This window comes from Syzygium oleosum, unplaced genomic scaffold (genome assembly GCF_021117445.2).
Source record: "Syzygium oleosum isolate NSW1041296 unplaced genomic scaffold, Sole_v2.1 Sole_v2.21, whole genome shotgun sequence".
Lineage (NCBI taxonomy): Eukaryota > Viridiplantae > Streptophyta > Magnoliopsida > Myrtales > Myrtaceae > Syzygium > Syzygium oleosum.
In genome coordinates, this window is record NW_026607505.1 from 5802612 (window position 1) to 5945038 (window position 142427).

Genomic DNA, 142427 nt, shown 5'->3' on the forward strand with positions numbered 1-142427 from the left:
GGCATGAATAAAGAGTTCATGTTCTGACCTCCAGAACTTTACATCAATTATGCGTGCAATGAGCCAATAAGGTCTACGAGGGTATTCCATGCATCGTTATGTGCTTTTGCATCTTGATGAGATGCAGTAACTCATCGTCAAAAATTGTCAGCTCTAGCTATCTACTCCTCAAACTCGCCGTCATCGGCTTGAGATCTAGTGTTACCCACCGCGAACAATGTCCTACAGATCTCGCCCAAGTAAGCACGGCCCAGGATTGGCCGGTTCCAGAGTAGATCCCACGACTTGTAATCGGGTAGGTCCGGGTTCGAACATTTAAGGAATCGATCCCAACAGGGTAAGTTCCAGGACCTTGAAAACCCATCCCGAATTCACTCGCTCCTCCTATACGAGGCACTCCTTAACAAGATCTTTTAAGAAGACTTCGGAGATCGTTTCACGAGGGATGGGATGGGCCGGGCCGGTCCGGGCCGAGCCCAACTGATCGGGCTGGCCCGATCCAGAGCCGTCGGCCCAAGACGGAGCAGCGGTTCGTCTCCCTCGCGAACCACGAGGCGACATTCGCAAACGCGAAGACCCCCAGAGAAGAGCGAGAGAGAGAGAGAGAGAGAGAGCCAGTGACTGAGAGGAGTTCAAAAGCGAGGGAAAACCGAAAAAACTCGCACCTCGCGGAGACGCACGAACCCTATATTCACTCCCTCCGCGTCCCCCCACCCCCCCTCTCTTCCCATTTCCTCCTCCCCTCCGTCGTCTCCGAGACTGGCTCCTCCGCCCCCGCCGCCGCCGCCGCGACGGCGCGTCCGCAGTAGACGCCGCCCCGCCGCCCGGACGTGCCGCCACCCCTCCGTCTCCTCCCCGCTTTCGCCGCCCTAATCATCCCCGCCGACGCCGCCGCAGCAGCCCGCGCCCGGTGGCCATGGCGAGGCTCTTTCGGGGCGCGTGCTGTCTCCGGCGCCACCTGCTCCAGCTAGAGGTACGTCCACGAGAGGCGCGCTTCTTGCTTCTCGCCCCCTATTCGTTCCGCCTGCGATTTCTATTTTCTTTTTTTTTTTTGGCCGTGCGTCGATGGTGAAGTTTCAGTTTTGCTAGCGTTCTCGCGGTCTGAAGTGCGATTCAACTCTTTTTGCACGAGCTGCTTGGTTTCTCACTTGGATCGTTCGCTTTGTTGTTGTTGCGATCGCGCTTCGCAGGGCCGTAGAACGGGGGCTTTGGGCTCGTATTCCCAGCTTTGTAACTTTTCTTCCAAAGGTTAGCTTCGCTGACCTCTTCGCATGGTTTGACTTCTAAATGCTGGTACTGTTGGTCCTTTGATGTGATTCGGTGAGATATGGTTCATGGAAGATGGATACTCTGACAATCCTGGGCAATCTGGGCTAATTACAAGTCACTTTTCCCAGCAGTGTGAACAAGCTGAGGGATAGCTTGTTCACAAGGGATATATGCTTGTTACTTTGGTTGAGAGCCTGGTGCAGTATTCCTGTCTCTACATTACCTTCCAACAAGTGCAAGTGCTAACTGCTTGTGTGTCCATTTCGATCAGTTGTGCATATTCTATACCGCACGAGATTTCTTTTGAACGAAAAGTTTGGTTTCCGGATTGTGTGCTATCTATTTGAATTGGTTCTGTAAAGAAAATAAAATTTTCTTTATCTGTTGTGAAGGTAGGAAAAAATCGAAATCCGACAGTAGTGACTCTAATGACGAAAATCTGTCTAAGAAGGACTTGGCCCTTCAACAAGCCCTGGATCAGATCACTTCCTCCTTCGGAAAGGGATCGATTATGTGGCTCGGCCGATCTTCCTCTCCCAGACATGTCCCGGTGATTTCCACCGGTTCTTTTGTTCTGGATATAGTTCTCGGTACTGGTGGATTTCCAAAGGTATCGACTCGTAGCCATCTATTCAGTCTTTCGTTAGTTACAGAATTGATTTATTTGATGTTGAAGGTCTCTATTTATGATGCACCTCTGTTTGCTAGAGGTAGGTCCTCAGACTCACAAAAGATATGGTATTTGAGTTCTTTAGGGGCGTGTTGTGGAGATATATGGTCCTGAGGCGTCTGGAAAAACAACTCTGGCATTACATGTAATTGCTGAAGCTCAAAAACTAGGAGGTAAATACTGTTTTGTGTTTTTGGATGGTTTTGTAAAGTTTCTCGAGCAGATCATTGCAAATGTGCGTTGATGCTGTAAAAAATTTGTCCACCATTGTTCTGCTTTTTTCAGTTTCTTGTAGCACACAGTTCTTTTCAATATCTTTGACGATTAGTTGTGGCGAATGGCTACCACGGCACCTTCTTGTCCACTTGAACAACATGTGCAGATACAGTAAAAGATTCTTCCTTATTTAAAAGAGTATAACAAGAAAGAGCCGTTTTTGTGTTTTTAGGTCTTAAAGAATTGTATTGTGCTTCCTCCCTGGTTTTGTCGAGATTTGCTTTCATTTACTTAATATCTTCTACAGGATGTTAAAGCTTCTGCTTACGTTGAATTGTTTAGGTCACTGTGTATTTGTTGATGCCGAGCATGCTCTCGATCCAGCACTTGCAGAGGCCATTGGCGTAAAGACTGAAAACTTGCTATTGTCTCAGCCAGATTGTGGCGAGCAAGCTCTAAGTCTAGTTGATACTCTCATAAGAAGTGGTTCTGTGGATGTCGTTGTTGTCGATAGTGTAAGTAACGTGCTTCTTTTTATGGGTCTCAACGTCAATGCTTGAGAATTCCTTGTAATGACTGTTTTCTTTCTTTTTCCAAGTTCAGTGGTTTACTTTGGGGACCTTTTTTTTAAATTTTTTATTTTCAATTGGCTCTCGCTGGATGCACTTTAGATGAGCATGTCTATGGGAAAGAAATCTCTTACCGCTCTTTTGCACCGAGTGTAGGTTGCATGGGCACATATATTTGTGTTTGAGTGCATTTACAAGATTGACGAGCCACAGTTAAAATGTCAGGTAGCTGCTCTTGTCCCCAAAGGTGAACTCGATGGTGAGATGGGTGATGCACACATGGCAATGCAAGCTAGATTGATGAGCCAGGCGCTTCGCAAACTTAGTCATTCTCTATCACAATCACAGACTATCTTGATCTTTTTAAATCAGGTATAATCTTTAGACCTCATAACTGATTCATAATTGCTGGCATTTATCTCCTTATCTATGTAAGCCGATGTTTTCTTTTCTTTGCATGTGCCAGAGCCTTAAAAGTATATATAGTCACCATGTCGTTGCCATTAGGATGTGAAATTTTTTGTCCTTGTGCTTGTTAGAGCTTGAATTTATTATTAGGCTTGAAGGTTTAGCTAATATAATTTGCCATGGACTGCAACCTTGTTTGATTGGAGCAATCAATTAGATATGGTCAGGCTCATAAAGGACTTTTAGCAGATACCACTGAGATTTTCCAGATGACATAAGTGTTTAACTCCAGTTGATTTTAGATGTGTATGCCTTCTTTTTTTTTTTTTATCTTTGTTACAATTACCGTGCATATTTGCTGTTAGTTCAATAAGTTATCTGAACCCTTTAGCTTCATCTCAATTCAGGTGAGATCAAAGCTCTCCACTTTTGGGGGATTTGGTGGTCCCACTGAAGTTACTTGTGGCGGTAATGCATTGAAGTTCTATGCCTCGGTGCGCCTACATATACGGAAAATAGGGCTTATAAAGAAGGGGGAAGAGGTAACCTGCAAATTGACGCATATGATCCATCGATATCCCTGAATTTTTCTTTATTTGAGCTGGAAATCTTTCCTCTTTGACCAATCACTTAATACAATGATTAATGAGCAGTATTGTTTTAAAAGCAAGAGTTGCATTCAGTGTCTTACTGCGTTATATTTATTTCTGACAGTCCCATTATTCCTTAATAACTTCCACCAGAAATGGACATAAAAAATGTAGATGATTCCATCAAATTGAAGTGTGTTGTTTGGTTTCGGGTGAATAATTGAAATTTATCTTAATATACAGTGGCAAATGAGTTTGGCACTTAAACGTATGGTCTTTCATTTCCGGTGGTTTTACTTTAGTTGCATCTAATGTAAGCAGGATGGGATACTCCTATTTGGAGATTAAAGAAAGAGTGTTTGTGCGTTAATAGCGTCTATTTTGTGGATCTATTTTGGGACAAATCCAGTTCCAGATGCTCTGTGCTATACAGCAGGTATCAGGGGTTTCATTCCTCTAAGCATAGGAATGAGCTAATCAATTTATGTAGTCAAATTAAACATAGTACCAGCTCCATCTTTTTATATATTTGAATGTTCAAAATATGTTGCCTGGACATATTTGTGGGTTCTGTTCGTGATCCTTGTATTGTTAACCAGTACAGTGGGAATAATTTTGTGAAGCTTGATAGGAGGTGCTCCGTTCTTGTCAACATATGGTTCTCGGTTCATATTTTCCACCACTTAGAATATTGTTACTGGTCTTTTTGCAGACTGTAGGAAGTCAAGTACAGGTGAAAGTTGTGAAGAACAAGCTAGCTCCTCCATTTAGAACTGCTCAGTTCGAGTTGGAATTTGGCAAGGGGATATGCCGCATCTCCGAGATCATTGATTTGGGATTAAAGCACAAGTTCATCACTAAGGCTGGGGCCATGTACACTTTGAATGATCGAAGTTTTCGTGGCAAGGAAGCTTTGAAAGGGTTCCTGAATGGAAATGACATTGAGCGCGAAGAACTTATGATGAAACTCAGGGAGAAGCTTCTCGTTGAGACAGAAAAGGAGTCGGATAAAGAGGCTGCGGATGGAGAATCTTCTGAAGAAATTATCTCAGCTGAAACTACTGATGAAGAAGCAGCTACTGCGGTTGGAGCGTGAGTCAGTTTGTATGTAGAGGTTTCCCACTGTAATACCTCGATGGCTTTTTGCCTGCCATATTTTATCTACAGCTGATTCTTCTGATCATTTGGTAGTTGGGGTGGTCGTTGGACCTTATTCAATCGGTAAAGGTACCTTTGTGCTTCCCGCAGCTCCAGCATTACTATCTGAAGTCGCGACAATCATGGTCTTGTAAGTTGTATCGCTGCTGGAAAGGTTGTATCGTTATAGGTGTATCATATTGTCATGGGTTGTGTGATTGGTCAAAGTTTTGTGGGCTGGAAAGGAGTTGATCATCTGAATGCAATTCGAGTTTAATCTGAGGATTGGCTTGTTTCGCGCAAGATGAATGATTTCGAAAACTTGCTCAAAATTTGCTTCGGTTATTAAGGGCATAAGCCATTTTTCGCAAGATTCGCAGCTGTTGTGTGCCTTCTATTTCCATCAAAATCACGGCGGAGAGACGCTATGAACTCGTGTATGTTGGGGAACTGAGAACCATTTGGTCTTTGGTGAATTTGGGAACCCTCCAAAGAATCCTTGCTTCAATTTGGGTAGAAGTGGAAAATTTCAGACAATTAGATGTTGCCGCTGGAATGAGCATGTGAGTCGCACGTGCAAGCCAGCCAGCGAAGATTAGGTGATCAGTGGGCTCGAGCTTTTGCTTGAGATTAATTTTGTCGCTTTAGATTTTATCGAGACAAAATTTACCGTGGGCTCTCAATTCGATAACAGAAGATTAATATAACCACTTTAAATCCTTAATTAAGACGAAATACATCCTAAATCCTTTTTCAGGAGAATATAGACCCACTCCATTTTCTTTATATGAAATATTCATCGTCAAAGCGATGGACTATGACTTTTGAGTCGGGATTTCCACGCAGAGCGACGCCGACCAAAGCCTCGTAAGTTGTCCTCCCTCCCCTACTTCCTCGGAGCTGATGATTCAGGTTTCGATGACAAATGCTTGTTCCTTGATGCAATTTCAATCTCCAGCGTTCAATTCCATCCCCCCGTCGCTCTCGATTTCGTCTCCGTCCAAGAAGAACCGCTGTTCCCCGAAGATCTTCCTGAACCGATCTCCGATCACCTCGCCGAGCAAGCCAAAGTTCGCGGCGACGCTGAGGATGGCTCAGTCCGCTCACACCTCAGGTAAGCTTCAGCTCACTAGGGGAGCTTCGTTCGGCATTCGGGCATGCGAGTAATTTGGAGTTCCTGTTCATACATTTCGGTCTCGTCTACGTTGTGCTCATCGTGCGGCTTGTCTCGTTTTGTGATGGGGTACTCTTAACTCTCGATCATGTAGCTGTTTCGAAGTGAAAATCTGTTTAAGCATGACTGATATTTTTTCAAGTCATTTCGGTTAGTGTTGGAACTCGTATGGGTGGAAGCACTCATTGGTTGTCTGGGGAAGATGCTTGATTCTCAATGGTGTCAGCATCTAGTGCTGAAATTTTTTTTTACTTTACGGTCGATATTCTGCTCGTGCATATGGTGAGCGGCGGTATTAACTCGTTAAGTTTTCTGTATTCAGTTGTTCAGCAGCAGAGAGTCGTGATTCCGAACAAGCATGGGGAGAAACTGGTGGGGTTGTTGCATGAGACTGGATCTTCGGAGATTGTGATCCTCTGCCACGGCTTCCGGTCTAGCAAGGTGCAGTGATTTTATAAATTCGGAAAATGACAGAAATAAGATTATGTAGAAGCTGCGACACTGTTTGCTGCTGCGATACAGCGACTTCCTTTCCTCGGTAAAATTGAAAGTCCTGCAACCGAGCTTTTTCTTTCTACCTGTTCTCCAGGAAAATGACACGACGGTGAATCTTGCTGCTGCTTTAGAGAAGGAGGGTATTAGTGCTTTCCGCTTTGACTTTGCTGGCAACGGGTATGCTGAAATATACTCATTAATCCATTTATGAGAGAGAGAGAGAGAGAGTCGTACTAAGATTTAGTTCAGCTAGATGCTGATTCTGGTCTTTAGTTGTAAATTTTAGTAGTAATTTTTCTGTTGTTCCTTTACTCAAACTTGGATAGCTTGACTGCTATTTCAAATGTCCTTTTAGGCATCTCTTTACTTTAATTTCCCTCCCCTTGGTAAATCATTTAGCTATGGAAAAATCAAACCGTACCTCCCCTGCTTGGTCTTGTCAATATTCTCTTTTTCAGCTCATTGTCAGAAGAAACCTTCTTACTATTGGCAATCCCATACAATCGTGGTCGTCTTACCCGCTGTGAATATTTGCCCAATATAACACAGTTGGGTGATGTGTCTATGATATTTAATTTGGGCTTTATGAGGTCGTAGTTGTACCATCTGGCCCAGATGAAAGTGCGGCTACTAAGAGACTGATCATTTTAGCGGTCTTGATCATTAGGACTCATGCTCAAATCTGAAAGTGTAATCAGTATTGATGGCTTATAGTTATGTCTAAGGTGATTGATTTGATCTTGGTGTAAGTTTTTGGGGACTGGACACAAGTTAGACAGGAAAGCAGTTCTTCCTTCTATGTATCCTTTCCTTTTGCCTTAACACTCTTATAAAATTTGTGCTTTCTAGAGAGAGTGAAGGAACGTTTGAATACAGTAATTACTGGAGAGAAGCTGATGATCTTCGTGCTGTTATTGAGCACTTCAATGGAGCTAATCGGGTGACCAGTGCAATTGTGGGGCATAGCAAAGGTTTGTGAAATCACCAACAGTTTCTTTGATTTTTCTGTTTTTGGGGAGGGAATAGCTCATCCATAGTTTGAATGGATTTTTGATGTGCACTTGCTTCTGCCTCCTGGTGTATCAAAAAATATACATCCATGCCTGCCAAATGCGTGCGAACATATGTGAAATCTGCATGATAGACAACAGCCCAAATCTTTTCACTTGGCGAATTAGCTGGGGTCAATTAATTTATTTGACCTTCTCAAGTTTTGAATACGTCTTGCTAATGTTGTTGCAGGAGGCGGTGTAGTTCTTCTTTATGCTTCTAAGTATCATGATATACATAATGTTGTCAATGTCTCTGGCCGTTATGATTTGAAGGGAGGAATTGAAGATCGCTTGGGCAAAGATATCATGCAAAGAATTAAGGAGGATGGATTCATTGATGTTAAGAATAAATCAGGTATTCATTCATCGAATACTTGCACCTTCTACATTTGTTCCTTTTTTTGAACGAAACAAGTGGCACTCTTTCTTTCTAGGAGTTTTTCCCAGTGTTACCTAGTTCGCGGTTCAATTTCGTATGTGCAACGAAGAGGGGAAAGTGGAACATTACGTTTTCGAATGTGGTACAAAGGGGATAGGCTTCTTAGGAACACTTTTCCATAACGAAAATCGAACACTTGGATCTGGAACATTTTTAAAGCTTGAACTTGAGTAATTTAAATATATTATGTGTTTATCTCCTCTTTACAGTCAAATCGCATATAGTATGTTTTAAGAGCACGTCAAATCATAGGCAGTATGTAGTTGGTAAAAAAAATTATACATAGTATGTTTTTATAGATTATGGCGTGCCTTATCTTCCTTAATTTCATCTGGAATGCTCGGAACACCAATCTAGTATTCCAAGTCGCTGGTGAACCGCAAATTGGAATGCACGTAAACTTTGCCAATCGCTGCTGTTTGAGCGAATTATGGGAACCCTGGTTTTTCCACAGAGGATGGGGTCTAGCTTTGTTGGTTCTTTCATCGTTGCCTTTGTCAAGAAGTGACTTCAATGGCAAATTAGTTTCCTTTTGGAATTCAGAAACAATAATTCTTAATTTGTCGATAGAGAAAACTAAATATGAACTCGGCTAATTTGTTGGTAAGTTTGATGTGTGGCATTTCCATCCTTGAATTAATGTGGGCATGAGGAATCGTCACAGATTCTTCTAAGTTCTATTTCTGCTTTTTGCAGGAACTATTATTTATCGTGTTACACACGAAAGTATGACGGATCGCTTAAATACCAATATGCACGAAGCATGTCTTAAGATCGACAAAAATTGCAGGTAATATTTTCTAGATGGTACATGATGATACTATTCTAATAACTGTCTCGTAATACTTATTGATTTCTAATGATGATTTCTAGTAAATCCTTGCAATGAATTCATCCTAATAGGACGAAGAAATAACTTAATCCTGTGAAGATGAAGCCTCTCATTTTTACTGTTTTATTTGGTAACCGAGAGCTGTTATAGCTGTTATGAGACTACTTTCGGTCCTTACTGCCCTGTCCCAGAACGTAAAGCTATAAAGGATGCCAGACGAATATGTCCTGTTTCATATTCCAGCTTGTTTATAAGGCAAAGAAATGCAGGTTATTTTCTACCATACATGATTACTGAAACTTTGATACAGGGTTTTGACGGTTCATGGATCTGCTGATGAAATTATCCCAGTAGGGGATGCACTAGAATTCGCAAAAATCATACCCAATCACAAGCTGCAGATTGTAGAAGGAGCCGATCATTGTTATACCTTACATCAGGCAGAGTTGACCCCTATTGTATCGAGTTTCATAAAGCAAGCATTGGAGGAGGACAGAAAGAAATCCAGCAAATAGTGAGGTAGCCTCGTGCCTGATTGTCAGAGAAGATCTTTGCTCGCATTACGAATGAGATAGCAAAGTCAAGGCTTTCAACTTATTCCTGATTATCAACTTAGGTGTGTAGGTACCATGCAAAATCGTTTGCGATGCAACTGAAGATAGCCAAAATATGAGCGCACTATTGGAAGTTAATATTCCTTACTTTGTCCTATTGAGAATCGTGATGCGAGCATTAATTGTACTATTATGAATTGTCCATTCTTATAATGGTGATTCATCTCTATCTAGCTTAACTATGTAAGTATTTTCTTTTTCCGCATTTCAGAGTCTTATCGGCAATGTAGTCTTAGCTTTTGCAAAAACAGTCATGTGATATTGACAATGTTGTATTAAAGTGTCGGGCCGATTGTTTGGATCGGTGACACCAAACTTTCTTCTCAAGAATCGATTGCTCGTTCACTTGCTCGGATAGGAAGAAAGTAAGAGAGAAGCTTGCTCGGATAGGAAGAAAGTAAGAGAGAAGCTTTGGGAGGGAATGTTTCTATTGCTGAAATGTTTGGATGGATACAAATGAGGGAAGAGTAACCCTACTTACATTGGAGGTCTTATTATTACAACCGTTGATGCCTTTTCGATCTTAGGTGGAGATGGGATCTCTTCATCCACCAACTACCAACACTTATGACGAGAAGACTCTAGAATTCGATACATTTACCGTTTCACCAACTTCTAAGAATGTTCCAGAAATTCTAGGAGATTTGATGTGATGCTCCAGAACGTCAATTACTAATACGTGCTCTTTAATCTTTTCTCTTAATTACGCAAGCGGAAGCCAATTTCATAATCGTTCGTGTCCAGCTTATCAAGACAAGGCGCGAGTATCGTATGATATCATTTTCATTTCATATTCACATGACAGGGTCATTACATTCCTACTTTCACATCTTTCTTCCATATATCAAAATACTATTAACAAATGCCTGGGAGGGGCCAAATAATGCCTATACTCCTCTACCCGACTGCCTCGTCTCATCAAAAAATGATATGTTTATACAAAAAAAACTCCATAGACCATGATGACTCACCTATCTACTCATCGTCGTCGCTGTCATCCCAAATCGAAGGGGTTTGAGGAGATTGCCGTCAAGGTTAATATACCATGCCACAAACCGGATCCCGGATGCCTTATATCGACCCAAACAGTAGCCGTGCACCGTGTGAACGTCATGGTGGACTCAGGGATGTCCACGTCCTCGAAGTAAATGGGCACTCCGTAACGTGCATGCTAAGTATATGAAAAACAGTAGGATGAACATAAGCCCGACAAGCGAAATAACTAAGTTCTACACCACAAGATGCCCCACCACACGGTCATGAGATTCGTCCAAGACAAAGCAAGTATAGGGCTCGATACTAACACTATTGAGACGACTACGAGAACAACTAAGGACTCCCGTACATGTGGACCGAGTTGGACCATACAAGAACATCAACACAAGAACCAAAGCATGCATCACGAACACAAAACCACACAATCGCACACGAACTCACACGCCTTGTTTCTTAAACTTTCTTGTGATCTTTTCCTCCCCCGACTTGCGGATTTAGCGTTTGGTTGTTCCATGCTCATTTGCCTCTAAAGTCCTTGGCAAATGCAAATGGCGTTTGCAATTTTTTTACTCACTTTGGAGATGCAATCACATTTTCAATGCTCATTTGGCCAAAGCACCTTGAAAGGTCCATTGGGAATGCTCATTTTCGAAATGCAATTGGTACATTCCTGGCTGTTCATCTTCTCCTCGCGCTCCGGCGGCCGGCGCCGCCGCCCGAGGGCTAGCCCGACCCGGCGACCACCGCCGGGTCGCGCGACACCGGCGGCGCTGGGGTCGCCGACCTCGGAGTCGCCTTGGTCGCTCGACCTCGGCGGCCGAGGTCGAGCGACCCACGCGTCGCGGGTCGCGCGACCTACCCGCCGCCGGGTCGCTCGACCGGCGACCGCCGCGGTCGCTCGACCTCAGCGACGGACGCGGTCGCGTGACCCGGCGACGCCGCGAGGTAGCGCGACCCGGCGGCGTCGCTGGGTCGCGCGCGCACGCGGTAGCTCGCACCGGCGACCGCCGCTGGTCGGCGACCTCAGGACGGCCGCCGGTCGCGACGGCACGCCGGCGCCGGATCGCTCGTCGGGCTGTAGCCCTGGAGCTGTTCATTCAAAGAGTATTTTTTTGAAAAAAAACCCTCTCAAAGCTCATTTGGAAAAAATAACCAAACACAATTGCATTTTCTCAAATGGCTTTCAAAGATTTACCAAACGCCATTTGTATTTCCCAAATGACTTTCACCTAAAGGTATTTGCATTCTCCAAATGAGCATTGAAAATCGAACCAACGGGCCTTACACCGGTTCATTGTCCTCGCGAGGTTACTTCCGGTTCACTGTCCGGACTTCCATGGTTCGTTGTCTCTTAACATCATTTCTTTTCACACAATTCATGCATTTTATTTTGCATTACATCACACGAACAAGCCCAATTCAGCATGCAATCGTGGACTTGGGGCTAGAAATCTAGCACCGTCTCACGGCAACAACATTTCTAAACTCAATCACAAGCTGAGCACCCAGAATTCACCAAACATAGCACAATTTCCGCCATTTCCAGCACAAACCAGAGAGCCATTGATCATTTCATGCCTACGTCTAGTTCCAATGAGCCGAGAGACAACAAACATGGACTTAGTTTCACATGCATGGACAATTCTTAACATAGTTTCAACAAACTAAGAAACTAGAGGGTTGCCATGCCTAGACTACACTCATTCTCCAAGAAGCAATAAGATCAAATAGCATTGAACTTAGTAGTTTCACTTACTTGTTAGCTTGATTGGGATATCCAAATCTCGACCTACTTGAGTGCTTGATCTTTGAGAGCTCTTGGGTGAAGAGGATTGAGAGAAAATGAAGTGCAATGGAGAGAGAGATTCGGCCGAGAGGGAGAGAGAGAGAGTGATTCATGTTCAAGTCTTCATAAAAGCCTTTAAGCTCAATCTTGCATGTCATTTGCCACTTGTGATAAACTTAATAACACTTGGCTCAATCTTGCATGTGAGAGTGAGGTGTCAAGATTAATGGACAAGTGTCTATTTCCATGCAAAAATTGCATTCTAATTTCTAAAATTAGGAGAATTGAAGTACTAGGTATGGCCCCAAGATTTTTGGCCATAGTGGAGACTAGGTGTCTAGTTCCATAAATCACATATGTGAACATTTCATTAATGTCACATATGCACAATGTATTTCTCGATTTTCTAAAGTCATGAAATCATTGGCGGTAATACCGAACGACAAGTTTAAATCCTATGATCACTAGACGGAAGATTGAAAGATCATCCGATCTGAACGACAAGTTTAATTCCTATGATCACTAGACGGAAGATTGAAAGATCATCCGATCTCAAATATGTGACCTAGTATCACCATTTAGCAACTAGTGTCACCCATCTCCAATCATGTTTGTTCCAATATTGAGTCACAAGCTCATTTCGCGTTGCTCGTACCTCAAGCATAAACTATTCCATTCAATTTCCGTTCTCAATAATGTTGAGCTTTATAGCCTAATTATTATTATTGAATAAGCAAAATTCAAGATGTCACACTTGGTCCAGTCTTCCTTGCTCATACACGGTCCTTGGTGCATGGGAAACCTCGGATCTGTGACAAAAAGTAGCATGTGGAAGGCCCATATCAGTAAGTAAGTACTCTCATTATGTTAAAATTGAGTAAATTTGCTGTTGGAGCCAAAGCTTTTGAGAAATGAATCCACTTAAAATGGTACGTCATTGCATCCAGTATGAAATACTGGCTTGAGGAACTTATGTTGGACTCTGGCATCGCTACATCCACCGTGTCATCTGCCAATATTATGCTCATCAGCGATTACTAGTTTATGACACATGACTTGGCTACATCGATGTCTTACCTCATTTGTGCATCTACAAAGGCTTAATTTCATGCGCCCCTACAGTAATCTGTGCTTACAAACACTCGTGGCTGAGTTTCAAGTCATCTACTACAATATCGCAGACCTAATGACAAAAAATTAGCTGAAACTGCCAGCGGGCAGTTTTTTGAGGTGAGAGAGCCAATTCGCTGGTTTCTTCCGCGAATGCTCTAGTTGGAAATATGGACTTTGGGGTAGTGAACAACTGCAACCACATCTCGGACCACCTACTGTTGTCTCATGAGCCACCACAGGACCAGTCTGTTCCATCAAGTCTCTTGTGTCACCATATTCGCTTCGGGAGATTGTGAATTGGTGCAACAGTGTATCGATGGTTGATGTTCTCTCACTGTCATTAGCTGGGATGCACCTTGCATCTCATGATCCTTCCTACAGGTAATTAGAAAGACTCCTCAGATCGAAAATAGTTCATAACATACTGACCGGGAAGTCCGCTTCCAACAATAAGTAGGGCTGCCTGGATGATCTGCAAAAATGGAATTAGAAGAAACATAAAGAAGCTAACTCATCCTCAAATCTCAATGATCACTGCACTTAAGGCATGACTAGATCAAATATCCGTGTGAAAGCAACATATTGCCCAACTCTTGATCGATGATGCAGAAGCAAGTAACTTGATATTCCATAGCATAATGAACCTAAGTGAAGATGAGTACATATAATATGTTGCTTGCCTAATCAAACAAGGAAGCTACGTACGTGCGCTAAAGCGAACGTCCCGTCAGAACCTCAGTGATGAACTGACCAACTACATTTTACGGCCAAAAAGAACAAAGTAACCAACTATGTTCAAGACATATTTCTGATTCAATAATATACTCAACTTCTTCTGAGCTAATCTTCCTCAGACAATTTGCAAAGAGGGGGAGGTTTAATTAGCAGTTAAAATTACCAATTTTTTTTCATGAACGAGCTTCTCAATTCCTTCAAGCATCCTCCACTCCACTGTCATAAACTCCAAGGTATGCCTCCTCTCCTTCGTCCTAATACGAAATTACAGAAAAGGGATCAATCATAAAAAGGTTATGCTAGAAATTACCAAGGATTGCTGCGACAGAAAGATATTGCAAATTTCCACAAAGGACATCCGGATAGAAGTAAAGCCAAACATTTCAACCATGCATTGGAACATCACCTTTAGAGAGTATTGCTACCAAAGAAAAGAAAACCGAATCTAAATTCAGATAGCAATGTTCTACAAGTTTTGCCTCGAGATACATGCTGATTCTACATGTAGAGGAGCAAATGTACTCCAGAGGATGAGAGATAGATACCTCGGATGTGTCATCTATTGTCGAGCCGGCATTAAGTGATCTAGAAAGTTTTTCTTCATCAATCTGGTTGTTTACTCTCATATCTTCCTGTGAAGTAGGAAGCGAATGCATTATTGAAATAAATGCCATTTTTTGTCTCATTAAATTTCTAAAAGGTGGGAGCTCATACAAGTTCGTATTTTAACTGCTCAATCCGCTCCTGCAAGTCTGAAAGATGATGCTTAAGTGCCTGCAGCAAAAGAAAATTTGATAATATAGAACAGGACAAGCATTGTGACAAGCTTAAGGATAAGAGGTTAAGTATAGTTTCTCAATCAGTTTCACCTCACGTCTCTGAAGTTCAATAGAGCGAGCCAATGCCTGCCTTCTAGTCAGCAAATTTCTGGGTCTCACTGCACGAGGCCTTTGATAATTCTTCCCACGATAAATGATGATAGCATAGCCTTTCATAGTCTTATCTACGGATACCAGCACTCCACCACTTTCAGCCTCTAAAGAAATTGCAAGATGCTTCACTTGTGCAAAACTTTTTCCCCTCACAATTAATTTTACCAACTCGCGATACTTCCAATGCAAGTGCACGTTCTCTATGGTACCGTCAAAAATGGCACGCTTTCCTGGATTAAACCAAACAGAAGATGAAAAGCTAGTCATGAAAGCTAACCTTTTCACATTGTTCAATCAAGAGCCAAACCAGCTATTCTTACCAATAAGCAGGAAAGGCTTCATACTCAGACCAATCTTACGAAGTAGAGATCTCTCCTCATCGCTTATGGTTTCCAGATCAACTGGAAGGTCTGCCGGTCTCAGATTCTCCTGCACTTTCGCTAGAGCTTTCTCAGCCTTTTTGACCTTCCCTTTTGCCTGCAAAGAAGAGGATAAAATAAATGGAAAATGTGATAAACAATTAAGGAAATGGAGCAGGATTTTATAGCATAAGTTTGTTCAATCTTGTAACTTACAAGAGCAAGTTTCTTCTCAAGATATTTCAAGAGTGAAGCATGCTTATTGAGTGATTCCTCTCTACGCATTTGCTCAAAATCTTTGCTACTTAATTCATTCCCCCACCGAGAGGTGGCAGCCAGAGTTTCAGTAAGAGTGCCAGCAACAAGTTGGCTTTTAGAAGCTTTTAATTTTGAATCAATTGCGGCTGAGGCCCTCTGACGTGCTTGGTCTTCCTCATTTGCCTGGACATCTGCTAGTTTTGCTCTCTCTTTCAGTGCTTCTACCACTGCAGGAGGCATGAAGTCATTACCCCTGTAAAACACAATATAATCTTTGTTCCTAGAGAGTAGTGTTCCCCCAGTTAAATTCTGCATTCAGAATGACACAAATCAATAACACTAGCACCAAATTTTCCTTACCTAAACAAAAAGGACGGAATATGCAACACAAAACAGAAGTTGATATTACCATAATGCCAGAACAATAAGAACAGAGCACAATGCTTGGAATAAGAACTTGCATAACCTCTTCTTTACAACACTACACAAGTATGTTCCGGAATGATGACACAGTAACCATGGCTGAGTTTTACCATTACAATAACAATTATAAATTTGATGGTCAGTGACGAAATAAAAAATTGAGCATTGTACCGTGGGCTTGAAGGATAATGATATAGTCACTACCACTCTATGGCAAAGAGTTGGTAATTCTTTCCGTCAGGCAAATCAAATGAAGTACAGACTCTGAAAGGTTCTGTGCTCGATGAAAGCAACAGAACACCCATTTTCAACAATAATTAGCTCCATACATATATGCTAAAAAGTCAACATATATAGATTGTCCAACCTTCAGTTCTTCAGCCATTCTATCATTGCAAGTATTTGGCACGCCGCGTTTAATTGCTATTTTTGCAATAGCACTGCTCTCCCACAACTTTACCATGGCCTTAGCAAGACCTTGCAGCCTTCTGTTTCTTCCTACAAAAAAGTAGGATTAATTTAGAACGATTTTGAGTCATAGCATAATCAAACCAGTTTGTTGGTCATAACCAGCAATGGCAGAAAAGCACACAATTTATTGCCATTGATGCACACATACCCAGGGCAAAATGCGGAGGCATCGTTCTTGCTAGTCTACGAAACATGGTCATCTCTTTGTTTCTCAGACAATGTCCAACCCCATAAGCAAGAAGCCTAAATGGAGTTTTATATCCAGGAACCTCTGAAGATAGCAAGTCAGCATCAACTGGAACTGGGTCACAGCCTGACCAATCCTTGAACCGTGGACCCAACTCATCTAATAAATCGTTAGGATCATTCATATCCATGAATTCTTCCTTAGATAGATCCTTCATATATTCTGCAGAACCACATAAAATTCGGCCCTTGTTTTTGGAAAACTCCATTCCTCCTTCACTATGAAAAACATTGCTGGCTATGTCCTCATTTTTCAGAGAACTTACACTGGCCTGTATTTTTTTGCTGTACGATTGGACACAAGGAAGCTTATAGGCCATCCCTCGGTACAACACCACTGAACTTCCAGATCTCCATATAACCAAGCCTCCAGTCCTACTCTGATAAGGCAAGTGCATTAGGGGCTCATTATCTCAGCGCACCAATGGTTCATGATTAAAATACAGACTCTCTAGTCTCTAACCCCAATCAAGATTTATGCAAGCGATTACATCTTTGCAGTCAAGATTTTACATCCATTCCAGCTATCAAAATTCAGCACTTAAGATGCATGCAAGCAATCAGCAAGCTCATGAAAGTTCCAGGCTCATCAAGATTCAAGCTTCATTTACTTAATAATCCATAAGCAAAGACAAGACCAGCACTAACCTCCAAAATCTGATGGGTTCTTTTCATGTTAAGTGACAGGGCACCTTCAAACTTCAACTTCACCACTTCATCCACTCTCCACTTCTCATGTATAGAATCCACTAAAGCCTGAGTAATCCCTGCATCCCCAACTTTCTTCCTCTCCACCATCCTCAGAGCAATTTTCCTGAGCCTCCTGAGCTCATGTTGCGGAAGCACTCTCTCCGCCAAATCCACATTGCTCTGCTTCCTCTCTCCACTCTTCCATGGCAAGTCCACTGAACCCTTGTTTCCACTCTCCCCAGAAACATCAAGCTTCTCCAACTCATCATTCCCCTGATGATTCTCATCATCGGACAAAAAGTCACTCACTCTCAATCCTCCAAAGGCGAGTGACAAATTCTCACCTTGTCGAGGAACTGGGGACAGTTTCTCCCATTCATCATCTTCTGTATCGAACTCCCCGCCAAAATCAACTTCACTAATCGACTCGCCAGCTCTAACAACATTGCCATCACCCAAACGCTCCCTAACCTCCTCAATTTCCTCTCCCTCCGAGCCTGATCGCGAAGCTTCGCTTTCATCGTCGCGGATGGGTTCTGGAGAGGGTTTATTATATCCATGAACCAACCAAGGAGGCAACCTAGACTGATTAACTGAAACGGCATGCGCCATGACGCCATCCGTCACCGGCGACTCAACATCACGCTCACGCTCAGATGATACTTCAACAGCTTCATCAGACGCTTCCCGGCTCACCAAGCTTTCGTCTTCGCACTGCTCTCGCGGCGGCTCTCGCTCCTCCACCTGCCAGGGGAACCTCTCCCGGGCCGAACCGGTTTTGCTCGTCCACTTGCCGCGGATTTCCTCGAAGAAGCTCGGCCTCCGCTTCCGCTTCTTCCTCCCTGCATCGAACGGGACTCTGGTCGGCCGGGCCTCGAATTGAACCGGCCGGTCCGAGCAGCGGGTCCTGAACCGGACGACTTCGCAGCTTCGCCGGAGGAGGAGGAGCCGAAGCGGAGGAGGGCGAGCGAGCGCGCGAGCGCGGGCGGGAGGAGGATAGGAGGGATTCGGCGGCGGAAATGGTGCGAGCGCCATAGCTCAGCTCCGATGAAAGGCGGGCATTTCCATAATCGCGACGAAGGAGACGACGGAGCCTCTGCTTTTCCTTGGATAAGCGACGAAGAAGAAGAAGAAGAAGATGAAGTTGAAGATCCGACGGGGAAACCGTTAACGGCCCAAAAGACAGAGGCTTTGGACTTGGGCCTTTCATTTGCTGGAGTTCAAGTAGATGGGCCGGGCCGGGTCAAGCCCATGCGAAAAACTTAGGACGAGTCACTACATTAAAATGTTTTTGATATAACTTGTTTTAGTTTTCCATTTTGAATAATATCTCAAATTGTGGGAAAAAAATTTACAAAAAATACTTTTTACTAAAGAAAAGAGTTCAAGAACTTGATTGGAGATAATGACAAGTTTAGAGACCATACATGGACTTTCACCTAATCAAATGTCTCAATACACATAGCGTTTTTCAACATGAGTATATATATTCTGAGCTAGCAATTAGATGACGATCCTAATCTCAATCTCGTTCATTAAGAAAAAGGAAAAGAAAAGGAAAAGTACGCGGGATAAGAGAATACTTCGTCATGGAAATAGGAGAAATTGCCAAAAATAGGCCTCGATTTTCAGCCTAGGACAAAAAAACATATCTCTATTTTGGAAACCTACAAATTACATACCTCAATCCCACAAAAATGACCTGATGATGCTCCATGTAAAGATCCTCATGGATATAGCCTCGCACCATCAACATGCCCAAACTCTCAAACTAGCTCTACTAATACCCTTCTCCGTTGCTAGCCACCGCCTACGTCGTCTTGAAAGCCCATTGATGCCGCTGCTGCCGCCTTAGCCCTGTTTCTCTCTCTTCATCTCAAGTTGAGGGCCCCTCTCTCTAGTGCATCCCTTGCAACTCTCTCTCTCTCTCTCTCTCTCATATCTCGTTTATAATTCTCGATAGCTATAGTTTTTGTTGAGAGAAAGAATAAATTCTACTTCTTTGAAAAGAGAATGAGATACAATATATATAGGGAAGAGATGGACCTCAACCCTAAGACAACTAGATAAATAAACTAGGCCCAACTAATTAGGCCCAATAACATTAACAATAAACATAAAGAGGCTTTAACGCTCCCCCTCAAGTTGGAGCATAGATATTGGACATGCCCAACTTGCAGAGAATGGTATGAAACGTGTGCCCGTTCAAGCCTTTGGTGAAGATGTCAGCAAGCTGATCCTTAGAGACAACGAAGGACAAGTTGATGAGGTTGTTGTCCAATTTTTCCTTTATAAAATGACGATCAATCTCCACGTGCTTGGTGCGATCATGTTGTACCGGATTATGAGCAATGCTTATAGCAGACTTGCTGTCACAATAAAGTCGCATTGGTTGTGGAACAGCAACTCCGAGATCAGCGAGAAGGGTCTTAAGCCAAAGTAGTTCACAAACTCCTTGAGCCATAGCACGAAATTCTGCCTCGGCACTTGAGCGGGAAACCACAGCTTGCTTTTTACTGCGCCAGGTGACTAGGTTACCTCCAACAAGATTATAGTAACCGGAAGTAGATCGTCTATCATCCAAAGATCCAGCCCAATCAGCATCCGTATAAGACTCCACAGAAAGATGACCATGGGGTGCAAATAAAATCCCTTTCCCTGGAGCAGATTTCAAATAACGAAGAATCCTATGAACCGCCTCAAGGTGCGAGGAGTATGGATCGTGCATGTATTGACTCGCCAAGCTCACTGCATATGCTATATTAGGTCGAGTATGGGAGAGATAAATTAGGCGACCTACCAATTGTTGGTAACTTCCTTTATCAACGGGCTTTCCCTCTTTAGACTGCAAGTGGCCATTGGCCTCAATAGGGGTTTCAGCCGACTTGCATCCAAGCATCCCAACCTCAGCCAAAAGATCCAGAATATACTTCAATTGGGAGAGAAATACTCCTTTTTCAGATTGAGCGACTTCGATACCTAGAAAATACCGAAGAGCTCCTAGGTCTTTAATTTCGAATTCTCTCCCCAGATATTGTTTAAGACGAGAAATTTCGACTGCATCATTCCCTGTCACTACAATGTCATCGACGTATACAATGAGAACAACAACCTGAGTACCTAATCGTTTGATGAATAAGGTATGATCAGCATTACTCTGAGTATAACCAAAAACAATCATAGCCCTTTGAAATCGCCCAAACCAGGCTCTAGGGGATTGTTTTAAGCCATGCAATGCCTTCTTGAGTTTGCACACTCGACCTTCTGTCTCCGGGCCAGAATAACCTGGGGGAATGTCCATATACACCTCTTCTTCAAGTTCCCCGTGAAGGAATGCATTCTTCACATCCAGCTGCTGTAAGTCCCATCCAAGATTGACAGCACATGAGATAAGAACTCTAATAGTGTTCATCTTGGCAACTGGTGCGAATGTCTCAGTATAATCAAGGCCATAGGTTTGGGTGTACCCCTTGGCCACCAAATGAGCTTTGTAGCGGTCAATGGTTCCATCGGCCTTTTGTTTGACAACAAATACCCACTTGCATAAAACGGTACTTTTTTTTCGGGGAAGATGAACTAACTCCCAAGTACCATTTTTTTTAAGAGCTCTCAACTCTTCTAACATAGCCTCCTTCCACTTTTCGTTAGCTAGGGCCTCTTGCCATGTTCTGGGGACAGCTGTGGACAACAGAGATAAAAGAGAAGGCACGGTAGGATGAAGACAATCTATCATATGACACAGCATTGGATATGGGATGCTGCGTACATGAACGTTTGCCTTTTCTAAGTGCAATTGGTAAGTCATTAGTTGTATCATCATTATCAATAATCTGAGAGGAGGTGCCATTACCCGGAACTGCGATTATAGGACTAGCAGGAGGAGATTGGTCGAAGAGTAGAGTAGTGATAGAGGGGGCTTCACGAAAATTCTGTCGGTGAAACACAATCGGGTACCAAAACTGTTCCTGAATCGGAGGGGCTTCTGCTAAATTTTCTGCATTGATAGAATTAGGATTTTTAGCACTAGTTGAGTCTTTGGAGCTTTGGTGGGGCTGTGTTTTACGTATTGGCGTAGGCGCAGCATCGATTTTTTACCAGAAATGTCAGAAATTAACTCCCCCTACAAGGGTATCACATCCAAACTGGAGGACACATCTTCACTTAACTCCCCCTGTAAGGGTATCACATCCAAACTGGAGGACACAACTTCACCATGAGTAGACTCTCCCTGAAGAGGTGTCCGCGAGTAAAATGGCTGAGACTCATGAAAGATAACATCCATGGAAACAAAATAGCGCTGAGTGGAAGGGCAATAGCACTTGTAGCCTTTCTGTGTGGGAGAATAGCTCAAAAAAATACACCTGATACTGCGAGGGGCAAGCTTACTGGCCGGGTGAGCAATACGAGCAAAACATTCACACCCAAACACCTTCGGAGGGACCAAAAACTTATGGGAACCGGTAAGAGCCTCAATGGGAGAGCGATATTGGAGAATGCGTGATGGGAGGCGATTGATCAAATAAGCTGCACTCAAAATAACATCACTCCAATATTGAGTTGGAACATTCATGGCAAACATGAGGAAACAAGTCACCTCCAAGAGGTGGCGATTCTTGCGTTCCGCCACACCATTCTGCGCAGGAGTATTAACACAGCTCGTCTGATGGAGAATATCACGGTCATGTAAAAAAAAAAGCCTGAAAAGCTGATCTGGTGTACTCCGTCCCATTGTCACTTCGAAGAATACGAAGCTTGCCATCAAATTGTGTCTGAATCATTGCCAAAAACTGCTGAAAGCATTGGAAAACATCACTCTTATGTTGCAGTAAATAAACCCAAGTAGTGCGGGTACAACAATCAATAAATGTCACAAACCAACGGTGACCTGAAATGGAGGAAACACGGGCAGGGCCCCAAACATCCGAATGCACAAGAGCAAAAGGTGCATCACTTTTATTATTAATAGAAGAATAAGTGACACAAGTTTGTTTTGCTAGAACACAAGAATCACAAAAGAAATTTTGACTACTGCATTTGTCAATTAAATTTGGAAAAATCTTTATTGAAGTTCCAAGCGGTGGATGTCCCAAATGGCGATGCCAAACATGGAGCTCAGATAGGGTAGCCAAGGAAGTTGGAGTGACAAGATGAGCTGATGGTGGTGAATCGAACACATATAAGCCCCCCTCTACTCTACCACGACCAATCTCCCGACCCGTTGTTAAGTCCTGAACAATACAATAAGATGGGAAAAAAACCACTTGGCACTTCAGATCACGAGTCAGGGAACCAATTGATAGGAGATTAGTGTAAACCGTAGGAACATGTAAAACAGATGATAGAGTAATATCACGAGTAATAGACACCGAGCCCTGGCCGGCGATAGGGACTAAAGAACCATCAGCAACAGTAACACAATAAGGTTTAGGAGGACGAGAATAATCAGCAAAAAATGTAATATCTCCAGTCATATGATGCGTGGCACCCGAATCAAGGATCCACGGCCGAGAAGATTTACATAAACCACCGAAAAAACTACCTGACTGTGCGAAATTAGAGGTCAAAGTGCCCGAGGCCGATGATGTGGAGGTCCTAGGGTTGTCTACGTTGCGTGCTAAGAGGAGGCACAGACTAGTCAACTCAGCAGCAGATAAAGAGTCTGATGGAGCAGCTGGTTGTTGACCTGGGGCCTCACTTAAGTGCACCTGAAGCCCGATACGACCCCATTCGCGGCCACGACCAGCATTGGAAGGGCGTCCGTGAAGTTTGTAACAAGTTTCACGAGTGTGACGTTCTTTTCCACAATCAGACCTATGGACAACCGAGATTCGCTCCGTAATCGATCATGGTAGAATGACCCGTAACGATCATGAGATTCGCTCCAAAGAATAAGAGAGAGTATAAAGGGCATAGCGCTATGGGACAACGGGATGATGCATCGTGCTCCGACGCTTCTCCTCTAGATGGATCATGGCATAAGATTGTTCCAAGGTCGGGAAAGGCACACGACACAAGATCTAGGCCCTAATCTGATCGTACTCCATATTAAGACCTGCTAGGAACTTAAAAACACGAAATTTGTCCACCCTTTTCCGAAAGGCAACAACATCAAGAGGGTTGGTAGGATGAAAATCATCATAAAAATCCAGTTCATGCCATAGACTACGTAACTCAGAATAATATTGAGATAAGGACAGCTCCCTTTGCTTGGTTTCATGAATTTTTCTTTGGAGTTCATAGATTTGGGCATCATTGCCCTCTTGAGAATAAGTGTTCTTAGCAGCCTCCCAAATCTTGGCTGCTGTGTCCAAAAATAAGTAGCCACGGGCGATAGAGTCAGTCATTGAATTGACAAGGTAAGCCATAACCAGGGCATTCTCAGAGATCCACTTGAGGATAGCATCATCTCCGATAGTAGGTTGCACGCTCTCTCAGGTAAGGTAGCCGATAAGACCACGTGAAACAATGGTAAGGTAGCAAGAGCGAGACCAAATCAAATAGTTGGAGCCATCTAACTTGATGGGATTTGTCGGAAAAGAGGGATAAACACCAGGAGCACTACAGCTTAATTCTCCAAGAGAGTCTGAAGCTTTTTCTGTCTCTAACATGGTCTTGGATGATAGGTTGTATAAAAAAAACAGGATTTAGATCATATAAGGAATGATCCAGAAAATATCAAGGCTGGTCGGTAGTAGGGAGGCTCTCGGAAAGCACTGGACAGGGCATGGAGAGGTCTAGGATATCACTGCACGATGCATGAAGGCTGCCGACAACAATGGGAGGAAGAAGGGTTGCCAACAACGGTAGGGAGAAGAGTAGCGGTTAGAGCAGTACTGGGAGGTTCTTGGAGATGGAGAGGCTACGGGTTGAGAACGAAGAGGAGGAAGGTAGGGACGCAGGTTGCTGGGAAGAAGAAGATGGCAACAAGTTTCAAAGGAAGGGGCGCTAGGTTACGGTTTCACGCTCTGATACCATGTTGAGAGAAAGAATAAATTCTAGGGAAAATTTCATTTTGGTACCCAAAGTGAAGCGTTTTTCTCAATTTGGTACCCAAAGTGGACATCTTACTTCTTTGAAATATATATATATATATATAGGGAAGAGATGGACCTGAACCCTAAGACAACTAGATAAATAAACTAGGCCCAACTAATTAGGCCCAATAACATTAACAATAAACATAAAGAGGCTTTAACAGTTTTCTATTCATAAGCCACAACTGGGATAGGGGGAGGATTGTCACAGTCATCGCGACCTTGATTTGAGATTGCCCATGGTGTATTCACCCATGTTCCAAGGTCGTGACGCTACCTTGTCTATAATTTTCGATAGCTATAGTTTCTCTTCATAGGCCATAACTGGGATAGGGGGAGGACTGTCACAATCATCGCGACCTTGATTTGAGGTTGCCCATGGTGTATTCACCCATGTTCCAAGGTCGTGACGCCATGGGTGACCTACCAAGTCCAATAGGCGCAGCCACACCTCCATGTGAATTACGATCGAGTAGGATAATAGAGCAACAACAATGAATTTGTGTCTTTATAGCGATGTTGGAGGAGGCTAGGCAATTGGTCGGGGACCTTGGCTACCAAGGGGTGGGGGTTGCAGTAGCGAAGAAGGGGAAAATTATTAGGGACTTTAGACCTTTGTTAGCCTACTTCCCATGAGCCCCTAGATTATGTGGACTACATGGGCCTACATGATTTCACGGCTCATGTTACTTGGGCCAACATAATCTGGGTGTACCCAATAAGGCTCCTAAGAAGGGGTTAGCGTTTGTATATTCTCGATTAGGCTATGGACGCGTGAGTTGGGAGTTTACGTGAGCACTGGCCATGTTAGGCCGGTATAACTAAATTGTCAAATCGTCAAAAGGTTTGGGACTAAATTGACATAATTAAAAGGTTTATGACTGAATTGGTCACTGTACAATAGGTTTATGACTTTTTGGACAAATTTTCCATTTTCAAAACTATAAATACCTAAACTGAGTGAACTGATAAGCCATGTATTCCTGACCTTTTTTTGTTTACTTCACATGAACCATAGATCAGGTAGGACTGAAGAGGGCCTATATGATCTAACTACTCATATGAAGTGGATTAACATAGACCGAGGATACCCTAGAAAGTTCTTGAGAAGGGGCAAGGGTTTGAGCTTTGTTGATTAGAGATTGGATGTGAGAAGATTGGGAAGCCTTTTTTGAAAAAGAAATATGACAATCTAATAAATAAGCTTGTTTCGACCAACTAAATAAATAAATAAGCTTGCAAATTTACTAAATTGCTTTACTTATAGTTTCGAAAATAGAAGTATGTTTTTGGTCATTGCATAAAAACTCGAGCATGTTTTTGTTATTTTCCCTATTATAGTAATTCTCAAATCGCATTCCATGTCCATGTGCATGATGCGACTGTGCGAATATAACTAATTCACACATTTTCAATCTATGTGAGAATTCCTTGATGATATCCTCCTCAAGGAGGTAATGGCCTCTCCCTGAATATTCATGTAAACAATACGAATAAAATAAAAGATCCAAAGATCATCAACATATCCAACTTATAATATACTTAGATCATCACAGAGCTTTAAACTAAGCAAACCTTTGAAAATTTAGACCATAATCTGTGTCTTCCAGATGTGAATTGTGAAGACTATCTTCTTGCTTATAAACCTTCAAGAGGTAATCTAATCTTTGATTTGGGCCAACAAGTAACATTCATATTCAATTCTGTCAGGCCGAAAGAAACATTCAAAAAGGAAAAGTCCCAATCCTTAGTGCCTCCTCTCAAACCCTCTCTATCATTAGAGCTATTCTTCTCTTGTCAAGGTTTTCAAAAGACCTATATGTAGGGGCTTAAATAGCATGTGTGAAATGTTCCTAGTGGAAGAATAGCTGTTATAAAAAAATCATATTTAAAAAGAAAATCACGTGGGAACATGAAGAAAAGTCAAAGATGATGGGAGAAGGTGGATCCTCGATGTTCCCTAGTTTCCAACAAAAGCTTCAATTAGGAGTTCCAACATTCGGTACACATTGGAAAAATTGGATGCAATTGGGCCCCTCCCAAGGCCCCTAATGAGGGTCTTCTTCTCGTCACCATCATCAAATTCCTATTAATTTTCCTACTTTAGTTTCTAATTTTTCTTTTTACCTTCTCTAAGGATTATCGGGTTCTCAATTAAACTTCAAAAGCTGATTTTTCCTAGGCCACTTTTAGCTCATACTAGATAATGCTAATCATTCTGCTATTGTTTAGCACATTATTAGTAGGAATTAAGGATTTCTTGATTTTGAAAAGTGAGGTGCTTGATCAAAGTTCTTCTACCTAGCTATAGCTAGCTCCGACATGAATTATTCCATCTTTTTCGAGGCTCTTTTTTTTTTTTTGTTCCTTTCTCCTCTTCTTTCTAGCAAGTGGCCTTATAGGAACAAAATTTCTGGCCATGCAGCACATTTGCTAGAAGAAAAAACATTTTAATCATGTTTATGATGCACTGCCCCCCCCCCCCCATGGGTGTCTCCATCGGCCGTCTTGCTCGCGGAATTGAGTCGTCTGTCCATTTCGTTTATCTCCTCTCACCACACCGAATCAAAGGGAACATTCCAAAGTTAGGGCTAAACCCAATTGGAATGGAGTACGTGAGCTGCAGTGTTGGATGGACACCCAATTGTTCCCCACCACGGGCGAGCTCCTTGCCATCAGCGCGGGCGTGATAGTGGGAGGTCGAAGAGATGGTGTGGTGGCGTTACCGAAGATGGTGGTGGGCGGTGGCGCGGTAGTGGTGGATGGGAGCCGGCAGTGCCCGATTGTCGGTGAGGAAGAAAGATGAGCCTAGGGTTTTGTCGGGATCTTTACCTGATGTTTGTAAATACACAAAAAGACGTTCAAGTGGCACGCACTTTGGAAAAAGATGTATGCTTAGTCGCCGATGTCCATTGGAGCATAATAGAATTCTTGGATGAACGACAATATACTTCCGAGTATGTAAGACACATTGAATGATTTTCGCATGAGTTTAGAATAAGCATATGCGATTTAGTCCATCATATAGACAAATACACCTTATTAAAGCTCGTTTATGTAAAACTAGGGGTCGAAATTGGAACCGTTCGATTTCGCATCATGTTGTTCGAGCAAAACTAAAACAAAAAAACATAGTGATATGTATAGGAATCATCATAATTGCACACAACGGGGGGAATTTGTGTTTAAGCAAATCTTTCGAAGATGTGTCTAATATGTTGAACAGTTTGTACAAAATCGAAAGGACTTCTCTTCACTAGCGCCACGATCAATGTGTACAAGATAAATACATCTTATAGTGCGACTGGCTGACTCATTAAACAAGGTGAGATGGTGCAATTTCGAAAAAGAATCAACATGATAAGAGAGAGATAAGAGAGAGGAAAGATAACTATCCTATGAAACCCTAAATTGCAGCAGCGACGAGTCTATATGCTTTGGTTGCGATTGAATATTTTCTGCCCAGGAGAAAATATCATCTTCGGATCGAACCGGGCTTTTCTCTGACGGAACAACCTCCATTTCGACCCGAAATGTCTCCTCCATTCTTGTTCATTGCCAAAATTTGGAAGATAGTGTTTAACCTCAATGCCTGCGTCTTCACAAAAACTCAGCAAGTCCTTATTTTGGAGATCAAATTGTTGCCAATCATCAAAACCGCTCGAATACAAAAACCCTATGGTGTAGAACACATCCTCGTCCGGTACAACTGCAGACATCCGGTCATCCCACCTGCGGAATTCATTGTGATTAATATAGTTTCATACCCTTAAAATAGATCCCCCATTGTTGTTTACACGTTTTATGTTACTTAGTAAAGACAATAAATCTGTAGCTAGAGGAGACTTACATGCTTCGATTCATGGGATAAATGAGGACAGTTCCGGTAGTTATGCTCCTTTTGAGGATGATGCTCTTGAAAACACCGTCGTTGAAATCTGAAATGCGAGATTTGGGCACGAATATGTTCAACCATGGATGAGGAACATCCCAAAGGCCCTGTGCTGTGAGTTTCAGCTCTCCTTCTCGTACTCGGTCGAGGAAATCGACGTAGGCTACATCTTTCTGGAACACGAACTCGGGAATATGGCTCAATCCTTGGAACAAATTCTCCAGATCCTAGATTATTAGAATAATAGTCAAGTTAGAGACGATAATTACAGGAACATGATTAAGTGTACACGAGAAGGGAGAGCATCTCTCTCTCTCTCTCTCTCTCTCTCTCTCTATCTCTCTCTCTCTCTCTCTCTCTCTCTGTCACATGCGTGCAAGCATAGCTAGGGTTTGTCAAAAATGGTCAGTTCAGCCCTACCTTGTTCACAGTATTTTGCGTGAGATCATCGTAGTATTTCACTACTTCGAGACAGTAGACGATCTTATGTCGGTTCACCAACGATGCAATCCGCGGGTGGTCTGACAGAGGGAAGAAAGAAGATCTCCAACTATCCGGAGGACCCCGGTGCATGAGAAGCAGCCCTTCCACATAGTCCAGTGCATCGCCTTGGTCCCTCCCATTCTTTGAAATCAAATGCTCTTGGTCTCTCGTAAAAGCCGAGAAATCACTGTAAAGCATTCTCACCCATTTGACCTGCATGTCGATATTATCACAACATAATTAATTTTTTGGGGCTAGTGATTTGCTTTTAGCCAACCAAATGAAAGAATAGTGAAACATGTATTATGTAAGTAGGCATTCTAATATGTTCCAAAAACCATATTATACGGTTCATCGTTGTAGTAGCTCTCTCTAATTTTTGAATTAACAAGTTGGCTTGATGTTATAAAATAAATCAAGAAAATATATCGCCAAATGGTCGAGTTTGAGTGTTCATACTCTCTTTGGAGCTCGATCTAAGGCGATTCTCGCTCTCGTTATTATGCCAAACTGGCCAAGACCTCCGAGAACAGAGTAAAACAGCTCCGGGTTTTCGTCGGGCGAACAAGTCATAAGCTCCCCAGTTCCTAGATCCAAAGAAAAAGAGCAAGGAACGACATTTATTCACTCGTAAATAAGCAAGCAAATGTAAAGAAACTGTAGTTTGGTGACTGCCCGCATAAACAAATCAAGAAGCGCGTTTTTCTGTCGGTACGAGATCTTAATAGTACTCCAGAAAGTAGTTGTTAATAAGGGAAAAGAAAATTCTATTAATCCCTCTCTCCCTGGACATAATTTGACCCGTTGACTGGTCCGGTCAACCTACAGATCTCCAACTGATATAATGCAGTACAATAATAACAGGAAGATCTAAGGAAATGACACATGGGCTGCGGTTCCACGGCAAAGTCCGTAGCAAAAGACAAATAAACAACAGATTCATAACGAAGACCTTCTAGATATTACAAGACCCCAAAGAGCACAGTTTTCTCAACAAACGAGTATTCCACAAGGCACAGGTTTACAGAGCTCAATTCAAATTGGAAATGAGTGTCTCCACTATCTACGAGTTCATATGATTCTCGGGCTTCTTTCCTATGTTCATTATATATTCTATTGATAATGTCTAGTCGACTCATAATCATAGCGTAATAACCTAAGTTTCTTGATTAAATCGAGCCTATTTAATATACTAGCGGAGTCAATTTTAAAGCATTTGTGGTCATCCCCGCCTACGAGTAATGGGTATATACTTTTGTTTAAATACGTCGACGGAATCTTACCCACGTCGCTCGGTAGACAGGTTTAGGTACAGGTATTGTCACGTTGACGTATCCCGCAAGAACTCTTCTACGAAACACAAGTTTACAGCGAGAACGTATTTATTGCCAACTACTACCCGACCCTTTCAATATCGTAGTAGCTAGCTCTGAATAAAAGAGGGAAAAAAGAAAGACGAAAAAAGGAAAAAAGAATGAAGAAGAAAAGTCGGAAGAAGTCATCGCGTTCATACCAGTAATGACGTCCATTTCATACACATTGCTGATCTGAGGACCATATCGAAACGTTTGCCCACTTATGCCAGCATTAGAGAGCGTCCCACCCACGGTTAGGTACAGATAATCCGTCCACGAGACGGGCGCGAGCCCGTGCCTCAGTGTCGCCTCCAACACATCCCGCCAAATCTGCCCGCCACCGACATCGGCGTAGTACCCGAGCTGCCTGCTCCACGACACGGCAATAGCGGCTCCCCCGCCACTGCCGTGGTGCCTCGCCAGCGACGTCATGTCCACCACAACCCCACCCCGGGCCATGGCTTGTCCCCGGACCGAGTGGCCGCGTCCTCTAGCCGCGATGGCGAACGGGACGGAGGAATTATCGTTGTCGTACGTGAACTTTACGAGGGCCGCAATGTCCTCGGGGCATGACGGGTGGAGTACGGCCGCGGGGGTTTCCCGGACGATGTTGCCGAAGTCTGCCGAGGCAGCAATTATCGACTCCAGGTCCGTGTGGAGCTTGTCGGCGAGCTTGTCGGGGAGGGAATGAGCTGAGGGCTTGGATTTGCCGACTGTTGAGAGCAATCGGATTACGATGAATATTACCATGAAATATGAAACGATTGGATAATTCTCTGCCATTTCCAGAGGGAGAGAGGGAGAGGAACTGAATATGCGGAGGAAGAGGAAGAGGAAGAGAAGATAATAAGTTGATGGTTAGGGTGTGGCACTTAGACAGATATTGTCTCATATATATAGGAAGAGTGAATAAATAAAGAAAATTATATCACCTTATACAATATTAATAAGGAGTAGGCAGGACGCAGGAGAATAAAGGCAGGATTAGGGTAATAGTGAGTACCCATGAGCATCGCGGATAAAGTTTGTCACGTGCTTTATGGCACCATAATGAATGTTTTTACAAATATTGGTATGTAAAATTCTATCTGAAACAGGATCATCGATGGTCTCTGCATTACATAGTTAGGATCAGATTATATTAGGATATGGTATATCAGATTTGCCATAATTACTCTATAGGCAACAAATCTTGCGATTATACGGTAAAGTGGTTTATGAAAAGAAGGGAAACGGCAAGAGCTTCGTGCTTATCATCCGAAAGATTTTAGCCTATAATATGATTTATTAAAATCAGAAGAAGAGATATTAATGACAAGTTTGTCTGTGCACAAGACTTAAACAATTCATATATTAATATAGCTAGAGACTACTTGAAGAGCGGACACTACATTCACTCGCACTAAGATTTTACCTGGCACAACACAATCGGAATTACGGTGAAAGTATCTATATAGAATTGACCCATCGTTGGATCAAGTCGATCATAATTGCAGATGATGGCGGGTCTCACGCGATCTCGCATGATCCGTCTATAATGATGATGTTCGATCCACATATTCGTGATTCTGGACAAGTGTTGGCTCTAGGAACACGTCAAGCCATGGAGGGGTCACCCCAAAGACCCACCCCCCAAAAAATAGTTTCCCCATCTGGAAAGGAAGTTGCATGGAAGAGAGGGTAAAATCTTGGGTTGCAGAGAGCAAATCTTGAAGTTTGGCTGAAAACGACGTCGGACTCTCAGATGCATAGCTGTGATGCGAGGTCCCCTTTTTTCAAAGATACGAAAGGACCGAACCTTGGATCCGAAATGCGGGACTTTCTTCCAAGTTTGACGACTTGACTTGCTGTTTCCATGCGATATTATTTTAAAAAGAAATCTGCACACTGTAAGGAAATTTGAAAACGCTCGTTGATCATCTGCAGCAAAGGAGAAATTACACACTGTAATGTTTTTTGCCTTTTGGTTCTTGTGAAAACATCCCGAAGATTCCTAGACAAAACCCCCCACAGATTGCCCTGCGTTCTCGTGGGCTATTTTCAACGTGTGCACAGTCGATCTTGACCGTTCGATCCTGATCTGATTGGTCAAGTGCTGGTCAACAGTTGTCATGTTTTGCTCGTGCAACCCGATTCACAGTTTTACATCATCAGGAAAAAGCTAAGAAGACTAAAATTGATGGTAAGTTGGTCGTATGGTGTTTAAGTAAGTGGGTTGTATTTGAATGCAGGCGATACGGATCTGACGTAAGTGTCAGTAAAAACAAGGTTGGGATTGCTATTTGAGGATTATTCATGGTCAAAATTAGGTACCCATCAAGAGGATTGATCAAATCTTTGAGATTTTCTTTTGGGGATTGGAAGATCTGTGATGGGTCAAGGCAGTTTCTTCGAAATTAAGTTGATTTTGGAGGTAGGGGCGAACATCGACCAGATTTTCTTCGTTCAAAGATCTGGTCTTATGCGCAATATCCAATTATAAGGGCTACGTGTAATTGGGTAAAAGTAAAAAATTCAGAACCCATAATGAGCTGCAGCCCCTTGTTGTCTCTTTGAGTCCCTTCGCCTATCAATCCTTTTCTACGAAGCAATTAAGATGTCCCCAAGGCCAGATTAGAAAAGGAAACCGTCGATTTGATTATGGTTCCAGACTGTCATGACCAAACATTAGTTTGATAAATCCCAAGAAAAGCTACGGCAATTGTCATCATCAGGTAGGCTAGGGTCCAAGAACTTTATACCATAAAATATACTTCGTTTGTTCTCTTGCATCCCACTAGTTACGAAACACTTATGGCTTATTCATAGATCAGCACCAAGAATGAGCTACACAACCCGACTTGGTCCAGTTGAATATCAATTGGGGATTATAATGCAGCAAGAAAACAATACCATGCCATGCACGAGCAAGCATCTGACGAAGATTTGATGCGTAACTAGTGGGATGCAAGAGAACAAACGAGGTATATTTAGTGGGGGCGAAAAGCCAAAAAGATTTGATACGGACATGGCAATTCGTGGTACTTGAAATCAACACGAAATACAAAGAGTATCCATGAAAGAATGAAACCCTAGGATTAACTATGGTTTTCTTGGCAGCTCGGCTCCAAGAATCGGGTAGGAGAAATTCGATTTCAACATATAATCTTTGACCTAGAGATCTTGCAGGTCGGGAAGACCCACCGTGCAGCATATTGGAAGCCAGTTCGTTTCCAAGAAGAAGCCAATTGCTTTTCTTGATATCATGTCGATTAAGAATGTAATCTTTGACGTGCATGTGCAGCATGCAGATCTAATCTGTGGCACAAACCCTAAACTTAGGCGCTAAAATATCTGCTATGTGACAAACAAAATCATTGTTAGATCGATAAGTAATATCAAATAAGCAGTCGACACGTAGCGTGAGTTAAGTAATTTTTCTCTTTTTTGGGGGCTATGTATATAGATCATGATATGATTGATGGTTGAATACATGGTGAAATCGGAAGCTTCAGGAAAGCAACTGAGTATACCGCCCCACATGTCCGAATAGTGAGGGAGTTAGGTTCTTTACCTAACTTAGGGAAAGAGATGGCTTGAGCATGTGCTAGAGAAAAAGGAGAAATTGCCGAAATTAGGAGACTTCCGGTGACTGAAAAATTTTAGATCCGATACGAAACTCACGGCCAAGCTCTCTAAAGGAGGACTCGAACGGATAGGCTACTTAAGCATCCGATTAGAATATCACCACATCACTTAGTAAAAGAAATTCGACAATGCATGGCAAGATTAGTTAACCAGCCTCAGCCTCTGCCTTTGAGGCCGGCGACCTTGAAGAATGTTGGGGTTTTAATGTTTTCGTGGTACTTTTCACTAAATTTCATGGGCCCTTTTGTCAATTTGGATACAAAGAACAATCTTTGGTTGTTTGCCTGAATGAAAGAATATTTCGCGAATCAATTTTTCGCACTTTCATTCATTTGGTTTGTTAAAAATGATTAGTCAATGGAAAACCATTTGCGATCTAAGAAAATATGCATGTTTAAAGTGAGGAAAATGAATTCCTTAATTTGAAAAGGGGAAATCGTTTTTCTTGAAAATGATTTCCATGGAAAACATTGAAAGCATTTTCCTTTATCATAAAATTTTATTTGAAACAAACGCACCCTATATTTTCATCCATCCTCCGATCATATTTTTGAATGGTGGTTTATAAGTTTGTGGGCAATGCCCATAATTAGTAAGACTCCAACAAAATATATGGTTGAAGGAAAACGTGCCCTTTTAAAGGACTAGATCCAGCCAACCCTAATTTTAGAGTGCGTGTGTCTATAGGACCTTTAAAAAATATGACCTTTTTATCATTGTGACAAATCTAATAGGACCTTTCAAATGTACAAAATTAGAACACAATATTTTACTTATTGTCACAAATTTAGGATCCTCTAGTATTCCATCTATTCTCGCCGTTATCTTGTCCACTTGTTAGCCTAGCTAACTTTCATCACATTGATAGCTAGTAACCACACATTCCCATCCTCGCAAATGCAGTAAACTTTCATCTTAATATTGATTTCATGGTTTCTCATCAACATTCTAATCACATAATTTTCTCTAGACAAGCGTAAAAAAAATATGTACTCTCCCTAAAACTAGTAGCCATGGTTTCATTTTTCCTAGGAATAAGACAATTTGGATGAAGATCCAAACCTTCCGATTATGGATGGAACACTCATAGATGTTATTTTTGTCCAGTGGGCCAAACATTGCGTACTTTATAGTAAACTTGAAGGTTACATTAAATTAATGATGGCGGTAAAGGATTACACTTCTTTGTCATATTTGACAGGCTGTGTTAAATTTGTAATTGTGATAAAAGACCGCACTTTTGCACATGTGCCAAATGAAAATAATTACCCATCATTAATGACAACTGATGCACACTATATCTATAAATGAACTTTTGCCCGACATAAAAGTCCTTAATTGTCTTTAAACATATGTATTCATACTTACATACATACATACATACATACATACATATATATATTATATGCACATAGTTATGCACTTGGCACATGAAATGTAAAAGCAGACAGAGAGACCGTGTTTGGCTGGAGCCTCGTTGGGGATTGGGAAGGACTGCTGGTGTTGTTCTAAAGATGCTCCAAATCTTCATGGGGATCGAAGCCAGACCACCAAAGATCACGTGGTGCTTTTTACCCCCCATTTTCCCCCCTTCACCGCCGTATCTCTTCGCTTTCGATTCAGTCCCCCCACGTACGTCCTCCTTTTCTTCAATCTTTTTACCCTCTCTCCACTGCACGTGCATTTTGCAATGCACTGCACAGCGCGGGAAAAGAAAGAGATAAAACCCTAGTAATAATGTCGCTCCTTTGCTTTGTCCTGGGATTTACATGTGTATCCAACGTCCCGTACCCACATGAAACCGGGTCATCGTTTCACAAGCACTAAGAGCAGTTAGCAAATGTCAATAAAGCGAACCGGCCTAAACATGTGTGTTGCATAGAGCCTGAATTGAGAAGAAAACCAAGAGAAGAAGAAAGTAGAGCAATCTAATTAAGTAGTATCTTTATATTCTAAGACTCCTTTTCATTTGTGTATGGAACTTAAATTTGTTAATAACACCGTCCATGACTTTTATAACTTGTCGCATTATAGTGCTCGTGCTGCGTATGTGTCATGTCCTCGGTATGGTGTCACGCTTGGCCTCGACACTAGATACCTATCGAAAACTCCAGCTGAAATTAATTTTATCCTTGTGAGGAAATTTGGACAGAAGCCAAAGAACACACATATACCCTGTAAATTGGCAGATTTTTGCTTTTCGTGTTCTCGTTATATTGTCCGCCATCTATGAATTTCGCCTTCACATAATCTTTTTTGAAGATCACGGTGGCATCTTGTGTACGTTTTTCTCTTTACCAAAACAGTGACCTCGGAGAGAGAGAAAGAGAGAGAGAGAGCTTAAAGTCTCTCTTATTCTTCACCCACATCACATTTCAGCTTCTTTTGTGCGTGGCAGATCAGCGAGAGAGACGAAGTAGGGCTTGGAAGTGCAACACAGCCAAACTTTTCTTCTTTGACGTGAGAAGGAAGCCTGTTGGGTTTGGAGTTTCTTTAGTTAGTTTTTTACATTCCAAGGGTGACAAGTCGACCACACATATGTACAAGTTGTAAGATCTCGCATCATGACTCGTGCTTAGGTACTGTCTGTTCTGCGGGGTGCTTTACAGGCGCAGAGAGAGAGACAGATGGAGGATTCTTGGCTGGCTAGAGACATTGCACCTCTTGAATCTTGAACTTGCGTTCGATGACTTCAGCAGTGTCGTTTTTGCGTAGATGATCTGTGCTTTGGATTGACTTAGAGTTGCTCAATTGGCAATTCCTCTCCACTCTCCTGAAAGATAACGGGATACAGGAGAGACATCTTGTGCTTATTAAGCGCCATGCAGTTTACAATTATGCATGTACTAACTTATCACGTGAGAGGAAGAAACGTAACCCTTATCACATTAAGTGCATTGACATGTCAACCGCTCAAAAGAGGTAAATGGACTTTAATGTATCTCTTCTGAAAGAATCCCAAACCTTTGCACCACTATGGCCTAATCAAGAAGAAAAAACCTATTTTACACCATGTCTAATTAAGCAAGAAACAAGAACAGCATCAAGACAGATAAAGAGGAACTAACAGAGTTCATTCATTGTACAACCAAAAGAGAAAAACCCTCGAAACCTTAATCTTATATCCGATTCTTCTACCGCTCTCCGAGATATTACAAAATAAATAGTACTAGAACCAACTATTCGAAGGTTGCCACAGAATGCATCCTTCTCGGGTCGTAAATCGAGTTTGTGCATTAAAGATTCTATGTCACGTCTAACGCTGCTTCGACTATGCATGAACACGTACGCTAAAATAGCTTGACCGATCTCTGAGTTAAATCTCATCTGATCATACCCAATTGAACCAGGGCTTTTCACCAAGAGTAATTAGAATTGAGCTGAAATCCTCAAAGGTTGTCGGCCGTTTGGTTTTAAGTCTTGAACTATCTCCTCGATTCTCTGGTATCTTGCCGCTGCCATGGGAAGTCAATTTTATGTGTTGGAGATGTCAGATGCCGTAGGTACGTCATGCCACTCCTAGTGCAAGAAGAATCTCCCCAAGATCGATCAATCAATCAATCAAATTAGGCGATTCGTGTGTGTGTACGTGTTTGATCGAGAGAATATCAATGGTGGGTCCTTATGCACGATATGGTGTGTAGTGTGTGTTTTGATTCCCTATGAAACCCTAGATCCTCTCTCTTAACACCGTCCCTACCACGATTGGTATGTTTCGCATGACTCATTCATCTTCCTTCTATAGTTAATGTCCTTTTACTACTAGAGATACAATTGCCTGATTTTTTGAAAATCATGAAATATCCCGCAAGCTCACGAGCTGAGTAAGATTAGACCTTTTGATTTGGGCAGGCGGCATCAATCCGTAGCAATATGCTCGGTGTTAATGGGATTTGGACGAGTAACCTTCAATTACGGACTTTACAGTATTACGGTGGACTGCTTTTTTACGATGATACGTGACAATTGGGTGGATTGTTTTTACTCAAATGCCTAGGTGGACAGGTGTACTTGGAGATGTTCTTTCGATGGATCTTGTCAGTTCATGGATTTTGCCTTTTGTCTTTGTTCTTGTTCCTCATGGACGGGGAGATATTGTGTCATCCAATTGCATGTGCCTCCAAGGTCTAAGAGAAGGAAAAAGGGAAAAAATTGCATGTGCCAGACCCGTAACTTTAGATATCTGCTCCTCTTTATACATCGGATTGGTGTTTTGCAATAAGCCAATTATTTGACACTAGCTATACAACCGTGCGATGCGTCATATTATGTGAATACCGAAGCTTTAAGAATAATTTATTTAGAGGGATCGAAACAATATTTCAATGGTTGTCTTATAATATTTTGTATTTTTCAATATATATTACCTTTTTCCAGTAATTTGTCTTTTGAAATTGTTGTAAGTGACGAAGGACGTTGATGTAATAGACATGTCTGTTTGCGGACTACTTAGTGAAGATGATTTGATGTGGAAGAGATGAAACAAAGCTTTTGTTAATTCAAATGTTGCTCATCGGGTATATTAAATTACATCAGGCGCTTATAACGTGGTGCATGCTATATATAGATTGGTTTCCAGTTGTACCTCCAAGCAAAAGTTTAGATAACAAATAATTAGAGAATACGAGTTATCGCTAAACTATCTAGCGTACAAATTTCACTAATGGCGCATTTGTTTTACCAGAAATTTCATGATAAAGGAAAACATTTTCAATGGAAATCATTTTTAAGGAGAATGGTTGGTATTTGTTTGTTTGGTGATTTAGAGAAAGTGATTTCCTTCTTGCCAGAAGGAGAAGTCGTTTTCCCCAAATCTAAGTTTGTTGTTTTCAATTCATGAAAAACGTTATCCGTACATCTATTTGTTTTTCATCATCCAAACATCGGAAATTCGAAAAATGATTTCTCAAAAAATATTTTCCTTCAAACAAAACGGACCCCTAAACTTGTTTTGGCACAATGCAGAGTGTACACGCTAGGATGAATTCTCCCTGCACTAGATTCGACCAAAACCACAAGAAGACTATTCTTTATTTGTGCGTAGGAATCTCGTGTGAGAGTGAAGGCACGATCAGATCTCTTGTTTGACTTGGGAAGTTCTGGGTCGGCCATTTCGATATTGCCAGGCTTTAACGCAATTTCCATGAGAATGATGAGGGCTCGATCCGAGACAATAATGCCCTAGCTTTGGAATTATTTGTCAAGAGAGATCATGATGATTCATCTAAAAAACCCTAAGGTCCCCACTCTCTAAAGCTGCGTTTTTCTTACGGCCACACCGTAGTTTGCAGCTTTAAAGTTACCTGTTCTTCACGGTCTCTCTCTTACATGTTGAGATATATTGCATGGTGGGAAGTGTTGATATATCAAGAAGTTCGATTCGATGGACTCTTACATGTTGAGATATATTGCATGGTGGGAAGTGTTGATATATCAAGAAGTTCAATTCGATGGACATTTTCATGCATGTTTTGGCTTTTTTTAACAAGTTCGAAAGTTTTGGGGAATGACGGTGGCTTGAGATGATATATATGGCGTGTAGGGACAGCTGAGAAATCATGCTTCGCATGCAAATGGAAACCCATTATTACCAGTTTGAAATCATGTTTGGTTTTGCCGAATTGCGCAACATTCGTTGATTATGTGGAGCGGCAGGTCACGTGTTCTATATCGTAAGATGGATAGGCATTTGCATCTATCTTCTTTTACATTTCACGATGCCTTTCCAAATCACACATGGAGCATGGCCTAGTCTACGTCTCGCTTTGGGAGAGGGACAAGTTAGTCGCATTCTCTTATTCTTGCCGTGATAAATTGACTGAGCATATGCGATATTAATTTCAGTATATACCGCATCATATTAAAGCGAGACAAGTTCCGTAAGTGGGTTTATTGCGCTTATCATTGACGTACTAGCCGACTAAAAGAAGTGACACGACAAAACCCTAATGTACGCTCTATCTTTGCGACTACTTAACGGGGAACTGTTTGGATCACATCATTGCATGAAATCTTGGGGAGAAAATCACGTGTGCAAGAAAATCTGATGCATCGCACATCATCATGAGGAATCCTCAAAAAAGAGAACTTCCCTCGAGCTTTGCCATCATCGGCACTTTACCTTTTACCCGATCGCCTTCACACCACTGAACTTACTGATAATAACCAAAGGCCAAGATAAAAAGAACCGCACAATGCATGCACATTTTCCTAGCTTCGGAACGTGTGAATACAAAGACATTGGCTCGTTCTCACGCTCGAGATGTTTTTGCTTTTTCTTTTAACCCAAGAGACACGACGGTTATGGTTCAACCTCATGATGGTGGTTTTTCTCCTAAAGAGAAGAGCAAAAGGGCAAGGCATCCACACACGTAGGGCAATGATGAGGCGATGCGATTAAAGAATCGTATGTTTATGCTGTGGTGGTGGGATTTGTCTTTGTCTGGGATCAGGCTGGTAATGAGTGCTGCGCGTATGAGAAGGTCGACGATAATGACAACAGTTCGATGCATGTTCGAAAGGTGGCCGATTCCGGCTTTTGTTGGTATGACAAAAAGTGTGAGCTATATGGCATAGCGAGGGGGACACGTTATGATGAGATGTTGGCGATGCCTCAGCTTGCATGAAGAAGATGTTTAGGTTGATTTGGCCAACAAAAAATATGTTACTATAATTCAATTACTTCGTGCGAGTAAAAAGAACTCTTCACCTCCTAAGTGGGAGGTGAAGAGTTCGATTCTCCACCTTCTCGAGGAGCTGGGATGGGGGCGCCTGAGTGAAGGAGTAGGGTTTCACAACCTGCGCATAATACACAGCACACACATTGGCTTATAAAATAAAAATAGGATAGGATGGGACCATACCAAAAAAAAAAAAACCGAATCAGTGGTCAAGTGTTTGGCTCGAATGTGACGGATCCCCTCATTCAAATCACAACAAAATCAACTTGAACTAATTTTTGGGAGTCACGCCCAGTACGATGTCTCATGGTTGGAGCCTTATACAATACACGCGTTGACGGATCGGCTTTTTTCTTCTTCTTTTTTTGTCTTTGTGAGATCAGTTGAGTCGAAGGTTCGAATAAATCAAAATCTCTCGTGATCTTTAAGGGAACTAGTTAAAAGAACTAAAAAAAGAGAAAGGGATTAAATCACACATTATGGGAGGATTACTAAAACTTCTCTTTCGCCGGTCTAGTTTTTGGAGTGCCGCCACACTGTATAATGCGACCTATTCTGCACTACTGTTCACACGTTATGTTTTTTGAATAACTTAAAGACAATCTCCATCCTTGGTATATGTAAAGAATTTTGTTGTCGAGTGTCTCATGATTACTTGTAAACATAGTATATAAGAAAGTTTGCAAAATCAATTTAATTTTTCATCTAATTATAGAGCTCGGGATAATTGTCTAAAAAGTCCTAAAGCTATTGTACGGAAGCCAATTTAGTCATTAACCTTTCAATTGTGATAATTAGTCATAAACCTTTCCATGTGTCAATTTAATCCTAAACCTTTTGAAAATATGTCAATTTAGTCATAATCCTATTATTTGAATATTTTGCCCGAAGGATTTTATTTGCAAATGGTCAAAAATATTTAGGACTAAATTGACATAATTGAAAGGTTTAGGATCAAATTGGCAAGTCGTCAAAAGGTTTATAACTAAATTGGTACAATTGAAAGGTTTAGGACTGAGTTGGCTTTTGTACAGTAACTTTACGACTTTTTGGATAATTTTTCCTGCAGAATTTTTCCTACAGAGCCCACTTGCACTCAGTTAACAAGTTCCATGATTAAATTAGGCAAAGCGGAGACAATATTGAAGATGTTTTGATGAATCATGAAAACCCTAATCTACCCAGGGTTTGTGGACAAGCTGTGAATCTATGGGAATGTTCTTTTGCCTCTCCAGATCGTGGCATCGTAGGCGACAAACGTCGAAAGACATCATCATTGTGCTGCTGGGCCTGCCAATGTGAACAAAAGACCAAAGACAGAGGAAAAGATCAGCTTGACTGTGGCTGCTGCTGCTGCTGCTCCGCCCCACCCACTAACGATCCCCTCTTTTTCTATTAACTAGGAGTTCAAAGATCATGCATTCCACGACATGTTGACGGACCGTGAATCAACGACCGCAGCATGAAACATTTTTCACGACCTTGTCCACAGGATTGTACTGGTTTCCTCGGTCTGCATCTTTTCTGTGAGCTGTTCATTCCTAGAAGGAGAGAAAAAAAAAAGTATGGTTCATTTGCTATATATGTCACCTTGGATCAGACGGGAGCAGTTAATAATAAAAAGAGAATTGATAAATTTCCGAAAATTTCGATATGTATTGAAGAAAAACACATGAGCTTACTTATAGACTTTATTATATGACTATCTAAAATAATATATCAATCAAGATATTTGAAAGGAGATTTACGCGTAATATTGAGAGATATGGAGAATCAGCAAAATTTTGAAAATATCTCTAGCATAAGGAATTATCCCGAAGAAATCTCTAATTATTTCTAACAGGTCTAAGTAAGTTTGGGATTCGACAAACCCTTGTACTCAATTTCACGTGAGCTTCTGGATAGTGATCAAAGGACACTTGTTGAATATGATTGATCTGAGAAGAGATTGATTTGAAAGCATTGATTCTGTATGTTGGTAAAACTGATTTTCTTTTTTGCTTTTTTCTGTTTCCTAATGGGCTCGGGCCCATGAGCACAAACCAAGGAAACCATGGCTTTGAGAGAGGAGGAATATCCAACTTTGAATGGTTGGGCCCCTGCTCTAGGCCCAGGGGCCCAAAGAGAGTACTGTGGCCTGGCCTTCGTTCAGCAGGGCCCATGGGCCAGCCCAACTTCCTTTCCTTTATCTAGGAACGCTCTCGCCCTACAAAGCCTTTATGGGATAAAGCCCACCAAGGTCTCTCAACTTACCAGGAGAGCACAATGATGGGGGTGCAAAAAAGTATGGGAAAATTTCAAATGGACTCCGTTCGTTTGGCGGAAAATATTCTCCGAAAATATTTTTCGGTTTAGCGGTGTTCGGGGGCGGAAAATGCTTTTCCGTGGGAAAATATTTTTCTTCCCCTCACAAAATATTTAGTTTCATGGAAAATGATTTCCACTTCTTCAAAAGTTAGTAAATCATTTTCCAGAGCTTCTTCTTCTTCACTAAGGTCGCCGCCGCCGCCGCCGGCCGCCGGCCGTTCGCCAGCCACCGGTCACGCCGCGGGTCGCTGGCCGCTGCGGCCGCCGGCTACTGGTTGCCGGCCATACGCGCTGGCTGCCGCCGCCGGCCACCGGATGTTGGCAGCTGACCGCACGGGCCGCGGCGAAAATATTTTTCCGAAACTTTTTCATATTGGTCGCCGAACACCCGAAAATTATGTTCGGAAAATGACTTCCGGGAAAATATTTTCCAAAAGGAGAATATTTTCCGCCAAACGAACGGAGCCTTGAAGTTAAATCATTTTCTGAAAAAAAAAAAAAGGGCCTAAAATGAATATTAGCTTAAATAAAGGCATGGAGTGGAAATTTCAAATAGGGATGGAGATCTGGCTAGCCAACGAACTCCGACGGCATAGCTAGGGGCATATTTGTCCAAAGACTTTTTTTTCCTTTTTTCTTCTTTATCTGTTTATGTTCTTCTTCTTTTATTGTTCTTCCTTCTTCCTCTTTTCGCTCGCGCTTACTGGCTAACTAAATGGAATCATATCCCAAAGTTGTTCTTGTTGAACTTGTGTTTGATGGTAGTAATTAGCAAATTAGGAATGTTAGGCTTGGAACTGTTGAATTTATAATACTTCAGGCTCTTATTTGATATCAAGTGACTATTTTAGGTCATTGTTTGAAACAATGTCTACTTTAGACTTATTTTAAGAAAATGAACTCACTTCATGTTCGTTGGAATTTTCCAAAAGTAATGATACTAGCCTAAAATGCAAGCCCTACATTTTTCTACTTTTTTCACTCTCTTCTTTAAGAAGATCCTCTCACAAATTTCTCTTTAATCTCCAAATTATTTGTCTACTGACTTGAGTATCAGAGGGTCCATCTAAGGCCAAACCAAGAATAATGTCTTCTTTTGTATCATGGTGAGTAGCTAGGTTTAGCCCTCAAGGCTGCGTTTGGTCGTTTGGATTTTTAGTCAATATAGGATTGGATAAAATATGATATGAAATCCAAGAGATTTGCTATAACCTATCTATTATTTGGTAAATCGCAATAATAAAACCGAATATTTTTACGTATTACCATATCTATTATTTGCTATGAACGTCATATCAATGTAAATGGACCTAAAAATTGCACAAACGGACACAATAAAAATTTCTCAAACACTCTTACCTACTTCATTTTTATTTGCTTATTTTTTTAATTATTTTTCCCTCCCTTTTTTAATTCTTTTCTTTTTTTAATTCTTTGTTACCCTTCCATCATTCTCTAATAAAATTTTATTAAATAGTAAACTATACTAATATACCTAAAATATGTAGTGTATATAAATACTAAATTTATATATATATGAAATTTATTTCATAAGATAAAAATAAATTTGAATATATAAATAAACATAAGAATAAATAAAAACGAAATTTTTGTTATTTTGAATTTTTATATTAAAATTCAAATATTATTTATATTCAAATATTATTTTAATTTTATTAGTTTAACAAGTTTGTTATTGGATAAAAATAAATTTTATGTGAATATTAGAAATCCTATCTACCTTTATCCCACCTCTCTCATGGGATAATTTTATCTAGACTATATCACTCTTATATCCGACTTTATCCTGTCTTGGGCAGACACCAAACACGGTATATGATAAAATTTATCTTATCTTGAATTTTATCCCGACTACCAAAGGTAGCCCAAGTGGTTTGAGTTAGCTCGACAAGGCCGAGAAAACATTGGTTCCAACGTCTTACGTAATTAACAAAAATCCGAAGGACAATCTTTTACAAAATCCAATTTTGTAAAGATTTCAGCTTGAGATGCTTTTCGGAAGGGGCTTCTTGATCATGTGGCTGATGAGAATGTCATTTCCATTGCTTTCCTATGACTAAGGTTTGACATTCTCTCAATTTGGACGCCACCATGTACGATTTTCTGGTCTGAATAAGTCGTTCGGAGGTCTTCAAGAATCGATCGGGAATTGCCGGATCCTAAAATTTTTTTAACGAATTGAAACTTGAAATGGACACAATTTAACCTCGTGGTAGGTAAATTACCTACACATTACCTTTAAAAGGAAATAAATCTAGCATGTGGGAGCCCTTGTTTGACAGAAATGTAAAGGCTCTAATGCTTTCACTATCAGAATTGTCAAAGTTAAGCAAAATCAAAACTAGCTAAGTAAGAAAAAAGAACTGGAGATCGACATTGCAAGGTTGATGGCGCCTTCTCTTGCATCATGGATAGGATGTCCAACCTTGGCTTCCAACCTTATTGAACATAGTCATCGGATTCTTTGTTCTTCGAAGTTTTGGTGTCCTAATTTCTTTATATGGACCAAAAACAATCCAAACCTTAGCTTTCGTCCATTGGATGAAAAAAGTTCATTATTATCATACAATTAGGTATCATGCATAGGCCTTTTTTCAAATTTTCGGACAAAAGTTTGAGGTTAAAATTCAATGATGGATTTACTTACTAATGAGATATTAAGCAACAATGTGACTTTGGCAATTAATTAGTTACCTTGGTTTCATTTAGGGCAAACAAAATCTAACCCCATTAACACTAGTCATCCAAATTTTGCTAGAAATCTAACCAAGTCAAAGCCTGCATTCAATTCGAACCCCTCTATAAGAAAGATTGCTTTGCCATTGCTTTTGCACTTCAATCTCTCGCATTGAGAATTCATACGTGACACCAAAATCCTAATCGATTGGGCAAGCCATGCCTGCAGCGTCCAAAGCATGCGCATCGTGTAGACACCAGAGGAAGAGGTGCGACGGCAGCTGCCAATATGCCGAGCTCTTCCCGGCGAGCCGGTTCGAGGAGTTCCAGAACGCACAGCGGCTCTTCGGTGTGAACAACATACACAGCATCGTGAACGCGGTCGACCCTGAGTCGAGAAAAGAAGCCGCCGAGTCGATACTCATGGAGGGTAACATCAGGAGAGGCGATCCTGTGCACGGATGTCTCGGCATCGCTCGGAGACTCAAGTGGCAGATAGAGTTCTGTGAGAAGCAGCTCGAAGAAGCGAACCATTTCCTATCTTTCCTTCGGCAGAGAGACCGGGAATTGAAGAGGCAACGGCTGGAACTTAACGATGCTACAGTTGAACTCCCGCCGTTGCCGCTGTCGTTTCTCTCGAATGGAGGCGGCGGCGGGAGTTTCTACGGGATGACTCGGTCCAATCCGGTAAGCCTAGACATAATTAACAAATCTTGACGATGGTATTTTCGAGAGGGACTCGTTTAAAGTGTCATCCTTTTGTGCATGTAGGCCACTAATCTGCTTGACTCGAGTAACATGGATTATCATCAAGGACTCAATTACCAATCGACGTACGAAGAAGGAGCGACCAGCATCGAGCCCATCGATTTCTTTCGCGCTTCCGAGCAATGGGACGACAATCCTAACGCGGCGATCATGAGGTAAATCTCCAGACCGATTCATTTCCCCCAAGCGCTCGCTACATGAACGTCGCGTACTTACTGATGAAATCGTCTCTTCTTCTTCAGATTTTGCAAGGTGGACCAAATCACTAAACCTGAAGAGCCAAAGCAGGAGAATATGGGGCCGTGCTTGAAAGAACCGGACTTCGAATCTCATGGTGATCAAGACAGATAAGAAGACGTGGGAGAATATGGCGTTAGCAATGGGGCTTCTCATTGGAACTTTGGTGCTGTTCCTTCTGTTCTTTCTTTATTATAGATTGGATTAAACGTTGTAAGTTTTTCGGTTTTGGTGGCGTGTGGTATCCTTAATTCCTTGTCATCCTCGAGAGACCGGTCCATGTATTTTAGTACAAGAAGGTTTTCTTTGTTCTGTTTTTTTTTTTCGATGGATTGGGATGCTTTTCATTTTGGGGGGTGGATTCACTTCTATGCACTCTTCCTTGAATGACGTCCGGGATGCTCTCGCCGGCTCTGGGCTAGGGCCGCGACGGCCTTGCTCGGGGCTGGCACTGGCCACAACACCCTTGCCCGACCAGATCTGGCGAGAGTGTCGCGGCCTAGCCGGGCGTGGGCATCTTGGCGCTCGCCTGTGGCAGGGGAGGGTCGGCCGGGGAGGGTTGCCGGCCCTAAGTCCAGGGAAAAAAAGAAAAAGGCAAAGAAAATAAAAGAAAAAAATTAATATATTATTAAAAATATCAACGTCAGCACCGGCAGTACCACGTAAGACGACCGACGTTCACGTCAGCGATTTTCGGCCAAAATTGGCTTGATGGACTCAATTGGCAAAACGTGAAATAGGTTTTTAACTCAATTTGCATAATTAAAAGGTTTATGACTAAATTGGCATAATTGCAATAGATTATAACTTTTTAGATTAATTTCCGAATCAAAATCTCCAACATCTCTCGTCATCCAAAGGAGCCTCCGATCACCGCAACAGGCGCATCCACCGGACGCCCATGCCGAATGCCGACCACCCCGAATCCAATTGCTCCGCCACAAGCGAGCCCGTTGTTGATCCCATTAAAACCTTAGGCTCAGTACTTGCTCTCAATTTCGGTTGCTTCAAAACTCCAACAATTGCTCCCATTGGATTCACCATCCCCGTCGTCCCCTCTCTCTCCAAATTCAATTTAGGGTTTAGTTTGGCGTTCACGTGAAGGTCGCGCGAATTTATCGGGAGGACTTGATTTGTCTTTTGGGACAAAAATACGCTTACTCGACGGTAGAACATGAGCACACGACTGTCATGTGGTTGCCGGAAGTGCCATTTTGTCTCGAGTGATGATGAGGCGAGGGAGTTGATTGGAACACGACGGTTCACTTTGGCGATCCGACACCACAACCCCAACGCTGCCTCCTCTCTACGGTCGACAATTCTCGACACCACATGTTTGCACGACGCGTCATGATAAGTAATTAAAAAGGTTTGGGTTTGGCATAAACGGATTCTTGTGACGCGATTAAACATGACAAAATTAGCGTGTCATTTGTTTAGACACAAACCAACATATTGAAGTTAATGTGTTAGAGTGTCATTTATTTCAACACAACAAAATTAGACACGTTTTAATATGTTTGGTATTCTTATTTAAAGACATTTTTATCCTTAGAAGCTTGTAAGGTTGTGTACGGAGGACACTTTGGTGCCATAACTTTTTCTGAACACTTTAGTGCCAAGTCGGAGGAAAATAGATCACTTAAGTGCCAATTTGGCGGAAATCCGACGTGGCATTTTTGTTAATTTTGACACCGCGTGGCTCGTCGGAGGATGAGTCGGCGTGTACGATCAGCATTTTTTATTTTAAATATTTTTTTCCAGCGTGTACGATGGTATTTTATATTTTAAATAATTTTTTTCCTTTTTTTTCCTCTTCTTTCCTTTTTCCTTTCTTTTCTTTTCCCCTCGTCGGCCGGTTGCCGGTGGCCGGGCCGGCCACCGGTGAAGCCGGGAAGGGCTAGGCGAGGCGGCCTTGCCCATGGCCGCGCGGGCGGCCTCGCGGATCGGGCGAGGCGACCCTCGCCGGCGACAGGCGAGGCCGCCTCGCAGGCCATGGGCGAGGGCGGCCTCGCCGCCGCGGCGAGGTCGCCTCGCCTAGATCTGGCGAGGCCGCCTCGGCGGCCATGGGCGAGGCCGCCTTGCGATTCGGCGAGGGAGGCCTTGCCTGTCGCCGGCAAGGGTCGCCTCGCCCATTTGGCGAGGCCGCCCCTCGCCAGTCGCCGGTGAGGGTCGCCTCGCCCAGATCTAGCGAGGCCGCCCCTCGCCCATGGCCGGCGAGGGGTGTCACGCCCCGAACCCCATCGGGCACGCGACACCCTTACCTAGTCGATTTGCACGATATCCCAGGAATGTCGCCGATCTCAAATAACCATCAGAGATTTAAAGCCACAGCGGAATTCATAATTAATCCCTGACAAATAAAACTGGGGAGAATAGGGAGAATACACATATTTCTTTACATTACCAACTTATAAAATATTCACAACTTACAACCGCCATACTTTACCACCATTGCGTATGCTTGCACCCCGTGTTACAAACCATCGATATACCAAAAAGATCGATGACCTGACTTTCTATCCCACAAATGTTACTTTCCAAAAACCTATTAAGAACCCTTGAATTAACCCCTAACGCCCCTTGCTAGGCGTCCATTCCGAGTTTGACTCCTCATCTTCCGACTCCGAACTCTCCGGGCGGTGCTCCTCCGAGGGCTCTAACTCGCTTCGATCACAATCGAGTGATTGATGTCGCCCGACTCAGCTGGAGCTGCGTTCTGATACTCCTCGGCCAAGAAATCGAAGAAATTATACTCATGCACGTAATTGGGATCCATGTATTCCTCAAAAGGGAGTATATACTCCGGGTCTCCTACAGGCTCTTCAGACTCGCCAGGTTCGTCCTCGGGTTTCACTTCGGGTTCCACCTCAGGTTCTACCTCGGCCTCCGCTTCCTCTGGTTCTTCCTTGGGGATCGGTTCCAAATCGATGTCCATCGGATTGTCTTTAGCTTGCGACGCTTCGGGCTCGGGTTCATGCTCAGCCTCTCTGAAGATCCCTGAGCTGCGGCCGCTGAATGCAAACCCGACTGAGCTAAACTAGTATCCACACTAGTCAACTCTCCGTCTATCGGGGGTACGGCCGTCGGGTCCCAATCCCCAACTAAATCAAAGGGAACATCAAAACCCCTAACGGGCCCGAACTCATCCCCGTCAGCATCCCGGAAGAACCAGGCAGTGTACTTGTTCCTCCCATCGGGGCAAGCCTATTTCTACAACGGTAGTAGTATGCCTAATCCGGTTATCCCATCTCCCGTTGGAAACTCGCAACGTCCAACTCGCGGTGCACGGGTACCCCAAAACACTCGGGTGGCTGCGGTGGAGGATTCATGGTTCTGTCGGGGTTACAAATTGTCGGTTGAAACAACCGTGAGAACACTTCTCAGTAAGTTCACCCCTAAATCCCACCTAGGCTATCACGTACCTCCAGACAATTACGCAATCACACACATTCACGAACATCAAGTAATCACTTCATAGGCACATCAATTAAGACGGTCAGGCTTAATAATGCACACATTTGCACTCAATCACGATTACGTCGTATGCAACACGCGCATGTACCGTTCTCATCCCATTATTCCTTCCATTCTCATTTTCCACTTTCACAATCCTCGCCGGTGACCCGCATTGAAGTACGCGCCTCGGGTACACTGCGACCAATCATCACCACACTTCGGCTTACGTACTCGTTCACGCCTCGGGCCCCGATCGCGACACAGGCATCACACGCCCCAGGGCCGATCCCAACTCACACTCTATCGCGCCCGAGCATCATACGTCTCGGTCCGATCCCACATTCACACTCGATCGCGCCCGAGTATCACACGCCTCGGTTTGATCCCACATTCACACTTTCCTCAGCCCGCGCCAAATGCGACAGCCTACATGATCGAAACCCGAGCTTATAATGCCTCGGTCCAATCCCGGTCTCACCCAAGCTGATCGTGCCTCGGACCGATTCTCATTCTTGCGTTTTCAAGCCTCAAGCATGTGCCAAATGCAACAGACCTACATGATCGCGGCCCGAGTTTATGATACTTGGCCCGATCCCATTCTCGCACTTACACACCTTCACATAACTTCCACTATCACATGCCACACCACTTTTCTTTCTTACTCATGCACATGCTCATCAAGCATTTACTACACTCAACTGGCCCATCAAACGTGGCCCGTGCACGCATCAATTAACACGTAAAACATGCTCACTCGGCATTCGACATGGTCAATTTCAACAATTAATTCAATCGGCCCACACGTGCACCTAATCAAGCACATTTCAATCTATCAAATCACGGTTCAATAAACACACAAGGCCGTTCATGGGCCCACAATCACAGCCACGCTCATAGGCATAATTTCGACATTTTCAAGCCTATTAAACATCACAATCTAACCATACTACCACACACCAAACCGACACTACCTAGCCTTAAATCGAGCCTAAGTTTGCCAATTCCATCCCACAACATCCGACACTCTATTCAGTCTCACTCCAGCCTCGAAACATCATTATTTCATCGTCGAGTTACCTCATATAACACACAAACAAATACTCAATTAAATCAACCCCATCCAGAATAATTCAAACATGCCCAAAACACGTAAATTGCCAATTTTCTCCAACCAAATGGCGTCGGATTAATTCCGATCCTTCACGACACTTTCTCGCCATTAAATAATGGTTCTAAAAATCCAACTTGTGTCCCAAACAAATCATCACAGCCCCGTGAACAGTAATTCGCAGCTTGTGATAGTAACTCGCAACTTATAATTTACCTCAAATTGTTCTCCAAAAATTCCAAAAATAGTCCTCAAGGCCCGCCAAACAATTCCAATCATAAATTCCAATTTTTCGCACCCGCATATTGTAAATTTCACCATTCCAACTCAAATATAATTAAAACACACGTAAAACACATAAATTTCTATTTTTCTCTGCCAAACGATGTCAAATTGATTCCGGTCCTTCACGGGACTTTCTCACCATTAAATCTCGGTTCTAGAAATCCAACTTGCGTCCCGATCGGACCATCACAGCCTCATGAACAGTAAATCACAGCTCGTGAACAGTAATTCGCAACCCCTATTTTTCTGAATTTCCAATAATTAATGCCCGAACTAAATCCCAAGGCCCGCCATAAAATTTCCACTACCAATTCATACAATTCCGCACCTAACTTTATACATATTTCGCCCAAAATCGCCCATCGATACCCGAAGTCCTAAATTGGGTTTAGAGCGCGACTTACCCGCGTTCTAGACTATCGCGGCTAGAACGGAAAGCGGCGGCCCTTAATCGGGAACGGCGGCGACAACGTACGGCTCCGAGTGGCGGTGATCGGCTTGGGTGGCGACGGCGCGGCTTACTTGGGCGGTGGCCGGCAAGGCTCACGGCCAAAGGGGGGGAACCGAGAGGAAGAGAGAGAGAAAACGACGGCTGGTGGTGGTGGCTTGAGGGCGGTCCGGACGGTGGTGGCGAGTGGTGGTGCTGGTGGTGGAGGAAGAACGGCCAAGGAAAGCCCACGGTGGAGGAGGGGGAAGCTCACGGCAATTTGGGGGAAATTTTCACGGGGAGAGAGAGAACCGAATGGGAAATGAGAGAGAGAGGAGAGAGAGAAGAGTGGTCTAGACTAAATAGTAACTTTGACCCAAAATATCTAAGGCACAAATGACCAAAATGCCCCTTGCCCCTAAAACTAATCCTTTATAAATCCTTAAGGGCAAAATCGTCACTTTCTCCATTTCTCGTTCGGATCGAATTTTTCCGAAGAATTTGAGCGCACCAAAAATTGACACGTGTCACGTGCAACGTCATCCTAACGTTCCGTCGCGACTTCCTAATTTTCCGATGTCCAATTTGGGCAAAATTCCACAATTAAATTCTATTAAACGCAACTCGAGCGTTTCTCAAGCTAACAGGCGGCTTGGGAAATTCGAGAATCGACTCATGGCGATCTTGAATCGAGTCACGTGCAAGTCCGTTCGGTGCGTGACGACCTCGGTTGTCATTAAAATCGCGAAGATCAATCACTTGATCCGAGGGATACGATCGTTCGGTATAATTTCAGAATCATTCGTCAAGTCGTTTCGTGGTCCAACGGAATCACCCGCGATCCACTACTAGGACGGTGGCAACGCCCCTAAGCGTCCTTGGATCGGCCAACGGTGGTTCAAAATATCACTTCAGCGATTTAATGGTCGAAATCCATTTATGATCGAATTTTCTTTAGTCGCGGAATTTAATTCCCTATTAGCTTTTCCCTAATGGTTAGCATTCATAGGAATGATCGGTTAGGCGAGCGACGATCTACAGTACATTCATAAAATCCAGTATTTCATAAATCCCAAATGGATTAATTTTTTCAGGATGTCACAGGGGCGGCCTCGCCTGTCGCCGGCGAGGTCACCTTGCCCGGATCGGCGAGGCCGCCCTCGGCAGCAATGGGCGAGGCCACCCTCGCCAGATCACGCGAGGGAGGCCTCGCTGTCGCGGCGGCGGTCGCCTTGCCCGGATCTAGTGAGGCCGCCCCTCGCCCATGGCCGGCGAGGGCGGCCTCGCCTATCGTCGGCGAGGTCGCCTCGCCCGATCGCGAGGCCGCCCCTCGCCCATGGCCGGCGAGGGCGGCCTCGCCTATCGCCGGCGAGGGTCGCCTCGCCCGGATCTGGTGAGGCCACCCTCGCCGGCCATGGGCAAGGCCACCTCGCCCAACCCTTCCGGGCTTCGCGGTGGCCCGACCACCGCAACCGACTGACGAGGGGAGAAAAGAAAAAAAAGAAAAGAAAGGAAAAAGGAAAGAAGAGAAAAAAAAAAAAGGAAAAAAGGCGGCCTACTTTGCCGGCTAGGTCGCCTCGCCCCGGATCGGCAAGGCCGCCCCTCGCCCATGGCCGGCGAAGGGCGGCCTCGCTATCGCCGGCGAGGGTCGCCTCACCCAGATCTGGTAAGGCCGCCCCGCCGGCCATGAGCAAGGCTGCCCTCGCCTAGCCCTTCCCGAGCCGCGGTGGCCGGCCCGGCCACCGGCAACCGGCAGCGAGGGGAGAAAAGAAAGTAAAGGGAAAGAAGAGGAAAAAAAAGGAAAAAATTATTTTAAAAAAATCTTATTGTACACGCTGGAAAAAATTATTTAAAATAAAAATGCGATTATACACGCGACTTATCCTCCAAATTTAGCTACACGTCGGCGTAAAAATTAATAAAAAATGCCACGTCGGATTTCCGATCAAATTGGCACTTAAGTGATCTCTTTTCCTCCGACTTGGCACAAAGTGTTCCGAAAAAAGTTATAGCACCAAAGTGTCCTCCGTACACAACTTATGACACTTGTAGTGTCATTTTGCTCTTTTTATCCTTAGAAGCTTGTAAAATTATCACCCATGCCAAAAAGAATAAATGGGAAAATTAGAAGATATTTAGGGACTCATAATCTCAATAATACACTTTAGATTAATGTGAAGAGAAATTACTTGTATTGTCTAGAAGTTAATTTGTTAAAAGTGTTAACACAAGTTATCGTACACAAACATGTTTTATGTGTACATAAGTTAACGTATGGTGTCGCATCGACACCTGACACAATGTGACACATTTCGTAATTTTACCAATTTTTTTTGCAACGTTTTGTCTTCTTTATGAAACATATCATGTAAATGTCGAGACAGTTCAACTTATTTATTAATTGCGTCATATTCGGGTTTGATGTGTGTGTGTTCTACCTCCAACAACACAAATTGCCATCCCTACGCCTTTCGGCCTTTGAGCCTGATCTCTCGCTACCCCAACAACACAAATTGTCGAGACGTTCAGAGTGTCTACGTGTGAATCCCCTCTTTCCTCTTTCCTTCCTTTTCTCTCGGCAACTCACTTTCCTTTGCTCATTTTCTACCGTTGCTTGGATTTCTTTTCTATTCTTATACTTTCTCTTTCTTTCTTTCTTTTACTTTCTATTTTCTCGTTTCTGTTTTGGGTTGGACACCTCCCCCTCCCTTTAACCAAGTCCTCCACCAACTCCACATTTCTACTTTTCTTTTCTTTACACCATTGTTACAGACGGTGCGGTGAAGTCACCGGTGGCAGTGCTGGACGGCCGACGGGAGTGGGTAGTGCCCGATCATCTCAATGAAGCTCAGTTATGTAAAGATTTGAATGTTGAATATCGGAACCTTTCAATTTCGCATCAAGTTGTCGGGGGAAATTTGCCTTTCAAGATCGCGGAAATTATATTTTGTGGTAAAATCCTTGGAAGATGTGTTTATCTCGAACAGCCTGTACAAAATTTAATGGACTTATTCACTAACGCATGTTCAATATGTACAGCATAAATACATCTCATGATACGACTAGCTGACTCATTAACCAGAGAAGACAGTGCGATTTCGAAACGCATCAAAATTTAAAAGAAAGAAGGAATGTCTTATGTGCTTTAGTTTGGAAAATCTTATGAAACCCTAAACCGAAGCAGCGACGAATCTACATGCTTTAGTTGCTGTCGAAAATTTTCTGCCCGGGAGCAAAAACCATTTTGGGATCGAACTGATCTTTCCTCTCTTGGAACAACCTCCATTTGGACCCGAAATGTCTCATCCATTCTCGTTCACTGCCAAAATGGGGAAGATACTGTTTAACCTCTATACCTGCATCTTCACAAAACTGCAGCAACTCCTTATTTTGAAGATCAAATTCTTGCCAATCATCGAACCCGCTCGAATGCAAAAACCCTACGAAGTAGAAAACATCCTCGTCCGGTACAACTACGGACATCCGATCATCCCACCTGCAGAATTCATTGATTAGTATATCTTTATTCTCTTAAAGTGGATCCAACATTGTCATTACACGATCTCATTAACTTAGTTGAGAAAATAAATCGGTCGCTATTGGAGACTTAATTACTTGTTTCGATTCATGGGATAAATGAGAACAGTTCCAGTCGTTATGTTCCTTTTGAGGACGATGCTCTTGAAAACGCCGTCGTTGAAATCGGAAATGCGAGATTTGGGCACAAATAGGTTCAACCATGGATGAGGAACATCCCAACGGTCCTTCACTTGAAGTTTCAGCTCTCCTTCTCGTACTCGATCGAGGAAATCGACATAGGCAACGTCTTTTTGGAACGTGAACTCAGGAATGTGGCTCAATCCTTGGAACAAATTCTCCAGATCCTAGAATAGTAGATTAATAGTCAAGTAGGAGACGGCAATTGCAGGAACATGATTTAGTTTACATGAGAAGGGAGAGATCATCTATCTCTCTCTCTCACATGCGTGGAAGCATAGCTAGGGTTTGTCAAAAAGGGTCATTCAGTCTTACCTTGTTCACTGTATTTTGGGTGAGATCGTCGTAGTACTTTACTACTTCGAGACAGTAGATGATTTTGTGTCGGTCCATCAACGACGCGATCTGCAGGTGGTCCGACTCAGGGAAGAAAGAAGATCTCCAGCTATCCGGAGGACCCTGGTGCATGAGAAGCAGCCCTTCCACATAATCCAGTGCATTGTCTTGGTCCCTCCCATTCTTTGAAATCAGATGTTCTTGGTCTCTCGTGAAAGCTGAGAAATCACTATATAGCATTCTCACCCATTTGACCTGCGTGTCACAATTATCATAACGTAAACAATGTTTTGAGGCTAGTGATTTACTCTCAATCAACCAAGTGAAAGAATAGTGAAAACAGTAATATGCAAGTTGCCATTTTAATATGCTCCAAAAACCATATTATATGTTTGATGTTTTTTCCCTCTTTCTCTATCTAATTTTTTTGAATTATGAGGTTGACTATAAGATCTTCTAAAATGACTTGAGAAAATCTTGTTTCAGAGTAGTCGAGTCTGAGTATTCATACTCTCTTTGGAGCTCGATCTAAGGCGATTCTCGCTCTCGTTATTATGCCAAACTGGCCGAGACCTCCAAGAACAGAGTAAAACAGCTCAGGATTTTCGTTGGGCGAACAAGTCATAAGTTCCTCAGTTCCTGAATCCAAAGTGAAAGAACAAGAAATGACATTCATTCACATGTAAGTAAGCAAGCAAATATTAAAGAACTTTGTTTGGTGACTTTCCATGCCTAAACAAATCGAAAAGCTCCTTTAATTCGGTACGAGATCTTAACAATCCTCCAAGAAGCAATTTGTTGATAGGGGGAAGACAAAACATCTTAGTCTTACCTCTTCCTGGACATAATTTGACCATGCATAAGTTGGCTGATCGGGTCAACTCACAAATCTTTAACTAATAAAATCTATAATAACAAAAAGATCTGAGAAAAAATGGCACCATGGGCTGCGTTTTCACGACAAAGTCCACGACAGGTTTGGTAAGAAAAAAACATAGGATTAGAAATTCATATAGCAAAGACAAATAGACAACAAATTCATAACAAAGACCTTCTAGAAATAATAAGACCCCAAAGTACACAAGTATACCAACTCCACGGAAATAGCTAGCCGCAAAGAATTTTGTCACCAAACACAAGTTTATAGAAAGCAAAACGCACTTGTTGCCAACTGCTGCATGACCCTTTCGATGCTCTTAATGAAAGAGAGGAAAAAAAAATCAGAAGAAGAAAAATCGAAGGATTTCATAGCGTTCATACCAGTAATGACATCCATCTCATGCACATTGCTGATTTGAGGACCGTATCGAAACGTTTGCCCACTTATGCCACCATTAGAGAGCGTCCCTCCCACAGTTAGGTACAAATAATCCGTCCACGAGACCGGTGCGAGTCCGTGCCCCAGCGTCTCCTCCAACAAGTCCCTCCAAATCTGCCCACCACCAACGTCGGCGTAGTGCCCGAGCAGTGCACTCCACGACACGGCAATGGCTGCTCCTCCGCCGGTGCCACCTTGCTTGCTCGCCAAGGATGTCATGTCCACTACGACCCCGCCCCGGGCCAAGGCTTGGCCCCGGACTGAGTGGCCGCGCCCTCTAGCCGCGATAGGGAACAGGACGGAGGAATTATCGTCGCTGTATGCGGCCCTTACAAGGTCCACGATTTCCTCGCAGCATGACGGCTGGAGGATGCCTAGGGGGATTTCCTGGACGATGTTACCGAAGTCGGTCGAGGCCATCGTTATCGACTCCGGGTCAGTGAGGAGCTTGTTGGTGAGCTTGGCGGTTAGGGACCGAGTTGGGGTCTTGGATTTGCCTACTGTTGAGAGCGATCGGCTTGTGATGAATTTTACCATGAAAGATGAAGAAATTCGATACGTCTCTGCCATTTTTAGAGGGAGAGAGGGAGAGAAAACATGTATGGCGGAAGAAAGGAAGAGAAGTCGATGGTTTCTGCGAGGCACTTGCACAGACAGCGTCTTCCTATTTATAGGAAGGGAGGATACCAAAAATCTCACCATATACATTATTAATAAGGATTAGGTAGGACTTTAGGAGTACAAGGGAAACATCAGGTTAATGGTGGATACCCATTTTACAACCGTTAGACTTAGTCAGATTATTTCCTTCATGTTGGTCATATGCTTTGTAGCACTATAATATGCTAACATTAAAATGTGTACAAATATCGGGATGTAAAACTCCATATGAACCGGGATCATTTATTGTCTCTGCATCAATGATTTATTATCACCATTATAGTAGGAAAATGGCAAGAGCTCTGTATGATTTATTAACCGAAAGATTTTAGCCTTTAGTATGATTTATAAACATGGGTAGTAGAGATATTAATAATGAGTTTATCGAATTGTATTTCGATGGTTGAATAGATCATCAACCATTAGCAAGAGACAACTTGAAGATTAGCATTACATCTATTTTGATTTTGCTAGGTATGACATGATTAGAATTACAGTAAAAGTATTTGCATAGACTCGCTTCATCGTTTACCGGGTCAATCGTAATTGCAAGCGATGGCGGGTCTCACGCGTGATCTCGCACGACGTGACCACAATAATGATGTTCAATCCACAAGATCACGATCAAGCCAAGGAAGGGTCACCAACAAAGATACGAAAGTGGGTTATCTTTATATGCACACGGTACAAATCTGAAATACTACTTTGTAAATAAACCTAATCTATCAAATGCAATACACGCAGTGTGATTAGAAAAAGGTTGGGTTGCAAGTGGGTTATGTTCCAAGAATATTGATCATAAAAATCTATCAATTCGAAATCAGAATTTTGCAGTTGAAGTTCGAATTCAACAGAGAATCTTCGAACGTAATCCTTGACGTATCATATGGCATAATGCAAGCCAGTTCACTTCCAAAAGAGCCAATTGATTTCTGATATTATGTGAACTAGAGTAGTCGACAGTTAGGGTGGTTCAGAGTTTTAAAGAAAAAGGGTCGCGTCGACAGATCCGATGTTAGGACGAGTTCCACCTAACTCGTGAACTATTCAAGAGAAAAGGACCCTTGATTATGGCATGCATCACTAAAGTTTTTTTATGGATTTAAATGAAGAGAATGGCTTAGCATAGTCGTCTGGACATCTTTTCATTAAAGTAACTTCAACATAGCAACATCGTGTCCAACTCCCGTTGATTTCGGGCCTTTCTGTCTCTCCATGCTTCTGTTTACTACGTCTCCCTCCCCTTTGCGTGCGAGTCAACATCTCTCAGCCACTATTGCTTCCGTGCTTCCTTTCTGCGGGTTTCTCGCTTGCTTTATGCTTCCTAACCACTGCTTTAAAGGGGAAAGAATAAAAACAAGTTTTACTCAAGATACTAGTGTCCAAAGTTTCAAGGCATATGTTGCCTTCCCTCTTTGACTCATTCCCTGCTTCCACTTTGTCATTTCGACTTGTTCCAACTTCTCAATGGCACATCTGGCGAGATGAAAAAAAGAAAGGAAGATTTTAGTAAAAAAAAAAAATACATAGAATAATAGTCCACGTTAGCACCGGCCATACCATGCAAGTCGGCCGGCGTCCACGTAAGTGATTTCTGGCCAAAATTGACTGAAATGACTACATTGACAAACCGTTAAAAGGGTTAGTACTAAATTAGTAAATAGTCGAAATGTTGATGACTAATTTGGCACAATTGAAAGATTAAGCACTAAAATGGCAAATTGTCAGAAGATTTATGACTAAATTGACACAATCGAAATGTTTAGAAATGAATTGACCGCCGTATAATAAGTTTGGGACTTTTTTGGACAATCCCCTCAAGAACTCAAAGCAATGTAAAAACCATCGTTTATATTAGCGTAAGTGGCGTGCGTACGTTTTATCTTTTGCATATGAAATTATAGGGACAATCTTCTTTTGGCCAAACGACGGTATGAAAGGAATTTCTGCTTTTCACCGTTCCCATTCGTTGGTCTCCTTAGTCCTCGGGTGGGGATTGAGCAACTGCAATTTAAAAATTTTAGACCAGGACTTCACGCCTTGATCTACGATGTCCCCTCGAAAATCGACGAAAATGTTTTCTTTACGTATTGCTTGTTTTGTGTTTTTCGTATCTTTTTTATTCGTGAAATTCTCTCTAGATTTGGAAAACGATAGCTGTGAATATAAATATGAAGATATTGTATGATCATCAATGATGATCAACATGCAATGGAAAAAATATGTTTTACAAGGTTTCGGGTGGTTTTGCTCAAACGAAAAGTCGTCGAACGAGAGTAGAGTACCGACCTATCTTAGATGATGTTGTATAAATATAGAAACGATAAGTTGCAACTAGACCCATAAAACGGGTGGGTCGAGTCGGGTTTGGGTCGGACCGAAAATGGTCCGACCCAGGTAGATCCATTTAATTAGTTTGACTCATTTCCATGTAATGCAAATTTAGTGGCCCATACACTATTTGGCCAATATCCAACACATACCCGACCCGACATATATTCTTAAAACACTTCCATATCTAACACAATTTAGGAAAATTCATACCCAAACTGATGCAAGAGTGTGGAGTGAATAATCGCGAGATCGAATAAAGGCAAGAGAAAATGAAAAGAGAATCACAGAAGTAGGTTAAGTTTAAGTAGGTTGTAAACCCCTTTATTGAATATAAGTAACCCATATAACAACTCGGCCCATCTTGTTTAGGTTAAGAAATGGATTTATAACCCATTTTGACAGGTCTAGTCCCAACGAGTACAAAACGATGGAGAAAAGTAGCTAATGCACGTTGGTCGATTATCTTATGTACATGGACATAGAAGATGCTCGATTGAACAACCGTTAAGTGATTCGAAGCGGATGGTAAGCTATTCTGTGAAGTTTTGAAATTTTTTATTTTTTTTATTTTTTTCGGCAACTAAAAAAATTTAAATTTTACTCAAAGTGGATGGCCACAAGTATTCTAAGCCATTCTGTGAAGTTTTGAAATTTTTGATTTTTTGCTTTTTTATTTTTTTCGGCACCTAAGAAAATAAAATTTCGCTCAAATTGGGTGGCCACGGGTATTTTAAGATATTTTGTGAAGTTTTTAAATTTTTAAATTTTTTATTATTTATTTTTTTTTTTGGCAACTAAAAAAATTAAATTTTGCTCAAAGTGGGTGGCCATAGGTTTTCTAAGCCATTTTGTGAAATTTTGAAATTTTTTATTTTTTTTCGGTACCTAAAAAAATTTAAATTTCACTGAAAGTGAGTAGCCACAAATTCTAAACCATTCTGTTAAATTTTGAAATTTTTGATTTTTTGCTTTTTTTTCTCACCTCAAAGATCGTGACTTCCATATGAATATGTGTGTTGAAGAAAATGAATTCCTCAGAAATGGTTCTCACTTTTGTTCCAGAAATGAAAAACCAACTTTTTTTTGTTCTCATTTCTGGTTTCTGAATCAGTTTTGGAAGCAAACTTGTCCCGGAAATAGAAAAATGAAATTGCGTTACCAAACGGGTTTCTGGTCCAAAACTGATTCTGGGAACAAAAAACCAGTTCTGGACAGAACCAGAATGGTTTTCATGCAGCACCTAAGTAACCCATATAACAACTCGGCCCATCTTGTATAGGTTAAGAAATGGGTTTATAACCTATTTTGACAGGTCTAGTCCCAACGAATATAAAACGATGGAGAAAAGTAGCTAATGTACGTTGGTCGATTATCTTATGTACATGGACATAGACGATGCTTGATCTAACAACCGTTAAGTGATTCGAAGCAGATGGTAATTATTAGAGAACAACGATACAAAAATAATAATAATAATATTTACAAGCAGGATGGTATCGTATGGTTTCCAACACCAGCGGAAAGCCCCAAGCCGTTGGTTGGTGTTATATTGTTTATACTACACCTGCTAAAGTAACAAGCATTTGACTGGAATGTTGTGATTAATATTGTTGCTGATGTTGAGACCATTATCCTTTTGCTACAAATTGAAAACGGGTTTTATTTCATCGGATTTTCGGCGTTTTGTTGGATTATGTCGAGCGGGTGAGTTTGCACGTTCGAAGGTCAAGCCGAGAAGACTTCCTTTGTTTGTGGTGCGCAGCCAGGTCCAATCCTGCCCGATGGGATCGAATAGATTGCACATTAACAGCACACATAATTAAGAAAAGATCTGAAGGTCAATCTTTTGAAGGAACCTATTTTTTTGTAGGAAAACAACAAACGTCCGTACGCTCTTCTATTCCTCAAAAACCTTTTCAAAACTGAATAGTAGAAAACAACCCAGAATCCGTTCAGTACAGGTTTCACCGATACTCGAACCGAACCGAACACGGATGATATATATTGTTCGTGACCCGAACCGTACAAAACCCACTCTGAAACAATAGTTCGGTTCGGGTCTTTGGGTTGTTCTTTTTCTTCCTCTCGTTCTGCATCTTCGCGTCCTCCTTTTCTTTCCTTTGCACCGTTCTCTCTCTCAACGGTCGCTATTTGTCCAATTAGCAATTCCTCCCTTCATGCTTCTCTCTCTACTCTCCATGGCTTCTACTATGAAGCATAACCATCCCTCCTCTTCAAAAAACCCTAATTTGCCCCAACCGGACCCCCAAAATCCCAGCCTCCATGCCGCCGGACCCAACCGCTTGCGACTGCTGTCCCCCCTTTGTGATTCTGACGAAGTTATCGTTGCTGTCCACCTGCAATCACTACAACGCCATCCCTCCTGTGCGCCTCTGACAAACTGTCGCCGTCGGCTCGTTCTCTGTCTTGGTCTCTACCTCACTTATGCTAGGATTAGGCGCAGAAACATAACGAAATAGAGAGTGAAGGCGAGAAAAACAAATCAAGACACAAGGTTTTATCCCGGTTCACCCTTAAAATAGAATTATATTATTAGAGGATTCCTCTATAATTAGCACCTCTTACCTCTTTGTTATAACTCTCAATTACAAGAGAAATAGATTATATATAGACAGCAACTATTCATGAGCCCAAATTCAAAATACCAATAAAATACAGGCTCAAACTATAAAAGTCCACTGACGACCCGGTGGTGCTGTCTCCTGCGACCCCATTGAGACGACCCTCGGACCTGGGTGAGCGGGACTCCATGCCTTCTTGTTGATGGGAAATATAAACCACACCCCAACAACCCCATCACTCTCAACCTCGACCCCTCCCTCTCCAGCTTGCGACCATGATGAGGTCGGTGACCTTGATTTGAGGTTAAATTGCCACGGACGACCGCTGTGGCGACCTTAAATCCGACGTCGTAGCAGTCATCCTTGACTCTGGCAGCCCCGCAAACAAGCATGGCAGAGAGAGAAAGAGCTTAGATGAGAAACACGGAACAAAGATGCAATGGAGGAGAGAGGGAGGGAGACGATATGATGGAGGGTGAAGGTGATGCCCAGCGAGGGGAGCTACGTCATACGGCGAGAGTGATGGAGATCGGCTTAGCTATGGGCGGTGGCTTGGTGATGGCAAAACGGCTCGCAACGGCCGAGGTGATGGCCAGCGGCACAGAAGCTAGTTGCAGGAATGTGTTGAGAGTTTCGGTATTTTGAATTATGTGAGATTTTGACAAGGGAAGAGATGAGTTGCTTGTTTCGGGTCGGTTCGGGTACATGACTGGAACCGAGATGTCAACATTCCCAAATAACTTTACTCATTATTTGAACTGGAAGGAGATCCGGCCCGAAAAGACCCAAAAATTTCTGTTCGGGCCGGGTATTGTTGACACCCGACTCTAATATGGAGCACGAAATGTCTAATTGTCCTCTTCAAACAAGCAAAAGAGGGTGCGCCAATAAGCACAGGACAAAAGAGCAAACAAGTTTCTCAGTATGCAAAGAAAGATCAAATACTGTAAATTAAACCATTTTACGAAGTTGATTTGAATGGTTGGAGGATGAAAAATATCAAACCGAAAGGTTGGTATGAAACATATTTTTGGCATTGCGTATAAATTATATCGAGATTTTAATTTCCGCTTTCGTCCATTGAATAACAATCCATAATTATCATACAATTAAATATTATCCATAGGCTTTCTTAATGGTTTTGCTCACTAATGTAGAGATACTAAGGAACATTGTGACTTTAGCAAGTAATTAATAACCTAGGTTGCATTTAGGGCAAACAAAATCTAGCCCCATTAACACTAGTTATCCAAATTTAGCGAGAAATCTACCCTTACATCTGAATTCTAAGTCAAAGCCTATATTAAATTTAAAACCCTCTAAGAAACATTGCTGTGCTATAGCTTCGGTACTTTCAATCTCTCGCACTTCGAGACTAAGAATTCGCTGTGGCTGGCTTACGACTCCGGATTCTAATGAATCGGGAAGCTATGCCTGCAACTTCCAAAGCATGTGCATCATGTCGACACCAAAAGAAGAGGTGCAACGGAAGCTGCGAATACGCCGACCTCTTCCCGGCAAGCCGGTACGACGAGTTCAAGAATGCGCAACGGCTCTTCGGCGTGGGCAACATACACAACATCATACGGGCGGTTGACCCTAAAATGAGAAAAGAGGCCGCCAAGTCGATACTCACGGAGGGGCAATCCCGTGCACGGATGTCTCGTCGTCGCTTGGAGACTCAAGTGGGAGATAGAGATCTGCGAGAAGCAGCTCGAAGACGCGAACCGTTGCCTATCTTTCTTTCAGCAGAGAGACCAGGAATCGAAGAGGCAACGACAGGGCTTTGATGATGCTTTAGTCGAACTCCCGCCGTTGCCGCCGTCGTTTTTCTCGAATGGGGGCGGCAGTCGGAGTTTCTACCATGTGATCCAGTCTCATCCGGTAAGCCTAAAACATAACTAACAAATCTTTGAGCACGATATTTGCGGAAGGGACTCATTCAATTGCCATCCTTTCGTGCATGTAGAATACTACTCTGCTTGACTCGAGTCACATGAATTATCATCGAGGACTCAATTACCAATCGACGTACGAAGAAGGAGCGAGCAGCATCGAGCCCTTCGATTTCCTTCGCATGTCCGAGCCTTGGAACGACGACCCTACCGCGAAGATCACGAGTGAACCCCAAGAAACCGGGTAATCTCAAAATTGAAAAGACGAGCGGGCTCGCTATATGAAGGTCGCGGACACATGACAGGATTGTCTCTTCCTAAGATTTTGCAGGGTCGACCAACTTATTAAACCTGAGGAGCCAAAGCAAAGCTTCACAAAGGGTATGCGTTAGCAAATGGGGCTTCTCATTGGAATTTGAAAGTGCTCATTCTGTTCTTTCTTTACTACAATTGAATTAGACATTGTAAATTTTTCTTAGTTGTGGCATGGGTACAAGAAGGTTTGTTTTTTAACGGATTGGGGGTGCTTTTTTTATTTTATTTTTTGGGACATGCACTCTTTCATGTATGACACCATTTAATGGCCCAAATAGACCTTTTCCACAATAATAATAATGATAACAATTAATAAAAAATAAATAGATCGAACGAAAATTTCCAACTTCTCCCACCACCTATAGGAGACTCCGGTCACCCCGCTGTGAAAGAGTGCATCCAAAATTTCAAATTATGCTTATTGTGATGTCGATATTCTAGGCGGTTTGTGGTATCACAAAAAACTCCAAATTTATACCTTTTATGACATATATACAATTTGTCACGATTCCGTCAAAGATCGCCATTAAAAATCTTATGTAACGGCTTATGTAGAAGACAAATAGTGCTGATGTGGCTGCCATGTGGCAAAATTATGCCAAAGTCATTTTATAATTTTCTTGCTTGGTTCATTGCAATTCAAATCTACCAATTCTCGATTCCTATGAGTCCGAATCAAGACTCTGTCCGCCGTTGCCGCCCTCGCCATCGCCGTCGCCATCGCCAATACCAATTTCTATTTAGCTATGCTCGACTACATCTATGATGGAGTCTACAACCGCTAGAGGCCATGCTCGACTCCATCTCGCTCTGTCTATTTCTGTCACGCTCTCGAATCAACCTCCAATTGAGATCACGGCCGGCCTCCGCACAGCCTCAGATGTGGAGATTGAGCCTCTAATCCGAGGTCAGCGAAGGTCTCACCGCCTCAACTAGTGGTTGCGACCTCCATTGAAGATATTGCAACCCCGACAACCCGTCATCGCCTATTCATTTTCTCTCCATCCGAGCCTCTCCGAACTCTTTGAGTTCGACACTGTGGTACAGGTCGATCGTGACTGTAGAGCCGAGCTCGACGTGCGGCGGAGCTTGACCCTCATATCTATGTTTGATGTCCTCGTGACGAGCGGAGCTCAATAGTCGACCTCAAAGCTGCAGGCGGAGCTTGGCCCAAACGGAGTCGCGCCCGAGCGGCGTAGTGGAGATTGCCTAGATTTGGGGCCTTGAGCTCGACAGTCACAATTGCCCAAATCCCTCTCTCATGAAAAAATATTCAGTAATTACAAAATGTCACGTCAATGATTAACGTCCGACGCCACGTTGGTGATTGATGTGACACTTTGCAATTGAATTTCCTCCTCTCTCATCTTGTTCTAGGTTTTCTTCCTTTCTTTTGGGCTTTTTTCAGTTTTTTTATGTGGCGCTTGCGTGTCGATACACCAGCACTAATTGTCCTAAAAAAACATTAATAATGTCACATCAAATGCCACATCTGATTTTTAACAATATTCATGAACGGAATCGAAAATATATGTGTCAACACTAATACAAGTTTTGTCTTTTTTGGATGACACAAGAAAATTGTTCAGGATATTGGTGTCATCTTTTGAAGTTTTTGGTGACATTTGCCCAAATAATTTTCTCTAAAGAAAATTCGTGTTCGAAGTTAATTTTATAATCAAATTATTCCACGTGTCAATCAAACGAATATATATCTTATATTTCACATGCCCGATTAGAAGTCCATTTTTCTTGAACATGAAATACGATGTCTTTTCCTCTGTCCCCCATCCGTTTGTATTTCTTCTTCAGGTCATACATCTTTCTTTTGCCGCTCTTCCTTCCTTCCTTCCCCGCCATAGCCAAGATCCATCTCACCTCCACCCACTGTTCCACGAGATTGAGAGAGAAAGAGCTTCAAGGCAAGTCGATTATTTATAGAAAAAGCCCCCGGCAATGGCGAATGGTGGTGTTGCACCTCCTTGACGAGGAAGAAGAATACCTCAGGCTCAACCCTTTGCGAAAGTAATCGTTTTGAAGGAAGGGGTATCGTCAAAACTCGCTTTTTTCTACAGTATCAGGCGCTGCGAATGTGTAGGAACAGTAGAAGTTGCAGCAGAGTGGTGGTTGCTCGTGAATGAGGGCGCTTCATTCGCTTGTCGACAACAAAGCGTCCGCTCTAAGCAAGGCTTTGATAGCCCATTGTCAAGCTATCGTAGCAGGGACTTTGAGGGATCTCTATACTGCCAATAACATATTAAGTGGGTATACGAAATGCGGAGAAATCTGGGTTGCTCACCAACTGTTCGACCGAATGCGCAACAGGGATACAGTGTCCTGGAACACCATGATTTCCGGTTATGTTAATAGTGGTAAGTTGGAGAGAGCATGGGATTTTCTGGAGTCAATGAGACAATGTGGACTAGACGTGGATGCTTATACTTTTTCAAGTATGCTGAAGGGAGTAGCCAGTGCTAGTAGACTTGATCTCGGACAGCAATTGCATTCCTTGATTTTCAAGCAAGGATATGCCAGGAATGTTTACGCGGGAAGCGCTCTTTTGGACATGTATGCTAAGTGCGAGAGGGTTAAGGATGCGTACATCATGCTTCAACACATGCCACAACGTAACTCTGTCTCGTGGAATGCACTTATCAGTGGATTTGCGCAAAGCCGTGACAGAGAGACCACATTTGGGCTTTTAGATAGCATGGAGCATGAGGGTGTTAAACCAGATGATGGGACCTTCGCTCCTCTCTTGACATTGCTCAACGACCATGAGTTTATCAAGCTAACTGCACAGGTCCATGCCAAAGTTATGAAGCATGGTCTAGAATGGGAAAATACTGTTTGTAATGCTGCAGTTTGTTCATACTCGGAGTGTGGTTCCATTGAAGATGCTAAGAAACTGTTTGATAGCGTTGTCTTTAGAGATATAGTGACATGGAATTCAATGCTTGCTGCTTACCTTGTGCATGGTGAAGAAGACTCTGCCTTTAGGCTTTTTATTGATATGCAATGGCTGGGCATTGAACCAGATTTTTACACTTACACAAGTGTCATAAGTGCTTGTTTTGAAGAAGCACAAGAAAATCTGGGAAAGTCCTTCCATGCTTTGGTAATTAAAAGAGGTCTGGAGCAATCATTACCAATCTCCAATGCATTTATTGCTATGTATATCAAATTGGGTAATGGATCCATGGACGAAGCTATTAGTGTCTTTGAATCAATGGAATCCAAGGACCGGGTCTCTTGGAATTCCATGTTGACTGGATACTCCCAAGTTGGGTTAAGTGAAGATGCATTGGAACTTTTTGCTCGGATGAGATCTTTGAATACTGAGATCGATCATTATGCTCTTTCGGCAGTTCTCAAGTCTTGCTCTGATTTAGCAACTCTCGTTTTGGGCCAACAAGTTCATGCATTGGCACTTAAGTTTGGCTTCGAGTCAAATGAATATGTTGGCAGTGCCCTGATCTTTATGTACTCTAAGTGTGGCATTATTAAAGATGCTAGAAGCTCTTTTGAAGAGACCTTCCAAAGCAGCTCAGTCACTTGGAACGCGATTATCTTTGCCTACGCACAACATGGTCTAGGACACGATGCACTTGATCTTTTCCATATGATGAGAGCAAGGAGAATAAAGCTTGATCACATCACCTTTGTTGCTGTACTGACTGCTTGTAGCCACATTGGTTTGGTTGAAGAGGGCTATGGGTTTCTATTATCAATGGAAACGGATTATGGAATCCCTCCAAGGATGGAGAACTATGCTTGTGCAATTGATCTTTTTGGGCGTGCTGGGCTTGTGAATGAGGCTAAGGCCTTGGTGGATTTGATGCCGTTTCAACCTGATATGATGGTGTGGAGGACTTTATTGGGTGCTTGTAGGAGTAGCGGGAACTTGGAATTGGCTTGTCAGGTCGGGAATCGACTACTTGAGTTAGAGCCTGAAGAACATAGCACTTATGTTCTGCTCTCGGACATGTATGGGCGCCTTCAAAAATGGGGTGATCATGCGAGGGTAAAGAGGCTTATGAGGGAAAGAGGGGTGAGGAAGGTCCCTGGCTGGAGTTGGATTGAGGTTCAAAACCAGGTTCATTCTTTTAACGCTGAAGACCGTTCCCACCCACTCTGCGAAGATATATACCCTGTGTTGGAAGGCTTGATGGATGAAGTAATAAAGGTGGGTGGGGATGCCAATTCAGAGGATCCGTTGCAACAAACAGAGATATGGTTCGGGACTCTTTGACAGTGACATTTATTCATATTCTCTTAGTTGATGGCAACGAATTTCATTGGTTCAGCTACAGGTGCTTGGATAATTTTTTAGGCAAACAGTCGGTGCGGCGAATAAGGAAGATTGATAAGCATTCTCCATTGTAATCATACAGAAACACAAATTTCAGGCAGCCTTCTTCTCATTGTTTTATGCTCGATGAAGAGGAAGAGAAATTGGTTTTCCGTGAATGTGAAGCATACCCTTATTCAATCGAAGTTACTATCTCATCTAAATAGGAACTCCCTCTTTGTTGCTCCTCAAGGGGAAAAAGCTGTGAAGCTGGGAGAGGGAGTCAGCATAGTGGAGGATGAAAAGGAGGATGCCTTTCGGTAGATCATGATTTCATTAGTTTATCAATTATACGTAACTGAACCTTTGCATTGGGGAAGTCTTACCTGGACCAATGACATGATTACGATGTTAAGGTACCTTTAGTCATAGTGGGTTGTTGGCTCCACCCGTTATTTCCTTCTACGACATGCTGTTGTCATCGCCAAATTCTATGTCGCTCGGTCATCTCTACCTCACTGCCGGTCAGTACCTCCGAAAGAAAGATAGGACTTCATTAAGGGGAGATGCTGAGTTAATTTGCTAGTGAACGAGTGTGTGAAACTCAATACTGACAGGGCAACCAAAGGCAACCCGGGTTTCGCCAGAGCAGGTGCTGTGTTCGGAGATGGAGGAGGAAATTACATTTGGAGGCTGCACAAGTTTGGTGGGGCATATGCTCTTCCACACCGGCGGAACTTTGGGCTTTATCGGCACGATCCCGAATTTGCACGACTATTCGACCCTCAAATGATGCTCCTAGTTGAAACGGAATCGCCATTGGTTATAGAGTTGTTAAGGAACAAGGACAGGAATACAATGAAGCGGGATCCTTTTGCTGAATCGAATCAAACGACCGCGTTTTCGAATGCCATTACAAGAATGGACCAGCAGATTTGCTCGCTAACTTTCTGCAGAATCTACATTTTCTGCAGAAGCCCCGGGCAGACTGGTCCAATATTGTTCTTGGCGGTATATGCTCAGATAGGCGTTTCCCATTGGAGTTTTGGATTCTCCTTTGGCTTTTTAGCCCTTTGTATCCAAACACACACAAAAGAAAAAAAACAATTGAGTTTGATGTTGACTCACGGGGACACAAAAAAGAAAAGAAAAGAAATTTAATGTTCGCTCACGTGCATCTTTTATACTATGTTCAGGATTCCTTAATTTTTCTCGCTCTCTCTCTCTCTCTCTCTTGAAAAAAAGGGAAATAAATAAGTAAAAAAAGAAAGAGTGATAATAATAAAATAAAAAATGACACTTAGAATTAAATTCAATATCATAGGAATGGAAAGATCCCATCTTCTTATTGTTGTTTTAATAACCCATAATAACATTTTGTCTATGATTTGGAATGGAAGAAAAAATGGCCAGGTTAGGTACGGACCAAGCATGAAAAGAAAAAAGAAAGCTTTTCTTTATCTAGATGGGATTGCTTTTCTCTTCCCACCCGTCACAAAAGTTTTGACATCATGGCGTTATGCTTCGTAATCGTGCAGCCTCTTTTCCAGTACTTACTTTTCTTTTTGTCGGAATTCTAGTACTTACTTTAAGTCCCCGATAATTTCAGACGTTCGATCTATGAAAATAAGACTATGATCAAATGTTGAGATTTATCGGGATACTATAGGAGCACTGCATGGGACAGAGGATCTTCTCTCACGGGCTCTCTCTCTCTCTCTCGCCCAATCTTAATAAAGAAAAATTGGGAGAAATTACCAAAAAAATTATAAACCTATTACATTTATTGTCAATTTTAAACCTTTCAATTTAACCAATTTTATCCTAATTTTTTTAATGATCCGTCAATAATGTCATTCTGGTCAATTTTAGCCGGAAATTGCTAATATGAATATCGATCATCCTACGTGGCACAGTTTAACATTGACGTGGACTTCTTTTTTTGCAATTATTAAAAAAATTTGCATCTTTTATATTTTTATTTTCTTTTATCTTCTTTTTTTCTTCACCGTGGCTAGCGAGAGTCGCCAGGGCCTCGTCTGCCATTGGGCTAGGCCTATCCTTGCTGGCCGTGGCCGAGGCCCTAGTGAACCTCACTGACCCAGTGGAAAAGAAAAGGTAAAAGATATAAATATAAAAAATTCAATTTTTTTAAAAAAAATTGCAAAAATCATTCATGTCAGCACTAGCCATATCACTTAAGACAACCAGCCTCCACGTCAGCGATTTCGGATCAAAATTGATCAAAAGAACTATATTGACAAATCGTCACAGGGCTTAAAATCGAATTTGCCAAATTAAAAAGTTTATAATTGAATTGACATAAATACAATAAATTTACGATTTTTTTTAGTAATTATTTTGAAAAATCGAGAAAAGGAAGAGCTTTGTCATGGCGTTCTTTTTACATGAGTGCGAAAAGTGAGAAGCAGGTGAAAGCGCCCCCACAAAGTACTCTTTGGGATACACAGCCATTCTCTCCATATAAGCAGATCACCCTCGAAGACATTTTCTTAAATTTTCAATCTCAAAGCCCCCCGCAAGTCAAGAAGTCAAAATTAGATAGTTGACCCAAACTAAAACTAGCCAACCCTTACTAATACTAATATTAATACTAATGATAATGATAATGATAATGATAATGATAATGCATCAATCAACGAGTCTAAACAGGGATTGAGTATGGTCCAATATAGCATGCCGACTTTCGGCCGACCTAGGATAAGCTTTAACCAGACACAGCCAAAAACCCAATCGGCAACATCCACGTGCGAAACCCCGCGATTTAAGGTCGGTCCATGCCGAAAAAACAGAACCGCGAATGCCCGCTGCTGCAGCAGACAAAATGCATGTTCGCTCATCGATTGATGACTTCCGATCCCAAAAGTCAAACTCTCTTCATTCATAATTCACACCAATCTGGACAATTTAATAATAATTACATGCCACCCTTACTTTAATGCCACTGCACGTTACTTTAAATAAATAAAAAAGAAAAAAGAAAAATCCCGGGCACTCCTCAAAAAGCAGCAGCAGTTTTCCTTAATTAATCCAACCCTAATCCGCCTCACGAAATTACAGAAATGCCCCTGATCCCATCGCCTCCCGTGGAGCCACCAAAAACAAACAGAGAAAACAAAAAAAAAAGAAGGATTCGTCTCACCTGTTCGTACCGAACCGAACTGCATTTCTTCTGTGCGTCTCCTCGCGGGTTGTTGACTCGTCGGACGGGGCGAAATGACGGCGATGCCCATGCTCCGGACACGATCGACGGAGGGAGGGGGCGGGGGGGCAAAACCGGCACCATCTTCAAGAGGCGCCCCTGCTCAGCATCTCACTGAAGCGCTTGAGCGAGTCGAGCCTCTGCAACTTCAGATGCTGCTTGAACCGGTTGATGAAGGCGTCGGCTTTCGCGTCGATCTCGTCTCCTCCTTCTTCCTCGGACGCCGCCGCCGCCGTGCCGCTGTTTTTCCTGCCCTCTCTCGCCGTCTGGGGCCTCCGGCGCTCCACGAAGTCCTCCTCTTCCTCCTCGGAGTGCCCGCCCGCCGACCTCTCGCTGGCCAACTTCTTCATCTTCGCGGGGAGCCTGGCCGGCGCCTCGCCGGGGGCGTCTGTCCTCGGGTCCGACCTGATCCTCCTCACTCGATGGTCCTGACGGGCCCGACCCGCGCCACTGTAGGGAGCTGAGTCGTCGGCGTCGTCTTCAGAACCGGAGTCGAATCCGAGGTGGTGAAGCGCGTCTGCGTCCGAGTCATGTTCGCTCGATCTGTAGAAGGAAGAGAAGTTGATGGACTTGACTCGCTCGAGGAGAGACGGGGCTCGGGCGAGCCGTGGCGGCTCGACTCGGCCCCCGTACTCCTGTTCCGGTGAATGCTCGCCGTGGTCGGCTTGCGGCTGGCCGTAGCCCGGCGCTTGGAATTTGTAGAGGGAGAAGTCGAAGGACTTGAGCCGCTCGACGAGGGAAGGCGCCCGGGCGAGAGGCGGCGAGTCGACCCGGTGGGAGAACTGCGGCTCCGGGTACGAGCCTTGGGCGGGGACGTGGTCCGGTTCGGGATACCCGGCGGGGTGGTCGAACATGTGGAGAGAGAAGTTGATGGACTTGAACCGTTCGAGGAGGGACGGGGCGCGGGCGAGCGGCGGGGGCGCGTCGACCCGGCGGTCGGCGAAATCGTGCTCCGGGTAAGAGTGCCCGTACTGGGCCGGCTCCGGGTATCCGCCGGCGGGGTGGCCGAACTTGTAGAGGGAGAAGTCGATGGACCTGACGCGGTCGAGGAGGGAAGGGGCGCGGGCGAGCGGCGGCGGCTGGTCGGAGTGGCCGAGGTGGTGGTCGGGGTGCCCTCTCCTGGGGGAGGTAAAGCGGGAGGTGAGGAAGATGGTGCCGATGACGAGGTTGAGGAAGAGGAAGAGCGAGCTGGGGGTGAGCCAGCCCTCCATGAAACCCCACATGGCCGCAGGAAAAACGTTACTGCTCCGCTGCACCTCCTCCTCCTTCTTCTTCTTCGCTGCGTTTCTGAGGGGCTTTCTTCGGTTTCGGAGTCAGCAGAAATGGTCTGCGAAACTCAGATGTGGGAGGATGCGGCGAGGGCTTGAGACATATTTATGCGTGCGGTGTGTGAAAGCCGAAGGATGTAAGGATGGGGTGGAGCGACGATGAAATCTCGGTTCGTCCGTCCGTTTCTCTTTTGGACATTTCCTGCTTTCTTTGGTTGTATTATGGGACGGGGAAAAGGGCCACGTCGGCGTGACTCACGTGGGATATTTCGGGGTTTGAAAAATCAAACGATTCCTTTCGACGAGGACGACTCGGCGGGTCAAGCCCCTTCGCAGCAACGGATGCATCATTTGCACCGTGAAATTTACGTCGGCCTTTTAAGGAAAAATGAATAATTACATAAATAGCCCATAAATTTTGATTCAATGTGCAATCTAATCTTTGAATTTTTAATTTATTCAATATAGTCCCTAAACTTTAACTCAAACTTTCAATGCTTTCAATGTAGTCTCTGAATTTTCGATACATGTTCAATTTAATAACTAAACTATATGAAATTATTTAATATTGTCCCCGAACTTGAATTAATTGAAAGATGACATTGAACATTTTTATGAAATCTAGTGACTAAATTGAACACATATAGAAAGTTCAAGAACCATGTTGAACGCATCAAAAGTTCAAGGGCTATATTTCACATTGGGTTAAAATTCGGGGATCACATTGAATAAATTAAAACTTTATGGACTATATTGCACATAGGACCAAAGTTGAGAGACAATTTGTGTGATTTTCCCCAAGAAAAACCTGGATTTTTTTTAAGTTTGCAGACTTTTTGCCTTTTCGTCTTGTATCTTGGAACTAAATTTGCTGCACATCCCCCTTACAAAATGTATGGTTTTGTAGGTGTAAATCGACCGACATACGCGCCAAAGAGAGGCCAACGGAATTTTTTTTTTTTTTTTGGTCAGAAAGGCTAACGGAATTTGACGTGCACTAAGAAGCGATCGAACTTCCAAACGGCTGGACCCCGCCCAATGGTTTCATGCTCGGCCACAAAGCGTACGCATGAAACTTTGATGGAACGTGGATCCCACGGAACCATGTCTGATGGAAAGCAAAATGGGAGAAAATTACACTGCATTAAAATGAAAACACATCAAATTAAAGGAAGTGGAATACGAATGAGACATTTGGTGGAGAGTGAATTATAATGATTGGCAAATTTAAACTACGTTTGTTTCGCGGAAAATATTTTCCGGTGTTTGGATCGCTTACGAAAATGAGTCAACGAAAAATATTTTTTTTGTAAACAGAAAATCTATGTTTAGGCTCTAAGAAACGATTACCTCTTTAAAAATCAGAAATCATTTTTCAAAAATATGACTAAATATATAGTGCCTGGACTAAAAACTCTACGTTTTGACACGAGAACCCCAATGCTTGTTCCCAGGCCCTTGACAACGGGGCGGGTTCCATTGAGGCCGAGCTCGAGTCCAAAGAGCGAGGCTCGGAACCCAAGTGCCCATCCACAGAGGCCAAGTCGGGACCTTGGCGCTCGTGCCCGAATCTCTAACACCCATGCCCAAGTCCAATAAGGCGGGATCGTGTTATCAAGGTCTGGTCTAGGATCTCGATGCCTGAGTCCGAGTCCTCGACACTCGCGCCCAGGTCCATGAAGGTCAGGATCGAGACCCCAGAGCTCGTGCTCGGGTCCTCGGCGCTTGGATCCATCGAGGTTAGGCACGAATCGGGGTCCATCAAGGCTGGACCATGAACCCTAGTGCCCGTACTCTGTTCCTTAACTATTTATGGTGTTCCGAATAATATATGTCTATTTAGAAACATATTTTTCTTATCAAATGACGGATAATATTTTTCAGTTTATTTTTAGGTTACAGTTAAACACCGAAAAATATTATCATTTTCCTTGAAAATGATTCCTTAAAAAATATTTTTTCATAAATATTATATTTTTCGCGAAATAAACGAGATTTTGATTGTCATCGATTTTGTAGATGGAGATTAGCATTTTGCGTAGGTAGAAAGATAATATGTGGACATGAAACGTGAAAGGTCGCTGACGATGGAAAGGAGTCGATGCTTGGAGTAGTCACCGTCCATAACTGACAAGCCCTTGTCTTCATATGCCTCTCCCAAATAAATTTTGTACTCACAAAGATTTATAACTCCACATGGGTCTCCACTGCGTCTCAGTCGCAGTAGCCCGCGACATCATGTATGCTTTAAATTTGACGCCCTCCTTGTTTCAATTTAGACTCCGTTTATTTCATGAAATATATAAATATTTTTAAATTTTTATTTTTTAAGGAAAGTGATAATATTTTTCGATATTTGGCTAAAATTTAAAAATGAATAGAAAAATATTTTTCATTATTTAATAAGAAAAACTTGATTTGATTTTTCTAAATAGACATACACATCCGACTGTTAGTGACGTGCACATAAACAGCTCGAGAACCGGACATGGGCACTGAAGTCCCGAGCTCAGATCCCGGCTCCGGGCAACGAATACGAGCATGAGCAAGAGTACGAACACCGGTCCAAAGTCCACATAAGCCAAGCTCGAGAACCCGATGGTCGTGCCTCACTACTTGGCATCTTGGCCCCGGTCCATGTCCCCAGCACTCGCTCCTAAGTCCATCGTGGCCAAGACCGAGCCAACACATGAAATTAGGTCCCGGCACTCAAGCCTGGTCCGTCGAGGCCGGGCTCGAGACCCGATGCGAGTGCCCGGGTCCCCGTCCGCGCCTAACCCGTCGAGGCCGAACCCTGGACCCTGGCGTCCGGGGAGAGGATGAGGCGGAGTGATGATATCACAGTTTGGCTGTCCTTTTCTGGAAATTTCCTTCTTTTTTGTTTTATTGTGGAGGAAAAAAGGACACGTTGGTGGGACACACGTGGGACTTTTCAGGGGTGAAAAACTGAAAAATCAAATGATTCCTCTAGACGAAGACGAAGACTCGACGGTCAAGCCATCACAACAGAAGCTGTCATTTGCGCTGTCAAATCTACTACGGCTTTAGAATTAGTTAATAAAATTTATATAAAATACAATAACATTTTAAAATTTATCAAATTGATATAATCAAATTCTTCCGTTAATTTCGTCAAATTAAATTAATACTAATATAATTTTTTTAATTATTTTTTATCTCTTTCGTGGCTTTTTAAAAAAAATATTTTCTCTCTTCTACCTAATATTGACCTTTAAAAAACATGAAATATAAAAATGAAATCACGTCGTTTTAGCCTAAATCTTAATTCTTTAACCAAAATCTTAGTTAAATAAAATTACAAAAAACGCAAAACCGCCGCCGCCCCACTGTTACTAGAAAGGGCCGAGAACCCTCGTCAACTGCAGGTGACGACCCGACGACCCTCGCTTAGTGGCGCCCTCGCCACAGTATGGTCAAGGGCCCCCTAATCTGATCAAGAGTCGTCGGCCCTCAATGAGCCCCGCCAATGCTTGGACGGTGGGGCAGCAGCAACAAGGGCCTACCACCCTTGCCCTTTCACTTTTTTTTCCTTTTTTGTGTTTTTTAAAACACAGTTTTTTTTTTATTTTTAATCTAATTTAATTAAGATTTAAGTTTTTTTGTCGGGAATTAAGATTTAGGTTAAAAAAATCATATTTGGATCAAAATGACGCCGTTTTTACCTTATCATTTCAAGTTTTAGCTAAGTCAGCGCCACGTACGAGAGAAAAAATAATTAAAAAAAAATCACGTCGGCATTATCCATTAGCTAAGCTAGACGAAGTTAATGGAATGGCTTAATTGCAAAAATTTTGAAAATTTTAAGACTTGATTGCATTTTTTGTAAATTTTATGACTCAATTGCAAAAATCACGTCAGGTCAATTTGTTTTGATTTTTTTAAATAGACATACACATCCAACTGCTAGTGATGTGCACATGAGCAGCTCGGGAACCAGGCATAGGTACCGAAGTCCCGAGCTCGAATCCTGGCTCCCGACACGAGCATGAGCACAAGCAAGAGTACGAGCACTGGTCCAAGGTCCACATAAGCCGAGCTCGAGAACCCAATGCTCATGCCTCACTCCCTGGCATCTCGGCCTAGGTCCATGTCCCCGGCACTCGCGCCTAAGTCCCTCGTGACCAAGACCGAGCTGACACCCGAAATTGGGTCCTGGCGCTCGAGCCTGGATCCATCGAGGTCGGGCTCGAGACCCGATGCTAGTGCCCAGGTCCCCGTCCACGCCGAACCCTGGACCCTGGCGCCCGGGGAAAGGATGGGGCGGAGTGATGATATCACAGTTTGGCTGTCCTTTTCCGGAAATTTCCTTCTTTTTTGTTTTGTTATGGAGGAGAAAAGGACATGTTGGTGGGACTTTTCAGGGGTGAAAAATTGAAAAATCAAATGATTCCTCTAGACGAAGACTCGATGGTCAAGCCATCACAACAGAAGCTATCATTTGCGCTGTCAAATCTACTACGGCCTTATAATTGAGTCATAAAATTTATATAAAATACAATAAGATCCTAAAAGTTCGTTAATTTCATCAAATCAGACTAATACTAACATGATTTTTTTTTTATCTCCTTCGTGGCATTTTTGAAAAATATTTTCTCTCTTCTACCTAGTACTGACCTTTAAAAAACATGAAATATAAAAATAAAATCACGTCATTTTAGCCTAAATCCTAATTCTTTAACCAAAATCATAGTTAAATAAAATTACAAAAAACAAAAAAAGGAATTTAAAAAAAAACACAAAAAACGGCGAGGTCGTCGGCCCTCACGAGCCCCCGCCAATGCTTTGACGGTGGGGTGGCGGCAGCAAGGGCCTACAACCCTCGCCCTTGCACTTTTTTTTTTTTCCTTTTTTGTGTTTTTTAAAATATAATTTTTTTAATTTTTAATCTAATTTAATTAAGATTTAAGTTTTTTGGGAATTAAGATTTAGGTTAAAAAATCATATTTGGATCAAAACGACGTCATTTTAACCTTATCATTCAACTTTTAGCTAAGTCAGCGTCACGTACGAGAGAAAAATAATTAAAAAAAAATAACGTCAGCATTATCCGTTAGCTAAGCTGGACGAAGTTAATGGAAAGGCTCAATTGCACCAATTTAACAAGTTTTAAGACTTGATTGCACTTTTTGTAAGTTTTGAGACTTGATTGGACTTTTACAACAAATTTTAAAACTTTTAAGTTCGCGGACTTTTGCCTTTTGGCCATGTATCTTGGAGATTAATTTGCCGCACATCCCCCTACAAATTGTATGGATCCGTAGACGTGCTAAAGAGAGGCCAACGTGCTAAAGAGAGGCCAACGGAATTCGACATGCACCGAGGCGATCAAACTTCCAGGCGCTTGGACACCGCCCCGCAGTTTCATGCTCGAGCCCAAAGCGTATAGACTTCCACGGAGTGTAGACCCGACGAATCTCCGCCCGATGGAAAGCAGATTGCGAGAAAATTAAACCCGCACCGAAACGAAAACCACGCCGAAAGAAACTGAACACGAATGAGACTACAGCGGAGCGCGAATTGTAGTACCCATTTCCCTTTCTCTCGCCCTAAAACAGTAAACCCTTTCTGAAGAGGTCAAAAGATGAAACTTAGATTGGCAAATTTAATGAGCCAAGAAATTGGCACATCGAATTTGTAGATGGAGGTCAGCATATAGTTTTGGTTGGTAGACAATGATGTGGACATAGAATGTGAATGGTAGCTGAAGAAGACAAGGAGTCAATGCTTGGAGTGGTCACCGTCCATAACTAGCAAGCCCTCGTCTTCATATGCATCTCCCAAAAGTCTCGTACTCCGCAAAACTCGTAACTCCACGTGGGCCTCCCCTCGTTTTGAATTTAGGAGACATTTCATTTTGCAAACTCTTTATCTTACTATACCAAAGTCAACCGCACGTCAATGGATAGGACAAAAATAATCCCCGAACTTGGATTCCACGTGTAATGTTATCCCGAGGCTGCTAATTTTGTCCAATACGCTTCTTGAACTATCGGTAAATATTAGTTGCGGTCCTTCATTTCGCTCGAATGATGAATCAGATGATATATGGCGGCGTAGATTATTATATACCGAGCGGGATGTTTAAAAACGACGAGTCGGCGTGTCCATCTTTTCATCCGCCCGCTTTTAGAAAAAAGAAAAAAAAATCTAAATTAGGGCGTCGGCATGCCTATCGTTATTTGGCGATCCTACCTGGATAATCCCACGTGTAAATTTTTTTTTTAGTCCGACGTTCAAACTTAACGGATTTGAAGACACGTCGGCAGCAGATTTCATCAATTTAAATTGACGGAAGGATGACCATTGCACGTTTTTGCATAATCCCAGCGACGATATTGCACATCGAATCGAAGCTCGGGGTACCATTTATATCATATTTCCGTAATTTCTAATCTAGGTAATGATAATACCAACCCAATACGGCGATCTCGCCTCTCAAAATTCCGTTCCATGTTATCTGTTGGAAACCCATCACGTAATCTGGGGTGGTGCTGTCTGAAAACAAAATTCGAAGTCGTGGTTTCACATTTTCAACGATCGTACTCTAGCGATTCGGAGAAATCGAGGCCGGGGGCGTCAAAACATCAAAGTCGCAATCCACAGATGCGGACAAAAGACACGCGTCTGAGTTAATCTCTTGCAATCATGATCTTCCAAAAATTCAAGACAGGCCAGCGGTGACGTGCACGATGACGCCAGGGACTACAATATTCGATGGTGTCTCCGCCGAACTTTTATAGCAGATACAATGGTACAGATAATCTTTAAATTTTGATACAATGTACATTATGATTTATGCACTTTTAATTATTCGATATAATCTATAAATTTTTAGTACATGCTCAACTTAATCTCTGAATTATATGAAAATATTTATTGTTATCTTTTCAATAGTTCAAGTTCATGGACAATATTATACTTTTTGATACAAGGGCTAAACTGAATATGTACAAAAATTTTAGGGATTTTATTGAATAAATTAAAAGTCCATGGACCACATTACAGGGACTACATTACGTATTGAGCTAAAATATAAGAATTATTTATGTTATTTTCCTATTTTATGACAAAGGTTCGAGAGTTCCGAAAGAAAGAGCAGCAGATGCGACAGGAACAGCTCCTGCCTTTGAACAGTGTGGATTTGTCAATGAAAACGGTAGGTTAGATAGATGATTTAGAAAGTCCTTTTTCTAAGATCGGGTCATGCTATTAAGTAAACAGTCCATTTCCCCCCATCTAAAATGGTTTGCTCATAACGTAGAGAAGTTGACATGGTGACAACAATGTTTCTTAATTTCTTTATAGCTTGGAAGATGTTTTCAAGATGATGGTTCATCTTCGAAACTTTTTGTTTTCATATGCACTGCGATTCGCATCTATCAGCTTTCCGACTTACTTGTTTTTTCGGTCACCAAGGGGTGAAAGAATAACCGGCGAGATACCTCCGATCCTTCCTGAGATGATTAGGCGGAGCTAAACGAAGGTCGTCAATCGGGTGATCGTTTTGGTTTGGATGGAGAAGCCAGGGAAAGAGGGGAAATGAACGTGGGTGTCAAAAATATGGGATTTTTTTTTTTGAGGAGGTAATAAAAATAAATATTTTAATTTGTGTCAGTTTCGCCGGAATTTCTTCCGTGACGAAATACCTTTTACTGAAAGTCGTTCTTCGGCTTTTAATTAAAGGAGACTAGGGTTCTATGCTAACTCTAGACAGGAAATATGCAGGCGACTGAAGGAATCGACAACTTTATATACAACGCGACTATAGAGATGCAAATTGTGCCCGAATTCAATCGACAACACAACCCACAGAAAATACAGACTTGTGAACATAGCCAAATATAAACAAACTATGCCGGGATTGAATTAACGAGCCTGATAACATAAATAAAGATATTATGTCAGAATTTAATCGATGACACTCTGAATGGAAATTAAACTCCGGAATTTAATCGACGATGCAAATCGAAAAGCTACAACTATGAAAATAAAGTACAATGTAAGAAAGTAAAGTACCGAAGATAGTAAATTTGTTTGATTTGTGCTGGGGACTCTCGTTGTATGTTTGGTGGTATTTATAATGATCCAAAAAAAAACACCCTTTCCAAAAAAAACTTTTTTTTTTTTTAAATATGATTTAGATCCAAAAGCCGAGTTTTGTTTGCTTAAATAATGGATTTTGACTTTAATTCAGACAATATATTTTCCTAATTCTGATGAACTTTACAGAACAGTTTAAGTTTTGGTGGGCCTTTTGCTTTCGCTTTAATGGCAAACAGAAAACATGCCCTTCATGCCATGAGCTTCTTTTGAGTCATTTGGTCTGGATCTTTCACAAGAAGGCCCATTAGATTCAAGCCCAAGGACTCCACGGAAGGCCCATTACGCATAACTGGGCCCAAATCAGAGCCCATCAAATGTCGCGAGGGTCCGTTAACCATCTCTCTCTCCCTCTGCTTCGCCATTTCTACTGCTCCGCGGTGCTTCTCGGCCCTTCCTTCCTCCGTCGCCGGTCTCCGATGGCTCCGCCGAGAATACTCCTCTGCGGCGACGTCCGTGGCCGGCTCGGCCAGCTCTTCAAGCGCGTCTCCTCGGTATCCCTCTCTCTCTCTCTCTCTCTACGCCTCTCGCGTCGCGCTTCTTCTCTCTAGGGTTTTTGTGCCCCTCGTCCTCCTCCTCTTAGCTCGTTCCCGTGCCGCTCCCAGGTGAACAAAGCGGCTGGGCCGTTCGACGCGCTGCTCTGCGTGGGCCAGTTCTTCCCCGACGCGCCGGAGCTGCTGGAGGAGTTCGCGGACCACGTGGAGGGCCGGTCGCCGGTCCCGCTCCCGACCTACTTCGTCGGCGACTACGGCATCGGGGCTCCCAAGGTGCTGGCGGCCGCCTCGCGGAGCCACGCCAACTTAGGGTTCAAGATGGACGGTCTGGAGATATGCGAGAATTTGTATTGGTTGAAGGGGAGTGGCAAGTTCACGCTTCACGGTAGTGTTCGTATCTTTTACGGCTGTTTATTAGCTTCACTTTTGGAATTAGATTACGCTACAGAATTGTAACTTACTCATGTCTACACATCGGCTGCAGCTATAGTATGGAAGAAGAATTGATAAAACCAGCTTACAGTTGAATACATTTCACGTGTTTTTGCTAGCATTAATGAGAACTTCTGCTGGAGGCAGCCTTTTGGATATGAGATCACGGGCCGATCATTTGTGGAGCTTAAGCTTCAATTATAACGGGAAATTGGGGGTGTAATGTGTAACTTTTTAGGATATTCATGTCATATGTCAAAGATGGTGAATTTGTTAGGTTCTAAGTAATAGCCAAAATCACGGGTATTTGTTATGCTTGCTGAACATCTTAATTGGTTCTGGACATGGCTGCCTTGTTTGATTGTTTTAAAGGAATCATTTTCACTTGATTGCGTATTGGCTTCGTGATGTTTCGGTCAGACTATGGAAAAGATTTTAGTATATTTATCTCTGATTAGATGTACTTATGTTTAGGGTTATCTGTGGCTTACATATCTGGTAGGCACTCTTTGGATGGTCAACAATTTGGAACATATAGTCAAGATGATGTTGATGCCTTGCGAGCATTAGCTGAGGAACCTGGAGTTGTCGACTTATTCTTAAGATATCCTTGCTGGTCCTTTTCTTTCTTTTTTTAGTTAAACATATCTTGCTCTGTTTTTGGTTGTGTGACTCTTGTTGGCCTCCTTAATTGGCTTTCACTAATGAGTGGCCGAGTGGTATCACAAATAGAGCTGCAAAGACAGATGTTCCTCCTGGAATATCCGAGGCTTCTGGCAGCGACTCTACTATTGCGGAAATAGTAGCAGAGATTAAACCACGGTAGGCAATATTTTTTTTTTTTTACTTCGTGAATGTCTTCGTTGGAAATGAATTATTTGTAATTGTTATCACGAAACTGATGTTTTGATTGCTATTCGTGATAGTTACCATATTGCTGGCACTAAGGGCGTATTCTATGCGCGTGAACCTTACTCTAATGCTGATGCTGTTCATGTCACTCGCTTTATCGGTCTTGCTTCTGTTGGAAACAAAGAAAAACAGGTCAATTACCCTTCTCTACTTTGCGTCATAGATCATTTGCGTTTGGGAACTTGTATCTGTAGTTTTCGCCTGACAGGCTCAAAATATTTCGGTGTTGCTTCTTGATCTTAATTTTTGTCAGGTAAATCATGTTTATCTAAAATAAAAAATCATGTTTATCGGATATTTTTCAGTAGGTAGGATGTAGACTGAGTTAAACTAGACATGATCATTTAATTTGATTGTCCTTGACGTTAATCATGCAGTGAGATACTTGTTCTCTAAGGCATGCTTTTATGCATACAAGTAATGGAACGGTGGCTGTTTTATCTTGCTCTATGTTCTCTATGTTGTATATGAGATCTTTTAGTGCAAATATTTCTCTGTTCTTGTCTGTCTACTAATGTTTCCAATTTCTATTTTGCCCACATGCATCATAATCTTGTTTTTCTCTCAGAAATTTATCCATGCACTTTCTCCTACTCCGGCATCTACCATGTCTTCCTCTGAGATTAGCATGAAACCTCCAAACACAACCTTGTCTCCATTTACAGCAGTAGAGCAAACTGCTGGTGCAAAGGAAGCAAAAAAAAGGACTGCCGATGATACTAATGACGCACAATATTGGAGATATGATGTTTCCCAAAAACGTCAGAAACATGCAGTTGGCGACAGTGATAAGCTATGTTTTAAGTATTTGTCTTCGGGGTCTTGTCCACGAGGTGAAAAATGCAACTTCCGACATGATATAGATGCAAGGGAGCAATACCGAAGAGGGGTTTGTTTTGATTTTCTTAACAAAGGGAAATGTGAAAGGGGTCCTGACTGCAACTTTAAGCACAGTTTGCAGGAGGAAGAGGAAAATGGTTCTCGAAATGGAAATAGGTCTAGAGGTGCTAATGTTAATAGGTCAGTTTTCTCAATGGGTGCCTTCTATTTTTTGCTAATAATGTACATTCGTTCAAGTGGAATGAAATTATTGACCACTGCTTATGAATCCAATTTAAGCACAGTTTGTGATTGAAATTCAGGTCAAAAGAATGCTGGTTTTGTTTATCGAGCCCCAATGTGGAGTCTCATCTGATCATCAGTGTAGGAGAAAGATACTACTGTGCGCTGCCCAAGGGACCATTAGTTGAAGATCACGTGCTGATAATACCTATCGAGCATTCACCAAATACTCTTTCTTTGCCTCCAGAAACTGAAACAGAGCTTAACAGATTCCAGAACTGCCTGAAGATGTATCACAAGAACCAACGGAAGGAAGTTGTTTTCTTTGAGTGGGTTTCCAAACGTGGGACTCATGCTAATCTTCAGGTATTGTCAGAGTGCAAAGAAAATTTGTAACATGTTGCTTATGGTATTACTTTACCTCCTTCATCCATCTTGTCATTTTATCTCTCTTTCTAAGTGCCAGTTAGTCACTTTCTTTTTCTCAATAGTTTGATTGCATTGCCTGCAGGCTATTCCTGTTCCGTCATCTAGAGCAGCTGCTCTTCAGAGTATATTTAGTTTGGCTGCTGAGAAGTTGGGATTTAAATTTAACTCGAGTAAGTTAAATTTGTCATTTCGCTTGTTTTTCTAGAATTTCATAATAAGAGAAGGAACTTCAGTGACTATCTTCCTTAATCATTGGTAGTGTCATGCTATCATGCACTTTTGGGCCTACGGACGACAAATTCACGTTTTTTCTGGCTCGAGAAGTCATAATGTGACTTCAGTACTTCTTTCTGCTTAGTCATCGCCTATGACAAACACTTTATCAGTGTCTCGAGGCCATATAGCTCCAAAGTGAGAAATAAGTGCTCTGGTATTGACCTGTTGATCTGTGCCTCGTGTGTGAGATTGTTATCACCCATGCTGAGTGACTGAAGGATTGACAGTTCATGAGAATGCTCTAGTTTGTTAGAGTGACATGAATTGAGGACGGCTATTTTGTTTGTTGTTTCAACTGCATCTATCATACTCATATTGCGCTTTTCTTGATTTAGGCACTGATGGTAGAGAGATGGTGAGAACAAAGTTTGATGGTAAACAGAGTCTCTTTTATGTGGAATTACCTGAAGGAACTGTACTATCACATACAGTGGAGGACAACGAGACTTTTCCTGCTCAATTTGGACGCGAGGTAATTTATCTGGCATTCTTAATCCATTTACTTTCATGGGTTTTCATCTTGGCTTACTGTTGGAGTTACGGCTTCTAAGTTCAGTTCGGTTTTTCAGTTATGGAAAATTGTATTGATTCTGTCCGTATGTATAATCAATGACAGATGTCAAGAATTTGGATAAATTGGTCTTTAATTACGTCCATTTCAACTTGAAGGCTGGGACATCTATTGAAGTTTAAATTTAGCGGACCGGAGACTAAGGAGTTCGCATGAATACCATTCGTGCCCGGGAACTATTCTCAACGTAAACGATTTTTTTTTTATCCTGTGATCTGGAAACAATTTCAAATATTTGAAGGCGTTTGATAAACTGTCCAAAATTTCTATTCCTAGAGTAAGAGAAAGAACGAAGTTTGCAGCCTGCCCTAACTATAAATTTGTTCCACAAATAATATTTTAATAATATTTTGAATTGTTAAATTTTTTTTTCTACCATTTTTTTTGGCCATGGCGGTCGCGGCTGACCGGCCATAGCCCGAGGGCCGGCGGAGGCGAGGGTCGCCTCGCCCGGGCGAGGCGGCTCGCCCAGCGAGGCCGAGCCTCCTCGCGACCGACGGCGCAGGTTGCTCGGCCCTCGCCGGGGCGGCCGGGCGAGGGCCGTGACGCTCGCCGGCGGCCGGCGAGGGCCGTGGACGCCCTCGCGGCCTTGGGCTGTGGTCGGCCGCCGTCGCCGGCAGCCGGCCCACCGGGAAGAACAACACAAAAATAAGAAAAGAAAAAAGAAAAAAAAAAAGAAAAAAAACTGATTCTCAAATTGTGCCGAGAAATAAGAAGCAACTTTTTTACTTCTTGTTTCTCTTCCAAAACTGTTTTCGGCACAAATTTTTGCAAAAATGTGCCCGGAACAAAAAGGTTTACCAAACGCATTTCTGTTTCCCAAACTATTTCTGGGAACAAAAGAACAGAAATTTTCACCTGTTTCTAAGACGCTTGGCCAAACGCGCTCTAAGCTTGTAACGTGATGCCTGTGAAAATATGCAGGTGGTGGCAGGTTTGCTGAACGTGGCAGATAAGGCTGATTGGAGGAATTGCGCACTAAGCAAAGAAGAAGAAATCAAATTGGCAGAAGATTTCAAGCGCCGATTCGCGGCATTCGACCCAAATACATGATTGTTGCACTGAGGGTCGACCCCAGTACGTGTCTTCCGTCTTTTCCCTTATTATAATGACCTTGGAATTTCAAGACAACCTCAGTGGGATGTTCTGCAAGCAAAAAAAATCATTCACGAAGTCGATTCTTGCTGGGCCACGATCATCCGGTCTCGAGCATGTGCAGAGGGAGTTATTTATTTATCATTTGCAAATGAATATGGCTAAGGGATGATTCCTGTTGCGGCAACCACTAAGAGACGGACAGAATCTGATGACTTCAGAAAGCTGTTGAGGAGCCAATTTCGCAGATCCTTCAGAAAGAGACTTTGGAAGCGTGCTTTACCTAAAAAATGTGCGCGTCCTTCCAGCCCTTCGTGGAACCTGCTGTTTCTTTCTTCGTCAAAATGAATCCGCAGTTGGATTCTTTTACATATTTCTTTACTTTGATTTTCTCAGTTGCTTGCCCTCTTTTCATGAAAAGGTGCAAAAATTGTATAAGCTCGTTTGGGGCATTAATGCGCGACAGGTAAGGCGATTGTGACGTTCCCGGGTACTGTTCTTCTTGAGCTCATGCGATGATGTTTAAGCATAAAGCGTTTTGGAAATCGGACAATAAAATATATACAACATGAAAATAAATTGGACATCTGTATTTACGCGGTTAAGTCGACATGTCTTGCTTGATAAAGAGAGCGGTATAAGATTTTACTATAGATGAAGCGTATGGTAGAGATCGCAACAACATTGGATTCTTTCAAACCTTTGGTATTTTTCAGTTTCCATTTACATCAAATAACTCACATGATTTTTAGCTCTCACGATTCCTTCATGATATAAACTGTCTATGATCCTTGCGACGTAAGCTTCCCGAAGTGCGTCTGCCCACCAAGAACAAGTCGACAATAGACTTTCCACTTCTGTGTCTTCTTATCACGGTCAAATTCCAACACAACTTCGAACTCCAAAGTCCAAAAGAATTCGGATGCTCGTTGCCATACAACGTTGTGGGGGTGAATATTCTCATTAGTGTCCGAATGCCACGAGTCGATTGTCAAACAACCCTTTTTGGTCGTGATCGTGACATGGCGAAGGACGAATTACTTTTGGAATCGTTATTGTTCAAGAATGACGAGACGACCCACTAAAGATGGTCATCGGGGCTTACATGAAGAAGGAGAAGCTAAAAGGTTTCTATTTGGTACTCGTCGATGTTGATCTTCTTATCACGAGCAGATACGTGCACTCGAAATAATCGTGCAAGGAGAGTACGAGAGCTGATGTTCTCGTGTCTGATTAGTTTCATCTAGCTCGATAAAACCCTAGAAACAGATGGAAACCCTCGATTTTTGTAGGACCACCGACATCAATACGGTCATGCATCCGGTGATGCGTGACCATGACAGGCCCGCCGATCTATCGAGCGGGGCTTCGTTTAGATTAAGCTTGCCAGATTAAGTCTGACAGTTATGCTTTTTCCCGATGTGGGCCTAGTCCTTTTCATCTTGTTTTGTAAATCTAGGAGCACAATGGAAAGAGTCAGCTAGAGCAGTTGGTACGCAGATAGTGGGATTTGAATAGATGACTCCACCTAGTTAAATTGATCCCTTCTTATATCCGACATGACCGACCTAATCAATCTCGTACTTCATCTAGCGATAGATTCAGTCCCTACATTAATCTCGGGTCACAATTTTAGGAGAAATTTCATATTTCTATCTAGATATTGATGGAAAATGCTGACTAAGTGCCGGAGAAACACACCGCGCTAGCGCTTATGTGGAATACAAAATAAAGATTAGTGTAGGGAACACATTTGTAACAAAAATGAAGTAGGACCTACATTTTTTTTTGTTGAAAAGTAGATGGACCTAAATTGAGCAGGAGCATTATAAGGGGCCATTTTTGTAATTTCAGCTCAACATTTTATTTGCTTATTATGCGTTAGTGCCACAGTGTCCATAGCTGGTGCTTAGTCAGCGTTCTTAGTTGGAGAAGGAAAAATGAAACAAACAGTAATGAACTTTGGTCAAGTTCAAGGATTACATTGAATATTTTCATATAATTCAGGAATTAAATTGAATTTGTGCTAAAAGTCCAGGACCACATTAAACAGATTAAAATTTCAGGGACTAAATTGAATATTAGGCTAAAGTTTAGGGACTATATTGAACAAATTAAAAATTCAGGGATCAAATTGTACATTGAATCAAAGTTCAGGACTGTTTGTGTCATTTTGCCGTAGGAGAACTCAAGCAAAAGTTTGCAGATTCAGTGCCCAGCACGGAGAGATCCCTTCTGGTCTATATATATATATTTTGGTCGGACCTTCTGGTCTATATATACGTGCACCACTCGACAACACTGGTCTCGCATGACCTTGTATCTGAAAAATCTCTGCTAGGTTAAGGTTTTTCTGATGGATGTGGAACATAGCCGAGCCAGCCCGGCCGTCGTCCTGGCCCACTCGAACCAAGAATACCCCATCTCTATCCCCACCGTCGCCGGCCAGCACCGCCAGCCGCCGCCCTCGCTGATATGCGAGGAGTACCTATACCCATGCTTCAAGATCTCGATGATCGCCATCTCGGTCTTCGTTGGCACTCTCTTCGTGGTCATACCTGCTCAGGTGATCCCTGAGTTCCGGGTCGAACCGGTCTCCTCCTCCGGCTCATTCAACGTCTCCGCCTCTGCGATCGTCCTGCGCTGCGACGTTCAGATCAGTGTCAAGAACCCGAGCGGCTACTTCCGAGTGAACTACACGCGCGCGAGGGCCACACTCAAGTACGGCAGCAAGCGTTTGTCGGACGCTTCGTTGAATCCGTTCGAGCTGGGAAAAAAGGAGCAAGCGACGGTCGCCGCCGTGTTTGAGTCGAACATGTCGAACAGTAGAAACAGTTGGCAAGCCATGACTCTGGACTCGAGCATCTCGAGCGGCGAGGTGAGCGTCGACGTCGACCTGGAGGTCGGCGGGAGAATAGGGTTGGGCGAATGGTGGATTAGTGCGTCTGATTTGACCATCTCATGCGAGGACATGATCTTCAGGTTCCCGTCCTCCTCGGAGGGCCAGGATTGGACCTTGATCACTCCCTCCGAGTCGTGCAGCATTGGCTTCTTTGGTTATATTTAGCAGGAGCGAACCCTACCCGTGGAAAAAAAAAAACAAAAAAAACCAGAAAAAAAGTTTAAAGAAAAAAATTAGAGCGCATATATACAGCTTCAGTATAAAGAAAATTCTGCATAAACGACCTTATCCTTCATTGATTAGCGTTTGTTCTGCTTGGAAAGGCTGAGCGATTAGGAAACCAGCATTTCTAATGATTGCATCGAGTGCACTTGAGCATCCGATGCAGCTTAGCTCCTGTGCATGATCCGTCCGATGCATCCAGCAGCGTCTTCATCGAAAGAGCGGTCGACAGGGTGAAGTTTCCTTTGTGTCTGTTGTCCATATTATTCCATGAATTTGGATACTCTCTCAGGTACTTGACTCGGTTTAAGGCATTCTGATGTTGACCCATCACCTCAAAAAAGTTGATTAGTGGCCGAAATGAAGTTGCAGGTGGATACACCTCAATCGTTACGATGTAAATCGAGCCAAGTTATTTGTGCATAGTTCTTGTAAATAGAGGATGTCTAGATTTCTTCATTCAGGTACTGCAGTTGGAGGACCCGTGCATGTTTAGCAGTATCGGTTTGATTTGATCAGAAGTGTAATATATAGATGTGTGTGATGGTTATGAGTTGATTCTCTTCATGTTGGCGATTGTAAAAATAAACATAAATGGATTGTTCATGGTATGATGGTTATTTCTCTCTACGTCTCCATGTGGGACTTCAGACAAACGTAATGTTGTCCAGGATCTTCAGACAAATGAGAGGGTCCTCCATTTACACTGCCATATAATAAGTTATATTGGTATCGCTGATTTCGTCAGTTGCAATGTATTTAGCTTACACTTTTGAACTAGGGTTTTTAACACGATAAGAAAGCTGGGTAACTGTTAGAATACACAAAAATGAAGTATGTTCTCAAAAGGGAGATGACCATATGTATCAAGGAGACTTGTGTTAGTTTCTTCTATAGCCTTTCCATATAGTTTATTGATCATCAAAAAGTTTAGATATAGTTGGTCCTTTTCTTTTGTACACATGCCTACAAAGGAGGGGAGATCAGAGTCTGACATCATATGTTGAAAACAAGATTTGCAAATAGCCCCACCGATTATTTATATTATGAATTCATCCGAAGATATTCAAATCGTTGTGCTTAACATAGCATATTTAATGATTCACTTTTCGGAGGATTTGTTTCCTGTTCCAGCGGTGAGGAGCCTCAAGCGACGCCCCCCTTACTCGACCTTTATAGAAGAAGCCCCGCCCCTAACCTTTTACATGATAAGTTGATAAGCTCCAGAGCTGTGGAAAGCCAGTCATCATATTCCACTGTAGTTAAGCTTAGATGAAAGAGGAACTTCATTTATCTTCGCGGCTAACTTTTATAGCGGGAAGAGTGTCAGAAAAGTTTTAAACCTATTATATTGATGCCAATTTAGTCCTAAACCTTTTTTTAGTGCCAATTTAGTCCTAAACCTTTTGTTTTTGCGCTAATTCAGTCCTTTCGCTTAATTTTGACCGGATTTTGCTGACGTGGACGCCGGCTGGCTTACATGGTACTAGGGGTGAGCAAGATGGATTGCCCAAACCGGGATCGGACCGGACCAAACCGACCGCTTTGGTCTGGTTCTCGGGAATAATGGTTCGGTTTTCGGGCGGTCCGGTTCCCTGTTTAGGGTGGGAACCGGATCGGATCAATAAATATATATTTTTCTAATTTTTTCATATATATAATATTTAATATATATGAAAAATATTTAATATTGGTCCCATTGGAACTGATTGTTCAATTTTTTTCATATATTATATATATTTTTTCAATTTTTTCCATGGTGTTATGGGATCAAATCAGAACTACAAAGGAAAAAACGAAATAATCGGTTCCTGGTTCACAAATAATATTTAATATTGGTCCCATTGGAACCGGACCGGATCGATGGTCCGGTCCGGTCCACGGTCCCAAGACTAGCCGGTCCGATCCTCGATCCTAGAAACTGGGAACAGGTCCCCCCGGTCCGGTTCCCGGTTCTTGGGTTGGGCCGGACTGGACCGGGAACCGCTTACCCCTACGTGGCATCGTCGGCGATGACGTAGATAACTTTTAATAATATTTTAATATTTTTTCGAATTTTTTAAATATTTTTTCTTTTTTTTTCTTTTCCTTTCTTCTGGCGACCAGTTGGAGGCCAAGGTCGGCGAGCCCCACTGACTGGCCTCGCTAGCAACGGCGACGGTGAGCCTTGCCCTCGCCAGTGGCCGTGAGCCCGTGGCCTTTCGACCTTGCATCTGCCAGAGGTTGGGTGATGCACGACCTCGCCAGATCTGTCGAGGTTGGGCCTTGCCCATGGTTGGCGGGGCTCGACCCTCGCCAGCCCAGCGCAAGGCCGCCCTTGCGACCATCCGGCGAGGTCGACGCGGCCTCGCGCTAGGCTGGCGAGGGCTCTAGCCTTCGCTAGTGGTCGCAGGCGAGCCTTGCCAGCGGTTGAGCGAGTCTTGGTCGCCGGCTCGACGATCGGCTGGAGGAAGAAGAAAGGAAAAGAAAAAAAAAGAAAAGAAAAAAAGAAAAAAAATTTAAAAAATTCGAAAAATATTAAAATTTTTTAAAAGTTGTTCACGTTATCGTCGGCAGTGCCACGTAAGCCGGCTGGCGTCCACGTCAGCAAAATCCGATTAAAATTAGTCGGAATGACTGAATTGGCACAAAGACAAAAGGTTTAAGACTGAATTAGCATAAAGAAAGGTTTAGGACTAAATTGGCACAAATGTAAAAGGTTTAGGACTTTTTCAACACTTTTCCCCTTTCATAACATCACACATTACTTATATACAAGATTTACAACGGTCTTATGCACACATGTAGTCTCTCTCTCTCTCTGTTAATAGCTTAAACTTTAGGTCGAACTTTCTTATGAGGTTTGAAGCTCGACTTGAAAACCTTGTTCCTTCAAATCTTTCATAATAAGATGGTGTAGCGGATGGCCCCGACTTCTGGTTAAGCTTGGTCGGGCCAAGGTGATCGAGACAAGGTTTTAAGGGCAAATTTTGTCCTCGCCGCATGCCAAAAGTGGTCTGGCCAAGCGAGAGATTTGCGTTGAGATAATGACCAAGCGGAAGGATATCAAAATTAAGGGAGAGCAGGCCTAAGATAGGAGGCTCACATGTCAAGAGGCGATTTATTGAGGTGCATGTACAAGGATGTCGGAGGGAAGAGGTCCCCCATCGGGAATGTAGTGTAAAGTTGAGTAATTAATAAATATCCTAGTTGTCTCATAAATTATTGGCTTAAACTTTTAAGCAATGTTAACGGGTTCGGATTTGGACTTTCTCTGGACGATCTCCCGAGGTGAAGGTGTCGGGGTTCCACTACGCGTCCTAACAATAAGACTACTAAAGAAAATCATCCATACTCCCAGGATTTTCTGTTGCATTTGCGACAATATCGTCTCCTTTCCATTGCATCTTCCCTTAATAAACCCTGTGTTCGATTTAGCATGTAAAAGTATTTCGAAATTTCGTATATTGTTTTGAAAAATCTCGCCAATTTTCAGCAAAACATTAATATGAAATAGCCATAACATCTCAAAAACCAGAGTAAATCAAAAGCTAGAAGCCACTCTTAACATCCATCCATGAACATGGTGAGAACCCCAGCAAAAGGGCAAAGTTTTTTTGCTCTCTCTACATCATCTCTTACGCACTGTGAATACTTTTTGTGTCTTTACCTTTTAGTAAATATTCTGAGACTCATTATTGTTCCGCTTAACGCAACGTGTGGGCACAATCGCATTTTAATGCTAGCTAGCTACTACTTAAACTCATATTCAACTGAGATTAATTGTATGATGAGTGGGGATCTATGCAACAAAGAGGTAAGCACTTGTACTATCGTGGATTATAATGGAGGGTGCGATGCTTGCGTTTGGGCCACTCATGTGGATACTCTTTCGTCGTGCTTTGCTGGCTTAAGACCACGGGATGACGTAAGTGGGTTTTCACGTAGCCAAATGCATATAGGGATGTGCAAAAGAATCGATGTTGACACCTATTTTTAATTTGCCCAAAATTAACTACGCAAAATTTAGGAGTTAATTTCGTTAATTCCTAAAACAAAAAAATATTTCAATTTAAATGCATTGCATATAGACATGAGGCATATGTGCATTAATAGGGCCTATTAGAGCATATTTTCTTAAATTTTAAACAAAAATTAAAAAAAAAAACACCAAAAAAAAAAAAAATCGAGTCGGGCCGGGTGGAGTGGGCCGACCCGGCCCATTTCTTTTTCCTTTTTTCCCCGGGCCCCGGCCCTTTTTCTTTTCTTTTTTTCCCTTCGCGCGGGCCTGCCCGCTTCCTTCCTTCTTCTTTCCCCGCCAGCTTGGGCACCGGCCGACCCGGCCTTCTTCTTCCTTCCTTCCTTCCCCTGCGCCGGTCGCTCTCTCCTCCCTGTTCTCCCAATGCGCGACCGAAGCGTGACGCACGGCGGCGCCGCTCCTCATCGTCGTCATCCCGGTCGAGAGAGGCCCGGGGGGCACGCCACAGGGGCCAGCCATTAAGGCCGGTCCGTCTTCCTCATCTCCCGGGCTCTCTCTCCTCTCGCACCTTCTTGACAGGCCCCCCTTTTGCTCTGCTCTGCACCGGCCCGCAAATGGCCACGAAAGTCGTGGCGTGGCGTAGGCCGGTGCGGGCCGAGGTCACGCCGCCTTGAGAGAGACACGTCGATGCCGCCTTAAGGTCAGAGAGAGAGAGAGGCCCCCGGTCGGCCATTTTTGGAGAAAAACGGAGAGAGAGTCCGAGAGAGGCCGGAGAGAATCAGAGAGAGACCGAGAGTTCTTCCGGCGACCGCCGTGCTCGCACCGCGCCTCGGCCATCCATCCCCACCGCCGAGCCGACGGCGGCGACAGTGAGAGAGAGAGCCCCGGTCGGCGAAACACGAGAGAGAGGCGGGGAGACAAGAGAGAGAATAGAGAGGGAGAGAGAGCAAACCGAGGCCACGCCGGAGCTAAAGAAGAACCGAACCAAGCGGCGTCGTCGACGCCGCCGAGACTAGCCGGAAACCGCCCAGACGCGCCGTCGACCGGTGAGCCCCCCGCGGCCGAGAAGCCCCTCTGTTTTCCCCTGTTTTCCGGCGTGGTTGGGCCGGGACTCGCGCCGGCCGTTTCGTGCGAATCCCGGCCCATACCGACGTCGGTCCCGGTCCCTGCTCACCGTTGGAGGCGAACCAAGGCCGTTGGAGCCGACCGAGTCGCCGGAGGAGGCCGAAATCCCTTGATTTTTGCCGCGCACGCCACCTGCTCGATGAAATGCCTCAAAGAGGCTGGTTTGTTTTTTGCCGCCGGTGGCGAAGCGGGTGATCGGACGGTGACCGGTGGGTGGAGAGGTTCGTTTTTAGTCCCGGGGCCGATTTGGAGGTGGCGCAGGTGCTGGGTCCCGCCGGCGAGGGCCGATTTTCGAAGCCGCCGTGCTGCTCCACGGGTTCGGTCGACCCGGTTCGGCCGACCCGGCCGGGTCGACTCCGGGTCGGATCAGATTGACCGGTCGGTCAGCCAGGCCGGTTCGTGCGACCCAGACTCGAGTCAACGCCCGGGTCGGATCAGTTGACCGGGTCAACGCCCGGGTCGGATCCGTTGACCCGGGTCGGATCTGACCCGGTTAATATTATATTTTTTTTATTTTTATTTTATTTTATTTAAAAAATTAAAAAAAATTAAAAAAAAATTTTAAAAAAAAATTATTAATTTTTTTTTCTTCTTCTGTATTATTATTATTATTATTATTATTTTTTTTTTTTTCCGAAAAAAATTTTTTAATTTAAATTTTTTTTTTATCTAAGTGTTTAATTTATTGTAGCATTATTATGCATAATTTACCATGTTTAAATTAGATAAGCCTAGGATTGCACGGTAATATTTTGCATGTTAGTTTTTATTACCGTTGTATTGTTATGCATGTTTTAATACAATTGCATGAGGTGTTGTGTTTTTGAATGTCATCGACTTAGTTAAGGTTAGAACCTTAATTTGCATGAATTGTTGTGTTCTGATTGCTAATCGTTTGATTATGCACTCGCGATCACCTCACATGTTAGGAGAAATGTCCTAAAATCAATCCAAATTGCACGACAAATGTTTTGAAATGAACGGGGTAAAATGGTACCGAAGGGCATTAGTTATCAACTAGTGTAACCAAGTCCCGAACTCATTTAATCTGCGGTTCGTAGGAATAGGGTGATTCTCCCATCACCCTATTTGGGTTTCTAATCGACCCACCCCAAATCGATTAGTGGCGACTCCTTGATATAAACCACTTGCATGTTAAACACTTAAACCCTAAGTCGCGATATGGTATGGGCTTGGGAGAGCCCGAGTTAAGTCCCGAACCTAGACTTAGCACGTACCGGCGAGCCCCCTTCTTTTTGCATGTTCGATAAAAAGGGCTCGGGAGTTTGGTCGCGACAGACTGGCGACTCCGCTGGGGACTTGTTTTTTTTAAAGTGGACTTAGGCCAAAAAAATTTTACCCTGTTCAAAATGATTTTTGTTTGGCAAGGACTCGGTATGAAGCACGACATTAAGGTGTTATTTGTTTCTTGCGGGTTCAAATTGATTGTTTATAATTTGTTGTGCATGCTTTAATGATTTAGCACTACACCGTTGCACACACAACCACGCTGCCGGACCTGGGCCGCGATAGGGCATGTTAGGATGGTGTTAAGAAAGATACGACCTCGAACGCGAGCCCGCGATGTAGAGGTTGCCTTTCTTTTCCCGAAATTTATTTCTAAAAATCGTAAAGAAGTATCTTTAGCCGCTATTCGCGTGACTATAAGATATTCCTTTCGATTTGGCCGAGGTTAAAAGGACTTGACACCAACGCGAGGCGACGGTCGAGGCACCCTTTTAATTTCATTTCTTGAGCCGGTCTAGATAGAAATCGAACCTCACTCCTCATGTGCATGTTGTTGCGATTGCCATGGTTCAAGGAAAGGTATATATATTCTATCCCTTCTCATTTTTTATATATACGGTCTACTTATTCAATTGATTTATTCTTGTTAGGCCACCGTTGATTGAGTCTATATACCGGGGATACGCTTATTGTAGAGCTTGTCCGTAAAAATAAGCGCCTCAGAGATCGTGATTTCCCATCATTTATAAAATGAGTATCGGGAATGACGCCTTTTGTTAAAAGCCTCTGTCTTTTATATTTCCTAGTAATTATGTTCGGGGGTTTTGATTATCTCTGTGAAAATGTTTTTGGGTTGTACTAATGTTAATATAACTCGGGCCATCTTTTATGCTTTAAATAAAATTTTTTGCCCCTTAATGACACCATCGCGGCCTTCGGCCCAGTGGTATCCGGGGATGTAGCGAAACGGTCCGAGGCGACCGGGGTTCGAACCCCGGGGACGCCACCTGTAATGTTAATAAAAACCTTTTTTGCTTATTTTTTCTTTGCAAATAAAGAAAATATGCAATAATAATATGAATAAGTCATAGAATGATTCTTTATTGGGCATTATACTCATTCATATCAGCGTTTTCTCAGGTAGTTACAAAAAAATGGCCGAAGAAAATGTCCGCCTCAATAACATGGAAGATGAGATGAAAATGGTCATCAATGCGATCCAAAATCTCACAAAGCAGGTGGAATCCATTCATGGCAAGCTCATACCTACGCTGCGGCGGTTGAGGTGGTGTTATCACCACCGTCTCTTTGGAAAAGACGAAGCCTCCGCCGATGTGATAAAATGCCCCTTTTGGAGAGGACGATCCGCTTCCCTTGCTGTCGGGAAGCCGAACTTGAAAGCTCTACCAATGTGAAGCAGGACAAACGCCTTGCAAAAGTCGAGGAGATCTTGAAACGGCTCAAGGCCCGAGAATGCTGTCCCACCCGGCTGTCTATATACAAACGGGTCAAAGTACGAGAAAAATTCAAGATGCCGGAATTCGAGAAGTATGACGGTACCTCATGCCCCGGACATCATTTGCACATGTATCATGTGCGGATGACCAGTACGTTGACAACGAACCCCTCATGATTCAGACCTTTCAAGCGAGTTTGACGGGGCGGCCACGACATGGTATATGTCGAAGGATGTGGATACTTTTAAGTCTTGGGATGATGCCGCGATGCATTCCTCAAGCATTATCAATTCAACCTCGGCGTCACCTTTACTCGTGACGATGCGGGACGCCGAGAAGAAGAAGAGTGAGTCCTTCAAAGAGTATGCCACCGGATGGAGAAACTTGGCCGCCCGGGTTACCCCACAACTCACGATCATGAACAAGTGAAATTGTTCATAAAGTCTCTTCCATATGAATACGGACACCGCTGGTTGGTGCCATTCTTGAATCCCTTAATCGTCTTGTTCACTGTGGGTGAGCGATCGAAATGGGATTGCGTGAGGGTGGTTTACGGACCCCACTTCCACAAGCAAGAAACTCGGCATGAAGAAGGAGAAAGAACCTCGCGGAGATCACGGATGTTGCATACACCCAAGCCGTTCGTCCTTCCCCAATGATTCAAATGGCGGTGGACACAACCGGCCTCGGCCGCAAGCCGCCCCAAAGGCGAAATAACAAAAAGCGGTTCACGCCACTCCCTTTGCCTATGTCTCGGATCCTGCCTATTCTCCTGGAAAGAGGTTGCTTGCTAAAGAGCCAAAGCGTGAAAATCTGAGCGTTTCCCCAACTACGATCCTCGAGGCATGTGACTATCATTTGGGCGAAATGGGACATTCCGTCAATATTGCGTTGTTTTGAAAAATAAGGTCCAGAAATTGCTGGATGCAAAGATGTTTTCATTCCGACGCACCACCCAATCAAGCGGGAGGCACGGATATCGTCATTGAGTAAAGCGTAGACTCAATTTTCCTCCTTTAGAATAGAGGCATATTTAATAGTTTGAATCCTCCTATGTGGGAGCTTTTCTTGCTTTCTAAAGTCCCAGTTGTTTTCTAAGATTCCCAGTTTCTGAATTTGTAATTATGCTTGGAATTTTAGTATTGCAATTTCCATTCCAACAAATGTAATTCTTTGAACTATTCAAAAGAATTACAAATGTTTTGTTTTGAGGGCACGAGGAAGTATTCCAAACCGGCCCGTTGATGATATCCGCCACGTAAAGGAAAGTGTTACGAGGCCGGGCTTCCTCATGCTTCCTTGTTTCTAAGCTTTTGAAAATAAAATAAATGTTTTATCATTTTCAAAAGGACAAAAAGAATAGTGGAAAAGCATGCGTGCTCATAGCCTGTTTGTCTTTCTAACGCGCTCACTTCGTGTGTCGGAGCATACTCCTTTTGATTTGTTATTACGAAGGGGACATTTGAAAATGACACAAGTGAAGAGCACACGAGACCTTGATGATGCTAGCGGACCAACTCATCGATAGGGGCGGTCGGCGAAGATCATCCCACCTTCAATGAAACATGGGGCAAATCTCACTACTACCGGTGGGTGATATCAACCAGAAAGTCAAAGAGAATGCTGACCATTCCTTGACCCCATGATGAGCGAAACATCATTTCGTACAAGAGTCGGGGGCAGATCAAGAAAAGATTATCCCTTTTGAAAGAAAAAAGGTATGTCTTATTCCTTAACAAATTGTGGAAATGACATTCCATCCCTTTTCTTTTGCAGATAATGAACTGGGGAACATTCTAGACTCTGACGTGCTAGCAAGCCGGATAGAGCACCAATGTTGCGACCTCTCGAATGAAATACAACGAAGGAATGCTTAATTGGAAGAGTAGACTAGGGGGCATGCAATCTCCCAGTCCATAAAAAAAAAGGGTGTATTTCGTTCCTAAAGTTCATCCACTTTAGCATAAAAATGACATATCTTTTCCTTTTACATAGGACAAAATTGAGTAAAAAACACTCATGGTACAAGCAGCTGGAAAGGACTTTGCATATCAAAATGGCGTCAAGGCGAGATCCCGACAACCACGGAAGTCTCAATGGTAGTCATGCCCATGTTCGTCAAAGACCTTTAAAGTAGAGATTAGCTTTCTTTGCGAAGTTCTCCACGCAAGCAATTGCACATGCCGTGCGATCGAGAATCGGAGCATCCACAAGAAACTTCTCAACATGCTGGAACCGCATTGACACAGCATGCCCTGACAATAGAACCCTCTATTTGGGAGCACCCCTAATTATAGAGGATTTCATTTGAGCTTCGTGACCAAGAGTATGGAGGAAATTTGAGACAGAGAAGGTGAACAAAGTAAAGAGGAGAAAAGACTCGCTAGCTTTGAAGGCAAAATGGAAGAAGGGTAATTTGTATCGTTCTCAATTTACCTCAATCATCTCATTTCTAACATAAACTCCTGTTTTTGTCAGAAGGGAATTATCAACATCCGAGAAAACTCAAGGAGTTGTCAATTTAATCTTAAATGAGGGGAATCACGAAGGGTAATGTTGTATCGTTCCCAATTCCTATTCCCTCAAAGAGCCGTTCATTGACACGGTCTTTCTTATTGCTTTACGAGTTTACCTCTATCATTGCTACAGCGTAGGTAAGTATTTCTTTCCCTTAAAACTCTAAGAGTTGAAAGAATCAAAAGAAGGAGGAAACATGTTAAAGCAAATAAATGCTTAACCTTCCCTCAAGTGCATTGCATGTCTTTTGGAAAGAATTTCGCATGGTAATTTTACTGTTTAATTCACCAATTCCCTGTGAAAATTTTGACAATTCGACGAATGGTATCGAACTGCTCCGATGTATTGAACGAGGTGTCTCAGGATGATGAGAGGCAATCCTTAGCCTATACACATTCTTAAATACCAAACCCATGTAAGATGAGCGAAAAGGTTCCACTTTTACAAGGTAAAGAGATTTCTCGCATAAGGTACAGTAGCAAAATGACGAGAGGCGTTCATTTCTCTCGCCCCATACACTACCATTAATCCTTTGCTTGACCATTTGAGCCCATACACTTGGAGGTTCTTTTTAAATCACCCTGTCAAGAACCACCCCACATTGGGGCGGCTTGAGGTAAACCAACATCACAGGGAGAATTCAAATTCGGAGGGAGCAAGAAGAGCGTCCCTCCTTTCGATCACCGCCACTGTGACTTCGGCCTCGTTGTTTTCACGGATCCGGTGGTTCTCGAAAGAGTCTTCCAAGACAAGCACACCATCGACGGCCGGACGTGAGGCTAAGAGGGCTTTGTCAAGAGAGGAGCGACAAACTAAAGCTGTCCAAAATGCCAATATCTTATTGATAACGGTGATGTTGTCACTTGAGCAAGACAGAAAGGATCGGGGAGTTTGTAATATCTAAAATTTTCTATGATCATCATGACATGCTCTCACAAGGTGACAAAGATGAATAGGAATTTTCTTGCTCTCATTTGCATTAATCTTTGAGTGTTTTTATTGCGGATGAACTCTCACAATAATTTAAGTGCCCTAGGATGACGAAGAGCGGTTCTTCTTCTATCCCATACACTTATATCCCTTGCTAGCCCAATTGAGCGGCGATTTCATTTCGTACCAACCGGTTGGTGATCATCCCCTACACCGGGCAAGGCAAAAGTCACCGGCTTGAACATCGGGGTCCAAAATACCGAATCAAGATGAAGACTCCAAGAGCCTAATAACATTATTCTACGCTCAAGCTTGTTTAGGCTAGTCGACAACACCAAAGAGCAGCAATAAAATGCTGAAAACTAGGGGCATGAAAAAGCGCAGTGTGCACTGGTAAAAGCAAGGCCAATGCCCATGAATAAAAAACAAAGAAAAAGAAAAAGGAGAAGAAGAAAAACGATGAAAAGACGACCCCAAAGGGTTAAACTTGAGTTCTTCTTCGATACAAATTCCTACTTTAGGAACTCTGTCTTGACAAAGATCGTCACATGATAGAATGGTATCCAGGAAAATGCTTGACGCATAAGCTCCTCAAGAAAATGTTGTCAAAGATGCTAAAACACGGGATTACCCAGGAGTTGTCCAAGAGGATCACGATGATGAAGAAAAAGACAGGTGACAATGCCAAGATGATCACCAACTCTCACCCTTACACACATTTTTGAGCCTAACGATCCTTTCGTTTCTCACCTCGTGAACCGAGCCCACGTTACGTCCCTCATGAAGTCTCTTCGATTAGGGCATTTGATTTAACGTGGAATTTCAAATGTTTATAAACAACGCTCGAGGAAGTGCGAGCAAGACTATTTCTATCTCGTTTTGCGGGTTCTTGACTTGTAAACCGGAGATGATTGCGGAATATTTTCTTTCATGGCCTTGACTGGGACGGTCTCCTTCGTTAAGCCATTGACCAAGCCTACATTACGACCCTGAAGAAGACCTCTCGGATTAGCGTCGCACGCTTGCGAGAAAACTCGGACCTCTTACGGATGTGATAGTGGTCAGATTGAGTGTTTTCGATGTTCCCGCATTAATGGACGGGACAAATAACCCTTTTCAACGAGAGCGAGTGGAAAGTCCTTTCTGACTGAGAATCCCTCGTACAGCATCTTGAGAAGTCCACCTCCCGAGTAAATATTGTCTTGATTGACCCTCAGTGGATGTTTGGTGATGCAAACATGGCGAAACCATCATGCATGAACTTTCAAATACACATTCTGGGATAGACTAGCTTGTCTATCCTTGATGAATGTATGCATGTTTGCGCTAACCCTCTTTGTGAGTAAAATATCCTCAAAGACTCAAAGAACATATGACCTTTGGAGCGTCTCCAAAGATGTCACGAAAATTTCTTCCGCTCCCAAGTGGAATTGACACGACGTGCTTTTGCAGCTCGAGTTCTAATCCCAGAGGTAGAACACGAAAATTCGGGCACTTGGAGAAGCCCTCATTATCATTCTAAGAGAGAAGCCCTGAAAAAGGTCGGGTATTCAGCAGATGATACATCAAACCTTCGGGTAAGAAATCCCAGGTATTTCATCAGATTTCTTTTCAAACTACCCAGAAGGTAAACTGGGTGTTTCTTTGAAAGAGAAAAGCATCTTGACTAGCCGGTCAAGATATTTCATACGATATTCAAGAATAGCCTCGGTTGTCTATTTCTCGATGAATACGTATGTCTTTGCAAAAAAAAAAAAAAAAAAAAACTTGTCGACGGGAGACACGCCCTTAAGAGGCGGGAATGTGCCTGTGTAAGTACATTTTACCCATACCGATTCCAAAAATCCATGTACCTACGATTGTTATGGTACCCTTTGAACATCGGAGTGACCCCGTTGTTCACCCTCCGAACATCGGAGTGACCGTTGTTCACCAACCGAACATTGGATTGACCCCTTTGTTCACCCTCCCGAGCACGGGAATAACTCCCTCTGTTCACATCAAGTCTTTTCGGTACCCCCTTATGATGCAGTACTTTGGTAAAGCAAAACCCGATCGATCAAGCGAGAAGAAAGGTTCGGGTCCTAGACATACAAAATCCAGTCAGTCAAGGCGACAGAAGAAAGGTTCGGGTCCTAGCACGAGCAAAATCCGATCGATCAAGCGGCCGAAGAAGGTTCGGGTCCTAGACAGGCAAAATCCGATCGATCAAGGCGCCGAAGAAAGGTTGGGTCCTAGACAGGCAAAACCCGGTCGATCAAGGCGACCGAAGAAAGGTTGGTCCTAGACAGGACCAAATGAAATCCAGATCAAGGCGACCGAAGAAAGGTTCGGGTCCTAGGCAAGCGATTTCCCTCGAGGCAAACCGAAGGTAGATTCGGATCCAAGACAAATGAAATCCAGGTCAAGGCGACCGAAGATAGGTTCGGGTCCTAGGCAAGCGATTTCCCAGTCAAGGCGACCGAAGAAAGGTTCGGGTCCTAGACATACAAAATCCATCGATCAAGGCGACAGAAGAAAGGTTCGGGTCCTAGACGGACCAAATGAAATCCGATCAAGGCGACCGAAGAAAGGTTCGGGTTCTAGACAAATGAAATCCAGTCAAGGCGCCGAAGATAGGTTCGGGTCCTAGGCAAGCGATTTCCCAGTCAAGGCGACCGGAGAAAGGTTCGAGTCCTAGACAAACAAAATCCCGTCAAGGCGACAGAAGAAAGGTTCGGGTCCTAGACAAACCATTTTTTCCGTCAAGGCGACCAAGACAGTTCGGGTCCTCGACACACAATATCAACTATCCGGAATTACTCTACCCTTCGGCAAGGTAAGTAGCCCCGGGTATGTTTTTATTTGCTTTAGCATGCATCATCTTATATCGCATCATAAAATGGGACTCTGGTCTCGCCAAAAATAACATTCATTGAACATGCATGGGCCAAATTTAGGTGCCATTTTATCTTTGAACGTAACCTCTGCGAGCTCAATCTCTGCGAGCTCACCTTCAAAGAAGGCATGTTGACACCTATTTTTAATTTGCCCAAAATTAACTACGCAAAATTTAGGAGTTAATTTCGTTAATTCCTAAAACAAAAAAATATTTCAATTTAAATGCATTGCATATAGACATTAGGCATATGTGCATTAATAAGGCCTATTAGAGCATATTTTCTTAAATTTTAAACAAAAAAAAAAAAAAAAAAAAAAAAAATCGAGTCGGGCGGGTGGGCCGAGGCCCGACCCCATTTCTTTTTCCTTTTTTCCTTTTTCCCGTGCCCCGGCCCTTTTCTTTCTTTTTTTTCCCTTCGCAGCCCGGCCCGCTGTCTTTCCTTTCCTTCTTCTTTCCCCACGCCGCTCATTTGCCTGGCCCGGCTTCGGCCTTCTTCCTTCCTTCCTTCCTCGCGCGCGGTCGCTCTCTCCCCCCTGTTCTCCCACTGTGCACGGCCAAAGGCGTGACGCACAGCGGCGCCGCTCCTCATCGTCGTCATCCGGTGAGGAGGCCCACAGCGAGGCACGCCACGAGGACCGGCCATTAAGGCCGGTCCGTCTTCCTCATCTCCCTGGGCTCTCTCCCTCTGCGCACCTTTTCACCGAACCGCCCCCCCTTTGCTTTGCTCTGCACCGGCTCTGCAAATGGCCACGAAAGTCGTGGCGTGGCGTAGGCCGGTGCGGCGAGGTCACGCCGACGCAGAGGCGGAGAGACACGTCGATGCCGCCTTAAGGTCGGAGAGAGAGAGGCCCCGGTCGGCCATTTTTGGAGAAAAACGGAGAGAGAGTCCGAGAGAGGGGGAGAGAATCGGAGAGAGAGACCGAGAGTTCTTCGGCGGCCGCCGTGCTCGCACCGCGCCTCGGCCATCCATCCCCGCCGCCGAGCCTGCAGCGGCGGCACGATGAGAGAGAGAGCCCCGGTCGGCGAAACACGGGCGGGAGACAGAGAGAGAATAGAGGGGGGAGAGCAAAGAGGCCACGGGCTAAAGAGAACGCGGTCGTCCGCCGCCGACTAGCGAAACGCCGGCGTCGCCGGTGCCCGGGAAGCCCTGTTTTTTTTTGGTGGTTGGGCGGGACTCCGCCGGCGTTTCGTATCCGCCCTCTCCCGGTCCGCTCGTTGGGCGAACAAGGCCGTTGGGCCGGAGTCGCGGGGGGCCAAATCCCTTGATTTTGCGCGCCGTCCCTCTGAAATGCCTAAGGGGGTTTGTTTTTGCGGGGCAGGTGATCGGACGGTGACCCGTGGTGGGAGGTTCTTTTTAGTCGGGGGCCGATTTGGGGTGGCGCTCGGTCCCGGGGGCCTTTCGCCGGGGCTCCAGGTTTCGGCCGGTTGGCCGGTAACTCCGGGTCGGATCGTTGACCGGGGTCAATCGACCGACCGGTTCAGCCGACCGACTCGGGTCAACGCCCGGTCGGATCAGTTGATCCGGGTCGGATCCGACCGGTTAATATTATATTTTTTATTTTTATTTTTATTTTATTTAAAAAATTAAAAATTTAAAAAAAATTAAAAAAATTTTAAAAAAATTATTAATTTTTTTTTCTTCTCGTATTATTATTATTATTATTTTTTTTCCGAAAAATTTTTTTAATTAAATTTTTTTTTATCTAAGTGTTTAATTTATTGTAGCATTATTATGCATAATTTACCATGTTTAAATTAGATAAGCCTAGGATTGCGCGGTAATATTTTGCATGTTAGTTTTTATTACCGTTGTATTGTTATGCATGTTTTAATACAATTGCATGAGCTGTTGTGTTTTTGAATGTCATCGACTTAGTTAAGGTTAGAACATTTGCATGAATTGTTGTGTTCCGATCGCTAATCGTTTCGATTATGCACTCGCTTGATCACCTCACATGTTAGGAGAAATGTCCTAAAATCAATCCAAATTGCCGACAAATGTTTTCAGAAATGAACGGGGTAAAATGGTACCGAAAGGGCATTAGTTATCCAACTAGTGTAACCAAGTCCCCGAACTCATTTAATCTCTGGTTCGTAGGAATAGGGTGATTCTCCCATCACCCTATTCGGGTTTCTAATCGACCCACCCCAAATCGATTAGTGGCGACTCCTTGATATAAACCACTTGCATGTTAAACACTTAAACCCTAAGTCGCGATATGGTATGGGCTTGGGAGCCCGAGTTAAGTCCCGAACCTAGACTTAGCACGTACTGGCGAGCCCCCCTTCTTTTTGCATGTTCGATAAAAAAGGGCTCGGGAGTTCGGTCGCGACAATCGAGAACCGCCTAAACCGCCCAGAACTGGACTGGAACGGTGGTTCCCATGGGGACCGGTCCGGTTCCTAATTCTAGGCGTAAAATCGCCACCCGCTCACCTGGACCGGACCGGACCGGTAATATATATAGACACACACGCACACATAATTTTTAAGAAAAATTTCCAACAAAAAAAAAAAGAAATATTTTAAGAAAAATGAAAACCTCAAAATCCTTAATTTGAATTTTAACACTCATTAACTGAGTGTTCGTCTTGTCTTACTTTCACCTTTTTTGAGTCGTTTCTTTATCTCTCACTTATGGTCTTGACTTTCAAGCTAAACACCCATCAACTCATGGCCTTGACTCTCACTCCCAGCACCTTAAGGCTGTGCCTCCAGCCATTCATCGCCTCTCTCTCTCGCTCTCGGTCACCTCCATTTATGTGAAACTTGGTGGGATCAGTTCCATGGACCTACTCAGGAACCGGACTAGACCGGCGGTCCGGTTCTTGGGTGGATCCATGGAACCAACAGGTGGATTCCGGTTCTAATTTTTTGGAATCGATCCTTAATGGGTGATTCCCGATTTCATGGTGCGAACTGCCCACCCTGCGGTCCGATTCCCGGGCGGGTCCATAGAATTAACGGGTGAATTCCGGTTCCAATTTTTTGGAATCAGTTCTTAATGGGCAGTTCCCGGTTTCATGGTGGGAACTGCCCACTCGGACCATGTTCACCCCTAAATGTATGTGTGTATATGTCGATAAATAGGTTATTTCACCAAATAATACATGGGGTTATCAAATTGAAATAAGCATATTGGATCACCCGATGGAAACTCCTAAATACTGGGAGCTTCAACTTAATTTGTGAAGATTTACTAATCCAGATTTGGGGGCACAAAATGATCCCAGTCCACGTCCCGATCTGCTCCGCCTCGCCTCGTGCCGCTCCGTTCCCCTGGCACCGGTAGTTTTTGGTTCACAAAGCGGTGGGAGAGAGTAGAGAGAATTGAATCGTACTTTTCCGTGCAGACAAGAATCGTAGATATTTTTATGAGCAATATATTAAATAAACACGTGGTGTAAACCCGACGGTGATTACAGGAGATGAAAACAAGAGGCTGGAAACAGCTCGTATCGAAATACGGTCCAAATTTTTGCATTATTTGAACCGCATTATAATGATGATTATCCTCAACCGCAGATCAAACAATAGCTAATGTTTGAACTGTTGAGGTTATCCTACATCGATTGTGGAAGGGGCTGGTGGTCGGTTTATAAGTGTAAAGGAAAACCTCATCCTTTGAACAAACTTTTGAAGTAAGAAAGGCCCAAAATCACCCAACACTGGTATCAGAGCTCAGGTTGCCAACAAGTCTGGATGCAATAGTCACACGGGAGAGATACGGGTTGTCACTACTCCGACTTAGAGCTCGATGTGTGAGGGGGAGATTGTTGATGTTGTCACACATTGATTGTGGAATAGGCTAGTGATCGGTTTATAAGTGTAAGGAAAAGTCTCGCTTTTGAGCCAGCTTTTATGGTGAGAGAGGCCCAAGACCATCCGTCAAGAACTCTTACATATATACTCTCAATTACTAGTTCTTGTTTGGTCCATTTGACTGCTCATTACTTGCCGTCTACTACACCATGTTCGTCCTTCAGGAGTGTTTCCCTGAAGAACCGTAGAAATTAACAGATATTTTTTTGTGCATACGTCTGCGTAACTAGAAAGATAGACTCGTGTAGAAACTTTGTGGGCAGTGACTCACTGGGACGTTAGAAAAATAGAAAGTTCGTCATTTCCACCAAGTGACTCATTTATATATTTGGCACGTCGCTGCTATGCTCTGCTTTCATGCATGATTGCGGATATCTTTTGGTCTAAAACATCCGATACGAGCAAACCTGAATGCTCCAGCGATTCGTAGTTCGAATTATATAATCGATAAGTGGCAAAAAGAAGCAGCTTCCACCTTCCCCAGCGCACCACTAATGTAAAATCTGATGCATGCTTCTTCGTTTCGTAGCATAAAAGAGAAAAAGATGGCATGCTTTCTTCATCGGTCTTTTTGAGCTGCCAAGTGAGCCTCTTTATCGATTTCGGAGAAGACAAACTTTAAGTGTTTCACGTCGTTCGTTGACGTGATTCGACCATGATTTTCTCGAATATGTTATTTGCATGGTTTAGTTTTTGGATTGGATACATCGCTCAACCACAGGATATTTCTAAAGTTTGCGAGGTGACATACAGATCACACTATTCCGTGCTGATAAATCCGTAAAAGTATTGGAAATCGAACTTGGACTGTCAACTTGTCTAGTGCGTAATTCGTTTGTTGGTTGCTGGCGGGTATTTATTTGCACTTCCAATGTTACCGACTGCTTCAAAAATCACCAGCGTTTATTTTTTTTATTTTTGGTAAAGTACCAGCGTTTATTTTTATAGCTTACTTACGTGTTAAAGTGTATTAACTTTTTTGATGAATAATTAACCAAATTTTCTCCCATTTTGTTGCCAATTAATTCTACTCTAGCAAATATTATTTGAGTCATTTGCCAATATTTATTTGATTATTTCAGAATTACCAATTGTTGTCATAGTTTCCTAACATTTATTTTCAAAGTTGACCGGCGTGCTAAAGTCATTAAATTTTAGACAAAATTACCAACTATAATTTGGGTGTTTCGGCAATTTATCTCCGATAGAGTTACTAATTAATTTTAATGGTACAAACACTCGGTTCAAGTCACTTACTATTTCGGTTGTTTTGAAAACTTTTCCCATCATTTACCATGCGTTTGTGAAGATTATCTACGTGTTCGAGTTACAAATCTTATTAATCTTATAATAGATTAAGAGTTTTTTTGCGAAATAAATTATAAAAATAGTAAAATAAGGAAAGTCAAATACGATACTTTATCTGTTTTTTTAGAATGGTTATAATGGGATCCACAAAAAAATTATTCTTATCAAAGAAACACGCACTCAATATATAATAATTTTCAGACCAAAAAAAATACACACACACATATAGACTTTATTTGTTAATATTTATAAAAATGTCGAAAATACTTCTGTAAATAACTTTTCAAGGTGTACGGATCATCCCACTTCATTATATTCTAACTATAATCACGATTTTAATGTGATCTTTTGTATTATCTATTAATTAGAGCAATCATATATATATTAGCAGTGTTGACTTTTCTTTGATCTTAACTGTAGCCTTATCACTGTCAAGAGGAACGTCGAACGTGGGAAAGGGTGTGTGGATTTGAAATCAATAACAATGATAGGTGGGGAATAATCATAACTTTCTCAAGTTAAACAAGAGTATTACACATCCATTTAAGGGGTGGAGACCAATTTCAAAAGTTGGCATTAAATAACTTCAAAGATAAATATGGTGTGTAAATCTCTTCAGTGATTTACAAACCCAAAGCATCCATTTTTTCCTACTTTTCCAAGCCATTTTATATTAGTTCTTATGATGGAATATAGTATCAACAAAATCTAAAGAGCAAGCCATACCAGGCATAGATAAGTGTGGCCAAAGTTAATGGGAGAGAACAAACTGGTGCGTGTGATCTTCACAAGCGAGTCTGTCACCATCTGACAAATTGAATCTGGTGTTGGACTTATAATCGTGGGTTAGATGGAATTTATGTAGATCAAGCCATCATGCACTTCGAGCCCTTCCATTCACAATCAACTGGGCTAGAGGTGATGGATGGCCGGTTTGGGCTGGGCTGGCCTTCAAATTGGCCTAACCCGTTGTCTAGGTCGGTTCTTCGACAATCGTTTTTTAGTTTGGGTGGACTTGGCTTGGTTCGATCCGGTCCGGGTAGGGTTGGCCCTTATAAGTTATAACTAGGGGTATCAACCGGCCAGTTCGAGTATTTTTGACACCCCTGGTTATAACTAATGTGTCTTTGTTTAGAGGCGACTGCAGTAGTGCCAGGGGCGTAGGGGATGGGAAGACTAGGATTAGGTCTGGGTTTTTGGAGGTGAACTACTTGAGAGATAAGAGGCATTTTGGTCATTTTGGGCTACAGAAGATCCATATCCTTTAACTCTATGTATCCATTACTTGCTAGTTCAAGATTCGGTTGCTGCTATTCTTGTATCGTACAAAAACTCATGTATTGCAATCCATAATTTCTTATATAGTATACATGATGATGCACCTAGGGGACCGGCGGACCCGTTATACGACTAGACGAACCGACGGGCTTGAAGTCAACGATCTTGGATTGAGCTCAAATTTGGTCGGCTGAAGCGAAACGGCGTGCTGATCAATACTCACCGCCGTTGGCTGTGACTAACGATGGATTTTCGCGATTCGGGATCGTTTAGATGGGTTTTTCTATTATTTTAGTATTTTTTTATGGGTTAATTTAGTAAAGGGCAGTGTCGTAATTTTGCATTTTAATGTTTATCAATCCTAGTAGGGTTAGGTTTGGGGATATATAAGCTTGTTTTAGGGTTTCGTTTGAGCAGACTTTGGATATTTTGATTGTTAATCGATTGAGAGAACAGTTTGTTCCTCGTTATCGTTTCGATTTTTCTGTTTAGCCTAATTTCTTTCGCGCTTCGGCATCAATTGGTATCAGAGCATAGGTTACCCGATTCAATGGTTGAACAGAATCGAGGTGGTCGAAGACAGCGTGCTCGTGGAGGCCGGGGGCGTGGAGTCGTTCATGATGCAGATGAACAGCCGCGTCTGAGAGACCTGCAAGATATAGAAATTCAGGAACAGAGAAGGTGAATCCAGGATTTGGAGCGACGTCTTGCAGAGGCAGGGCTTGACGCTCAATCCAAAGAAGAAGCAGAATCTGAGGATCCATCTGATGATGAAGAGGAGGACGTAAACCCTTTCGGGGTTATGAACCAGGGGAGGAATCGAGGAGTACGACCTGTAAATTAGCGCTCTTCTCAAAATTTCAGGATGAAGATCGAGATTCCCGAGTTTAATGGTAAGGCTTATCCTGATGAGTTTATTGATTGGTTACATACGGTAGAACGGATATTTGATCTTAAAGACCTAACTGAGGGGCAAAAAGTGAAGTTAGTGGCTATTAGGCTGCGAAAACATGCTTTGATTTGGTGGAAACACGTGAAAAAGCAACATGCTAGAGAGGGGAAGCCGAAGGTGGATTGCTGGGAGAAGATGAAAAAGTTGTTGCAAAATTTTTTTTTGCCTACCCATTATAGGCAAGAAGCGTTTATCGAGTATCATAACGTCAAGCAAGGTGATAAAATAGTTGAGGAATTTACAGAGAAATTTGATCGCTTGCGGATGCATTGTGATGTGGCGGAGGAAGACGAGCAGACGATTGTTCGATAACTGGTAGGGCTGCGATATGAGATCTCTGATGTTGTCCAATTACAGCAGTATTGGACATATGAGGATGTGTGCAGACTAGCCCTAAAGGTGGAGGGACAGTTTAAAAGAAAGAGCAGTAAGTCCAAGTGGTCTAGCAGCGGTTCTAAGTGGTCAGACAGCAGTTCCAAGTAATCAGATAAAGAGTCCCGAGAGAAAGTAGGGAGTTCTTCAGCCCCGGCGGCAGTTAAGGGCGCTGGTTCAAAATCTGCAACAAAGGAGAGTAGGTTAGTGCTGGATCTAGCAGGGGAGGAGCTGCAAGCAAGCGATTTTTCAAGTGTCAAGGACTTGGGCATTTTGCTGCTGATTGTCCGAACCGATAGTTTGTGACTCTTGTAGATAATCCAACTTTTGATGAAGACCCAAGTTAAGATGAATCTGATGGAGAGTAAGAAGATGCGGATCCAGATCAAGAGGACATTGTCTATGCCGATTCTAGTGAGTCTTTAGTTGTGCGTCGGGTTTTAAATATTGCTGAGGTAGATGATGAATCGTGGCTCATGCATAATATCTTTCATACTAAGTGCACTAGTGGGGGAAAGGTGTGTAGTATGATAATTAACGGGGGAAGTTGCGAGAATGTGATATCTACCATTATGGTAGAAAAGTTGGGGTTGAAAACTGTCGAACATCCTTAACCATATAAGTTATCATGGCTTACGAAGGGGAATGAGGTAAAAGTGAGCAAGAGGTGTTTAGTGCAGTTCTCGATTAGGAAGAAATATACCGATCAAGTGTGGGGTGACGTAGTTCCAATGGATGCTTGTCATATTCTGTTAGGAAGACCTTGGTAGTTTGACAGGAAAACACAGCATGACGGATTCAAAAATATGTACACCTTCAAGAAGGATGGTCGGACCATTACTCTAGGTCCTTCAGATTTGAGAAAAGAAGGAAAAAGTAATCTGCTTTCCAAATCAGAGTTCCAGGAGGAGGCGGTGAATGCCCCAGAGCTTTTTTGCTGTTGTAGTCATGGAGCAGAATCTTGATAGTCCAGAAATTTCAACTCAAGTTTTGCCTATACCTCAGGAGTTTGATGATGTCGTACCAGAGGAATTGTCACTTGGATTGCCACTCATGAGGGACATTCAGCATTGTATAGATCTCGTTCCAGGAGCTGCTATTCCTAATAAGGTAGCTTACAAAATGAATCCTAAGAAGCATGAGGAGATGCAGAGGCAAGTGCATGAACTATTAGAAAATGGTGCAATTCGATAGAGCATGAGCCCTTATGTAGTGCCAGCTTTGTTGGTTCCTAAGAAAGACGGGTCGTGGAGAATGTGTGTGGATAGCATAGCTGTCAACAAGATCACGATCAGGTATCGCTTTCCTATCCCGAGATTTGATGATTTAATTGATCGGCTGTATGGAGCGACTATCTTTTCGAAAATAGACTTGAGGAGTGGATATCATCAGATTAGGGTGCGTTCTGGAGATGAGTGGAAGACCACTTTTAAAACTCGAGATGGTCTGTATGAGTGGATGGTGATGCCTTTCGGGTTATCTAACGCGCCGAGCACCTTTATGAGACTGATGAATAAGGTGTTTCGTCCTTTTATTGGCCAGTTTGTCGTCGTATATTCAATGATATTTTGGTTTATAGTGCATCGATTGATTAACACTTGCAGCATTTGAGAAGGGTGTTCGAGACACTGAGGGAGCAGAAATTATATGCTAATACCAAGAAGTGTCACTTCCTGACTGATCGTGTGACCTTTTTAGGATATATAGTAACCAAGGAGGGCATTCAGATGGACCCAGCTAAGGTTGAGGCTATTACAAATTGGGAGATTCCGAAAAATATTCATGAGGTATGTAGCTTTCATGGGCTTGCGTCTTTTTATCTGAGATTTGTTCAGGATTTCAGTACTATTATTGCACCTCTGGCGGATTGTTTGAAAGGAAGTAAATTTGTGTGGACTAAGGATGTAGAAACTGCCTTTCAATTATTAAAGAAGAAGGTGACCGAAGCACATGTTCTCGTGCTTCCTGACTTTAATGGGATTTTTGAGGTGCATTGTGATGCTTCAGGTGTTGGTATTGGGGGTGTCTTGAGTAAAAAATGTAAACATGTAGCATTCTTTAGTGAGAAGTTGAATGAGGCGAACATGAAGTATTCAACTTATGATAAAGAATTTTATGCTATTGTGAGGAGTTTGGAGCATTGGAGGCACTATCTTATTTCGAAAAAGTTTATTTTATTTTCTAATCATGAAGCCTTGAAATACATCAATGAGCAACACAAATTGAACGCAAGGCATGCGAAGTGGGTAGAGTTCCTTCAAGTTTTCAGTTTTTCCATCAAGCATAAAGCGGGAGTGCTAAATAGTGTGGTAGATGCATTGAGCAGAAAACACTCTTTGCTGTCTACAATGTAGGTAAAAGTTCTAGGCTTTGATACTTTTAAAGATTTATATGTTGATGATTCTCATTTTGGGGATATCCGGAGGAAGAGCAAAATTGAGCCTTTTCAGCAATTTCAGATCGTGGAGGGTTACCTATTTAAATGTAACAGATTGTGCGTTCCTCAATGTTCTTTGAGGGAATCTATTATTATTGAGGGACATGCAGACGGTTTAGCTGAGCACTTTGGCGTGGATAAGACGAGGCCTTGTTGAGTGAACATATTTATTGACCTCGGATGGAGCGTGACGTGACGTGTTTTATAGAGAGGTGCAGGGTATGTTATGTGGCAAAGACCAAGAGTACTAATGCTGGACTGTATAGGCCTCTACCTGTTCCAGTTGCACCGTAGGAGGATGTCAGTCTTGACTTTGTCTTGGGTTTGCCAAGAACGCAGCGAAGTAAGGATTCAATAATGGTGGTTGTCGATAGGTTCTCGAAGATGGCCCACTTTGTCCCGTGTAGCAAGTCCTATGATGCTTCACAGGTTGCTTGATTGTTTATGCAGGAGATTGTTAAGCTGCATGGAATTCTTAAGTCCATAACCTCAGATTGTGATGTGAAGTTTGTGAGTCACTTCTGGCGCACTCTTTGGAGGTACATGGGCACAAATTTAAAGTTTAGTTCCTCTCATCATCCTCAGACTGATGGTCAGACAGAAGTTGTCAATCGAAGCTTAGGGAATTTGCTGCGGAGTTTGATTGGAGATAATCTGCGACAATGGGACTTGGCATTGCTTCAGGCAGAATTTGCATATAACAGATTTGAAAACCGAACTACAGGCAAGACTCCTTTTGAGGTGGTTTATGGGCGTAATCCAATTACTCCATTGGATCTCACACCGATACCAGTTCTCAAGCAATTTAGTTCGAAAGCTGAAGAACATGCAAAGCATATCAAAGAGCTGCATTCCCAGGTCCATAATCAGATGAAGAGGCAGAACATGAAGTATAAGCAGCGCGTGGATATACGCAGGAAAAGAGTCGTCTTCAAGGAAGGTGATCTAGTTTGGATTCACCTTAGGGAAGAACGATTTCCAGCGGGTAGGTTTGGCAAGTTTCAACCTAGAGCCGATGGACCCTTCAGAGTTTTGGAGCGAATTAGTGACAATGCTTACAAGATCGATTTGCCGGGTAAGTATAATGTATCCGGAACTTTTAATGTAGCAGATTTGTCGTCTTATTATGCTGAAGAGGAAGAAGATCCTGAAGAGATTGACGACAATGAAGACGAAGCAGATTCGAGGGCGAATCTTTCTCTAGCAGGGGAGGATGATGCACCTAGGGGACCGGCGGACCCGTTATGTGACTAGACGAACCGACATGCTCGAAGTCAACGATCTTGGATTGAGCTCAAATTTGGTCGGCTGAAGCGAAACTGTGTGCTGATCAATACTCACTGCCGTTGGCTGTGACTAACGATGGATTTTCGCGATTCGGGATCGTTTAGATGGGTTTTTCTATTATTTTAGTATTTTTTATGGGTTAATTTAGTAAAGGGCATTTTCGTAATTTTGCGTTTTGATGTTTATTAATCCTAGTAGGGTTAGGTTTGGGGATATATAAGCTTGCTTTAGGGTTTCATTTGAGCAGACTTTGGATATTTTGATTGTTAATCGATTGAGAGAACAGCTTGTTTCTCGTTATCGTTTCGATTCTTTTGTTTAGCCTAATTTTTTTCGCGCTTCGGCATCACATGATTAATTAAGTATAAGGAAATGACTATCGTCACTTACAAATCATCATTTATAAAATCGCCGGTAGAACTTATCTATTTTCACATAGAGTGCACTAAATTATGAGCTCGAACACTGGGGAGGTGTTGGCTTAGATGGCAAGAGAATTTGCTCATCTTATCCTGTAGTATACTGTAAGAGGAAAGTACGCCTTTTAAGATTGCCCGGATAGATCAGACAAGGTACACGAAAGCTGGCTTTGACACCACCTGGTTGCTTAAACAACATAAAACAAATAATAATTATAAGGCCCAACTTCAGCATCTATATATAACCGAAGAGCCCAAGAATGCAATAGCTGTTGCCGACGAGCAACGTCAGACCACCAGCGTCAGATTCAGCAGTAAATATCACGTCGTTGCATGTAACAGATACGTCAAATGCAGGAACCCACCACGCGCCTAAGCCGAGCCGCCGACCGGAGCTCAAAGCGACATGGACCGTCACTTCACCACGCCCCAAACCCGACACCAGGCTCTTAATAGAGAACTCGTTCGCCCTGGGCAAGGCGGAGTGAAAATTAGCTCGGACATTTGTGTGGCTCGCGGCTTTCTGAACGAAAGGACTGACCTTGGCGTGGGCCAAAGGAGCGGAGTCCAAGTAAATGGTGGCTTTCATGTTGATGTACTTCACTGGGACAAGTTTGCTCGGGTTCTCGACGGCGAAGACGAGGGTCCATTCGGCGGCGATGTGAGAGTTGGAGATGTTGAAGGAAGGAAGCGATGAGGCCGGGTCAAGGGTGAACGTCGGGGACATGGTCCCGGGTATGGCTAGGAAGATGATGATGGGGAAGCACAGAGACAGTGTCACAGTTACGAGGCACGGTTTGATCACCTTGCGACACCAACGAGAATGGTGGTGGGTCTCATGCTCGATCACGGGAATGGAGGACACGGTTTGCTGCATGACTTGGCTTTGTACTTTGTTCTGCAGACGGCAGGCTCCAGTTGGGGTTCCTAACTTGGGAGCACCTCTGGGTTCTCGGTCTGATATTTGAGAATGGGGGAAGCTTTTATATGGTCTTTCCCTCGAAGGAGAAGTAGGTGTCGGATGAGTCAAGGCACAAACTTGTGCGTGTGATCTTCCCCGGCGAGTCTATCACCTTCTTGACAGATTGAATCTGGTGTTGGACTTATAATCGTGGGTTAGAATGGAATTTCTGTTGATCAAGCTATTGTTGTTGACACCTATTTTTAATTTGCCCAAAATTAATTACACAAAATTTAGGAATTAATTTTCTTTAATTCCTAAAACAAAAAAATATTTCTATTTAAATGCATTGCATATAGACATTAGGCATATGTGAATTAATAGGGCCTATTAGAGCATATTTTCTTAAATTTTAAACAAAATTTTTAAAAAAAAAAAAAAATCGAGTCGGGCCGGAATGAGTCGGGCCGACTCGGCCCATTTCTTTTTTTTTTTTTTTTTCCTGGGCCGGCCCCTTTTCCTTTTTTTTTTTTTTTCCTTTCGCGCGGCCCACCACTTCCTTTTCTTTTTCTCTCCTCTCGCGTCGGGCCCACCTCGCCCGCCTTTCCTTTCCTTCTCTTCCCCGCGCCGGCCGCTTCTCCTCGCCCTCGTTCTCCCCTCGGCCATGACGGAAGCGTGACGCACGGCGGCGCTCTCGCCGTCATTGTCTGGGCTAGAGAGAGCTTGGATGAAGACGCCGACGGACCGGCATTAATGGCCGCTCCCGTCCTCCCCATTTCCTCTCTCTCCCTTATCCCTTCCTCCCTCTCGCTCCCTGTTCTCTCGGCTCCCTGCTCCGCTTCGCTTCCGCCCGCACCGGCCTACTTATGGCCGCGAAAGTCGCGGGACGGGTAGGCCGGCGCAGCCATCGTCACGCCGACGCGGAGGCACTGTGTTCGCTGCCGCCGGCTATAATAGCCAGAGAGAGAGAGAGAGGCCGGTCGGCCATTTTTGAGAAAAATACGGAGGGAACGTGGAGAGCGTGAGCGGGAGAGCCCATGTGAAGCCTCCCGGCAGCCACCGCGCTCGCCTATCCATCCCCGTCGCCGAGCCGACTGGGCGGCGAAGAGAGAGCTGGTCGGCGATTTTCGTGAGAAAAACAGAGTGAGAGAGAGAAACCGAGAGAGACCGAGAGAGATTAGAGAGTGAAACAGAGAGAGAGAGAGTTCGAGAGTCCGCCGAGCTAAAGAAGAACCAGCGGCGGCCGTCGACGCCGCTGCACCCGCCGGAAGCCGCCCGTAGCACGCGTGCCGACCGGTGAGCCCCCCCGCCGAGAAGCTCCCCGTTTTCCCTCGTTTTTGCCTCGGTTTGGCCGGGACTCGCGCCGGCCGTTTCGCCGAATCCCGGCCCATACCGACGCTCGGTCCTGGCCCCTCGCTCACCGTCGAGCGAACCAAGCCGCGGAGCCGACGGATCGCCGGAGGAGGCCTAATCCCCCGCTTTTCCACGCGCCCGCCAAGCGTTCGACGAAATGCCTCAACCACGCCGGTTTTTGTTCCATCGCCGGCCGGCGAACCGTGGTCCGACGGCTGTTCAGTGAGTGGCACGGCTGAGGCGGTCCGGGTCGGGCGACAGTGGCTAAGATCAAGCTCAGGTCACGGCGGACGGCCAATTTTTGCCTCGCGGCGCCCTCCCCGCGGATCTGTTTGTTCGGGCCGGATTCGACCCGAATCAACAGATCCGACCCGGTCAACGCCCGGGTCTGGATCCGTTGACTGGCCTGCTCCGACCGACCCTGGATATCAGCCCGACCGGTCAACGACCGGTCTGATCCGTTGACCGGCCGGTTCCGACCCGATCCGGATTGACCGATCCGACCCGGTCAACGCCCGGGTCGGATCCGCTGACCCGGTCGGGCCCGACGCGGTCCGCCCGACCCGGTTAATATTATATTATTATTATATTTTATTTTTAAAATTTTTTTTTTAAAAAAAAAATTTTAAAAAAAATTAAATTATTATTAATTTTTTCTTTTTCTTTTTCTTTTCTTTTGTATTATTATTATTATTATTAATTTTTTTTATTTTTTCGAAAAAAAAAAATTTTAAAAAAAAAAAATTTTAAAAATTTGTTTGATATATTCTAAGTGTCTTAATCTAATGTGATATTATTATGCATGTTTTTTGTCTTGTTTAAGTTAGACAAGCCTGAGGTTGCGCGGTAGTATTTTGCATGATAGTTTTTATTACCGTTGTATTGTTATGCATGTTTTTAATACAATTGCATGAGCCGTTGTGTTTTGAATGTCATCTCGACTTAGTTAAGGTTAGAACCTTAGGCCGCATGCATTGTTGTGTTCCTGACTGCTAATCGTTTCTGATTATGCACTCGCTTGATCACCTCACATGTTAGGAGAAAGGTCCTAAAATCAATCCAAATTGCCTGACAATTGTTTTCAAAAATGAACAGGGTAAAATGGTACCGAAAGGGCATTAGTTATCTAACTAGTGTAACCAAGTCCCCGAATTCAGTTAATCTCTGGTTCGTAGGAATAGGGTGACTCTCCCATCATCCTATTTGGGTTTCTAATCGACCTACCCCAAATCGATTAGTGGCGACTCCTTGATATAAACCACTTGCATGTTAAAAACTTAAACCCTAAGTCGCGATATGGTACGGGCTTGGGAGAGCCCGAGTTAAGTCCTGAACTTAGACTTAGCACGTATCGCGAGCCCCCTTTTGCATGTTGTTTAAAAAAGGGCTCGGGAGTTCGGTCGCGACAGCACCGGCGACTCCACCTGGGACTTGTTTTTTTAAGTGGACTTAGGCCAAAAAATTTTTTCCTGTTCAAATTGATTTTTGTTTGGCAGCAAGGACTCCAGGTATGAACCTGACATTAAGGTGTTATTTGTTCTTGCAGGTTCGAATTGATTGTTTATAATTTGTTGTGCATGCTTTAATGATTTAGCACTACACCGTTGCACACACAACCACGTCGCGGACTGGGCCGCGATAGGGCATCCTAGGATGGTGTTAAGAAAGATACGACCTCGAACGCGAGTCCGCAATGTAGAGGTTGCCTTTCTTTTCCCCGAAATTTATTTCTAAGAATCGTAAAGAAGTATCTTTAGCCGCTATTCGCGTGACTATAAGATATTCCTTTCGATTTGGCCGAGGTTAAAAGGACTTGACACCAACGCGAGACTGCGACGGTCCGTGCACCCTTTAATTTCATGTTGCCGAGCGTCTAGATAGAAATCGAACCTCACTCCTCATGTGCATGTTGTTGCGATTGCCATGGTTCAAGGAAAGGTATATATTCTATCCCTTCTCATTTTTATATATACGGCCTACTTATTCAATTGATTTGTTACCGTTAGGCCACCCGTTGATTGCAGCCTATATACTAGGGATACGCTCATGCTGAGCTGGTCCGTAAAAATAAGCGCTCCGAGAGACCGTGGTTTCCCCATCGTTTATAAAATGAGTATCCGGAAGGGCACCCTTTGTTAAAAGCCTCTGTCTTTTATATTTCCTAGTAATTATGTTCGTGGATTTTGGTTATCTCCTGTAAAAATGTTTATGGGTTGTACAAATGTTAATATAACTCGGGCCGTTTTTTATGCTTTAAATAAAATTTTTGCCCCTTGATGACACCATCGCGGCCTTCGGCCCAGTGGTATCCGGGGATGTAGCGTCACGGTCCGAGGCGACCGGGGTTCGAACCCCGGGGACGCCGCCTGTAATGTTAATATTAATAAAAACCTTTTTTGCTTATTTTTTCTTTGCAAATAAAGAAAATACGCAATAATAATATGACTAAGTCATAGAATGATTCTTTATTGAGCATTATACTCATTCATATTAGCGTTTTGGGTAGTTACAAAAAATGGCCGAAGAAAACGTCCGTCTCAACAACATGGAGGACGAGATGAAAATGGTCATCAATGCGATCCAAAATCTCACAAAGCAGGTGGAATCCATTCATGGCAAGCTCACACCTATGCCTGCAGCAGTTGAAGTGGTGTTACCACCACCGTCTACTGGAAAAGACGAAACCTCCGCCAGTGACAGTAAAATGCCCCTACTGGAGGACGATCCGCTTCCCCTTGCTATCAAGAAGCCTGAACTTGAAGTTCTACCAATGACAGAACAGGACAAACGCCTTGCAAAAGTCGAGGAGATGTCTTAAACAAAGCCTACAAGGCCCGCAGAACGCTGTCCCACTTGACCTGTCTATATACAAACGGGTCAAAGTACCGTAAAAATTCAAGATGCCGAAATTCGAGAAGTATGACGGTACCTCATGCCCCCGGACATCATTTGCACATGTATCATGTGCGGATGACCCAAGACGCTGACAACGAACCCTCATGATTCGACCTTTCAAGCGAGTTTGACGGGGGGCCACGACATGGTATATGTCGAAGGATGTGGATACTTTTAAGTCTTGGGATGATGCCGCTGATGCATTCCTCAAGCATTATCAATTCAACCTCGACGTCACCTTTACTCGTGACGATCTGGAACGCGCTGAGAAGAAGAAGAGTGAGTCCTTCAAAGAGTATGCCACCGGATGGAGAAACTTGGCCGCCGGGTTATCCCACAACTCACTCGATCATGAACAAGTGAAATTATTCATAAAGTCTCTTCCATATGAATACGACACCGCCGGTTGGTGCCATCGTGAATCCCTTAATCGTCTTGTTCCCGTGGGTGAACGAATCGAAATGGGATTGCGTGAGGGTGGTTTACGTGACCCTACTTCCACAAGTAAAAGGCTCAACACGCAAAAGGAGAAGGAGCACCGACGGATGGGAACATTGCATATACCCATACCTGTTCATCCTTCCCTGGACGGTCCAAATGAATAGTGAGCAAAGAGCCGACTTCAAGTCGCCGCCTTCCGAAGCAATATAAGAAAAGGCAATTCATTCCGTTGCCTGGATCCCCTTCTCAAATCCCGGCCATACTCCGAAGAAAATCTACTTTCTACCGAGCCAAAACGTCCCAACTCAAAAACTTTTCGAATTATGATCCGTCCAAAAAATGTGACTATCACATGGGCGAGATAGGACATTCGACGGACGACTGCTATACTCTTAAGCACCGAATTCAAAACCTGCTGGATACCAAGACTTTCTCATTCGAGACCGGTGAAGGGAATGGGTGCAAACCCGCTTGAGTAGAACTCCTCTCATCCTTTTGCATGAATCCCTGGAAAAGGGGATATCCTTGTATTTTGCTTTTTGTCGTCATTTCCTGGAGGAAATGTCTTTTGAACTCTCCTCTTTGAGGTTGTAAATCCATGTTTTGTAAATAAATAATGTTTTGAGGGCATGAGGTAGTATACCAAACCGGCCCGTTGATGATATCCAGCCACGAAAAGGAAAGTGTTCTGAGGCCCGGGCTTCCTCATGCTCCCTCATTTCTAAACTTTTGAAAATAAAACAAACGTTTTATCATTTTTCAAAAGGGCGAAAAAGAACGGTGGTGAAAAAGCATGCATGCTCATGGACTGCGTTTGTCTTTCTAACTCGCTCACTTCGTGTCTCGAGCATACTCCTTTTGATTTGTTATTACGAAGGGGACATTTGAAAATGACACAAGCTGAAGAGCACCTCAGCCCCTGGTAATGATCGCGGACCAATTCATCTGATAGGGGCAGTCCGAGCGAAGATCATCCAATCTTCAAATGAAACATGGGGCAAATCTCACTACTACCAATGGGTGATATCAACTCCAGAAAGTCAAAGAGAGTGCTGACCATTCCTTGACCCCATGATGAGCGAAACATCATTTCGTACAAAAGTCGGGGGCAGATCAAGAAAAGATTATCCCTTTTGAAAGAAAAGGTATGTCTTATTCCTTAACAAATTTTGAAAATGACATTCCATCCCTTTTCTTTTGCAGATAATGAACTGGGGAACATGCTAGACTCTGACGTGCTAGCGAGCCGGATAGAGCACCAATGTCGCGACCTCTCGAATGAAACATGACGAAGAAGTGCTTAATTAGAAGAGTAGACTAGGGGGCATGCGATCTCCCAGTCAATCAAAAAGGGTGTATTTCGTTCCTAAAGTTCATCCACTTTAGCATAGAAATGACATATCTTTTCCTTTTATGTAGGACAAATTTGAGTAAAGATCCTGTGGAAGATGCTGGAAAAGATTTCGCACATGACAAAATGACTTCAAGGCAGATCCTGACAACCACAGAAGTATCGATGGTAGTCATGCCCATGTTCGTCAAAGACCTTTAAAGTAGAGATTAGCTTTGCTGCGAAGATCCCCATGCAAGCAATTGCACATGCCTGTGCAATCAGGAATCGGAGCATTCACGAGAAACTCCTCAACATGTTGGAATCGCATTGACATAGCATCCGCTGACAAAAGAACCCTCTATTCGGGAGCACCCCTAATTATAGAGGATCTCATTCGAACTTCATGACCAAGAATATGGAGGAGCAGACTGAGACAGAGAAGGCTGAACAAAGTAAAGAGGAGAAAAGACTCTGCTAGCTTTGAAGGCAAAATGGAAGAAGGGTAATTTGTATCGTTCTCAATTTACCCTCAATTATCTCATTTCTAACATAAGCTCATGTTTTTGTCAGAAGAGAATTATCAACATCCGAGAAAGCTCAAGGAGTTGTCAATTTAATTTCAAATGAGGGGAATCACGAAGGGTAATGTTGTATCGTTCCCAATTCCTGTCCCTCAAAGAGTGTTCATTAACACGGTCTTTCTCATTACCTTGCAGGTTTGCCTCACTGTTACAACACAGGTAAGTATTTCTTTCCCTTAAAAGCTTTAAGAGTTGAAAGAATCAAAAGAAAAGGGAAACATGTTAAAGCAAATAAATGCTTAACCTTCCCCCAAGTGCATTGCATGTCTTTTCGAAAGAATTTCGCATGGTAATTTTACCTGTTTAATTCACCAATTCCCTGTGAAAATCTGGACAATTCGACGAATGGTGTCGAACTGCTCCGATATATTGAACGAGGTGTGTTAGGATGATGAGAGGCAATCCTTAGCCTATACACATTCTTAAATACCAAACCCATGTAAGATGAGCGAAAAGGTTTCACTTTTACAAGGTAAAGAGATTTCTCGCATAAGGTACGGTAAGCCAAAATGACGAGAGGCGCTTCATTTCTCGCCCCATACACTACCATTAATCCTTTGCTTGACCATTTGAGCCCATACACTTGGAGGTTCTTTTTAAATCACCCCTCGTCAAGAACCACCCCACATTGGGGCGCTTGAGGTAAACCAACATCACGGGGAGAATTCAAATTCGAGGGAGCAAGAAGAGCGTCCCTCCCTTTCGATCACCGCCCGTGACTTCGGCCTCGTTGTTTTCACGGATCCGGTGGTTCTCGAAAGAGTCTTCCAAGACAAGCACACCATCGACGGCCGGACAGTCGAGGCTAAGAGGGCTTTGTCAAGAGAGGAGCAGCAAACTAAAGCCTGTCCAAAATGCCAATATCTTATTGATAACAAGTTGATGTTGTCACCGAGCAAGACAGAAAGGATGAGGAGTTTGTAATATCTAAAATTTTCTATGATCATCAGCTGCAACAGCTCGCACAAGGTGAAAAGATGAATAGAAATTTTCTTGCTCTCACTTGCATTAATCTTTGAGTGTTTTTATTGCAGATGAACTCTCACAATAATTTAAGTGCCCTAGGATGACGAAGAGCGGTTCTTCTTCTATCCCATACACTCATATCCCTTGCTAGCCCAATTGAGCCGGCAATTTCATTTCGTACCAACCCAGTTGGTGATCATCCCCTACACTGGGGCAAGGCAAAAGTCACCACAGCTTGAGCATCAAGGTCCAAAGTACCGAATCAAGATGAAGACTCCAAGAGCCTAATAACATTGTCTGCTCAAACTTGTTTAGGCTAGTCCTGACAACACCAAAAGAACAGCAAAAAAAATGCTGAAAACTAGGGGCATGAAAAAGTAGTGTGCCTGGTAAAAGCAAGGCCAATGCTCATGAATAAAAAATCAAAGAAAAAGAAAAAAGGAGAAGAAGAAAAACGATGAAAAAGACGACCCCAAAGGGTTAAACTTGAGTTCTTCTTCGATACAAATTCCTACTTTAGGAACTCTGTCTTGACAAAGATCTGTCACAGAGATAGAATGGTATCCAGGAAAATGCCGGACGCAGAAGCTTCTCAAGAAAAAGTTGTCAAAGAAGCTAAAACAAGGGATTACCCAGGAGTTTTCCAAAAGAGTCCCGATGATGAAGAAAAGACAGTGACAATGCCAAGATGATCACCAACTCTCCCCTTACACACATTTTTGAGCCTAACGATCCTTTCGTTTCTCAACCTGTGAACCGAGCCCACGTTACGTCCCTTAGGAAGTCTCTTCTGACTAGGACACTTGAATTAACGTGGAATTTCAAATGTTTATAAACAACGCTCGAGGAAGTGCGAGCAAGATTATTTCTATCTCGTTTTGCGGTGGTTCTTGACTTGTAAACCCGGAGATGATTGCGAATATTTTCTTTTCATGGCATTGACTTGAACAGTCACCTTCATTAAGCCATTGACCAAGCCCGCATTACGACCCCGAAGAAGACCTCTCGATTGGGGCGTGTATCGCTTGCGAGAAAACTTAGACCCTCGGATGTGATAGTGGTCGATTGAGTGTTTTCGATGTTCCCGCATTAATGGACGGGACAAATAACCCTTTTCAACGAGAGTGAGTGGAAAGTCCTTTCGACCGAGAATCCTCGTTCAAGCATCTTGAGAAGTCCACCTCCCGAGTAAATATTGTCTTGATTGACCCTCAGTGGATGTTTGGTGATGCAAACATGGCGAAACCATCAGGCATGAACTTTCAAATACACATTCTGGGATAGACTAGCTTGTCTATCCTTGATGAATGCATGCATGTTTGCGCTAACCCTCTTTGAGGTGTAAAATATCCTCAAAGACTCAAAGAACATATGACCTTTGGAGCGTCTCCAAAGATGTCACAGAAAATTTCTTCCGCTCCCAAGTGGAATTGACACAAGCATGCTTTTTGCTGCTCGTAGTTCTAATCCCCAAGTGATAGAATACGAAAATTCGGGCCCGGAGAAGCCCTCATTATCATCACAAAAGAGATGCCCCTGAAAAGGTCGGGTATTGCAGGATGATACATCAAACCTCCGGGTAAGAAATCCCGGTATTTCATCGATTTCTTTTCAAACTACCCGTGAAGGTAAACATGGTGTTTCTTTGGAAAAGAAAAGCATCTTGACTAGCTGGTCAAGATATTTCATACGATATTCAAGAATAGCCTCAGTTGTCTATTTCTCCGATGAATACGTATGTCTTTGCGCAAAAAACTTGTCTGACAGGAGACACGCCCTTAAGAGGCAGGAACGTGCCCAGGTAAGTATATTTTACCCATGCCGATTCCAAAAATCCATGTACCTACAATTGTTATGGTACCCTTTGAACATCGGATTGACCCCGTTGTTCACCCTCTGAACATCGGAGTGACCCCGTTGTTCACCAATTGAACATCGGATTGACCCCGTTGTTCACCCTCCGAACATCGGAGTGACCGTTGTTCACCAATTGAACATCGGATTGACCCCGTTGTTCACCCTCCGAACATCGGATTGACCCCGTTGTTCACCAATTGAACATCGGATTGACCCCGTTGTTCACCCTCTGAACATCGGAGTGACCCCGTTGTTCACCCTCTGAACATCGGAGTGACCCCGTTGTTCACCCTCTGAACATCGGATTGACCCCGTTGTTCACCCTCTGAACATCGGATTGACCCCGGTGTTCACCCTCTGAACATCGGATTGACCCCGTTGTTCACCCTCTGAGCATGGGACCGACCCCCATGTTCACAACAAATCCTCGGGCGAGGACCCCTGTGTGCTCATCGTTTGAGCCTTTTCAAGACCCTGGGCGAGACCCACCAGCAAACCGTCAAACCCGGGCGACGACCCCTGTGTACTTTGACAAACAAAATCCGCCATCAAGGCGACCGAAGAAAGGTCCGGGTCCTAGACAGACGATTTCCCCAGTCAAGGCGACCGAAGAAAGGTTCGGGTCCTAGACAAAAACAATCCCCGTCAAGGCGACCGAAGAAAGGTTCGGGTCCTAGACAAACCATTTCCCCGTCAAGGCGACCGAAGACAGGTTCGGGTCCTCGACACACAATATCAACTATCCGGAATTACTTTACCCTTCGGCAAGGTAAGTAGCCCCGTGTATGTTTTTATTTGCTTTAGCATGCATCATCTTATATCGCATCATAAAAATGGGACTCCGGTCTCGCCAAAATAACATTCATTGAACATGCATGGGCCAAATTTAGGTGCCATTTTATCTTTGAACGTAACCTCTCGCGAGCCCATCTCCGCGAGCTCACCTTCAAAGAGGGGCATTGTTGACACCTATTTTTAATTTGCCCAAAATTAATTACACAAAATTTAGGAATTAATTTTCTTTAATTCCTAAAACAAAAAAATATTTCTATTTAAATGCATTGCATATAGACATTAGGCATATGTGAATTAATAGGGCCTATTAGAGCATATTTTCTTAAATTTTAAACAAAATTTTTAAAAAAAAAAAAAAAAATCGAGTCGGGTGGGTCGGAGTAGTGACTCGCCCATTTTTTTTTTTTTTTTTTCCGGGGCCGGCCCCTTTTCCTTTTTTTTTTTTTCCTTTCGCGGGCCCACCCCACTTCCTTTTCTTTTTTTCTCTCCCTCGCGGCCGTGGGCCCAGCCTCGGCCCGCCTTCCTTTCCTCTCTTCCCCCGCGCCGGTCGCTCTCCTGCCCCGTTCTCCTCGCTCGCGACGGAAGCGTGACGCACGGCGGCGCCGCCGTCGCCGCTGCCGGCTGAGGAGAGCCTGATGAGACGCCGACGGATCGGCATTAATGGCCGCTCCCGTCCTCCCCATTTCCTCTCTCCCTTATCCTCCTCCTCTCGCTCCTCGTTCCTCTCGGCCCCCTCTCGCGCTCGCCCGCCCGCACCGGCCTACTATGGCCGCAAAGTCGCGGACGTGTAGGCCCACGCAGCCATCGTCACGCCGACGCGGGGAGGCACAGTTCTGCTGTCGCCGGCTATAATAGCCGAGAGAGAGAGAGAGGCCGGTCGGCCATTTTTGAGAAAATACGTAGGAACGGAGAGGCGTGAGCCGGAGAGACAGGAAGCCTCCGGCAGCCACCGCGCCTCGGCCATCCATCCCCGCCGAGCCGACGGCGGCGAGAGAGAGAGAGCGGGTCGGCGATTTTCGGGAGAAAACAGAGTGAGAGAGAGAAACCGAGAGAGACCGAGAGAGATTAGAGAGTGAAACAGAGAAGAGAGAGGGAGCCGAGAGTCCGCCGGAGCTAAAGAAGAACCAGCGGCGGTCGTCGACGCCGCTGCGGACCGCCGGAAGCCGCCCAGACGCTGCCGTCGACCGGTGAGCCCACTCGGCCAGAAGCTCCCCTGTTTTCCCCGTTTTTTGCCTCGGTTTGGCCGGGACTCGCGCCGGCCGTTTCGCTCGAATCCGGCCCATACCGGCGTCGGTCCTGGTCCCCGCTCACCGTCCGGCGAACCCAAGCCGGAGCCGACCGGATCGCCGGAGGAGGCCGAATCCCCCGTTTTCCACGCGCCCGCCAAGCGTTCGGCGAAATGCCTCAACCACGCCGGTTTTGTTCCATCGCCGGCCGGAGCGAACGGTGGTCGACGGCGGTTCGGGTGAGTGGCACGGCCAGAGGCGGTCCCGGTCGGGCGGCCCAAGGGCGCAGCTTTGGGTCGGCCGGCGGACGACGCCAATTTTGGCCTCGCCGGCGCCCACTCCCGCGGATCTGTTTGTTCGGGTCGGATTCGGACCCGATCAACAGATCCGACCCGGTCAACGCCCGGGTCGGATCAGTTGACTGGTCGGTCCGGCCAGACCGTCCGGATTGCCGATCCGACCGGTCAACGCCCGGGTCGGATCCGTTGACCGGCTGTCGGTTGCCCGATCCGGATTGACCGATCCGGCGGTCAACCACCCTGGGTCGGATCCGTTGACCCGGTCGGTTCCGACTGGATCCGCTTGACCGGTTAATATTATATTATTATTATATTTTATTTTTAAAATTTTTTTTTTAAAAAAAAAAATTAAATTATTATTTTTTTTTCTTTTTCTTTTTCTTTTCTTTTGTATTATTATTATTATTATTAATTTTTTTTATTTTTTCGAAAAAAAAAAAAAATTTAAAAAAAAAAAAAAATTTTAAAAATTTGTTTGATATATTCTAAGTGTCTTAATCTAATGTGATATTATTATGCATGTTTTTTGTCTTGTTTAAGTTAGACAAGCCTGAGGTTGCGCGGTAGTATTTTGCATGTTAGTTTTTATTACCGTTGTATTGTTATGCATGTTTTTAATACAATCGCATGAGTTGTTGTGTTTTGAATGTCATCTGACTTAGTTAAGGTTAGAACCTTAGGTTGCATGAATTGTTGTGTTCCTGACTGCTAATCGTTTCTGATTATGCACTCGCTTGATCACCTCACATGTTAGGAGAAAGGTCCTAAAATCAATCCAAATTGCCTGACAATTGTTTTCAAAAAATGAATAGGGTAAAATGGTACCGAAAGGGCATTAGTTATCTAACTAGTGTAACCAAGTCCCCGAATTCAGTTAATCTCTGGTTCGTAGGAATAGGGTGACTCTCTCATCATCCTATTTGGGTTTCTAATCGACCTACCCCAAATCGATTAGTGGCGACTCCTTGATATAAACCACTTGCATGTTAAAAACTTAAACCCTAAGTCGCGATATGGTACGGGCTTGGGAGAGCCCGAGTTAAGTCCTGAACTTAGACTTAGCACGTATCAGGCGAGCCCCCCTTTTTTGCATGTTGTTTAAAAAAGGGCTCGGGAGTTCGGTCGCGACAATTGTCCACTTTGAGCCCAAGCCCAAGGAACAGCCCTTCCATTCACAATCAACTGGGCTAGAGGTGATCGGTGGCTGGTTTGGGCAGGGCTGGCCTTCAAATTGGGGCCTAATCCGTTGTCCAGGTCGGTTCATCGACAATCGTTTTTCAGGTTGGGTGGGGTCGGCTCAGGTCGATCCAGTCCTGGTAGGGTTGGCCCTTATAAGTTATAACTAGAGGTATCAACGGGCCGGTTTGGGTACTTTTTACACCCTTTATAACTAATGTGTCTTTGTCTAGAGGTAACTACGGTGCCATAGGCGCATGGGATGGGAAGACTAGGATTAGGTCTGGCTTTTCGGAGGTGAATTACTTGAGAGATAAGAGGCATTTTGGTCATTTTGGGGTAATTTACTGTAGTCCTACTACAGAAGATCCATATCCTTTCAACTCTATGTATCCATTGCTTGCTAGTTCAAGATTCGGTTACTGCTATTCTTGTATCATACATAAAACTCGTGTGTTGCAATCCGTAGTTTCTTATATATTATACATGATTAATTAAGCATAAGGAAACGACTATCGTCACTTACAAAATCGCCAGTAGTATTTATCTATTTTCACATAAAGTGCACTAAATTATAAGCTCGAACACTAAGGAGGTGTTGGCTTAGATGGCAATAGATTTGCTCATCTTATCTTGTATATAGCAGATTCTACGAGGAAAGCGTGCCTTTTAGGATTTCCTGGGTAGATCAGGCACGGTACACGAAAGCTGGCTTTGACACCACCTAGTTGCTGAAACCAACATAAACAAATAATTAATATCCCCAACTTCAGTATCTATATATAACCGAAGAGCCTGAGAACACAGTAGCTTGTTCCGACGAGCAACATCAGACCACCACCGTCAAATTCAGCAGTAAAGATCACGTCGTTGCATGTGACAGATACGTCAAATGCGGGAACCCACCACGGGCCTAAGCCGAGCCTCCGACCGGAGCTCAAAACGACATCGACCCTCACTTCACCACGCTCCAAACTCGACCCCAGACTCTTAATGGACAACTCGTTCGCCCTGCGCAAGTCGGAGCGACAATGAGCTCGAACATTCGTGTGGCTCGCAGCTTTTTGAACGAAAGGACCGAACTTGGCGTGAGCCAAAGGAGCGGAGTCCATGAAGATGGTGGCCTTTGTGCGGGTGTACTTAACCGGGACAAGTTTGCTCGGGTTCTTGACAGAGAAGACGAGGGTCCATTCGGCGGTGATGCGAGAGTCGGAGATGTTGAAGGAAGGGAGCGACGAGGTCGGGTCGAGGGCGAACGTCGGGGCCATGGTCGCGGGTATGGCTAGGAAGATGATGACGGGGAAGCAGAGACACATCGTCGCGATGATGAGGCACAATTTGATCACCTTGGGAGACCCGCAAGAGCGGTGGCTGGTCTCTTGCTCGATCGCGGGGATGGAGGACATGGTTTGCCGCATGACGGGTTCGTACCTTGTTCTACAGAACTTGGGAGCAGCTGTGGTTTTTTGGTATGAGCTTGATGGTGGGGGAAGGCTCTTACACAAGTCTTCCTTTTTTTATAGGTGTCGGCTACGTCCCCTGATTCTAACGTAGACGTGCAGAGAAACATCCGGCGTCAAGATCGAAAAGCCCCAGAGGACGGATCATTCGGCCTCAACGTTTTTTCTTCCGAAATTTCCAATGGAAAGCAGATCTGTGTGTGGGGTGGGATTCATGCAGTCGTGTTAGTAAAGTTGACCGTGTAATGGAAAAATGGTCAATCACGAAACTTACTATGAAAAAGACGGAGAGGGTGCTAAAAGAAAACGTCGATTGCGAACTCACGCTTTTTTTCTTATTTTAGTATTTGTTTTCCTTCTTTTAGGATGTTCAACTCCAATAATAATCGCGATTTCATCTCGAGTCCGATGACCCAAATTGACTTTGGTTGCCAACTTGCCATTTCTCTTGGAACATCTTGCACGTTCAATGGAGATTCATGACAGAAAGTCATAGTTGAGAAATGTATTCCGTGCGTGGGTTTGGCGACACATGCAATCCGCATACCGTGTAAGGATTATAAATTGTTTAAGAAGACCAAAAGTCACTAATCTCCTTACATTATAATACATGGTTTCCAATTTTTTTTCTTAAATCGCGGTTTTGATTATCTATGATGTGTATCAATTCCACACAACGGCGCCGGTCTCGCCCAGTTGAAGTGCGAAAGGAATATAGATTAAGTTTCTATAATTAAGCTTACATGGAGAGTTGTGATCGATGGTCATCTTACGAAGATTGTACTGATATTTATCCGCACCTCCAATATTACCAACTGCTTCAAGAATCACCAAAATTTATTTCCGTAACTTACTGACGTATTAAAGTCACTAACTTTTTACAAAAAATGAATTACCATTGGAATGATTAACCAATTTTCCTTGTATCAACTAATTTTATGTTCACAAATATTATTTGAGTCGCTTGGCAACTTTTATTTTATTATTTTGGAATTGCTGATTATTATCATAGTTTACTAACATTTATTACCAAAGTTTACCATTATGGTATGGTAACTAAATTTTCTACGAAATTACCAACTGTTATTTGCCTGATCTGACTAATCTTTCTTTGATCGAGTAGCCAACTAATTTTAATCATAAAAGCTCTTATTTCAAGTCAGTTACCGCCTTGGAATTTCGGTTGTTTTGAGAACTATTCCCATCATTGGGATTCTCCGCCTCGGCTACCGCAGCATGTCTCCTTTGACTCCCACCGCCTCCAGCTATTTGCTCTTACCTGCTCGATATCGATCGCACCAGGTAAAGTAGAAGGCAAAGAAAAGAGAATGGAAAACGAAAAACGGAAACTTGCTCATCAGCCACGGTTAGGGGATCCATAGGGGTGATCGGTTCCCGGTTCAATTCTTAATTCGGTTCCAAGGTGGAACCGGGAACCGGACTGAGAGGATCGGTTCCCAAAATTGAGAACCGGGGATCGAACCGGACCGGTGGTTCAGTTCAATGGAACTGATTACTTTTTTTTTCCCACTACTTGATGCTATCTTTTTTTTTTTTTTTGATAACCCGGGAACCCCCCGCACGGCCGACAGCCGGAGAGGTAACCCGGGGTGACGCTAGCGCAGGACCCACCACTTGATGCTATCTTTTCGTGTTGAATTAAGTGATATGTATGTAATGATCCTCAAATTGAAAAGACGAATAGAAAAACGTGCTTCACTTAGGGTTTAGTTCACATTTTACAATTTTTTTTAAGAAATAAAAAATATATATAGTTGGTCTGGTTCGGCGCGGTTCCACTTTTAGGAACCGGGAACTGAACTGACACTCTCGGGAACCCAACCAAATCGGTTGGTCTGATCCGGTCCGGGCGGTTCTTGATTTGGGCAGTCCGTTTTGCACTCTCCTAATGATCCATGCTTGGAGCGCAAGATTTAACGTAACCAAGTGATCTAGCAAATTATTAGTGGAAACAATAATAATTTGTTCGAATAACAATTCAGGCCGTTGTTTTGTGTATCAAATATGTGCGGCAAGACTTAAATTGACACATAAAGGCAGAATTATAAGGGCGATGCGGATCCATGTTCACCAAACACGACCCAAGAGGAGAGGAAAGTACCAAAAAAAGTAATAAATTTATTACATTGATATCAATTCAATCATATACCTTTTAATTGGACCCAAAAATTATAAAAGAAAAATTGTATTAAAAATATTCACGTTAGCACCGGCTGCGCCACGTAGGTCGGTCAGTCCACGTTAATGATTTTTGGCCGAAATTAGCACCGACGTGAAAAGGTGTAGGACTAGGTCTAAAACTAAATTAGTACAAATGCAATAGATCTAATTGGTAGACAAATGATGGGTCAAGCGAGATCCTTGTCTGTGCTTTCGAGAAACTTCAGCTACCCCGGAAAAGCGGATAAAAAAGAATTGCCATCTAATTCTTGCCCGATGCAATACGCATCGCGTGGACTGACTTCCAATCTCTTTCCTCGAAGGCAGTCGTTTGGAGAAGTGTCGTGTGTGACTTTCGCCTCCAACGGTGACGACCAAGATTTCTTTTTCACCGAATTTGGGGTCGTTGCTTTGTTCCCATTATCGAAACGCTTGGCGGCGACCAAGCCCACGCACATACCTGACTTGAAAAAAAAGTTACAAATTTGTTTTTTTAGTTATGACGATTGCGACATATTTATTTGAAATTTTTTTGTGACATAAAATATTCCAAAGTACGTCCGATGGGACATATTTACCGTCAACTTATAAAAAACTCTAAAATGGTATTTATATGACACAATTACCTTCCGTCAATATTCCATTAAATGATTTTTCAGCCAAAATAACGTAGTCATGTGGGTGTCAAGTCAACACTATTTGTTTTCTGAAATCCATGTTAGCAGATTATTAACGATTTCCATTAACAGAACTTTGATGAAGGGTAAGTGTGTCACACAGATACAAGTTTAGGATTTTTGTCACACGGAAAAAAGTTTAGGTAAATGCGTCACAGTAGGAATAGTTTAGAGTTTTTGGTGGTTTTTGCACTAATAGAAATTATAATCACAATGAGAGGTTAACATCGCTAAAATTCTTAGTATCTCCGTGTCATATTTATTTCAAATTAATTTTCGTGTTACAAAAACATTCCAAACTAGTAGACCCTTGCCATATTTACCCACAAACTAAAATATCTTAAACTGGTATACACATGTCGCATTTCTCTCCAAACTCATTTCCGTATCACAAAAAATCGCATATCACCAAAAATCTTAGATTGCTTAATCCACTAGAATTTGCTAATTTTGCCCTTAGAGCTCCAAATTTCGAAAAATCTATCAAAATTTCTAATATTCTGCGACAAGAAAATTAGTTTGGGGTGATTGTGACACGATTGTACCGGTTTAGGATTATTTTGTAATACGAAAATTACTTTAGGATAAACATGACATGGTGTATTGCTTTAAAATTTTCTGTTGTATTAATCCTTATAATATTAATACTAATCATAATTATGATAAAACTTCTAACTCGTTGATCACCAGTTCGAGGACGGCGGTGTCTCCTCCTCCACCAGCGGAGAGATCACTCCCCACTTGCTATGGTAAAGTCGACGAATGGACCCTTCAAGTTGCATCTCTTAATTCCCACTTCTTTCTGCTTGTGAATCATCATCATCCCCTTTTCCGAATTTTCTGAATTCATTTCTCCGTCCATCGTTTTGTGACGTTTCTGTTTTTATATATACAATGAAGGCTCAAAGACCAATCACCAGTCACCGTGCCAATCTCGTGGTACCCGACACTGTCTGTGTTCACGCTCGCGATTGGACTCGTCATCACGGCTTCTTTGTTCATGTAAGGCTCCCATCTGATCCCGAAGCCCTCTCGCCCAAAAGGGTTCTTTTCTTTTTCCGGGCGTACTTGCATTGAGGTCTTTGCTGTTCGGATCAAATGATAACACTTTTTACGAGTCAAGTGTTTTCTTGAGTTGATGCTAACAACGATTAGAGAGTATGGCATATTGGGTTGATTGAAGGTGATAAGGGTTTCGTCATATGCCCCTTTTTGGAGGAGCAGTTTTGATGCTCTAATTTGGGACGTAAAATTCTAGGAAGAGGGGCCTTTTGATATCTGCAAGTGAGTCTCCATTTACTTGCACGTTTGAGGGAGTGGCACTTACTGTGCTTAATCTTCGAGCCGATCATTTCTCCAGCAAGGGTCGACGATATCGGTCTTGTTGGCTAGTTTTCTTGAAGCCATTGGATGGTAGCATTAAGCCATTCTCCGGGAAGAAGGGTGAATTGGAATGCCGGTTGGTCTTTTACGGGTCAAACTAATTGCGGCTTTTAAAGATCAGTCAAATGATTATTATTTTTGAGTTGGTGAGGGAACTGGTATTTCTTTCCTTTTCCTAGAGGGGGAAAATTATGAGTTGCTATTTTCATTTTCCATGGATATGAAATGGAAGGGTTTTGTATCACATATCAAACGCTCAGATTCCTTCATGCAAATTGCAAGATGCAATTTATAACATTTCTATTGATTGTCTAACTTGGTAATAGTTACCTGATGACTCAATCTTCGCATTTACTGTCTTTGTTAGTTATAGGATTCTTCAGAACTTGAGCAAACAAGGCTATTTGTTCCGAGCCTCAAGCATCATTTATCGGGTAACTGTGGTGGTGTCTTATTCGTTTTATTTGAAGGCATAGAAATGGATGTGAGAAAGTCCCGTAAAAGGAATGGAGCACAGAGTGAGCAAACATATCCTATAGGGTTCCTTCAAGGCAATGGAGGCAAATTGGTATCTAGATATAGTTGTGAACTTGCGAGAAGGTCCCTCAGTAAGATCTGTGCATATTGGTGCAAAGCCTGGTTTTGGGTTCCCGTGTGTCACGTGTTTAAGGTTATTTGCCACAGGCTTAAGTTGAACTAGTTGTTGCAATTTCAATGGCATATGGTGTAGTTGTTTTCCCTCATGCACAAGTGAAGAATTCCATGATCTTGACGAGGGTCTGTGTTGCATGGTTCTTACTGCAAAGGTATTTAAACTTGACATTTTCTTTATGGATGGTCTGGCCATATCTTCGTTTCAATGATAGTCCACCGTAATTTGCTGAACTTCACGCATAGGTATTGCATCGTTATCACAATTATTTAGTAATTGGATCGGTTTATGCTAGAAACTTTCATATCGTTAATCAGTATACAGTTGTAAACATGCTTTCTTGTGTTTGAAGCAATGAAGCAACTTTTTCTAGGTGAAGTCGTAGCTTAGCCAAGGAGCTTTTTACAGGAGCCGTGGCATCCATCTTCCTGGTATTTCTCTTCATCTACGGTCTTATCATGCTGAATAAATTGGTTGCTCTTTCCAGATTGCTTATATTTTTTCATATCCTATTCTCACTTACAGTCCTCAGCTTCAGTTAATTCATTCTAAATAGCCATTACGTTATCTTCTTCCGTGATCCTTCCATCAATGGATTCTCTTATTATACTCAAGCGAGCCATCTTTTTTTCTTTTCAATTGAATTAGATGGTTAGGTCAAAGATTGACTAGAATAATAATCGAGTAATACACTGGAACTACTAGTGCACAAAAAAATTAACGTGAACTTATTGCTGATTAACATGTATTTTGCGTTTGGTGCAGGGTTTTGGGCCGTTGTTCTTACTCCTCTCTCGTGGCATTTATGTCTGACACTAAGCTCTGTAGCTCTTACGCAACTTGCATTCTGCGATAGATAGGTGACTTTCCTGAATCAGACAATCTAGCATGATTCGATGATTTGAAAGTAGGAAGTTGCCATAGAAGAGGGAGTGCATACTTATTAATAATCTTGCTGTATGTGGATGGCTCTTGTCTTTCTTGTTGAATTGTGCTTGGTGTTAATTTGCTTCGTCCTGTTGATTCTCGATGTGCAGCCCCTTTATATTCTGATCTAATATGGAAATTCGCACAAAATTTCCGATGATTCGATACCCCTCTTAATCCCGGTTATACGTATCAGCAAATGGTTTTTTTTAATCTGTTATGGGCATGAATTGGGACATGATCTGATATATAGAATGTGGAAGATGAGTAGTTGGAGGATCCACACTAGCTGAGTTTGAGAAGCCCTCTTCAGTCTTTACTATGCACGAGGTCTTGTAAAACGCCACTCTCATTCTCATCCATAAGACATACTGTGCTTGAATGCACACGTGTTCATGGAACCAAATGCCCATGCATCGTGATCGATTGCCGGTCTCCATGACAAACTGCGCACAAACACGGCATACGACTCGAAAGTCCGAGAATCCCGCTCTCTTGGCCGAGATATCAAACACATTTTGAATTCTTTCGTTCACTTTGAAACACCGTATAAGGTTGAATTGGTTTTGAACAGAAATAAAAAGGTGAAATTAATCAGAAAACTATGTTTAGTATAGTTAGTTTTTGGTCGCCGAGAAGACAAAAACGAAACACCATAAAAGGTGGAATTAATTGAAAAAGGATCAAAATCCTTAGCCAAGAAAAGGAGGAGGAAGAAAAATCATAGAAATATAAGCGTTGGGCCGAGGGAGGCCCATTTTGGCTCAAGATAAAGACCAACTCCATGCATGAGGCCCATGGAATAAAGAACCAAATAATTTTTCGTCTTTTTTTATTTTTTTATTTTTGACTAATTTTATAAATACGAACTAAAAACAGGAAAGCTAATCCGGATTATGAACCTCATATTTGAAACATTTAGTTCGTACAATCTTGATGATCAATCATGACTTTTTACGTACACTTTGTTATAGGAGCTTAATCTATATTTCTTTTACGCTTTAGTTAGACGAAACCCACGCATTGCACTGACTTAATAAGTATGACAAATAATCAAAATCACTATTTAAGAATTTTTTTTAAAGTTTTATAAATTATCTTGTAACGAAATTCATAACTTTTTGTATTTATTCTCTCAAGCAATTTTATAATCCTTATATGATATATAGATTGCACGTATCGAGAAAGCTACACACATAATGCATTTCTCAATAATAATTAGTGTTTCCAATTACCATTTTTCCCACGTGCATCGTCCTTTTCTTTTCTCTCGGAAATTTATCAATGCACTTTCTCCTACTCCGGCATCTACGATGTCTTCCACTGAGATTAGGATGAAGCCTCCGAACACAACCTTGTCTCCATTTACATCGGCAGAGCAAACTGCGGGCGCAAAGGAATCAGGAAAGAGGACTGCCGATGATACCGACGATGCATGCACAATCTTGGAGATATGATGTCTCCGAACAACAGCAGAAGCATGCAGCTGGTGATGGTGATAAGCTATGTTTCAAGTACCTGTCTTCCGGGTCTTGTCCACGAGGTGAAAAATGCAACTTCCGACATGATATAGATGCAAGGGAACAATACCAAGGAGGTGTTTGTCTGATTTTCTTAACAAAGGGAAACGTGGAAGGGGTCCTGACTGCAACTTTAATCGCAGTTTGCAGGAGGATGATGAAAGCGGTTCTCGGAAAGGAAATAGGTCTAGAGGTGCTCATGTTAAGATGCCAGTTTCCTCAATGGGTGCCTTCCGTGTTTTGTAATAATTTACATTGGTTCAAGTGGAATGAAATTTTTTACCGCTGCCTATAAATTCCATTCTAAGCTCAGTTTGTGATTGAAGTATAGGTGCAAAAAATGCTGGTTTTGTTTATAGAGCCCAAATGTGGTGTCTCATCTGATCATCGGTGTAGGAGAAAGATACTACTGTGCTGCCCTAGGGACCATTAGTTGAAAGATCACATGCTGATAATAACTATCGAACATTCACCAAACACTCTTTTCTGCCTCCAGAACCTGAAACAGAACTCAACAGATTTCAGAAGCGCCTGAAGACGTATCACAGGAACCTTTGGAAGGAAGTCGTTTTCTTTGAGTGGCTCTCCAAACGTGGGACTCATGCTAATCTTCAGGTATTGTCATAGTGCAAAGAAAATTTGTAACATGCTGCTCATGGTAATACTCTTTCTAAGCGCCAGTTAGTCACTTTCTTGCTCTCAGCAGTTTGATTGCATTGGCTACAGGCTATTCCTGTTCCGTCACATAGAGCAGGTGCTTTTGAGAGTATATTTAGCTTGGCTGCTGAGAAGTTGGGATTTCAGTTTATTTGCTCGAGTAAGTCAAATTTGTCATTTCTCATATTTTTTTTGGAGTTTCATAGTAGGAAAAGAAACTTTAGTGACCATCGGCCTTAATCCTTGTGTTGACACCTAAATTTCGGCGCATCATTTAGTGATTAATTGCATAGAAAATTAGGGATTAAATTTTAATCTCTGAACAAAAATATTACAAATCGCATAGCATAAAGTTTAGGTTCATATAGCGCATCGGATCGGCGGTGGTAAGCGAGCTTAAAATTCATCACGTAAATCGAGCTCGGGCACCGAACGAGATTCGGCTCACTCGGAAAGTATGGGCCGAAAATCACACACAAAAGGGCTTGGTTGTCTTAATTTGAGCTTAAATTAGCCCATTATACTTAATTAAAGAAAAGCCCAAATTAATTCAGCCCACTTAGAATTAAATTAAAGCCTAAACCTAAGCTCATTAGGACTAGAAAGCTCGGCTAATTGACCTAGGTTTACATTATAAATATATGTTTATGTCTCATAATCAAGGTGAGGCTCTCATAATTTTTCAGATCGGATTTTTAGAGAGACATATGAGAGAATTTTGAGAAGAGTGAGAGAGAGAAAGAGAACGAGACCGCCCGCCGCGCCGCACTGCACGCCTGCCGCACACGCCGGAGCTGCTCCGCCCCTTAGCCACGCGCACGCTCGGCTGCGCCACCGCCCGCTCGCGCTGCCTTCCTCGCCTGCGTCGCCGTCTCCCGCCGTGTGCCACCGCTTGCGCATGCTTGCTCGCGCGCCGCCCTCGCCGCACACCATCGCCGCGCCGGTGCCAACGCCGCCTGGACGTCCCTGCTCCGCCCGTCTGTGTCGCCGCTGCTCGCTGCACAGCCGCCGGAGAGCTGCCCTGCACCGCCGCTCGCCAGCCAGAGCTGCTTGCACCGCCGTTAGCCCACCGCTTGTGCTGCCGTTGTTCGCTGCACAGCCGCCGGAGAGTCACCCATCCCCGCCTGTTGGCCGCTGTCCGGAGATGCCCGCCGCGCCGCCGTTCCCGTCTTGTCACCGTCGCTAACCGCCACTGTTCCCGACGTCACGCCGCCGCTCCCGACGCACCTTCGATCTGCAATCCCGATCCGCTACAGATTCAAATTAGGAAAGAAATCTGCAAATCAGGTAATTATCATATCCCGATTTGATTCGAATATTTGGTTGCCTAATTTGTGCTTATTGATATCTAATTTTGCATATTTGGATAATAAGCATTATTTCAATTAGGATTTTATTTCCTTTTTTTGAAATCTTGGATATCTATTACTTTTCAAATTTGGATAGAATTTAGAATTTTCAAAATCTTTTGAATATATCCAAGATATTTAAGATATCTAATTTTTTCAAGATGTGATCGATTAGGAAAATTTCCTAATCCGCAACCGCACACGTGGAAATAAATCTATCTATAAGGCTTTAGATAGAGTTATTTCCATAACGGGTATTTCGAATTTTAGGATCGATCTGTCAGGCTTCGGATCGAAACTTATAGATTTATTTCCACGTGTGCGGTTGCGGATTAGGAAATTTTCCTAATCCGCAATCCGCACACGTGGAAATAAATCTATCTATCAGGCTTTAGATAGAGTTATTTCCATAGCGGGTATTTCGAATTTTAGGATCGATCTGTCAGACTTTAGATCGAAACTTACTTCGAAAGATTTAGCGGTTATATTTTTTACTTGATTTTAATTTCGAATTTTGATAAAAAATGACAAAAAGATTGCTCTAGAATAGGTTAATTTCTTTAGTTTAAAATTGCATGTTTAGATAATTGGCATTTTTAATTCCGAATTTCATTAAAGAAAAAATACAAAAAAAAATAATATGCCCGTCATTAGAAATAGATCACATCATCGCATGACATATAGTTTGCATGTTAGGTTGCATTAATCACATGTCAATTTTTGCACGTCATTACATATAGGTTAGCTTTCATTTAAATAAATAAAAAATCAAAAAAGAAAATTTCTGCAACTTTGAACTCTAAGTTAGGATTTATCAAAATTGTCCAATTGAGTATTTCTCTTGAAATTGGTACTGAAAGGGCGTTAGGGAATCTACCGTAACCAAGTCCCCGAATTTATAATTTCTGGTTCGCAGAAATAAAATAGTACTCCCGCTATTTTATTTAGATTTCTAATCAACCTACCTTAAATGATTAGTGGCGACTTCCATTGAAAATATTTGCATGCTCACAATTGGACCTAAGTTGCGATTTGGTAGAGTTTGGGAGAACTCGAGCTAGGTTAGTTAATTTAATTGATCTAGTAATCCATTAGCCTAAGATCGAAAACCCGATTTTTTTTAGGTCGCGACAGCTTGGCGACTCCGCTGGGGAGATTAACTTTAATTTTTTTTTAAAAAAAAAATTTTAAGGAGGACTTAGGCCAAAAAATTTTTATGGAAAAATCACTCGATTTGACAAAATTTGATCGGATTCTCATTCTTAGGTGTTAAATGGTTTTGCAGGATGGGAGTTATAAGGGGAGTAGTGATTGGTTAACCCTTTGTTTTGCAGGCTTGGTGGAGTGGAATTGTGATTTAATTTTTGCACTATTGAAGTGGTGTTTGTATATAATTGTTGTGCATGATTTACAGTATTTGCACTACACCACACACAATCTGTGACCGGACCTGGGTCACACCCATAGTTTTAAGATGGTATTTGGATGGTTCTTTAACCTTGGCGGTAAGACTTCGCTA

General features: G+C 43.1%; 9 protein-coding genes across 20 annotated transcripts; 5 read left to right on the forward strand and 4 right to left on the reverse strand.

The window, feature by feature from the left end:
- Nucleotides 1-696: 696 nt before the first annotated feature.
- LOC115668934 (DNA repair protein recA homolog 3, mitochondrial-like) lies at nt 697-5086 on the forward strand. 2 transcript variants are annotated; one of them, XM_056320948.1, is made up of 8 exons: nt 697-973; nt 1191-1248; nt 1662-1879; nt 2025-2112; nt 2498-2679; nt 2950-3096; nt 3540-3674; nt 4435-5086. In XM_056320948.1, the coding sequence occupies exons 1-8, from the start codon at nt 917-919 to the stop codon at nt 4816-4818; spliced, it is 1269 nt and encodes a 422-aa protein (XP_056176923.1). In that variant the 5' UTR covers nt 697-916; the 3' UTR covers nt 4819-5086. The 2 variants fall into 2 exon arrangements, with proteins under 2 accessions (XP_056176923.1, XP_056176924.1); XM_056320949.1 differs by having other exon boundaries at nt 2498-2670.
- A 499-nt stretch (nt 5087-5585) lies between these two features.
- Nucleotides 5586-9644, forward strand: LOC115671038 (uncharacterized). 5 transcript variants are annotated; one of them, XM_030592491.2, is made up of 8 exons: nt 5586-5726; nt 5818-5973; nt 6356-6474; nt 6623-6705; nt 7378-7499; nt 7771-7935; nt 8716-8809; nt 9162-9644. In XM_030592491.2, exons 2-8 carry the CDS (start codon nt 5949-5951, stop codon nt 9364-9366), a joined length of 813 nt encoding a protein of 270 aa, XP_030448351.1. In that variant the 5' UTR covers nt 5586-5726; nt 5818-5948; the 3' UTR covers nt 9367-9644. The 5 variants fall into 5 exon arrangements, with proteins under 5 accessions (XP_030448351.1, XP_056176926.1, XP_030448348.1 ...); XM_056320951.1 differs by having other exon boundaries at nt 5717-5733; XM_030592488.2 differs by lacking the exon at nt 5586-5726 and having other exon boundaries at nt 5740-5973; nt 9162-9370; nt 9468-9644.
- A 3505-nt stretch (nt 9645-13149) lies between these two features.
- On the reverse strand, nt 13150-18605 carry LOC115671037 (CRM-domain containing factor CFM3, chloroplastic/mitochondrial). Of its 6 annotated transcripts, none has more exons than XR_008818709.1 (11): nt 17433-18605; nt 16687-17164; nt 16435-16565; nt 15603-15953; nt 15348-15504; nt 14965-15257; nt 14810-14869; nt 14641-14727; nt 14259-14349; nt 13790-13823; nt 13150-13694 (listed from the first exon to the last, which is right to left on the reverse strand). XR_008818709.1 is itself a non-coding variant. In XM_056320945.1 (10 exons), the coding sequence occupies exons 1-9, from the start codon at nt 18507-18509 to the stop codon at nt 14293-14295; spliced, it is 2691 nt and encodes an 896-aa protein (XP_056176920.1). In that variant the 5' UTR covers nt 18510-18605; the 3' UTR covers nt 13711-13832; nt 14259-14292. The 6 variants fall into 6 exon arrangements, 2 of the variants coding, with proteins under 2 accessions (XP_056176920.1, XP_056176921.1); XR_008818708.1 differs by having other exon boundaries at nt 13150-13704; XR_008818707.1 differs by having other exon boundaries at nt 13790-13832.
- A 9021-nt stretch (nt 18606-27626) lies between these two features.
- LOC115671130 (cytokinin dehydrogenase 3-like) lies at nt 27627-31103 on the reverse strand. The gene is made up of 5 exons (XM_030592604.2): nt 30397-31103; nt 29343-29470; nt 28821-29096; nt 28359-28627; nt 27627-28240 (listed from the first exon to the last, which is right to left on the reverse strand). The coding sequence occupies exons 1-5, from the start codon at nt 31019-31021 to the stop codon at nt 27937-27939; spliced, it is 1602 nt and encodes a 533-aa protein (XP_030448464.2). The 5' UTR covers nt 31022-31103; the 3' UTR covers nt 27627-27936.
- A 14665-nt stretch (nt 31104-45768) lies between these two features.
- Nucleotides 45769-46668, forward strand: LOC115671131 (LOB domain-containing protein 22-like). The gene is made up of 3 exons (XM_030592605.1): nt 45769-46236; nt 46321-46472; nt 46560-46668. The coding sequence occupies exons 1-3, from the start codon at nt 45769-45771 to the stop codon at nt 46666-46668; spliced, it is 729 nt and encodes a 242-aa protein (XP_030448465.1).
- An 8307-nt stretch (nt 46669-54975) lies between these two features.
- On the reverse strand, nt 54976-57774 carry LOC115671279 (cytokinin dehydrogenase 3-like). Its single transcript, XM_030592802.2, has 5 exons — nt 57147-57774; nt 56398-56525; nt 55866-56141; nt 55449-55717; nt 54976-55329 (listed from the first exon to the last, which is right to left on the reverse strand). Exons 1-5 carry the CDS (start codon nt 57772-57774, stop codon nt 55035-55037), a joined length of 1596 nt encoding a protein of 531 aa, XP_030448662.2. The 3' UTR covers nt 54976-55034.
- Nucleotides 57775-66836: 9062 nt separating this feature from the next.
- On the forward strand, nt 66837-70388 carry LOC115671303 (putative pentatricopeptide repeat-containing protein At3g25970). The gene has a single exon (XM_030592837.2). It carries the CDS (start codon nt 67128-67130, stop codon nt 69240-69242), a length of 2115 nt encoding a protein of 704 aa, XP_030448697.1. The 5' UTR covers nt 66837-67127; the 3' UTR covers nt 69243-70388.
- On the reverse strand, nt 70136-73864 carry LOC115670940 (pathogen-associated molecular patterns-induced protein A70). The gene is made up of 2 exons (XM_056320923.1): nt 72445-73864; nt 70136-70504 (listed from the first exon to the last, which is right to left on the reverse strand). The coding sequence occupies exon 1, from the start codon at nt 73725-73727 to the stop codon at nt 72591-72593; it is 1137 nt and encodes a 378-aa protein (XP_056176898.1). The 5' UTR covers nt 73728-73864; the 3' UTR covers nt 70136-70504; nt 72445-72590.
- An 8375-nt stretch (nt 73865-82239) lies between these two features.
- On the forward strand, nt 82240-87650 carry LOC115671254 (zinc finger CCCH domain-containing protein 64). Of its 2 annotated transcripts, XM_030592769.2 has the most exons (10): nt 82240-82387; nt 82499-82772; nt 83294-83423; nt 83522-83641; nt 83746-83863; nt 84300-84751; nt 84874-85159; nt 85305-85392; nt 85834-85970; nt 86994-87650. In XM_030592769.2, the coding sequence occupies exons 1-10, from the start codon at nt 82313-82315 to the stop codon at nt 87120-87122; spliced, it is 1809 nt and encodes a 602-aa protein (XP_030448629.2). In that variant the 5' UTR covers nt 82240-82312; the 3' UTR covers nt 87123-87650. The 2 variants fall into 2 exon arrangements, with proteins under 2 accessions (XP_030448629.2, XP_056176976.1); XM_056321001.1 differs by lacking the exon at nt 82240-82387 and having other exon boundaries at nt 82587-82772; nt 83322-83423.
- Nucleotides 87651-142427: the final 54777 nt, after the last annotated feature.

Excerpts from the sequence above, each read along its gene's own strand:
- LOC115668934 (XM_056320948.1), top strand. The coding sequence starts at position 917 with ATGGCGAGGCTCTTTCGGGGCGCGTGCTGTCTCCGGCGCCACCTGCTC. Across the intron at positions 1,249-1,661 it reads TTGTAACTTTTCTTCCAAAG|GTAGGAAAAAATCGAAATCC; the intron begins GTTAGCTTCGCT and ends TCTGTTGTGAAG. Across the intron at positions 2,680-2,949 it reads TTGTCGATAGTGTAAGTAAC|GTAGCTGCTCTTGTCCCCAA; the intron begins GTGCTTCTTTTT and ends TTAAAATGTCAG.
- LOC115671038 (XM_056320950.1), top strand. The coding sequence starts at position 5,763 with ATGATTCAGGTTTCGATGACAAATGCTTGTTCCTTGATGCAATTTCAA. Across the intron at positions 6,475-6,622 it reads ACGGCTTCCGGTCTAGCAAG|GAAAATGACACGACGGTGAA; the intron begins GTGCAGTGATTT and ends CCTGTTCTCCAG. Across the intron at positions 8,810-9,161 it reads AAGATCGACAAAAATTGCAG|GGTTTTGACGGTTCATGGAT; the intron begins GTAATATTTTCT and ends ACTTTGATACAG.
- LOC115671037 (XM_056320945.1), bottom strand. The coding sequence starts at position 18,509 with ATGGCGCTCGCACCATTTCCGCCGCCGAATCCCTCCTATCCTCCTCCC. Across the intron at positions 15,505-15,602 it reads TTGAGAAGAAACTTGCTCTT|GCAAAAGGGAAGGTCAAAAA; the intron begins GTAAGTTACAAG and ends TCTTCTTTGCAG. Across the intron at positions 15,258-15,347 it reads GAAGCCTTTCCTGCTTATTG|GAAAGCGTGCCATTTTTGAC; the intron begins GTAAGAATAGCT and ends GGTTTAATCCAG.
- LOC115671130 (XM_030592604.2), bottom strand. The coding sequence starts at position 31,021 with ATGGCAGAGAATTATCCAATCGTTTCATATTTCATGGTAATATTCATC. Across the intron at positions 29,097-29,342 it reads TAGATCGAGCTCCAAAGAGA|GTCAAATGGGTGAGAATGCT; the intron begins GTATGAACACTC and ends ATCGACATGCAG. Across the intron at positions 28,241-28,358 it reads TATCCCATGAATCGAAGCAT|GTGGGATGACCGGATGTCTG; the intron begins GTAAGTCTCCTC and ends TGAATTCCGCAG.
- LOC115671131 (XM_030592605.1), top strand. The coding sequence starts at position 45,769 with ATGCCTGCAGCGTCCAAAGCATGCGCATCGTGTAGACACCAGAGGAAG. Across the intron at positions 46,237-46,320 it reads GGATGACTCGGTCCAATCCG|GCCACTAATCTGCTTGACTC; the intron begins GTAAGCCTAGAC and ends TTGTGCATGTAG. Across the intron at positions 46,473-46,559 it reads CCTAACGCGGCGATCATGAG|ATTTTGCAAGGTGGACCAAA; the intron begins GTAAATCTCCAG and ends CTTCTTCTTCAG.
- LOC115671279 (XM_030592802.2), bottom strand. The coding sequence starts at position 57,774 with ATGGCAGAGACGTATCGAATTTCTTCATCTTTCATGGTAAAATTCATC. Across the intron at positions 56,526-57,146 it reads TGAGATGGATGTCATTACTG|GAACTGAGGAACTTATGACT; the intron begins GTATGAACGCTA and ends CTTTGGATTCAG. Across the intron at positions 56,142-56,397 it reads TAGATCGAGCTCCAAAGAGA|GTCAAATGGGTGAGAATGCT; the intron begins GTATGAATACTC and ends TGTGACACGCAG.
- LOC115671303 (XM_030592837.2), top strand. The coding sequence starts at position 67,128 with ATGAGGGCGCTTCATTCGCTTGTCGACAACAAAGCGTCCGCTCTAAGC.
- LOC115670940 (XM_056320923.1), bottom strand. The coding sequence starts at position 73,727 with ATGTGGGGTTTCATGGAGGGCTGGCTCACCCCCAGCTCGCTCTTCCTC.
- LOC115671254 (XM_030592769.2), top strand. The coding sequence starts at position 82,313 with ATGGCTCCGCCGAGAATACTCCTCTGCGGCGACGTCCGTGGCCGGCTC. Across the intron at positions 82,388-82,498 it reads TCTTCAAGCGCGTCTCCTCG|GTGAACAAAGCGGCTGGGCC; the intron begins GTATCCCTCTCT and ends TGCCGCTCCCAG. Across the intron at positions 82,773-83,293 it reads TGGCAAGTTCACGCTTCACG|GGTTATCTGTGGCTTACATA; the intron begins GTAGTGTTCGTA and ends ACTTATGTTTAG.